Source organism: Barbus barbus, assembly GCF_936440315.1.
Source record: "Barbus barbus genome assembly, chromosome: 10".
NCBI classification, from domain to species: Eukaryota; Metazoa; Chordata; class Actinopteri; order Cypriniformes; family Cyprinidae; genus Barbus; species Barbus barbus.
In genome coordinates this window covers 25,844,324-25,972,518 of record NC_136738.1, presented here as the reverse complement: position 1 = coordinate 25,972,518, position 128,195 = coordinate 25,844,324, and the positions used below count along the sequence as shown (strand labels likewise).

General features: G+C 36.3%; 3 protein-coding genes across 3 annotated transcripts; 2 read left to right on the top strand and 1 right to left on the bottom strand.

The window, feature by feature from the left end:
• Positions 1-6,782: 6,782 nt before the first annotated feature.
• On the top strand, positions 6,783-44,511 carry LOC306876230 (glucosylceramide transporter ABCA12-like; the record flags this gene model as incomplete). The annotated part of the gene is made up of 45 exons (XM_079427239.1): positions 6,783-8,107; positions 8,409-8,512; positions 9,807-9,913; positions 10,114-10,322; positions 10,879-10,955; positions 11,102-11,232; positions 11,596-11,763; positions 12,275-12,439; positions 12,546-12,741; positions 12,887-13,026; positions 13,637-13,756; positions 13,860-13,950; positions 14,854-15,033; positions 15,333-15,621; positions 16,653-16,767; positions 16,852-17,181; positions 18,140-18,209; positions 18,301-18,435; positions 18,554-18,709; positions 19,572-19,755; positions 19,862-20,080; positions 20,763-20,959; positions 21,385-21,542; positions 22,619-22,855; positions 23,669-23,816; positions 24,009-24,255; positions 25,280-25,369; positions 26,061-26,160; positions 27,785-27,912; positions 28,635-28,722; positions 29,239-29,344; positions 30,581-30,635; positions 33,458-33,635; positions 34,474-34,589; positions 35,473-35,632; positions 36,260-36,513; positions 36,638-36,842; positions 37,546-37,655; positions 37,800-37,950; positions 41,182-41,316; positions 41,666-41,769; positions 42,429-42,521; positions 42,684-42,789; positions 43,113-43,250; positions 43,608-44,511. The coding sequence occupies 45 exons, from the start codon at positions 6,783-6,785 to the stop codon at positions 43,707-43,709; spliced, it is 7,917 nt and encodes a 2,638-aa protein (XP_079283365.1). The 3' UTR covers positions 43,710-44,511.
• A 5,951-nt stretch (positions 44,512-50,462) lies between these two features.
• LOC306875652 (BRCA1-associated RING domain protein 1-like) lies at positions 50,463-71,344 on the top strand (the record flags this gene model as incomplete). Its single annotated transcript, XM_079426336.1, has 10 exons — positions 50,463-50,806; positions 50,956-51,179; positions 51,221-51,468; positions 51,957-52,037; positions 53,821-53,993; positions 61,207-61,333; positions 61,499-61,637; positions 63,219-63,314; positions 69,138-69,235; positions 71,015-71,344. 10 exons carry the CDS (start codon positions 50,463-50,465, stop codon positions 71,342-71,344), a joined length of 1,860 nt encoding a protein of 619 aa, XP_079282462.1.
• Positions 71,345-78,289: 6,945 nt separating this feature from the next.
• LOC306875959 (von Willebrand factor C domain-containing protein 2-like) lies at positions 78,290-103,002 on the bottom strand. The gene is made up of 4 exons (XM_079426792.1): positions 102,607-103,002; positions 98,147-98,233; positions 90,129-90,258; positions 78,290-79,303 (listed from the first exon to the last, which is right to left on the bottom strand). The coding sequence occupies exons 1-4, from the start codon at positions 102,994-102,996 to the stop codon at positions 79,152-79,154; spliced, it is 759 nt and encodes a 252-aa protein (XP_079282918.1). The 5' UTR covers positions 102,997-103,002; the 3' UTR covers positions 78,290-79,151.
• Between the last annotated feature and the right edge of the window lie 25,193 nt (positions 103,003-128,195).

The following is a 128,195-nucleotide window of genomic DNA, read 5'->3' as shown; positions in this document are numbered from 1 at the left end:
TATATATTTAACAAAGTTGTCCTAAAACATATATATATATATTCATATATTACTGTTGTTAAAAGGCTACTTATAGCCTTTTATATCACTGTACAAATGAGCATTTCAGATGTACACATTCATTATTGTTATGAAAATATCCAAATCTCAAGAAAAGCACATACAAACTATATCCTATCGTAATCGTGCGTTTATTATCTTATATAATCTATAGTGGCTGTTGTCATGTTTATTTCTGCTGTGCAAAAGCCTTAAAGGTCCCATGAAATTAAAATTGAAGTCATTTTGGGTTTTAGTATCAATATGTTAGTCTTAAGGTTATCTGTATGCCAGTGTACTCCAAAACGGTGACAAAATTCACATTTTGAAGATTTGAAGAAGCATTCAAAGATTTCGTCACTTCCGGCAAAACGGCTCAACGTTTTTTTTGACGTCATGTATGCTCTGGCTGAAACTCATGTTGTTTGTGATGTTACAACCACCTCTCCGTTCTTAAGTTGCCAGGTATACATTCCAGGTATAATACACATTAGTAAAAGGATCTATTTTCACTTTTATTTGTCTATATACACTTTTTGTAGCCTACACTTTTTGTCTATATACACTCTATATATGCTGTACCCTTATCACGCAATGATAGATTACCTTTCGCGCTGCGATGATGGCAAGAAGTTGGGGTCAAACCTTATCAAACAATTAATTTGTGTTAAAAAAAAATATTAATGTGTTAATTTATAGATTAATCGCATGCGTTAATGCGTTAACTTTGACAGCCCTAATATATATATGTATGTATGTATATTTGAAGTGGATCAATTTGGTTTTAGGACAACTTTGAAGAATACATATATATATTATATATAGACAGGAGATCTACAAATATACAGCAGGTAGTGAAAAACAAAGAGAGCTGTCCTTTCATCAATTTATGCATCTTTCCATCCCTACACTATCATTAAAAATTTAAGGGTCGGTAAGATTGTTTTTAAAAAAAAATAAATTTAATACTTTTATTTAGCCAGGATGCATTAAATTAATAAAAATGACAGTAAAGTCATTTATAATGTTACAAACGTTTTCTATTCCAAATAAATGCTATTCTTTTAAACTTTCTATTCATGATAAATTCTGACAAAAATGTATGAAATGTATCACAGTTTACACACAAAAATATTAAGCAGCGCAACTGTTTTCAACATTAATAATAACAAGAAATGTTTTTGAGCACCAAATCTACATATGATTTCTGAAAGATCACGTGACACTGAAGAGGAACAACAGCTGCTGCATTCAGCTTTGCAATGACCAAAATATATTTCACAATTACAAATATACAAAATATATTAAAAAAGACCAGCTATTTTAAATTGTAATAAAATTTCACAGTATTACTGTTTTACCCTTTTAGATCAAATAAATGCAGCCTTGTTGAGACTTTCAAAAACTGACCTCAATCTTTTGAATTTTAGTTGATATGCAGTAAATATATTTGTGTATGCACAGGTAATGACAGCTGGTGTTTCTTTTTCATTTTCAGTATTGTGAATGTGATGAGAGGGCTTCAGAATTCACTGCCATCAAACAACACAGCTCAGCCCATCATATCTGTGATCCTCAAGGTCACAGAGTATATTCTAAACTCAAATGAAGGCAAGTTTACTGTATGGTGTTTGTTTGGAATCAGGATTCATTGTAACATTTGTTTTTTTAGTGTGGACAACCCTTATTTATTTTTTATTCAATCAAGATGTCATAGATGTATGTACTATATATTTTTCTCAGGATATACAAACATGTGGCACAACCTAGGCAACTTCAGTTTTGCCAGCCTAAATGAAATAACAGAACAGGTAAATGGCTTTTATTTCTCAAAGGCCTGTTATTAACAGCTCCTTCACAACCAACAAATCTTATGACAGGAAAATTTCACCTTATTATTATGTGTGTTGATTTATTGCGCAGATAAATACAATTCACACACACACAAAAATATAAATGTGCTATACTTGTATCAAATATTCAACTTTTTTTGTGATGCCACAGCTTGCCGTCTTTCTGGGCTCTATGTCACCATTCATGAATGAGTCCACCCAGACTGTCACAGAATCTGTAGGTGTTTTGGTCCAGATCCTTTCTGGGAGTGCTGAGCAGCTGACCTTTGACAAGTAAGCTTCATTTGGGGTTCTACACTTAAATGACTTAAAAAAAAAAAAAAAAAAAAAAAAGTGGAGGCAGAAATGTCAAAGGCAGTCGATTATTCTGTCACCTCACAATTTCAGCACAAACGATCAGTAGGTGTGATACTCCTTGCCAAAATTGAGTTGTTTAATCTTTAAATGCAATGCCAATTAAATCAGCTGATTAAATTCTGCTACATTGGTTGGGATGGAGAAGGTTCTTCAGAAACCCAGATTATTAATATTAAAAAGCACACATATACAGTATTTGCATTTATTCATTTGGCAGAATGGCTTTTTCCAAAGCGACTTACATTATATTTAAGCTATATGTACATTTTTAATGCATGCATTCCCTGGGAATCAAACCAGTGAGCATACATATTAAAAATAGATTTATTTCTTATTGTCTCTCAGTTTTGAATGTTACTCTGACTGTTTGTTGAACAACAGGTTGGAGAAGATGCTGGCTGCTCTGTTTTCAACCTTCAAAGGTACTCCTATGTGGGATTCGTTGCCATCTGTTGTGTCCACAATTCAACAAGCCATTGTCAACAGTGCTCACAACATGCAGGCACAAACAGGTGAGAAAAGCAAAGCCTTACTGTTGAATACAGCTGCAAAAGAATCACAGTAAGTGTTCATGTTTACGGACAGTCTTTCAGATCTGAACTGTATGCGTCTAATGCAAGTGCTTTCTTCTCCTCAGAGCTCCTCCAAGGCCTCCAGCAGCCATTGTCCAGCCTTTTGTCAGACATTTTTCATGTTATGAACACAAGCAGTTTCACTACTCAATCCTTTGTTGGTGGATTGCCACAGGCCCTTGTGTCAACTGTAGAAGCTGCTCTGCAGGTTAGAACAACATTCCAATCTACTGTTGTGGTGGACTGTTAAGATAATTATACAGACCTTTCTGAAACATTGTAAAGAATGCAGTTTTTTGCATACAATAGAGGGTTGATGAGCTGGAATATCTATGTAATCCCATTGAAGCTTGTTGAGAAATGATTGACCTTCTCATTTGACACATACCCAATCAATAGCAAAGTCCTGTGCATGATACTGACACCTACAATGTGTAATGATGTGGCTTCAGCTTAAAGTAGCTGAAGTCCTTAGTGACAGCAGAAGAAAGAGTGACATTATGTAAGCATGACAGTGTCAAATCAAAATGGAAAGTTGTATGATCAGTTGTTTTACAGTGGTTCCCTTTAAGATGGCATCCCACTAGCCAATTCAAATGACTTGATTTTGATCTTAAATCCAAAATTTCATTGGCTGAGAATTTTTTTCGGAGTACTCTAATTGCTACCTATTATGGTAGCAATTACTAGCTATATATATATGGTAGCTATAACTTAAGATAATCTCTTTTTATTAGTTAGGACAAGATGTGCTAGTAGCATACTATGTTTTTGATCAGGCATTGAGGAGATTGGATCTTGCATAACCTGGTGTTATTTGTTAATTAGCTTTTTGTGTGTTTCCAAAAAGCCACAGGCATCATTAAGTAAATGTATTTGGGAAATGTTCTGACTTTTTTTTTTTTTTTCTGAAATGAATACAACAACTTTGGCCCAAAAGGCCCATTCAGTGTGCCAAGAACTGTATTAATCACAGATAGTCTACATTAGCTTGCGTGCATAAGGTGCTGCTTTTCATCCCTAGAGAGAATTTGGTTTCCTTTCACAACAGATGCTCAAATCTTGGCAGGAGTCGAATATCCCTACATCCCTGTTACAAGTTCAGTGAATGCTTTGTCTATGATAGTATCAATGATCACATCACTTGAATTCACAAGGCATAAACTTTCATCATGGATAGGTTCCCCTCCCCTTCCCCTGGGCCCAGCGCATGAACTACTGTATGGCCCAAACGTTTTGCCTCCCTGACAAACTGAGAATATCAGTTTCATTTTTCTTGCATTTACAAGCTGTCTCTGTAAATGTGATGACATTTTGACTCCAGAATTAAAAAAAAAAAAAAACTATTCAGTGCCATCCTGTCTAATCTCTCCATGTGTGTTAGGCTTTTGTGATAATTATTTTATTTTATATCCTCACCCCTCAGGCTGGTTTGGAGGGTAAGAGCCTGAACTGCAGCTTCATGCAGCAAATATGGCAGGATGTCAGAGCTGGTTCTGGAATAAGTGAAGACACTGTTGCTTTGTGGTGTAACATCAGCCTACTGCCAGTCATAACAGCCTACAATAAACCAGTTCCAGCCTTTAATATGACGGTGAGACAATAAGTTCAAGTTTACAATAAATCAATGCAACTGTCATGTATCACCACTAGATGGTAGTGGGCACTAAAGACTGATTTAGACTTTGTCCCTCTGTTTTTCTAAACAGGGAATGGCCATGGACCCTCTATGGATAAACGCTACTGCAGGAATGATGGCCGAGTCACTGGAGACTTTCTATGGGGCGATCCTGAACAGTAATTTTGCTAGCAGTCACCTTACAGAAGTCCTGTTGCATTACACTTCAATGCTATCCAACCTCTCAGTGCTAGAAATAACAAACCATGCTGACTGGAATGTCCAGCTCCTCCAGATGCAGCTGTACCAAAGGTACTAATGCGCTGGAGTCATTTTTACACTAGCATATATTCTTACCGTGATACATGACCCATGTCATATTACATGACAGCAAACAAATGGCAGTCTTATAACAGTGAAAGATCGTTTATAAAGATAAACGCTATTGAGCTTTTTACCTTTTTTTTCAAACTGTATAGCTTGACGTAACTGCCGACAACAAAAGCGTGCAGCAATTTTGCCCACACTCATACGCCCATTATACCTCGACATTATAACGAGCCCGATTATATTACCGAAATACCTTTTCAAATTTGCCAAGAGATTTGCAGTTATTACCCATAAGGACCAGGGGTTAGAATCATGCAAACAAACGAAGTAAGAGTAATTAAATTTGCATTAAGGTTGATTTATTCAGTTTGACTCCTTTGCTTCCAAACAGGTTTGAGCAGATAAAGTAGTTTCTATTATTCGGTTATCTCTATCTCCCTGCACTTAAATTGATTCTGCTTTATGTGTTCATCCCTGTAATGAACTGACTACTGATAGGAATCAAATTATGCATTTGCGCATATCTGGGCGAATCAATCACGTAAGACTGCAGGAACATTTATGCACTCGCTGTAGATCATTGAACATGATGGAAATTGTCTCAAAGTCTATTATAACTATACAGTTCTATTAATATAATGTGAGTGCCCGCTGAAATGGAGAGCCAAATCAAGTTGAAATATGGACTAATGTTTTGCAGCTTTTAAATAGAAGTAATTCAGTTTAAAAATTTTAGATGTTTTATGTTCATAGGGCTGATTCATAAATTGTCCCTTAAGTATCTTGGACTGTAATGGTTTATAATCTATCAAATATATGCATAACAGTACATTATTTAATCCAGCTATTTAAGCCATTTTTATTTTGTAACTTTTTTGTGAACACGCAATACTAATTTCTCTCTCATTCATCAGCCTCTCCTCAGTACAAATGACTCTGGAGCAAATTAAGACAGATGCTCCCTGGATGACACCATACATCGAGGCAATTGGAAAAACTATAGAGGTCATTTTACAGAATGGCAATCTCCTCCAGAATTCAACTGTAAGCCCTCAGATCATCATGCAGGCTCTGGAGATCACGCTCACTGGAATGAATTTTACAAAGGAAACCATTAATTACATCCTGAGTGCAGACATATTTATGAACCCCAATGGAAGCACAGTTGACAGTTTAATAAAAGAGGTTATCCAGCAAATCATTGGTACGGGATTGCTGGGCGACTGGCCTACCCTTTATGGAGTAATGCAGCAAGTTCTGTATTTGGAAGATACAAGTGGCACCCTATGGAAAACTGTTGATTTTTTCAACTGGCTGTACACTACTCAAGATACTGGACTAAATTTTGTCTTGGAGATCCTGCGCAAGCTGTACGAGATAGTAAGAGATGCCCTAACCAAGATGCCACTGCCGTGTCTCTCAAAAGCCTTTATTGACCTTTCGGGGAATGTTTTGTACATGGTGAAACAGATCAAACTAACCAGTGACCTCTTCGACACTGTGGAGCAATATATAAGCCCACTTAAAATGCAAATTGCTCAGGGACAGAACCTACAAGGTCTTGTTTCCCACACAATAAATGCCAGAAGAATTGCTAGCGAAGTACAGCGAGAGCCAGTGGACGCCTTCCTTGACCTACTTGACATCGACTACCAAGCCTTGTTTGAAGTTCTATCCATTCCACCCACCTCAACTGAAATTCTGGAGACTATTCATGTTTTCTTTGTAAATCCAGACTTGGGTGTCATCCTGAAGGGTTATTTGAGTGAAATGACTGGAAACACAAGTCAGGAGGAAACCATTGACACAGCTTTGAACGTGCTGTCCTACTTGACACTCCCTAGCAATGGACAGCAGTTCCTAGAGATGTTCATGGACATTGGTAGTGAAGGGTGGAGTTTGCAAGACCTTGATAAAGTAGAGAAATTTGCAGAGAGCCTAGGAAGAACAATTGACATGGCCATGGTGCTATCTGACCAGCCACCTCTGAAAAATGGACAAAGAATCGAGCACATGGCCCAACAACTTCAAGCTTTGGTGTCAAATATCATCTTACAGGGTGGAAATGGCACTGACACTGCAATCCAATTCCTCACGGCGCTCAACAACATTCTTACCGAGAACTTTGAGGAGATCAAGGACATCAGCCCTCAGGTCACTGGCATTCTCCAAAACATAATTGGCTCGTTTTCCAGTCCAGGGTCGCAGATGAGCGTAGCATCCTATTTGGCAGCCGTGGATCAAACTGCAGAAGCCTTCGACTCACTTCCCTCTGGAGAGGTAGCTGTGTATTTCAACATATCTGGACAAATGCTGCAAGCCTTTGCATTGCTCGAGGCATATCCCGGAGACATAGAAAAAGTCATGATGTCCACCAGCATGATTTCAAACTCCCTAAACGATGTCCTTGCCCTCTCGAATATCACAGCTCTTCCGAATGGGAAATCTGTTCAAGAGGTCACCCATCCCCTCATCCTTAGCAGTGCCATGGCCACCCACATCCTATTCAACCTCTCAATGTCAAACTCTAGCCTGAGCAGCGGTGCTGAGAGGGAGATGCTTTTGACCCAGACGTTCAATCAGATGGTTGCCGTTCTCCCCAAGGAAACGCACATGTACCTCTTTGCTATCAAATCGGCTCTATTCACTGCCATCTCGAGAGTATCCAACACTGCGGAAATCACATCCCACTTCCCAGAAATCTCCCAGCTGGTTACACAGTCTCTTCTTAACTCTCTAAACATTACTTATGATCCGACATCCACGCATATGACTCCAGATGGCCTTGTTTACATCTTGGTGACCGTGTCTAATCAAGTGTCCATGAGTCTCTACGAGGGCCTTATGTTATCTGGTTCCCCTATCCAAATCTCACAAGCCGTGAACTCTTTAAGTGAGGTTGCATCTTCTATATACTCGATAATGCCTGTTGAGGGACGGCCATACATCAATATCACACTCAACCTAATGGAGACAATGTCTTTTGTTCTTAACAACACCAGCACCTTTGGGGATGTCAATGGGGCTGTAACTCTAGTAGCCAGTTCTGTCAACAACCTTCTGGCCTTGGTGCACAACATGAACACAAATTCCTACAGCACCATTATAGGTGACCTAGAGCAGACCCTGAAGACAATCTTAATGATCATCCAAGCAGAAGAAAGCCCTCTCACCCAAACAGCTGATATTACCCAGCAGCTGCTGCACACCATCCAAAATCTCATCTCGCTGGGCAATAGCAGCAATGTGGAGTCTGAAGTCGCCAAAATAGTCCTGGGGGCTTCTAGCATGAATATTGGCCATCTGCTGGGGATGAATGACACTAACTGGACTGACAAGTGAGTTACTTTGAGGTTGTGCTCTTAAGGCTGGTTTCTGGTTATAAGATCATAACTAGGCCCAGTTTTTAATTTCTTGTTCAGTGCATGGTTATTACTTCGCTTTCATAATTTCATCCACCATGGCATTTACCCTGCATAATTGCTTACTACAGAGAAACATAGTTTATGACTCTGAAAAGAACACGTTCTTGGGGTCATGAAAATAAATTATCATAATCCATAGTACATTATGATTAAGTTAACCCAGCGAAAATAACAACTTTTTGTTAGTTAATTAAACTTTTCTCTGTTTACATAGGTTGCCTGTGCTGTTGACAAACCTTGCTAATAGCCTTCCAGAAGACCTGCCGTATTCTTCTCTTATTAAGTCCACCATGAGAAGTCTGGCCAACGAATCCCAAGGTACATAAATCATCTTGCAAGATCTACTGACCTATAACACTGTTCATTCAGGGGTTTTATTTCCACGATCTTATGTTCCCACAGTTGCATATAGTGTGTATAAGTATTTTGCATTCAGCCATGTGAATGCATAATTATTTCTTTGCAAAATTTACATTTATTTATCTCAAGAACAAGATGCATGTGCACAGTAAATGTTGCAGACTCCTGGTTCTCGCTCGAAATAAATTACTCTTAGTAATCCCTACAGACATTAAACAAAGTATGTTGCTTTATGTTTGTGACATTGCAAAGATTTGGTGCTTTTCATAGCAGTGCAGTAAATGGCAGGTTTGAAGTCTGCTTTCTGCAATATTCAGCCAGGAGGCATATGGCCAGACTATGAGTATGAGAAAGCCTTTTACAGTGGCTGTGCTCTTTAAAATAGCAAATGTTTCTTACCCCCTACTCTCATTTTTTTTTATTATAAGCCCAGCCCAGTCTATTTAAATGAGAAGTTCACCCCCAAAATTTAAAGGTCATTATTTACTCTTTCTTGTGTCACTCCAAACCTGTATGCAAGTATCATTTTACTATAAAACCTTAAATTTATTCAAATGGTTTTTGTTTTAGGCATATATTTAACTAAATTTAGTGATGTTTGTGCTTTAAGCAAGACAAAAATTTAACATTGGGATAAAATAATAAACCAAATTAAGAAATACCGTATGGCCTGAAAACAAGTGTCAAATATTACTTTCTCTTCTGAAACAAGATAACAAGACAAAAGTACTGATTAAGTTCCGAGGGAATAATTTTCATTTCTAGATTAACTATACTTTTCAAGAGTTAACTTTAAAACATATCATCATTCTGTGCTCCAGAGTGCACCATTTTTTCCCTCTGGAGATCCACAGTTTTTATTCCCCAATTTCTTTGTCTGCAGCACTCCCTCATTTAAATTGATAAGCTGCTTTTCAAGCCTCTCAGTTTGCTTTATATTTTCTTTAATAAAGCTGATGTCTTGTTGAGCATTTAATTTCCCTCATAACTGTCTGATCTTTTATATTGCTTAAGGTGTTGCACACGTAAGAGCTGTCAGGTCTAAATCAGCACACGACACCATAAAGCTTTCAATGTCTCTTTTCTAAGGGGAGATTCTTTGCTAGATCATTTGCTGCTTGCTGCACTGTGAGGTTGGCCTGAAAGTGGAGTTAGGTGCAAGTAATGATGCCTGTAGGGAATTTAAGTTACTTTAGCTCTGCAAAAGTTTGATCTTTGTTTTCCGTCTTTCATTTCTCTCGCCTTTCTGCAGAAAATCTGCATCTTCTACTGCAAATGCTAAACACCGCCTTTGAATTAAGCTCAGCCAACTGGGCAAATGAGAGTTCGGGCATGATACTGGACCACCTGTTAACTAAGGTGAGATTTTTGATGGCTTAGATACAAAAAAGTGACTCTTTTAAAAGCATATGCTAGCAAAAAGTACCATCTTGTTATTATTGCTATGCTCATTCCATACCAAGTTGTAAAGAGAATACAGAATGACAAATGATTTGGCCATATGACTCATATCCTATATTTCATGTATTCTGAAGCCAACTTCTTTCATGATAACGTAGGTGTGTGCTCTGGAAAACATGGCTTCTGTGCAGCTGATCACCCAGGTTCTGCATCTGGGCCCCGGATTGCTGTGTGACACTGTTGTTCCTGCAGTTCAGGCCTTCCATGTGCTCACAACCAACCTGGTGAACCAAAGCACCGACATCTATGATCTGATTTTCCAGACTTTCATTGGAGACCCTAACACTTACAACACAGAAGTGGACTGGTACTGCTTTCTATAACAACCTTTAACCTTGTTATTGTAGCTTGTACTATGCATGTTCAGTAGCGTTGGGGAGTAATTTACTAAATGTTGCTGTGCTACTTATATTTTTAGTGAAAATAGATAAATACTACATTTACATTACATTTTACATTTATTCATTTAGCTGACGCTTTTATCCAAAGCGACTTACAATTGCTGTATATGTCAGAGGTCGCACGCCTCTGGAGCAACTAGGGGTTAAGTGTCTTGCTCAGGGACACATTGGTGTCTCACAGTGGATTCGAACCCGGGTCTCTCACACCAAAGGCATGTGTCTTATCCACTGCGCCATCACCACCCACACCCAAATGCAAAAAAAAAAATTAGCTAAAAAACAATGGTTCAATGTATTCAATCCATTGTTTGTTCACTGCTTCATCTTCAAGCATTGGAAAACCTGATTCATTCTTGTGAATTAGTTCAGACCCCAAATGATAATGTAAAAAAAACCTAGAAGGAATGCAACTCATGGTTTTACCCTCTGTCTCTTATCTCTCTCTCTTTCTTTCTTATAAAGGACATCAACTCTCTCTCAAATTGTGGGCTTCAACGTCTCAACTCTGAAAAATCTTAATATCAATATTTCATCTCCAGGTATGTACCGCTGTCGCTTCTATCAAAAGTACTGTGGAAACACAAGTGTTCCTTAGCTATCGGATGGTAGTCCAATCAGTCTTTTTCAACCTTGTCATACGTGCATGTCTTTTCTCTCACTTGTCTTTCGTCTTGCGTTTTGACAGCTGAAGTGAAAGTTTCAGAGCTGCTGAAAAACAGCACTCTGTTTGTTCAGGATGTCGAGCGGTATACCAGCTTTCCCCTTCATATTCTTCAGGCTCTATTAGATTACCCTCTACCCAGCCGCAACATGCAGGTACACCACAACTCATACTGAATACATCATACATCAGAGGGGCTCAAAAGATGTGTCCAAAAATCATGGCTTCACACAGTGCGAGACAGAAACAAAAATAAACTGAATCACACTTTATTCTGAGGAAGATAGGCTTTCCTTGCTGAGTCTTGGTTCCTCCCAAGGATTTTCTCCCCCATCTTTCCTCAACAACTTTGAGCATTTTCATTGTCATTGTTGTCTTTTGCTTGCTCACAGAGGGTTGTAGGTCCCAAGCGCAATACGCTTTAATAGCATATATATCTGTCTCTCGCCAGTGTGAAGTCTTGTAGAGTGCAAATGTATTGTAATGTGTTCTGTTTGTCATCTCTCTCCTCTTCACAGATCTTGGCATGGTTGGCAAACCTGCACCAGTGCTCAGACCCCTCGTCTTTGCAACTGGACCCTGCAGGGCAGGAGATCTTCAGCACCTTCTGTGAACTGTCACATGAATGGTACAGCATCACAATTCTCTTTCTTCGCCATGTGGACTTGAAGGCGGCTTTATTCAGGGTAAAGATCTGGGCACAGAATGTATTGTGTATATTGTACATCCAATGAAACAGAAATGTTGCATCTCTCTGTTATAGTTAATTAAATACAAGAAATGTTTTGCATTTAGTTATAATGAAACTAAATAATGCTTGCTTTTTATGCATTTATTATTATGGATTTTTTTCATATACAGTTAGATTGGGGCTGAGGCAGCCTGAGCTCACTCTTAGCCATTCAAGATTTTGCTGTGCCATTTGTTTGTAATGAAAAGCCATTTATTATTATCTTTTGATTTGCTTCCATTAAATTTAAAGTAAAGAGAGAAAATAATAAATTTTTGAATTATTTAATTCAAAAGTGTTTAATTGTGTAATTGACTGGATTATCGAGCCATAGACATTGCCACTTATTTTTATATTTTTAATGTATATAAACCATTTTCTGTTAAATTTCCTGAACAAATAACTATATAATGCAATATACATTACATGGGTGCTGTCTGTTGTAACCTTGAGACATTTTGTTGCAGCTGCTGTTGTCCAAAGAAATTCAGGATTTGGTGGCAATCATGCTAGAGTTGATCAAGTTTTTGACGGATATGATGGACAAACTGGTACCTGCCCTTAAGAAACTGCAGGAATACCTGACCAACATAGGAGAACTAAACCTGGTGGCCAACCAAGAGTTCCACAGTGTAAGTTTTATTATTTTATTTTATTTTATTTTATTTTATTTTATTTTTATTTTATTTTATTTTATTTTTTAAATAAAATGTGTCTTTGTATTCTCCTTCCCCGCAGCTGGTGAGGGGAAAGCGGTCCACCATGTCTAGCAGGGCCACCTTTAGTACCATTGCTCGTGCCTTATGCAAAAACGGCATTCTGACGCTGTTTGCCATCGCAAAGGTTCCTATCGTAACCGAGACTGATCCTTCTGTCCAGACGGACCACAAAAGAGAAGAGCTGATTAAGAAGTTCAAAATCCCACCCGATGCTAGTATGAACGCATATTCTCTATAGCACAGCTAAATGTGCAATAAAGCATTATGATAATGACCTGTCAAGAATCTGCTTACAGCATATTGAGTTCAGTTTGATGAAGTGCTGTGTTCAGGCTTAATTAATATACTGCTTATGTCCAGGTCCCTTCTGTATGAACCTCTACTTGGATATGGTGAACACTACAGGCGGCGCGGTGGCCTGGGCCTTCCTCAAACCCATGCTGTTAGGACAGGTCCTGTACTCACCAGACACACCAGTGACGAGAGAGATCATGAGAAAGGTGCTGGTTTAAAGCATCTTATTTGGCATCAAAGCTGGATTAACTCTTTCACTGATTTTACATGAGTTTTATGCATGCATATAAAAAGCAAAAATGTGTGATTGGATACAATTTGGGCCACTTTTAAATGTGTTACTTCTTTTTTCAAAAGTTTGAATTTCCAGTTTTCTGCCTTGAAAAAAAAACTGATGAACGTATGACATCAAACATGGCAGCACCAAAGAAAAAAAGTGTAGTTTATTTAAATCAAACAAGTTCCTAGAGTACACGATGAACCTATTTAACAATGTTTGCAGAGGCAGGTGTGTAAAACATGGTAAATGTCCTTCTCTGTTGGTAATTGTACGGTAAGCATTGTACAACGTCATTTATTCTCCACAGTTGCTAGGAGACGTATTTGCAGAGAATCAGATACCTGCAAAGATAAAGTATATAGGAATATCCCGCTTCTGACTTGGGATGGACTGCAGCATAAATCTGGACTTCTGACCCGCATCTGTACAGTCATATCGATTCTCCTTTTAAGATATAGACGGGTAGCCTGGTCACGAAGCAAGATATTCTGTTTTTGTTTTTTTTTTGTAACAAAACATGTCCTCCTTTCTTGCAGTCAAATTCCACACTGCACCAGTTTGGTGATTTGAAGCTTTATGCGTCCGAGTGGATAGAGTCATCGTCATATGTGATGCAGTCTGCCAACATCCTGACAAAAACCTTGCCGATACTTCAGGTATTCAGTCAAGAGAAAATCAAATAAACATTTATTATTTTATTTATTTATTTTTTCCCCCTCTCCTGCATTAACTGCTCTCTTATCAAACTATTCTTCACAGAATTCTCTGCGCAATCCTTTCGTCCAAAACTTCATTCAGACTCAGACCGGCATTGATGTTGCACAAATGAGCGCCACTCTCAACCAATTCTGTAAGTTCTCAACAGTACATGCAATGCTTGCATCATGGTGATGCAGCATTATTATTACAAGAAAGTTTTTACTCAATTGTGGTAGGAATCGTAATACAACTGTGGCTTCCATAATATTAATTATTAAAAGAATTTATAAATATATTAATATAATGAATGAAAGAATGAATGAATGAATAAATCAATATTAAGTAGTTTTATATAAAAAATTGTGGTAAAACTTTACTTAAAGTCTGTATGTATAATGCATCATAAAAGTAGTTTTAATGCATTAATTATGCCTTGTAATGCAACTTATAATGGATTGCACAATCTCATGAATAATTGTAACCACAGTTAATACATTATAAGACTTGTCAATTCATTGTTACACTATACATTTTAAATTCTGTTTGTAAGTATTTAAGACAAAATACAATGTATTACAATGTACATTATGAATAATTATAAAGCATTGCACCCTTTAATAACCCTTTATAATGCATAATACATAAATGCTTTAAGTAAAGAGTTACCAAAATAGTTTTTACTATCAATTCTCTCTTGTAAATTCAGATTTACTAATTAAATAACCACAGGACCCTGGAGTTTGTCTATAAACTGTTAGCAATGGGAAGAAAAAACATACATTAACGGTTCACATGGCAATTAAATCACAGACTACCATCTGTAAATACTGAAATCATGTCTCCCTGAGAAATAATTACTCTCAGAATAGGGCTTATGTCTGTGAGACACAAATTTACCTAACCTCCTCTGGGAAAACTATCCCTGTCCGAATGGAGTTTTATAGCCGAGCATTTGACAACTCATGACAAGAGGCAGAGATGCATTGCTCCTATACACAAGAGTCTTATCCTAAATCTGCAGTGGCTTGAACAGTTTTTCTAACTCTCTCTGCAGCAAACATGACAGTCCTTTTAGAGAAAAACAAGTTCATCATGGAGCAGATCACCACCCTCTCCATGCTGATGATGAACCTTTCCTCCTGTGTCAACTTCGACCGCTACCGAGCCTTCAACTCCACTGATGAACTCGACAAGCAGGCGGAGAGACTGGCTCAAAACCGTGAGCTCTATGCCAGTGAGTACACACACACACACACACACACACACACACACACACACACACTCTCTCACACTCTCATCAGGAGATACCTCTTCAACTGACTACTCCACTCATGCGTTTGGTGATACTCTCGGTTGAGGACACCACAGGCACTGAAGAGCCATCGGGCTGTAAAGCCTGTAATTCAATGCAATTCGATTCAATTCCATTGAGATATAGATTTCCACTGTTATCGAGGAGCAGCAGGCCTTTGAGGTTACTATGACAACAGATCACTTCCCTTTTATACACACGAGCTCTGCTCATCTTCACAGGCATTATTTTCAAACTTCCCGAGGAGGCCTCCAGCAGCCTGCCCCCGAACATCGACTACACCATCCGAATGAACATTGAGAATGTCATGCGCACCGACCGCGCACGGAATCCCTTCTGGGTGAAAGATGCCTTCATTTCAGCAACGAAGACCCAGCGGTACAACCGAGGCTTTGTGTACCTGCAGGAGAGCATCGAGAGAGCCATCATCGAAATGCAGACGGGTAAAGCCATAGATGAGCCCGCGGTCCAGATGCAGGCGTTCCCTTATCCCTGCTACTACAAGGATGAGTGAGTGTCTCATAAGCACAAACCCTACATGCACACGGAGCGTCTCATATGAAGACTGAGATAGTCACGCAAGAGGTGGCATCTGAGCAATTAATCAACAGTTTACACCAACACTGAACATCTGCTCCGTTTTATTCATTAAAAATAACTCTAGTAGGATGAATGTCTAGTATTTCATAAAAGTACTAGATTTGCATTTGTTTAATAAAACAGCATTGCTTGCAAAACCGCTAAGCAATTTTGTAAGCTTAGGTTTGGCTTTGGTTCTGTGTAGATGAAGTGCTGGATCAGAGCTGTTGTCATGGCACTGAATTTTCCGTTGGCTGTGTATGAGAATCAACATAAATAACATCATAATTACTTTGCATCATTTTTAATTTTTTTTGCTATGTAAAGGTGGCTTTAGATGTTTTAGATTGTGGCTTTTAGATAGAAGCCAGTGTTGTTATTTAAAAAAAAAAGAAAGAAAATTATTTAAAAAAAACTTGAGTTAAAATAAATAATATCTAAAAATTATAAATCTTGCCTTTGCAAGTTAAAGTATTAAAATTACTAATACTAAAACTATAATATAAATAATTTAAAGCTAAATAAAAATAATAAATAAACACAACTAACACAAACACAAAAATACAAAAATTAAAATGGCAAAATCAGATAAAAATAAATTAGCAATTCAAATGAAAAGAGAAAATATAAAAAAAACTAAATAATAAATCCTATAACAGTATATTCATAATACTACAATAATATTAATAGATGCTAGAATGAGAAGATGGATGCAATATAATGACAAGCTTTTTCCAAAGAAAATGGATTGCAAGCCAAATTAACGTCTGAATTACAGAAGTTGCAGAAGATCGATACTGTGGGTCATCAATTTAGACTTTTAATTACAACGTTAATCAATGAGGTACTTGACTTAAGTTAGTCAGTTCATCAGTTCCTCTTCAACATTTGAAGTTATATAGAGTGATATGCATAACAAATGTGCCCTTCACCTGCTAATCTCAAATCTTTCAACCCCCCAGGTATCTCAACAGCATTGCTTTTGCCTTCCCATTGGCTCTCATGATTTCCTGGGTGCTGTTTGTTGCCCACTTTGTGAAAAAACTCGTCCACGAGAGAGAACTGCGACTTCATGAGGTATGGAACCAAAGCATAATTTTTCTTTAGTCTTTTCCCACATACTTTAATTAGCGTTCTAAAGTCTTTTCACTCTTCCCACAGTACATGAAAATGATGGGGGTCAATCCTATCAGCCACTTCTTTGCCTGGTTTATTGAAAGTGCTGTGTTCCTGCTGGCGACCGTCATCATCCTCACTATCATTTTGAAAGCTGGCGGCATCCTTCCTCGCAGCAATGGCTTCGTGCTCTTCCTCTACCTTTGTGACTATGGCTTCAGCGTCCTTGCAATCAGCTTCCTGGTCAGCTCCTTCTTTGATAAGACCAACATCGCTGGGCTGAGCGGCAGCCTTATCTATGTCATCTGTTTCTTCCCCTTCATCGTGCTGATCCACTTGGAGGACAATCTTTCCTTCAGTGTGAAGAGCGCTCTGGTCTGTACTGCATTTAAATCAGTTTGCAATTTAACATGATTGCCAAAAAATGACATTCAGTCTGACGTGATAACTTTTATTCTATACTTTGTGATTTGTAAAACACTGTTTTGTCATATATTTTTTTTATTTAGACATTATTTAGTATGCTTATTAGGTCACTTCTCTCAATATAGGTTTCAGGTTTTACTATTACTCCAGGAACCAAATATTCTCTCACACGCACAAAAGTCCCAAGAACAGCATGTTTTCTCAGTAAATGCAGGAAGAAATTCTTTACGGATAATTTATTTATAAATCAAAGCCAGGCGGGACATTTAACAAAAGTCATTTGCATTCTTTGAATGGTGAAATTTAATTATCATAGCAGCTCCACAAGTGAAATATCACCCACAAATGTGAAACCGCATTATTTGTAGAAATGTTAATGCGAACACCAGCAGAGGACTAATGCTCAGGCCGTGGCAGCGGCAAAAACAACTTTACATGTAATATGTCCATGAAGAGTGGGGGTTATAAAGTTGTTTTGTTGAATTATTGCAGAATTGCATATCCATGTTGGCATTTTCTTTGCTTTGATTTGTTTTTGTGCAAATGAGGCGTTAAAAGTGCTGTTGCAGGAATTTACCTCAAGTCAATATTGTTATATCCATATGGACATATATTTTACTGTGGTTTTATCCACAAAACCCATGAATTCCATATTATTTTGTTAAAAATTAACCCTTAAATGCATTAGGGTTTTAACGTAAGAATTCACCCCAAAAAATATAAATGATTTATTTACCATGTCATTCCAAACCAGTTTGACTTGTAACAACCCTTTTTGTAAGAAAGCAATTTAAGTGACATGATGGTGAGTAAATGATGACAGAATTCGATTTTGGGTGAACTAGTCTTTTTATGATCGATTGACAGCTATTGTATAAATCTCACAGTGTTTGTTTTTGGTCCACAGAGTCTCTTTTCTCCGACATGCTTCAGTTACGCCAGCCAGTATATTTCCCACTATGAAAAACAGGAAGAAGGTATGCCGACACAAACCCCTCAGACTGTTTGTAATTAGCGTTTGTTTGGGATAATTACATTGACTGAATGCATTGTGTACTTACACCTCAGGCATCCAGTGGAGCAACATGTATATCTCTCCTCTGGCTGGTGACACTTCCTCCTTCGGTTGGCTCTGCTGGCTGCTCCTCATCGATTCAGTAGTATATTTTATCATTGGGATTTACATCCGCATGGTCTTCCCAGGTATGTGTGAGTTGCTCAGTTGAGAAACTCATCAGATTTTGTTTGTGTGGTTAGGTAAAAAGAAACTATTCATTTTTAGAAGTGGAGGTATAATATTATTGTTTAATCTATTTTTCAGGAAAGTATGGCATTGGTGTTCCGTGGTACTTCCCAGTGACTCGGTCCTTCTGGACAGATATGTTCAGCTGCTGTAGCAGAACGCCAAAGAAAATAGGCAGAGGGCTGCTCTTTACTAACATGATGCACGAACAAAACAACACTGGCAAGAGCAAAGGTACATTATTACACAGTGCTTTGGAATACTTGATTCTGATTGGTCTGTAGCATAATTGAGCGGTAAAATACTTTTGCATGAGTGCATATCTGTATATTTGATAATTGTCTGTGGCAACATATATTATTGGTGCTATCTTCATGTTTCTCATTTTACTTACTTGGTGAAATGATTATAGACTGAAGTAGAAACGGAGGAAGACATGTTATATTGTAGCTTAATATTACATTACAGTAGATTACCTGCACTGCCATTCAGAGCTTGGTGAGATATTTGAAGGTTTTTAAAAGAAGCCTCTTAGGCTCACCAAGGCTGCATTTATTTGATTAAAAACAGTAATATTGTGAAACATTACAATTTAAAATACTTGCTTTTTCATTTTAATATTTTTTTAAATGTAATATATTCATGTGATGACAGCTGAATTATTCAAATGTGTAATTTTCAAGTAATCAAGAAACATCTCTTCTTACTATCAATATCAAACTAGGTTATAATATAATATAATATAATATAATACCTTTTCATTTTAGGAATCTCTTTGAATAGAAAGTTCACAAGTTTTTGTTTTTTAACTTTTTAAATGTTTTTACTGTCACTTTTGATCAATGTAATGTCCCTTTATAAATAAAAGTATTATTTTCTTTCAATAAAAGATATTACTGATATTAAGATAACAATATTACTGATCAAACGTTTGAGCATCTGAGAGATTTGCTTCAGATCTATTTGCTCAAATATACTTGCACACTCTACCTTCTTTGAAGGTGACACAGATTGTAATTGTAGGATAAATTTGAATCCTTTCAAATTCTGTGTGATATTTTAACTTCTTTGTTTCTCTTTATCTATGTCCCTGTAGGTAAAAGTAGCATGGAAGGTAATGGAGAAGAAGACATCTCAGGATTGCCTGTTGGAGTCTCTCTGTATGGCCTGACAAAGAGCTACGGCAACCGGCATGCTGTAGACAATCTGAACCTTTCTTTCTATGAGGGACATGTCACCTCTCTGCTGGGTCACAATGGAGCTGGAAAAACCACCACTATGTAAGAGCATAACAGCATATTGCATCTTCAAAAAATAACGCTATTGGTTTTAATAAGCATAAAAACTTTTTGAAACACTTTGAAAAAATGTATTTTCTTGTTTCAGGTCACTTCTGACAGGGTTGTTTGCACCCACCAGCGGCACCATTGAGGTATATGGGATGGATATGCAGACGTCTATAGATGATGTGCGTAAGGAGATGGGCGTGTGCATGCAGTATGATGTCCTGTTTGACCACCTTACCACAAAGGAACACCTGCTGCTATACGCTCAGATTAAAGCTCCCCACTGGACCAAACAGGAAGTGAACGAACAAGTGCGAAGGTAAGTTTCAGTACTCATCTTACAGTATGTTTTTATGTTGTTCTCCCTTAGAGAAATTAACATTTTACAGAAGCTATATGTTATCTTAATTCATATTACATGTAGGTTTCCAGTGTGCACTTAATGGTGTTGGGGAAGCTACTTTAACCTACTTAGAACTACTTTACTTTAAAACTGAAGCTCCCCACACTACAACCTACTCATAATTTAAAGTAGTTTAGCTGCTTAGTCAAACTACACTGATGCCCTTTAAAGGGATAGTTCACCAAAAATGAAATTTTTTTCATTTAGCCTCATATCGATTCAGACCTGTATGAGTTTCTTTCTTATGTTGAACATAAAAGAAGATATTTTGAAGAATGCTGGTAACCAAACAGTTGATGGTCCCCATTGACTTCCATTGTATTTATTTCCCTTCTGTGTTAGTCAGTGGTGACTACCAACTGTTTGGCTCTTCAAAATATCTTCTTTTGTGTTTGGAATGACATGAGGGCAATGATCTGGCTTAGAGGTTATTGAATGGGTTGGTAGAAGTTAGTTGGTTCTCACCCCACAATGGATGGTCCATGAATACACCGTGCCCTTGAGCAAGGTGTACTGGCCCAGATCACTGTATATACTGGAAGAGCATCAGCTAAATGAGAAATCTGCATTAACGGGGTCCCTATTTTTCCTGTCTTAGAATCCTAATGGAAACAGACATGCACTCCCACCGCCACAAGCGTGTCGGCACCCTGTCAGGAGGTATGAAAAGGAAGCTATCCATCTCCATTGCCTTCATCGGAGGCTCACGGCTGGTGGTGCTAGATGAGCCGACCACCGGGGTGGATCCCTGTTCCCGACGCAGCATCTGGGACATTGTCCTTCAGCACAAACAAGGTGAAATCCCCTTGCAATTCAGACCAGGGTGAAAATAATCTCCTGGCTTGTACCTGTAGCAAACTCCCCAAAGGACTTTGTTCTTATCGGGTATCTGACACTTGGTTTAGAATTTAATTAGGCTTGAATGGATTTTCTCAAGGTGCGTGCAGTCAAATCCAGACAGGGAAAAATCCAGACGCAGATGTAGTAACGACTGATTGTTATCCGTCATGCTCCCTCTGATGCTTAATTATCTTCCGTGTAGACAGTTAGCGAATTTATCTCGAGCAAGGATTTAAGACCGTAAAAGAGGGTCATGTCAGATTCTTCTGTGTTATCGTTGTACATCAGCTCTTTGTTTAGAGTCTGTCTCTCTCTGTCTGCCTGTATCAGTGGATCTTTGATTTGACATGCCTCTGTGTTGGTTCTGTTTAACTGTCCAGAGCGTACCATCATTCTTTCCACCCATCACCTGGATGAGGCTGAAGTTCTCAGTGACCGCATCGCCTTTCTGGAGCTCGGAGGCCTCAAATGCTGTGGTTCGCCCTTCTACCTCAAAGACAAGCTGGCTAAGGGCTACAACCTCACCCTCACAAAGAAGGTACATGTGTGTCAGTTACTCCAACTGAGTTCTTACTTGAGTTCAACTCTCATAAAAAGAACCAAGGTAGTACTGGAGTACAATAAAATGGTTTCACGAGTTCACACTTAAATCTATTTAGCACGAGTATGGTAATGCGTATTTGGCGAGTATAGAAATGCGTAGTTGGCGTGCTGTCCTGGGGAAGTGCTCCGGGCTCAGGAATGGCCCAAACCCAGAGGATCCCCCATAGTGTGGTGAGAACTCTAGTGATACCTCTTGAGTGGAGAAGGGGTGGTGGAGGGATGCTGATTAACCGTCAATACAATGGTATAATATTAATACCAAGATACATTGATATACACAAGCATTCAACGCTTGGGGTTGGTAAGAGTTTTTCAATGTTTTTCAAAGAAGTATCTTATGCTCATCAAGGCAGCATTTATTTGATAAAAAATAGAGTAAAATGTAATGCTATGAAATATATATTTTTTCCATTCAAATACTTTTTTACATTTAAACACATTTTCAAATGTAATTTATTCCTGTGATGGCAAAGCTGAATTTTCAGCACCATTACTCCAGTCTCCAGTGTCACATGATCCTTCAGAAATCATTCTAAAGCTGATTTGCTGCTCAAGAAACATTTCTTATTATTGTCAATGTTGAAAACGGCTGTGGTGCTTTATTTATATTTCATTTTTATTAGCTATATTGTATCTACATTTTTTAATGGCAAATTTAATCCACTTTTTTCAGTATTCCTTGATGATTGTAACTTTGCATTTATTTGAAATAGAAATCTTTTATAGCATTAAAAATGTCTTGACTGCCACTTTTGAAAATTGTTAAACATTTAAACCATCTTTTGCTGATTAACAGTATTAATTTCTTAAAAAAACAAAACAAAAAAAAAACACCCTAAACTTTTTATAATTATTGTATATATTCAATGCAATATAATGAATATTATATTCATATACCGTGTATTCGTATATATGATATTACCGTGGTAATATGTGTCATTGTGGTGTTCCAGAATTTATATTTTATAATTTGTCATATAATCAACATGCATTTCTATGTTTTTGGTTCAGGTTCAGACTCCTGATTCAAACGATAAGTTTAACATTGAAGAACTCAGGGCTTTCATTCAATCCTACCTGCCTGACGCTCAGCAGAAGGAGGGAGAGGTGGGCGATTTGGTCTACGCCCTCCCACCGTACACCCCCCAGAACACAGCTGCGTACCACTCTCTGCTCACCGGTCTGGATCAGAATCTGGACAAGCTTCAGCTGGGCTGCTATGGCATTTCTGACACCACCCTGGAAGAGGTAATTATCAGATGAAGACCCAGGTGCAGGACTGGATTATGGACTTGGCCAGTTCCACTGGGCTTCAGACTGCCTGCCCAGCGACCTTTAAAGCCTCAGGCAGTGCAGCTCAAGACTGCCAGAGGAAGCTGAACTAGGTTTCCTGGGATTCTTGGCTCATATAGCCAAATCAGATTCTAATTAGGGAGATATTTAAATATTGAAATGCTATTTGTGTAGGCTACTTATTTTAGTCATCTAATGCAGGGTTTCCCAACCTGACAGTCATGGCTACCAGCTGGGGTTTCGGAGGCATTTAGTTCACTTTGAAATGGAGATAAGAATTCAGAATTTTTGTCCAACTTGTGTGTCTGCCTATACACACCAAGAACGATAACTATAAAGATTATCGCTATTGCTATAGTTTTCATCCTTGGTGTAAGAAGGCTTTAAATTATGACAAATTTGTAATATTTGTTTGATGAACTTTGCATTTAAAGATGAATTTTCATGCTTTTAAATATTCCCAAATCACAAATTGCTTCCAGTTTCTACACCTTTTAGACTGGGAAATAAACGCTGTAGGGTTTACCGTCTTCATTTGTAAATTGCTGGTAAATTTGACAAATAATTGGCAAGTAACACTTTGAAATTAACATGAGATTTTGAAGTTGAAAACTGAAAATTCTACCCCAAATGTACCTCAATAATCATTTTATTTACACAAATTTTTTTTTTAAGCCATGTACAAATAATTACATTTTAATCAAAGTCCAGGTTCAAAAAAGTACAACCCTGTCCAGGTGCATTCATAAAGACACTGTGTTTTCTCAGGTGTTCCTGCAGTTGACTCGAGATGACTTGGAGCCTAAAGAAAGTAAAACCTGGTCTGTATCAGAGTCTGTGAGAGAGAATGACATGTTTGCCTCAAGAGACAGCATTCCTGACGATCTCAACAGCACGTACCTTGGAGAGAAAGCCAGTAAGTAGGCCTTTAGGACTAGTTTAGTTTCTTGCAGCAGTTTGTGGAAAATTAGTTCTATGACCTGTACTTTCCCAATTACCCCTTGAAAGCTTTGAACTTTGAAAGCTCATCTTTAGAATTTGCCTGGATTGAAGAGATGAGATGTTTGCCTCTGTTTCATGTGGCACACTCTTTTCTTCTCTCTTCTAGGCCTCACTGGGACCTCAGCCGTGCGTGGGTTCGCTTTGACTGCGCAGCGGGTGATGGCCATGTTGCTGAAACGCGTGCATCACTCCAGGAGGGACTGGAAGGGGCTGATCTCCCAAGTGTTGTTGCCTGTACTCTTTGTAATTGCTGCCATGGGCCTGGGCTCCATCAGGAGTGATCTTCAGCACTTTCCTAAGATTGTGCTCTCTCCTGCTCTGTACCACGTTGATGAACAGTATAGCTTCTTCAGGTTAGACTCACTTTTTAAAAAAAATACAAAGATTTAGGAAATATGGGTACTGCCGAAATACAGACATTTTCATTTTATTTTAATAATCTATTAATTTACATCGTTGCATTTTGCAGACACTTTTATCCAAAGTGACTTACATTGCATTCACGGTATACATTTCATCAGTAAAGTAAAGTAAAGTAAAGTAAAGTAAAGTAGTGACGTATTGTCAAGTATGGTGACCCATACTCGAAATTGGTGGTCTGCGTTTAACCCATCCAAGTGCACACACACAGCAGTGAGTAGTGAACAAATGCACACACACACACACACACACACACCGTGAACACACACCCGGAGCAGTACATGCATTCTCTGGAAATCAAACCCATGACCTTGTTTGTTTCATATTTTGATGATCTACTTAAGGTTGATAATATTGTTACCAATTAATGTATTGTCATCTGGCCATTATTGAAAATATACCAAAAATTATTTTATTTTATTTTGCCTAAAAGGTTGCAAGAGGTAAAATGTAGCATCCGACAGATTATTAGGCAATTTTTCTTTAGAGTTTTTTATTACTAAATTAACACAAGGAAATAATTAAATGTAATCATTTTTTATTAATGCAAAATACACAATAAACTGCAGTATTTGCCTCCATATACTTTATATTTTACTACAACTTTTCAAAACATATAAAATTCCTCACCAAGTCTTGCGTAAACATTTTTGAGTGGTGATGCTAAGTAACTGTTCATTGAATGATGCAAAAAATAGATTCAAAATAACAGATTTTCTGCAATATTTTGAAATCCTTCATGTTGATGAGTTTTATGACTGAGATGTCTTTAAAATACCTCTCATTATTAGGGGTCACTGGCACAAAACTAGCTGATGCAACTAATGGCCAAACAAAACACATAGAACCATTGCAATATTTCTAATGTTGTTTATTTTTTGTCACCATCAAAGTAATATCAAATATAGTGTAATGTCACCCAGTCTTAAACATTGCCATTGCATGTTCTCTCCACAGTAATCAGAATCCCGCCACCAACAATCTTGTAGATTCCATGATGTCCCATCCAGGCATTAACCACGTCTGCACGAGAGACCCCACAGATTCGTAAGTAATCATCCATATGTCTTAGTGACCCAGCACTCTGAGCTCAGTAATCAGACTGCAGGCCGCTCTAAGCCATGAGTGATTACATATCACAGCATCAGCTCACCTAGGCACTGCAAATGGCTTTCATTTTTGCCGGCTATGATTTCAGTCCCTCTGATCTTCGCAGGTCTGTTCCTAAGCTCTGGTCGCCGTCTCTTTTGCCAAGCCCTGGGACTCTGATACTCTGTTTGCTTGTATCAGTGGGTCTTCTCGTGTTCCTGGTCAATTTCATCACACTAATGTGCCACTTTTAGTTTTCTATCACTGTTGTTTATCACGCTATTTTCCCATCTCTGCTTACTCTTTTTCTCACTCTGTAACTCGCTCACAAACACTCTCTTGCTTTCTTGTTCACTGTTTTTCTATTTCTCTCTTTCACCCACACATCTGAAAGCTCTGTCTTTTGTAATTCCACTGTAAGAGCTTATAATAATGCTCCTGTATATGGGTGTAAATCTCACAGAAGAACCTCTCTGCACATATTTTTGTGATTCACCCAGGGATCATTTGCATTTCTCATGCATTTCCTGTTTATAGGATAATTTTTTTTTTTTACACTGATACCTTCCAAATATTCATCACACTGTTCCTGCACGTAGAATATTGTTTTCTTCTTTTTGCTACAACAAAACTTTTTTTTTTTTTACAGGGTTTGCAAAGAGAGACCTACTGCAGCAAGTGAGACCTGGATCTCCAGAGGCAACAGCTCTGCTACATTTACCACCTGCAACTGTAGCAACCAAGTGCAGGTAGGTCAAACAGAGCATAACCATCATAACACAAACAACATTATCACATATCCTCAATGATGTGCATCTCTCAGCGTTTAAATATTGATAAAGATCATTAGTGTTTCGATAGCGTGAAGGAGATTGTTGATCACAGCAGGGTTGCGCACCCTTCAGAATTGATTTCAGAATGCCTTTTAAATTAAATTCCTGACTTTGAGGCAACAACGAGGCAACAAACACAATGCAGAATGAAAATTGTAATTTAAGCAAGTAGAAACGTGGAATGTTTAATAATTATAAATCATATGAAATATAAATCATATAATAAATAATGTCATGTAAAAATAATGATTTTTCTGTTTAATTTACAAATAAACATTATCATGAACAAAATGTATATATGTTATTTACTTAATATATTTTATTAATAATTCATGTTTGAAATGCCACCTTGTATTTAATTTGAGTTAATCATGTCTTTAAAAAAAGCTTTGGTGTGCATGTTGTGGTTCTCCTTGAAATTAAATAGGTTGTTGGCTGTTTTTTCAAGGTATTCAATTTAGTTTAACTTAATTAATGGAATTATGTCAACTGAGGAAAAATAATTATGTATTATGGAGTAAATAGGCATTATTAGTCAAGTTAAGGATGCAATAAATCATTTTATTGTCACCAAATTTGTGTTAATCTTGTGTTACTACTACTTGTCATTTAAAGGGGACCTATTATGCCCCTTTTTAATGTAAATAAGTATCTGATGTCCCCAGAGTGTATATGTGAAGTTTTAGCTCAGAATACCCCACAGATAAATGTTTATAGCTTGTTAAAATTGCTACTTTTAGGGTATGAGACAAAACGTGCTGATTTTGAGTATGTTGCTTTAAATGCAAATAAGCTGTTGCTCCCAGAGAAGAGGGCGGAGCTTCAAGAGCTCAAGCTCCAGCCTAATTTACAAATAGCCTTTACAAATAAACATTCCACTATTAGTACAAGCCTGTTATCTTTACAGAAAACATACTCTGTTTCAAAGTCTGACATCTGATTATACTGTGCATAATAAATTCACGTTTATGAACTACACAGACAGGGAGCAAGGCGGGATATATAAAAATAACAACATAGCTGGTCTCATGCTATCACAAACTTTATAAGTCCCACTTCTGATTATGAGCTCGACAACTTCAAGCGATCGACTCACATTGCTTTCATATGCAACTTTTAACTACTACATTCCTATTCACGATCTTTCTGGTAGCACTTGAAGGCAGCATCAGTGAAAACAGGCAGAGACAATGACAGCTTTAGCAATTAGCCTTACAGAGTGCCAAGACGCTCTTTTAGAAAGGCAATTTGGAAAACAAACACGTGATACTTACTTTGTCTGGAGCTGACGTTCGTGCACAAAACGTTGGTATTGATTCCTAAACATTTAGGGGACTTTACCGAGTTGATAGATTTTTAACATTATAGGCTGGTTGTTTTCACACACTGCAGCCACACAACTGTGTTCAAACACCTTATAAAAGTGTTTTTTGCATAATAGGTCCCCTTTAAATTCAGCTTCCTGTGGGGCATGGCCAATTCTACTGTTGAATTGACAGGGATCAAATAGTTAAATCACTCCCTTTTCTCTACCTTTCAGTCATGTCCTGCATCCAATTTCGAACCACCTCACAAAAGAAATCCATCATCCCAGATTGTCTACAACCTGACGGGCATCAACATAGAGGACTACCTGCTGGCCACTGCCAATGACTTCATCAGAAACAGGTGAATTTGATCACACATAGCACTGATTAAACTAATTTCATAAGATATTTCCTTTGTCACAAATTCAAAATATGGCGAGGTTGAATATTAAGGAATTTATGAACCGCTTGTGGGCTTATTAATAATTAAAGAGGAAGCACTTTGGTTTATCCCGTCTTTACTGTGGCATTTCCGACCAGCTGACATTTTCCATCCTAGTCAAATAGCACACAGCACTGGGGCGTGCTGCTGGCATGAAAATACTTTATTACACCTAAAATAGTAAGGCTAGCATTTATTATTCATACATTGCTCTGCCAAAAATTTGTAATATAATACACAGCCCTGCCTCTGTGTGGTGGTGAAAATAGTAATAAAAAAAGCAAATCACAGCTCTTGTAATAAATTGAGTGGAAATTCAACCAAGGCATGAAACTATTAATTAACAGTATATCAAGGAAAATGTCTTTAGTGTCTGAAAACACTACATTTATTGTTAAATAAATTGAGATTTAATGTGTAAAGAATGTAGGAAAGAACATAAATTTGCATGCGCAGTCCAATTATTCTAAAAGATTTTTTTTTTTATCCTATAAATCATGAAGTATAAAACATACAAAAATGTATAAATGGCATCAAAAAAAAAAAAATGGTTCCAGTAAATGTGTACAACAAGTGAACAAAATGTTACACCAGCCAGGAGTTATGAGCCCTAACGTAAGCTGTTTTGTGCTTTGTTTCAGATATGGAGGCTGGGACTTTGGAAAGCCTCTTCCCATTGATCTTAAGATGGACATGTTAGATGTGCCAGCGAACAGAACCCTTAGCAAGGTAATTTGGATGAGTGATATTACATTGCCCCAATGGCAAAGTGGCTCATTGTCCCAACGTAGCAGTTTATGTAGACACTAACAAGCTATGTTCCAAAACCAAGTAAGCTGCCACGTAGGCAGCATTTTAATGCATCATAATCACCCTCCTGATGTGAAAGCTGTTTCAAAAGGTAGGCAGTATAATTATGTTGCCCTCGAAGATACCTTTTTTGGCAAACTTTTAAGGCAATATTGCATGCATTCTCTGTGAAGAATGCAATGTGGCAAAAAAAAAAAAAAACTTTTAAAGATGGCAAAAGCAGGAGAAAGAGTTGACTCGGTACCAAAAAAATGGTCTAAGTACAGTATAAATACATTATTTTACCCTATATTATTACCCAGCTGTGTATTTTTATGCCTGTTGAAATACTGAGTTGTTAGTTTTCATGCAGCTTGGTACATTTTGGAACAGAGCCTTTACAAAGTGATTATAAAGGAATTGTTGTGCATTGTAGTGATATTTGTGTTCACACAGGTTTGGTATAATCCAGAAGGTCACCACACCATGCCTGCCTACCTCAACAGCCTTAACAACTTTATCATGAGATCTAATCTGCCACCAGAGAAACGACAACAATATGGTTAGTTAAATCTCTCTCTAATACTGTATGTAGATTCTATAAATCTAGATTTTGTAGATTCTAGAATCTATAAAATTTCATATACACTGCTATTCAAAAGTTTGGAGTCAGTAATGTAATTTTTGAAAGAAATAAAACATTCAAGAAAAATCCATTAAATTGATATTGTATTTATGTTAACAATTATTTCTATTTCAAATAAATGTTGTTCTTTTGAACTTTCTAGTCATCAAAGAATCCTGGAACTAAAAATATGACAAAATGTATTGTGGTTTCCACAAAATATTGTGCAGCACAACTGTTTTCAACTCTGATAGTAAGGACAAGTGTTTTGAGCACCAAATCAGCAACTTAGTAGAACCGAAGACTGATGTAATGGCTTCTAAAAATTCAGCTTTCCCATTTACATTACATTTTAAAAAATATGAAATAAAATTGTTATTTTAATTTGTAATAATATTTCTCAATATTACTGTTTTTACTTTATTGTTTTTAATTTATAGGTGAGCATAAAAGACTTCTTTTAAAAAACATAAAAAAAAATCTTACGTACCCAAAACTTTTAAATGGTAGGGTATATCTAATATTTTTCACGTTGTATAACAGATGAAATGTGTTAGGTTAGCTTGAGTTAATGTGCACTTAGACTTGCATATCTAAAGTTTTGACTTGCTGTGTAAGGTCTAATCCACTTAGCAGCTTATTCTGAGCAAGAGCCGCCCACTTAGACAGGAGGAGACCTTCTAACTGACTGCAAAGAACACGGCTAGGTTCTTCTTGTCTTCATGTATCAATAATTATTGTGTTTATCTAAAATATGTTTTTTGCAATAGTCTGAAATATAATCCTTGCCCCCTGAGACTGAAAATAATGTAATACCACTACCCTTAGACAGAGGGCAGTGTGTTTTTTCTGTCTCCCACCATGAAGCAGAGTGGTCTGAATGCTAATTAGAGGTGGTGAGAACTCAAATTAAGGAATAGAGCTGGTCTTATTTCAACACTGCCAGACTGGCCCAGTGGCTGAGATTCACTGTCCGCCTCCAGGCAAGATTAATGCAATCCCACCAGTCAATAATGGAAAGGGGGGATGCATTCATTCAAATGTAGCCGGTGAAGTCATTCAGGGCAAAACAGAGCATAAATTCAGAAAAGGTTCATGGGAGGAGCAGATTGCCAGTCACGTGTTAGCTGGGCAAGTGTATATTTTCTCATGTGCTAAAATCTCTCTTTACAGCCATCTCCATATCCAGCCACCCTTACCCTGGCCAAGTGCAAGACGAGGATGTCATGTAAGAGCACACACACACACATATCCATGCATGCTCGCACGTCCTTCTGTCTGGCAGCTAAAGCAGATAAAGTACTCTGTGGGACCAAATACAGGCTGAGCGTATTAGTACGGCCGGTACAAAATCACAGACCCAGTGGTGGGGAAAAGAAAGCAATCAGCCAAATGATGGGCTTTAGATAAGATATGCAAACATTGCTCTGACATTTTCATTCTAGTGGAGCACTTGAACTAATGTAATTTGACTCCTGTATTTACTCCTCTTTGATTTTTTTTTTCCTGAGCCTGGCTTATTGATTACTAACCCAATATAATGTGTGTTTACTCTGAAGGTGGTTCGGAGGTTAATTGATTCAACGTCGCCACCCAAACATGCTTGTATTTTGAACACTGTGGGCAATTTCAACCGTGCCTAAATTTGAAAGACACGCTCTGTAAAAGGAGCGCAATTGTTTCATTCTCGCAGCTGGGATGAGTCTGGCTTGACGCCTGCTACTTAGGTCTGAGAAAGGGATTTCTTGAGAAGGGAAACGACATGTAGAGAAGGCAGGAAAAGGAAGAATTGGTTGGCTACTCAAGAAAGCCCCTGAGAGTGGCTGAAAAGAGCAGAAAGTAATGCATTCATATACCAGACACTTGTATCGAAAGTCCTTTTATGGCAAGTCAAGCACTTGGTGGCCATATTGGTAGCAGCTTCAGGCAGCTGTTTCAAGTACAAATAGAGTGCAGCAGGAATGAGTCCTGAAACCCAGAATCGAGTTTGAATTTTGAAACTGGCTGAAATAAGGTCTGAGGTTAACCCAAGCTCAAAGTATTTTCACGTTTTATTCTATAACATGTAAACATCAGTAAAACCCCACTCATGATTTTTTAAGCTTATGCCTGCCTTGACAAAGGCGGTTGCTAGCAAGTGGCTAAATTAGACTACAGAGATTGTTGGGGACATTAATCGTCCTTATGCAGAACAGAAAGACTCATTTACTTGCTATAGTCCACTTTTACTGGCTTGTTGTATTTTTACTGCAAACTCTCAAACCTTCTCCCAGCTTGTAGATTTTGAATAAAAATTAGTTGGAAACTTAGTGCTGGTGACATTGAAGACATTTAACTGTTTACTTCTACCAATTGTTTTTAGGCTTCAAAATTTCTAGAAGTTGTGTTCATTTGTGAAAATGATACTAATGAACCAAACGTAAGAATCATAAACTTTTGTTGGTTACAGAGCTTATTTTCTGCACTAATCTAAAAGCCTTTGGAAGCCAATTGGCTTTTTTTTCCAAGGCGACCTTTCTACAAAATGACGTCATCCCTGCAGCACTCTATTGAATCTACTTTAAAATATTGTTTCAGTAACAGATTTTAATGAGTGATTGCTAACCTTGTCTCATAGCTGATTAAATCTGATTGTTTGATGGAAGCCATATTTTTGAATTATACATTTGTTATCTTAGTTAGGACCAAAATGATCTCAAGTGATTTAACCGTAGTTTAGCGCCATTTTATCATGAGGTTTGTCATTTTTATAGCACCACAAGTGAGACTGAATGTAATAAAATAACCTATTGTTTTCAGGAATTATAGCTAAAATAGGTCAAGTCCACCAGTTTTCATTGTCAGATGGTCGTGTTGATTCAAAGCAATGATGAGTGCTACAATATGAGCAAGTCAGTCTAACAAGGCTGCAAAACAAAGTTCCAAAATTGTCTAGAAAAGTCTGAAGCTGTAGAGAACCAGTACTATCTAGTTAGCTTCTTATCCTTTGACATCATTGATCAACCAACTTATCTGAATATAAAGTGATCTTCGCTTTTTCGTTCAGGCTCAACTCTCTGTGGTATGGGTCTTCTGTCTTTCCCTGAGATCAGTTCGTTCTTATTTGTCCTCCATTCTCAGTATTTTTTTTGGAGGCACAGTTATTGAGAGCAGAGATGGGATGCAGAGGGGCAGCATTAAAGGCAAAAGCTCAGCTGGTGTCTGGTAGAAGAAGTGTCCTGCTGAGACTGAACTCTTGATCGTCTCTGTCTCTGTCTTACACAATTCTCACAGATAGAGAGATCTTAATTCTTACAGCTTTCATCTTTTCTCCTCACTGTGTCTGGTGCCGCTGTAAATGCATCAAGCTTGACTGAAGAACAGTATTAAGCTCATGTGAGAGACTGTAGGCAATATGAAGTGCAGTTTGTATTGTAAGGGTAAGACTGCATGACATGCATTTAAAATGTCTCTCACTGCACTTGACCATTGCCGCAGAACATCTTCTGCTATGCTGGTGTGTGTATAAAGTATATGAATATGTACCTATTTACTTTACACTTTAGGTCTAAAATTGAACAATTTATTGGCGCATGACATGTAATAAATATACACTACCATTCAAAAGTTTAGGGTGAGTAAAATGTAGTTTTTAAAAAAATAAATTAATACTTTTATTCAGCATAAATTCATGAAAAGATATAAATAATCTAAAAATTTATATTAAATATTAAAATGTTATATTAAATTCATAAAAATATATAAATATATATTGTTATCAGTGAATCCCTGTATTATTAAAATGGATTATGAACAGAAAGAACAGTTAAAACAGAAAGAGTTATTAATATTTTACAATGTTGCTGTTTTCATTGCATTTTGATCAAATAAATGCAACTATAAAATATATATTTTATAAATTTGTATAATTATACCAGTGTAAACCAATGTTTAATTTATATTTTTTGTTTCTAGATCACATAAGTAGATACATAAGGTCAGATACTCTCAAATCACTTGTCTTCAAGCCCATGTCTTCAAGATTGGGATCTTTCTTTTTGTCTCCTCAAGGGTGGGCGGTTTGGTCAGCATCCTGGTTGCAATCTGTGTCCTCACCGGTTACTCCATCATGACTGCCAGCTTTGTCATCTATGAGGTTCAGGAACATCACAGAGGCTCCAAGAGACTCCAACAGATCTCTGGCATCAGCGAACCATTCTACTGGATCATCAACTTCTTCTTTGATATGGTACTTCAGTAGCAGTTGATTCAATTTCAGCCTTTGGGATATATTGTATTGTTTGAAAAAAACAAAAAAAAAACAATCCAAAAACCATGAACAAGAAATTACAACCCAGACTACATGATATGCAGGGTAACACTTTATTTTAAGGTGTCATAATACAGAGTAATTGCCTAATTAAGTACTTAGTAGTAGCTGTTGTAATAGGCAGCTACTGTTACACATATGTAACAAATCGAGTCTGTTACACCGCTACTAGTACACTGAAGTACAATCTTGATACACTTTATTTTAAGTAGCTTATGCCTGTGTACTTACATTTATAATTACGTTGTATAATGTCTGCAACACATGTAACAATCTTTTGGTCACATAAGTTGCTGTGTAACAGACTCAGTCTGTTACATATGTGTAAAAGTAGCTGCCTATTACATGTATATAATTACAAACTGTAAGTACAGGCTGTTCCATAACTTAGTTACATGGTAAGTACATTTTATTTCATGTAAGTACAACGGCTACTACTAAGTACTTAACTAGGTAATTACTCTGTATTATGGACACCTTAAAATAAAGTGTTACCGCAGATTTAATTGGAACAACAATTACCATTTGTGCACATTTTTTAATTAGATTAATAATTTTTTAATGATGTAATTAATTTAATATGAATAATATCCCAAATCCTTTATTTAATCCTCATTAATAATATATAAGCTTAAGATAAAAATTGCTTTGGATGAAAGGATCTGCCAAACGCACAAACATAAATTAACAAAAGTGTTTAATATGCAGATTACATAAGACTGTTTGTATTTAAAAGGTCTTTTCTATGCTGTTGCAGGCTCTTTACATGGTTCCCGTGGTCCTCTCGGTGGCGATGATAGCAGCGTTCCAACTCCCAGCATTCACAGACAGGCAGAACCTCGGCGCGGTCACACTTCTGCTGGTGTTATTTGGGTCAGCATACATTAGAGTCCCTTTACCACCAGAGATTTTCCTGTCACAAGACAGACGTCTCATTAGAACGTCTCAGAGCTGACAGGTCCTCAAGGCACTAGAGCTTCATGAATGTATTATTCAGCAAATGCTACACGTCGCAGCATTGGCAAAAGAAGAAGTTTTAGTTAATGCGTCGTCCTTCAGGTAAACACCGGGCTCTGTGCTATAAAAAGGAGAGCTGCTCGAAGCTTTCCTGCAAGGCCTGGGCTCTGAAGAAGCGATTTCACACACTTCGTCACCCAGTTAATTGCATTGTGGAGAGCAGTGAGGCCACTCACAGTCAGTCTTTAGGCTTCAGAGCTCCAGGCTGCTTGGGAGGCCCTTCATTGTGTGAAGTCAGCAGTCTGGCCCGCATTCATCCGCCTGTGAGCTCACCGGCTCTCGGCCCATAAATAACCACACATCACAGCAATCCAACCACTTTCTCTTCAACCTGCTTAATTGCTTTTGTTTAGCTGAGCGGTGAGGACTTTCCAGCACTAACAATACACGCACACAGGCCAGGGAACGTGCACATAAACACACACGCGGTACCCCCTCGGTTTAAACACATCCTCTTCCTTGACCCCACCACCCCAATCACCAAGAGTAATGAATAAAAAAGGAGATCATTCTGTGCAGCTGAAGAGGAGAGAGAATGCTTCACGAAGAGGAAATAGATGAACTCATTTATCTTCTGGTCTCTTAGCTCAACTGTGGAATATATTCTCTCTTTCTTTGCTAAACTCAAAGCAGAAGTCTTACTATGGCTGTCTTGTCTTCCTCCATGTTGAAATTCTTCTCTTTAGATGTGTCTTTGAAGCTTGCCACTTACCACATTGATTTCATGGTTTCTTTTCAGCTTCTCCACTTTCCCTTGGATGTATCTTCTGTCTGCAGTATTCAAGGATACAGAGATGGCCTTTATCGGTTATGTTTGCATCAATCTCTTCATCAGTGTCAACACCATCATCTCCACATCCATTATTTACTTCCTGGGTCAGCTCAACCAGGGTGACCAGGTGAGAGAAGAGTCAGAGAGACTTTAACGTAACCATGCCACATTTTGCCCCAAAAAATTTTTTTTTAAAGAAACTAGTTTGTTTTTTTTGAAAAAAAAAAAAAAAATATATATATATATGTATGTATATATATATATATATATATATATATATATATATATATATATATATATATATATATATATATATATATATATATATATATATATAATTGGCAAAACAAACTGGAACTAGTTTCTAAAAGTTCACAGTGTTTCTTTTTTACAGTGTCACACGATCCTTCAGAAATCTTGCTGATTTGCACTAGAAGAAACTTCTCTTACTATCTATGTTGAAAACAGTGTGCTGCTCAATATTTTTGTGGAAACCATGCTACATTTTGTTCATCATTCTTTGATGAATATTAAGTTGAAAAGAACAGCATTTATTTTTAAATAGAAATAATTAGCAACTGTTTTGACTGTCACTTGATCAATTTAATGCATCCTTGTTGAATAAAAGTTCAAATTTAATTTAAACAACTTACTGACCCCAAACTTTTGTATAATATAATATACATTTTAGTAGACCTGAGTAGCTTTGCACATCATTCTTCCTTCTCTAACTTGCTTTCCCTGTCCATTTCAGAGCATCCAGAATGTGTACCGTACCATGAGCAACATATTCCTAGTCTTCCCTCAGTTCAGCTTTGGTAATGGGTTGATGGAGTTGGCACGGGTTGACATGCAGGTGCAGATCTTGAGCGCTTTTGGAGTGGATGCCTATAAGAACCCCTTCAGCATGGATGTTCTGGGCTGGATGTTCATCTCCATGTTCCTGCAGGGTTTCATCTGCTTCACGCTTCGTCTGCTACTTAACAAGAAGCTCCTTCGCAAAGTCAGGTATAACTGAGGCTCTGGCACTATGGATTCAAACTGGCTGGCACAGAGCTACTTTTTTCAATTTTACTTTGTAGTGCAGTGTACAATTTTTACATTTGTTATGCATTTGTGTATTTCTTCATAGATGGTTAGTCTGCTGGAAGAAGAACGTTGTTCAGAGCTATAGCCCCAATGAAGATGAAGATGTGGTGGCTGAACGTCTGCGTGTGGACTGTGGCGATGCGAATGCCGATATTCTGCAGGTTAACCATCTGTCTAAGGTGTACCAAAACCTGAACAAGCGGGTTCAGGCGGTGAAGAGGCTGTCTGTGGGCATCCCAGCTGGCGAGGTCTGTGCTATTTTCATAGTAATATTTATTATGAGAGCATTTACATGCACATGAAAATTCCAGTATTAAAATAAACATAAATTGGCATTCACAACACATTTTACTTCCTTAATATGAAGTACACACTACCAGTCAAAAGTTTAGAGTAGCTACAATTTTTTTAATGCTTGGTGAGCTGAAGTCTCATAAGTCTACTTAATATTTTGGAGGAAACCGTGATATACTACCTTTCAAAAGTTTGGGATAAGCAACAAAATAAATTAATGCTTTCATTCAGCAGGGATGCATAAAATTGTTTAAAAGTGACAGAAATCTTTTATAACATTATAAATGCCCTTACTATTTAAAATAAATGCTGTTCTTTTGAACTTTTTATTCATCAACAAATCCTGAAAAAACTGTATCATGGTTTCCACAAAAATAAAAAGCAGCAAAAACTGTTTTTATAAGTACCATTATTAATAGTTGAGCTGAGCAATAATAATTTAACCACAATGTGTTATTTATCTGAAAATGTGCATGTAGATGTGGTCACAGATGGGAAATGCAGCTATATTCCCAGAAAGTCTTGTTCAAGGCACTTGGCCTATGCTTCATTATAACTCTGAATGGTTTTTCATAGAAGATTTATTTAGCTCTTAAGAATAATCGATGGCAGCAAAACATTCAATGTAAATGAATGGAAGGTCAATATCTTCCTTAGTGCTTTGGATTGCTGGGAGTCAATGGTGCAGGAAAGACCACTACCTTCAAGATGCTGACAGGAGACATTAGCCCTACTGATGGCTCGGCCAAGATCCGTGACATTGACGGGTACCTTTTTTCCACTTTAAAAACTTGATCTGTAAATTTTACCATTGCTCACCATCTTTTTCTAATGCACTCAAGACTCTTTTACTGGACATTTGTGATTGGTTTCATTGCATGTTCATAAATCTCCCTGGCCTGTGTCCTCAGGAGATTGGTTGACATCATAGACTGCAGGAGAGAGGGCATAAACATTGGTTACTGCCCCCAGGTGGACGCACTGGATGACCTCCTGACTGGAGAAGAACATCTCTATTTTTACGCCCGCATCAGGGGCATCTCCAAGAGGGAGATTGACCGGGTAAGGTCACAGCTATATCAATGTCTGTTTCGTTATGGCCAAGGCCAGTTTCTTATCAAAGTGACTTACAAAAGTGCATGTTTTCTGTTGTGATGATACCTCTGTGTATGGTTGTCAAAAAATGTACTTCAATTTCAGTATTTGATACTAGTCAAAGTGCCAGTTTCAAGAGCTCAGAAGTTTGGAGTTTTTGAAATAAATTAATACTTTTATTAAATAAATGCTTTTCTTTTAAACTTTCTATTTATCAACAAATCTTGAAAAATGTATCATGATTTCCGCAAAATATTAATCCGCACATCTCTTTTCAACATTGATAATAATAATAAATGTTTCCTGAGCCCTAAATCAGCATGTTAGAATGACTCCTGAAGCATCATGTGACACTAAAGACTGAACTAATTGGCTGATAAAAATTCACTTTTGCGATCAATTAATTATATTTTAAAACATATTAAAATAGAAAAAAGACATTTCAAATGGCAATAATATTTAAAAGTATCACTGTATTTACAATATCTTTGATAAAATAAATGCAGCCATGGTGTGCATAAGACACTTTGTCTTACCAACTCCAAACTTGAACAGTAGTATGCTGTGCATATATAAGCAAATTTAATTTAAAGTAAAAGTCATGTATGCACAAGTTTAAAGGCAGTCAACTGTCAGTTACTGAGTCAGTACATTGCCAATAATATAGAAAGACTGACATCATTACATTTTGACATCAACTTGATTTGGAAATTCTGGTACTTTTGACATTCCTTATTATGTGCAACTACATTAAATGTATGCTGCTAATAGAGTTTGATGATTTGAAATGAGAGGCAAGAGATGAGGTGAAACAGACAGCTGTTAAATCATGTCAGAACCCATTTTGCATCAGTCTTTCGTCAAGTGGTACTCTAGCCTGATAACGTCTTGCCACACACGTAAAAATGTCAGGAAATGGAGGTTTAACAGTCATTTTGAAAGTACCAGCATATATTTTGATTGAGATGCTGCTGTTACCACCAGGCTTTTTAACTCTTAACTAACTTCACCGGTTTTTTATCGACCAGCCCAGAAATCCCTGCTGGACTTCTCAGTAAGATACGAATAGATCTTAGTTTACTATAGTCCGAAAATTGCATTTGACAGAAAATGGTTGGCTCTCCTCCATATTGATTAATGAGGAAGCTAATTAATCTTGCATTCTCTCAGGATTATTGGTAAAAAGCACTTCTGTAAAACATGCCTTTGGCTGCAGATGTGAACTCTTTATCAGTTTTCCGAAAGATTAAAACATTGGTCTGAGGGAATATAGCTTGCATAAAGAGTTGCAATGTCATATTAGCAACTTATTATGAATACAAGTTGAAATAGAGTTTTTATGAAACAATTTTTTTTTTGAATGTGTTAAATTTTGATGTGTATAACAGTGAATCATAGCTTGATTGCTTCTATAAAGCAGCAGCAATGTCAATATGAGAAAAGACACCAAGGTTCAATAAAAAGGTAAATGTGTGGAATAAATGAGCTTCGAAATCAAATTTTAGATTCAAAGACGTTTTTGTAATGCAGAACCTGCTGTGCTGTTCTCAGCAGCTAAATCACTGAAGATACATAGGGCAACTGTTTAGAAGATAAATCACATTGGTTTGTTTGTTTTCTCTGTATTGCATCCGCACAATAGTTTGATCAAGAAGCTTTATGTTTGAACTGAATATATCAACTCCATTATGATCAGAAACTGTGACACACTTATGACGTTATGAGCACATGGCTCAAACACGCACGTACCTCTCTGTCAAGCTCTAACTTAATTCAGGATACTTGGTTTGCCTGCAGAAAAAGAATCTCAAATATTGCATGTGATCTTTCACAGTCTTCCACAGACATTGTGAAAAGGGCGTCCCTTTGTAGATAAAAGTCAAACTTAAGATGCTTTATGAAGCTTGCCACCTACAGTTTTTGATTACAGTAGTTACATTTGAATAAATTCATCGTTTACTCAACCTCAAGTTGTTTTAAACCTACAGCTTATGACTTTCATTCTGCCAAGGAAATGCTTTGAAGAATGTTCATGCTGCTTTTGTTTATAGAGTGAAAGTGGATGGTGACAAAAGGCAATATTTTCAGGGAATAATTTGTTCTGTTTCTCACATAAAGCTTCAGAAGCCTTTAAGAACATTAATAGCAATATGTAAGTCATATTTGACTAATGCTGCTTTTTTTTCCTTCTGGAGCTTGACAGTCTCTGGTCACCATCCACTTTCATTGGAAGAAAAAGAGCTGCTGGAACATACTACAATAATTATGTTAATAGAAAGAAAGTCATACAGGTTTGAAATGACACAACTAACCCGTTAAATCTTTAAGAAAAGTTAATACAAAGTGCAACTTTGTCATAAATGAAGTAAAACCGGCACCCTGTAATGATGATGTTACCCTTGCATAAAAAGGGCAGGGAAGGAATTGATTTCACTATCTATCAATACCATCAGTCATCTTTTGTCTACCAAGGCTTCGTGTAAAAGCTGTTGAAACTTTGAAATGGCTTTTGCGGTTTGGCCCATTAACTTGGATTTGAGGATTTAGGGGAAACGGCTGGTAAATTTTGATGTCCTGAGGGAAGCGTGCAGTACAGTGCCGACCCAAAAAGATGATCTGTAGGTGCATATAACCCCTGTTACACGGAGAGTTCTTAATGGTTTCTTGCAGGTTTATGAGAGGCTATTTAAATTCATAGAATGTCTACTTGGATCCTTTGATGTATGAATCCAATTAGTTAAATGAATGCAGAAACCATGACATGCTCTGTGTGGGGTCAAATGTCAACAGACATTTAATCAAAACATTATTCAAAGTGACTCATTATGGTGTCAAGACCACACAGTTAATGTGTTAGAACAACTTGTTAAGCCTTTTTGGGGACAATTATTGCTTTGTTAATCAAAAATAAATTGCAGGGAAATTATGACTGAACTATAAGTGTGGAACGTGCTTTAAAATAAGGTTGCTTGATTTGGGGGGTGAATATAATTGCGATTTTTCAGATTTAAAATCGCAATTTATAATGGCTTGGTTTGCTGTGCTTGTTTATAATAATAATAATAATTATTATTATTATTCGGAAAATAAGATATTACTACTGTAATATTTCGCTGTAAAAAATATAATATTTAGCATTAGAAAATGTAAAGATCAAATTATCTGCTTTCTTATTAACATGCTGTCTTCTCTCTCCAGGTTGTTAACTATCTTTTGAAAAAGTTGGAGCTGGATTACCATAGACACAACACAAGTGAGAGCTACAGTTGCGGAACACGCCGGAAGCTGTCGACAGCCTTGGCCCTGATTGGAAACCCTCAGATTCTTCTCCTGGTGAGCAAAAAATTCACATTATCCTGCCAAGCTGAGACTAGTTTTTGTTTAGTAAATTATACAGCTACACTATAAATCACTGTATTGCATGTTATCCTGAGTGTTTGCTCAGAGGGGTTTACATGGGTAAAATGTTGCACACTTGTTACAAACACCTCTGAAATGCGTTGGTGTGCTGTTTGGCCAAAGTCTCGTAGCATATGAGTTATTCTGACTTAAAATTTTGCGGTGCATTGCATGATTTACCTGGAGAGTGTGTGGGTTTTGCATTAGGTTTTTCTTTTGTTCTGTAAGCGCAGAGAAACATCCCACATGTTTCTTACTGTACATGTCTCCTCTAACCTCTCAGGATGAACCAAGCTCTGGAATGGACCCACGTTCCAAACGTCACCTTTGGAAGATCATCTCTGAGCAAGTGATGGGCAAATGTGCTGTGGTCCTGACATCACACAGGTAATGATATTTTCTGGCTAAATATTGTCATGTACTGTATACAGACCTATTTGCACTGAGAAAAATATTAAGCATAATTTTATTAAGAAAGTAATTGGCCTTTATATTGTCATTGTACTAAGGAACGCTCTTTTAGATGTTAGATATATGCATTGAAGAAATATCACATAACTGTATGAAAATTAAACATTACATATTATAACAAATGCTGATTTTTATTTAATTTTATTGAAATAAATATCTTTAAGTATATACAGTATATGTATGTATGTATATAGTAGTAAATAGTTGTGTATATATAAACTATATGTATGTATGTATGTATGTATGTATATGTGTGTGTGTATATATGTATGTATTTTTTTCCTTCATTTTTCCTTTATAGTGGGCTTCTGTATTCAGTTATCTTTGGAAACTAGATAAAATGAAAGTTTAAGACAAACTTTAACTACTGGCTTTGCTAAGCATTGCCTGAAACTGTAAATTGATTTTAAAGTTTGAAGTTTGAAGACAGTGATATATTATATACTAAGACGCTATGTATATCTTATTCTGTTTGTAATATGTATGGTGTGTTTCTAGAGAAAGTTTTTGTCAGTTTTTATGGGTTTTAGAAAGTTGAATGGAGAGTTTCAGCAATATGTATTTGTGTCCTACAGCATGGAGGAGTGTGAGGCCCTTTGCACCCGTCTGGCTATAATGGTAAAAGGACAGTTCAGATGTCTTGGTTCCCTACAGCACATCAAAAACAGGTCAGTGCTTTATCCTGTCTTTCCTCCTACCAATTATTTTCCATGGCTCTCTCACGTCTCCTTTTGTTTTCCACACTTATTGTTACTCTAGAGCCTGATATCTCCTGCAGACACTTCATAATTTTGTCCCTGGTGATAAAATAATCTCTGTTCGTCTGACAGGTTTGGTAAAGGATTCACGGTGAAGATGTACTTAGCTGGAGCCTCCTACGATGTAGATATGATCAGTAACTTCATGCAGCAGAATTTCCCCAGCACGTTCCTGAAGGTGAGAAACAGAGCACATCATAATGAAGTTGGAGTTATTGAACAGTACGGTATATTGACTTGACGGCAATATGCCGTATCTCATTTCAAATAGAAATAGGATGTTTACTTACTGTAGAAGTCTTGAAGGCACAGCAGCAAAATTAAAACAGCAAATTCATTGGGTCAGAGTGTGGAAATGGACATAAAAATTTAATTATGCCTGTTTTTTGGGATGCTTACATTATTAGTAGCCCCAAGAGGGAAGAAAATCTTACAAATTTATGATGTGAGCACTTAAAGTGGATTTTAAAAGTTAACATTGTATATGTTCTGTTCATAAAGGATCATCACTCAAATATGGTGGAGTACCACGTGCCTGTTGCTCCCGGTGGTGTGGCTTCAATCTTTGGTCTGTTAGAGTCCAACAAGGCTGTACTGCAAATCAAACACTTCTCAGTCAGCCAGACCACTCTGGATGAGGTAAGATACATGAGATGTTTTTGGTCTTTCTTTATTTACCCTCATGCTGTTGTTCTGTGGAACACAAAGGGAGATCTATTTGTTTGAAGAATTTTCACACAGCTCTTTTCCATACAACTACAGTTCATAGTGATTTGTCAAGCTTTAACAGACACATAAAAGTAGTCCTTACACTATATTGTATACCTTTTGAAGTCAATGTGTGGGGAACAGAGCAAAATACAAATTAAAGAGTAAACAAGCGAGAAGTTCTTGAATGTTTAGTGGCCAGGAAGCAAAGATGGAAGTGGAAAGAAATGAAAAGAGACACAGGTGGTGATGTAGTGACTAAACGATTGTCTTGACTTGTCTCCTTAGGTTTTCATTAACTTTGCCATGGGGAAGACGGACACAGACGAACAGGAAGTCACTGAAGGAACGGACAATGACAGTCTAGACTCGTACAATGCTTTGGACTGATGAAATACTTGCACATTATGGGATTTAATTAACCTCAAAAAGATCTTAATTTAATGCATAGGAAATATTTTATAGGCTATATCTTATTTAGATGTTGTGATTTTTATGAAAGATAAAAAAATCTATTTTGTATTGAATAATGAAGTCGCCAAATACCTCATTATTGAATAGTTTATATGAATTATCATGTTAATTAACTGTTTCTGCTCTTCCAAACTTGGGTTCAAATATTGCTCAACATTAAAGGAACATCTTATGGAAGTTTGTTGCTATTTGTATTACCTTAAAAGGGTTAATATGCAAAAAGTCTAAATTAGTTTACATAGTTTGATGCAATCCATTAGTCTTTCATTTGTCATCAAACAACTCTGCTGCTTATCAAAGAAAATGAAGTCATTTATTTACTAAGTTGTTTGAAATTTTATTAGCTCTACCGGATATATATATATATTAATCAAAACATAAGTCATTTACACAAACAACCAACAATGTGGTACTCAATACAGAATTAAATATGTATGCAGAGTGAAGAGTCCATCCTCTTAAACTGCTAGCTGCATCGATGCAGCTCTTGTCTGGAGTTGATATAAATCACAAAGACCTTTTTGGCTCCAAGATATAAATGATTCTTCAATGTCTGCACATCTTCACTCTCATTAATATTTTCTCTGAAGGCCCATCTCTTGTGCAAGAATGTACTAAATATTTCATCGGCCCTTTCCTCTGTCTGCTTCAAGGCACAGTTCCTCTTTTAAAAATGTACCAAGCTTATTTTTACATTAAAGCAATTTTTCATATGCAGTTGTTGAGCGTTTGTCTTATTGAATGTAGTGCAATTGGTTCTTTGTCATGAGTTATGTCAATTTCTTTGCATAGAAAATTGAGCGCTGTTGAAATGAACTATCCAGGCATATTTCAGGCATGTTCTGTCTTTTCCCTTTATATACATATACTCTACCTGTGTTCCCTATATTATATATACACACACACACATATATGTATATGTATATACACACACACACATATATATATATATATATATATATACATACATACATATACACACACACACATATATATATATATATATAATTATTATTTTTTTGAACCCCTCACATAATAGCATTAAAAAAGCTAAATATCTCCACTATATTATACAGACACATTTTAAAAGCAAATTTACATAAAACATCTTCAGGACTGAAATGGGTATAGGGTTAGAAACTGTACTTGAATTATAACCTACAGTAAGTAAATTACAATGGAAATGATTAAAATCACTATTGTACTATTGTAACATAAATTAGTCACACGCTACCTATGGTAGTTAACTCTAATAATTAAAAATGATCAAGACATCATGCTTTTATAAAATATAAAATAAAAGTTATTGGAAAAAATATTTGATGTAATGCATTTATTCATGTATGATTACAGTACATATAGGATAAAATATATTATTCATAGAAGTTTTTATTTTAAAACGTTTTGGATGCTATTTATTGAACTTTTATGTTTGTGTAAGTAAAGCACTGCACTGCACACGTCATAGTCCCAGTTGACCAATCAGAGCGAAAGTTTGCGAAGCTCCTTCGCTTCCAGCGTTCTTGGCGTGAACTTCAAAACAAGTCTGTAAGAAATACTGTGATCGCTCTCTTGCTTTGTTATTATAGATCAAGAAAGATAATTCTGTCATACAGTCAAATCCTGTGACATGAACCAGGACTAGAGAGGCGCTTTTATGCTGTGTTTAATGGCAGCTATGCTTTAGTTTCATAATGAAAGCAGTCCAGACATCCTGGTTCTGGAGTCTGAAGACGCCAAAAACTGCCCAGTCCAAGTCATTTTGATTTAATTTTGCAGCTCATCCCTTATGAGAGAGCCGATGTGCCTTGAACATATATTTTGCAGGTAAAGCAAATTAGAAATGTTTGTCGCTGCCATTGATTTTATTGATTCGCATAATGCTTATCTGAATCCGTGGCTTATTTATAAATTGCAGCGTTTTCTGGTCTATGACATAGAATGTCAAATGAACTGTATTTAATAAACATTGCAATCTCAATTAAATTAATACGAGTTAACCTCTGTATATTGCTTTATTTTAGTTACTTTTCATCAAAGTATCCTCAATGTGCCACAGTAAATCAGACAGTGTTGCCAAGTTGGCATTTTCTGGCGCAATTAGGCTAACTACTGTTGCCCCAGTTTTTTATGTCCACGGGATGAAGCGACCCCAATAAAGTGATATTTAGCCGAATATTTATGCAATATTTTACCAGGGGAGCCCCGCCAAAAAACGTGTATTTTATTTCCCGGAACGCGATTTTTAAAGCTAGGTTTGCGTAGCAATTGGGCGGGTTTTATTTAGAAAACTTGGCAACCTTGTAAGCAGGCGCACCCCAGCATTCAGTTTACTAGATATTCATATAATGATTCATCTCACGCTTTCTGCAGCACTTCAGCTGTTTTTGGCTTGTTAGGGCCTTTTTCATTGACTTTCAGCATCTCAAACTTGCATTCACCTTCCCATAATACTCTTTTCTAATCATTTACCATCCAGTTTTATTTTCCCCATTCTACCCTTTTCTTCACATTTGCTAGCTTCAGATGTGGTTTTATCTGTGAAACTCTTCTTAAAAGGCCAGCGCCTCAGAGTCTTCTCTTCAGTGTTGCAGATGAAACTGGTGTTTGGTGTGTGCTGTTCATTGAAGTTGCCAGCAGAGCATCACTGTTTGTCAAGCTAGAGACGCTGAAGTTCCTGAAGTTCTCGCTATTTTTGCCTTCTGCAGTGTTGTGCATCTGGGCTGTCCACTTCAGTCTCTGTCCTGGTAAAATACAGTTTGCTTTCTTCTTTCAAGGCGGTGGTACATGTGATAGCCTTTATCTCTCAAATGAACAATAGACTGATGAGCTTCTAGGGAAAGCTGTTTCTTCACAGCCCTTTTGAAGCCAAAATTCGACTTCACAAATGTGAGTGTGCTCAGTACTCAAAATAAAGATTTTGTGTTGCAGTAAGTAGCACAACCTTTTTAACTGCACTGAGATAATAAGAAAGGACGCTTTAGTAATAAATTAATAAAAAATGCAGTGTTATACTATTGGCTGCTTAAAATGGGGCTTTTCTTCACAAATACAGATTGAATTACAAAGCCATTGTTTCAAATGGATATATTTTGCACAGTTATTATCACTTTAATTTGGATAATTTAAAAGGTACCTTGGTTAGCAGTAATCACTTTCAAAGACCATATGGTGTCCATATAGTATATATAAATTTGGGGTGAGTTGGAAAATAAACTGAACAGATCTATTGTACATTCAAAGGAAAGCCTTTGGCTTGAGTTACAGAAGGCATGGGATAACATTAGTGTTGAAATTCTCAGGAAATATATTGACACTATGCCAGAGAGATGCTGCTGTAATTACTGCAAAATGTGGACATGCCAAATATTAAAAGTACTTCATCTGTTGTTTGTTGTGCTCAGAGCAACTATCTGCATGTTTCATAAACATTATGAAATGAAATCATGTGTTGGAGGCAAAAAAAGGTCAATATTTTCAGCTGTTCTAACAATTTTGGCCACCGCTATAATTGTTATTATTATTATTTATATATTATTTATTTTTAATTTATATTATATATATATTATATATTTAATCTTTCACGTTCAGAAACCATATATTTTCTTAATTGCATCATATATTATAATTTATTTATTTTTAATGTATCTATATATTTAAATGAGAATAAACATTTACATTAAAAATAATTTATTTAAAGTGTGTGTGTGTATATATATAAGTAATTATATTTATTTTAATATATTAAAATAAGCAATCAAATAAATATTCTTGTGTATTTTATGTATACATTTCTATAAATATGAATTTTTGTCATTTTTTTCTCCCTCACTATATCACCTATCCATATCAAGTATGTATGTGGTCTGTCCTGTAGATCTTGTTCAGGACTGCATGGTGGTGCAAACTGGAGTCCCGTCTGAACCCCTCAGAGTCCTCAAGTAAGACAAGTCTTTTGCATCATGACATCAAATACCAATTATAACCAGAGCTGGCACCAGAGCATATAAAATTGGCACGTTTATATTTCTAGGGCGGGCCTGCAGCTGTCGAAATCATGCTGAAAGCGGGTGCAATTGCTTTCGATGGTGCTCGGTTTTCACTTTCACTTTTGAATTTTGCTCATGTTCAGGGGAGGGGGAGGAGGCACAGTAACTCATTTGGGGGGGTATGGCCCGTGAATGCATCCTGCAGCGCCTACCCTGATTATAACTTTAATACATGTATATTATTACGTCCCTTAATGTAATGTACTGAACGCTATGGACTTCTTCAATTGTTCTCTTTTTTTTTTCAACGCAAATCCTCAACTGAACTTTGAGACAGATAATGACTATAATTATGCAATGTAATTTTCCATAGTAGCTTTAGCAGTTTTCTCTGAGCTTGGGGTGCTGTTGCCAATGGCAGAGAGATGTGCTGTCTGACAGACAGGTCTGTGCCCCAGGGGTCAGGGCATTTAACGCTGCACAGGAGATTGAGTTGGTGGAGAGGTCATGCTGGTTCACTCATGCTGGTGCTGCTGTAGCATCAAAGACAACAGCTAGGCAGGAGAAGTGGATAAAACCACTGAATAAATGTGCTCATTACACCTTTGCACACCAGACTCTGCTTTAACTCTGTCATCATTACAAGGTTAATGTCAGCAGGGACATTTAGCCACTACTTAAAATGACGTCAAAGCTCACTTTTCTTTAAAGGTGTGAATTTTTCTTTTTTTTTTCTTTTAAAGCAATGACAAATAAGGAGATGATGCAAGGGACAAATCTTTTTTTAGTGGTTCCATACATTTTGAAAAACATTTATAATTTATCAAAAAATTCAGAAAATATATTAAATATTATCTTTGTTGAATGCGTAGTGTACATAAAACCTAATAAAAAAATGATATATATATTGTATATGTGTATATGTGTATATATATATATATATATATATATATATATATATATATATATATATATATATATATATATATATATATATACATACACTCACCTAAAGGATTATTAGGAACACCTGTTCAATTTCTCATTAATGCAATTATCTAATCAACCAATCACATGGCAGTTGCTTCAATGCATTTAGGGGTGTGGTCCTGGTCAAGACAATCTCCTGAACTCCAAACTGAATGTCAGAATGGGAAAGAAAGGTGATTTAAGCAATTCTGAGCGTGGCATGGTTGTTGGTGCCAGACGGGCCGGTCTGAGTATTTCACAATCTGCTCAGTTACTGGGATTTTTTTGTGAAGCCACAACACACACAACCTTGAGGCGGATGGGCTACAACAGCAGAAGACCCCACCGGGTACCACTCATCTCCACTACAAATAGGAAAAAATTGGACAGTTGAAGACTGGAAAAATGTTGCCTGGTCTGATGAGTCTCGATTTCTGTTGAGACATTCAGATGGTAGAGTCAGAATTTGGCGTAAACAGAATGAGAACATGGATCCATCATGCCTTGTTACCACTGTGCAGGCTGGTGGTGGTGGTGTAATGGTGTGGGGGATGTTTTCTTGGCACACTTTAGGCCCCTTAGTGCCAATTGGGCATCGTTTAAATGCCACGGCCTACCTGAGCATTGTTTCTGACCATGTCCATCCCTTTATGACCACCATGTACCCATTCTCTGATGGTTACTTCCAGCAGGATCATGCACCATGTCACAAAGCTCGAATCATTTCAAATTGGTTTCTTGAACATGACAATGAGTTCACTGTACTAAAATGGCCCCCACAGTCACCAGATCTCAACCCAATAGAGCATCTTTGGGATGTGGTGGAACGGGAGCTTCGTGCCCTGGATGTGCATCCCACAAATCTCCATCAACTGCAAATTGCTATCCTATCAATATGGGCCAACATTTCTAAAGAATGCTTTCAGCACCTTGTTGAATCAATGCCACGTAGAATTAAGGCAGTTCTGAAGGCGAAAGGGGGTCAAACACAGTATTAGTATGGTGTTCCTAATAATCCTTTAGGTGAGTGTATATACAGTGGTGTGAAAAAGTGTTGGCCCCCTTCCTGATTTTTATTTTTTTTTTGCATGTTTGTCACACTTTAATGTTTCAGATCATCAAACAAATTTAAATATTAATCAAAGATAATACAAGTAAACACAACATGCAGTTCTTAAATGAAGGTTTTTTTTTTATGAAGGGAAAACAAAATCCAAACCCACATGGCCCTGTGTGAAAAAGTGTTTGCCCCCTAAACCTAATAACTGGTTGGGCCACTTTTTCACACCACTGTATATGTATATACACTGTATATATACTGTATATACTGTATACTGTATACTGTATATATATATATATGAGTGTGTGTGTGTGTGTGTGTGTATATATATATATATATATATATATATATATATATATATATATATATATATATATATATATATATATATATATATAGAGCACTGTAACACCTCCTAAAAGTTTGACATAAAATTTGTTTTATTTTTTTATGCATACTTTCTTTTTCTTGCTTAGTTTATTTTGAAGGGGTGTTTTTAAGTTACTGTGTCATTTATGTACTTGAACATAAATGTGTACTGTGAATGTGTCACTGACCCCTACGTACTTGAATGTGTACAATTTTTATGTCTTGCTTTCTAAGATGACTTCTTTTTAATTGATGGTCAAATGTGGTTCTCTTTGTTTAGCCATGGTCACCAATAACTTAAAGTCGGATGAGAGCTTTAGCCCTAAAAATAAGAAGAACATCAAAATATGGTTTAGCCCAAAGAGTCGTAAAGTACGCTGTTGCAATGAGAAACCGCTTGACTCAAACAAATCAAATGAAGTCCAGGGAAAGAAAGCCAATACGTCACCTTCTTCCAAGGACCTGTCCGTCTTCAACTTCACCTCTTCCTCCCAGGAGTCTGGGTCATCCTCCCCTCCACGGGGGAACGCAAATAAGAAAATAAAGAAAAAAAAGGATCAGCCAAACCTGCAAACAAACTGGTTCTGCTCAAAGGCCCAAAACATGGACTCAGACTATGCAAGAATGTAAGAGGCTGAAGCTGGAGGCTATCAATCAGCAGTGGACCTTTGGAAAAGAAGGTGCTATAGACAAGAATGATAAAGAGGATGAGAAAGTGAGCTCTGGAGATGACAACAGGAGGTCCAATAAGAGTTACTTTCCATTTCCCTCGCAGCCAGCCAGAGGAAACTCATAAGGTTGTCCATCAAGAACAGAATCAAATTCCCGGTCCCCAAAAAAGTATCCCAAGCAATTTGGAATTTGAAGGCACTGAGAAGCAAAGCTCTGCAGCTTTGAGTTTACCATATTACGATCAAGAGGTTGAGCCTGTCACTGATATCCCACAGGAATCCAATGAAAACACTCCAGGGCCTCCTCAGCCTTCCTTTGCCAGAGTGCGTAAGAGAACCAGAGAGGATCAGGACAGTGATGATCCACAGAGAATGCCAAAACAACTTCAAGATGCAAGAAGAGATCATCTAGAGGAGGAGCTGCTTCAACTGAAGACCGCTCTTGGAGTCTGAGAACATCCAGACAGTCCAATGAGAAGCAGAATGTGAACCCAATCACACCAGCTACCCCTGACCTTGGGAGGAAGTCTTCAAGTGGGAGACACAAACAGAAAGATCCTGCTTGCATGAAGAGGAACCACAACGGAGAAACGCCACTGCATTTAGCTGCCATAAAGGTTTGTGTTATCTGCATGTTGGCAAAATAACATAAATTTGTGCTAAAATAGAGTTTCAAGACAGCCTTTGATGTCAAGACATAGAAAATGTTTTGTTCTCCCTTTTGTTTACCTGGTAGTCTGTATTGACTGATATTTGAAAATTGCATATTTTGTTCATGCTTTGTTTATGCTGTTTTTTATTTGTTTTTCTGTCATCTAATGCGCGCTTAAAATTTACATTTTATAAATATAATATTAGAAAATTTCAAAACAAATATGCATTTTTCATACTGAAAATTGTAATAATGTGATGCCTAAATGAATTAGCATTTAAAATCTTTTTTTTTTTACTACAGTACTGGTTTGCTTGTATATGAGGCTGTTCTTCGTTAGTATTCCAGCAGCGAATCACTTTGACCACTTAATGATTGATGGTAGGTCAGTGTTTGAGTCTGGTTGATCAATATCTGCTACCACAGACCTTTTGACCCTGTTCTTCTGTACAGTGTGATGTGGAGGGGGTCCGTAAGCTCCTTGCTCAGGGAGCCGACCCCAACCTGAAGGACAATGCAGGCTGGACACAACTGGTGAGAGAAGAGAATTCACACACAATCCAACATAAATCTTTTACACATAACAGCCTTGTCTCTTGTTCAAGGTTGTCTGGGCTGAAAGTGGTTGGAAAGCTTTTCCTTGTATGTACAGTAACGTATGTTATCCTACCTAGCAGAATACTGTATGCTCACTGAATACTCAACTGTCCTAATTGTTATTATAGATTTTATTTTACCATTACCCTTCTGTGTTTGTGGTTAATTTTCAGATGTTTTGTCCTGTATAGTTTTATTTGTTGAAATCCTCTGTCTTGTGTTCCATTTACAGTAGCTGAGGAAGTGTAAGATCAGCGTAGCTTTTTGCACTCGGAAATGGTAAAATGAAAAATGAACTAGTAAATTTTTCATTTTTCGCCACATGAATAAGCATGTACATTTACTGTCAGTGCAATATTTTATAAGTGACAAAATTCCAAAGAAAGGTGTAAAATAAATCAGCATAAAATCAATTCAGTACAAGAAGCACTTCCGGAGCACAAGTTGTCACAACTTGTATCTCAGAACTATAAGGTTTTGAGTCAGAATTTCTACTCCGTTTATTTTATTTTATTTTGTTTGCTTTTTATAATATATTTTATTATGTTTTATTTTATTACATTAAGTATATTTTTGCAATTCTGTCCGCTAAACTATCATCACAATTAAAATGATAATTTTTTTGCAAGCTGTTGGGGTGAACACCACAATATTTGCAGAACGTTTGAACTGTGTGCTTAGGATAAGGTTGTTTTTTTTTTGTCAGGTTTGGGAAAGTTGTCACATGTTAAAGGATATGAATTTGATCATTTAAATAATTTTCAGTATTTGTTGGCCAAACAATGTATTGGTATTTTTATGTAGCATTTTTATTTGTTTTTCCAAATTATTTTGCTGTTTAAATTTGCTTTAATGTTTCAGTATTTTTTTTTTAATAGCAGGTTTCACTGTGACAACTTCCCTCATATAATGTTATAGGGAATATTTACACCATATAGACAAAAGGTCAGTGTGTTTTCAGTGAACTGTCTTTCCTTCTTGAACAGTACCAGTACTGTACTTATTTATTTTTTTAGCCAAGACTCTATGGTTTGTACCCATGCAAAAATGTAATTTAATAAGAAAACTTACACTGAGAAATATTCACTGACGCCTACAAGTGTGACCCTAGATCAGGTTCCTTACTCTTGAAATTGTATGTTATAAATGTACTTTGCAGTTTAAATGTATCATTGTTTCTTTTACATTACAGTAGGCTATTGAGAATTAGGAATGGGGATTCTTAACAGCTGAATCATAAATCTTCTATGAAAAACCTTTCACAACTGAATAATAATGAACCACAACATGTCAAATTTCTTAAAGAAAAATCTCTGTGAATATATAACTGCATTTCCCCTCAGTCATAAATTCTACAGGTCTAGCTTAAAGGCCTTTGTCGAGCTGTTGATGCTGGGGAATTATTCAAGTAGGGCTCGCTGCAGTCCACAACATCCGGGGGGCGTGGTTGGATCCACATATAGGGGGTGGAGATGGGGTGGGTTTAGGGATCAGGGGGTGGAGATGGGTAGGTTTAGGTATAGGTGGGTGGGAGGAGTTTGATCTGTATCCAACCACGCCCCCTGGATCTTGTAGGCTGCAGTGAGACGCTTCTCAAATTATTAGGTCCAAACTATTATAATAATGCTATTGCTCTTATAATCCTTCATGATATGACAGAACATTGTTATATCTGCTACTAAGGCAATTATGTATTGCATTTGTGTTTTTGTTTTTGCAGCATGAGGCTTGTAATCTGGGTCACCTGGGAGTGGTGGATGAACTGCTCCAGCAGGGGGCGCTGTTGAACACTCCAGGCTATCAGACCGACTCTCCACTGCACGACGCTGTGAGGAACGGTCAAATAGCAGTGGTCAAGCTTTTGGTTGAACGAGGCGCATCCCAAAGTGTCCTGTGAGTACTCGACCTTACATTCTCTCACCAATCACCTGAAAGTTTTAAGATTGATATATCTTTAAACAACACTGTGTTAAAATAAACCCAATCAGGCGGGATGGTAAAGTATAACTTCAACACTACCTGTCAGAAACTTTAGGTTTAGATATTTTTTTTTATGTTTTTGAAAAAAGTCTATTATGTTCACGAAGGCTGCATTTATTTGATCAAGAATTCAGTTAAAAACAGTAATACTGAGAATCATTATTGCAATTTAAAAAAATATATATATTTGTTTCTTATTATTATAAATTATTATTATTATTATCACATTTTGCTGCTTAATTTTTTGTGGAAACTGAATATATTTGAAATGTAAATCTTTTGTAAAATTCAGTCAAAAGTTTTGAGTTATATATATATTAGTGCTGTCAATTGATAAACATTGTTTTAACTAATTAAGCACACATTTTTTTCTAAAATTAATTGCGATTAATCCCACCTATCATTAAAGTTTTTAAATATACTTTTATATTGCAATAATTTCACATTCAATCTTCAAATGTACAATGTACAAACAACATAAAGACAGTATATTTTTTATATTTATTTAATGGCATCTTTTTTATGATTGAGCATCACTGATATCAATACTACTGATGCCTCTATAAAATAGTTTTTCCCCTGAATATTTAACCATTGACTGTAGCCATTCAGCATTACAGTATAATCGAGAGCTATCAATTTGAACATTTATTAGACTTCTAATTTAAGTGAACTTAAAACAATCTTCACATGAACCCATTATAATAAATTACATATTTACCTGCCTGTGCCCTTCAGCAGAAATATACAGAAAATGAATAGTTACCAAATACCAAATTCTAAATTAAATATAGATGAACCCCTGAAAGCTATAAAAGTTATTGATTTCATATTTTTTGTTTTGTTCTTGGATTAATAGACATCACAGCAGCTGGTTATTATCTTATTTGCCTGCTATTGCTTTAAAAGCTGCTGCTGCTGAACGTGACGCAGATCTGACATGCATCTTATTTTCTTACAAATCTCTTTTCCTTTTCTGACCCACTTCACTTCACTTAAAGTCTCTACTAATGAGCGGACGTGTTGAATCAGGTGTTTTAGATGAGGGAGACAGTGCTGGGGTGCCTCAGGAAAAAATTAATCGCCTGCGTTAACGCGCTAATTTTGACACCACTAATATATATATATATATATATATATATATATATATATATATAGATATATATATAGATATATAGATATATATAATGTATGTACTTTTTATATATATATGTATGTACTTTTTATATATGTATTTTTAAAAATATGACCAAAGAACATAAGTGCCCATAGTCTAAGAATCACCCATGTATGTTTGTGTATATGTATGTGTGTGTATATTAGTGATGTCACGATAAACGATTAGTGATAAATGATTAATTGCATCCAAAATAAGTTTTTTTTTTGTATATATTATGTGTGGATACTGTTTATTTATTATGTATATATAAATACAAACACATGCATGTATTTGTTTTTTTTTAAGAAAAATGTTTATATATTAAATATATTTATATATAATATAAAATATTAGAATCTATATATAGGACGTTTTTATTTCCAGCAAAATAATGACTTTACAAATTAAAAGTACTTCATTTAATTTGATATTTAATTATTCATTTTAATTAGAAATTTTATATAAACAAACCAAAAAATAGGATTTATCATGAATGAATACATCTAGCATGAAGCATCTAACAATAAAACAAAGTCACTATATCTGTTTGTGACTGTACCAAAGAAAAGAAAAAGAAAAGATCTTGCAAAATCTCTACAGGTTATCACATTTCTACTGTTGATTGGTATACCATCATATATATTTCTCAGCCCAGTTATGTGATAGTGTTTTATTCGTTCATTTTAAATGTGCATATTTTGTAACTTGTGACTCTGCCATGGCGTGTACCTGGTGTCGAGATGTTCGGGAACTTCTGCTTCGCTTCCTCCCACGTGCCCTTTATCTTAATGAACTCTATTTCCCCAAGATTGGCAGTGAACCCAGATGCGTGAATGCTCATCCCGAGAGTTCTCTGCATGCTTCTCTGCGTCTCTTTTTGTCTGTCTGCCCTTTGTACATTGATTGACTAGTGCTGTGCTGTACATTGGGAGCGCATAAAGCATCAGCAGATTTATGCTTCGTTAGTCAATGGTGAAGTGAAGCATCAGCTCTGTCATAGAAGCACTGCACAGAAGCAATCCACTCCTGTCAGACATAATCAATCACTTTCACTCCTTGCGGTCTGGAATCGGAGCAGTGGGGCTACGGGGGGAACTGCTGTGGGCAGAGCCTTCGCTGTAATATGTTGTATGAATTGACTGGCACATCCCTGCTGTACCAGCAGTAATCTTTAATGCTTTTCAGATCTGAAAAGCTGCTTCTTGAGGGACCGTGAGGGTAGCAACTATAAGTGAGACAGGGCCGGTAGCTCTAGTCCGTCTGCCCTCTTATCTCTCTCGTGGTACTTTGATGTCATCCGATCATTCTGCGCAGCGCCACTTCAAGTCGAACGCGCCCATTATTATTTTGTGTCTCACTTCAGGGGCTGCATCAGGTCGCACTGCGCAGACGCAGGCGACATCACTTCCTCAAGCCCCACTCGCGGCATTATTTAGAAGACGACAAGAGACATGTTAACATGTTTGGTTGGTAAAATAAATGTTGTAAATTCAAATCAGTGCGTCTTCCGTGTCTAGAATGGATCTATTCTTGAGTCTATAAGGTAACAATAATATAATAAGATAAACTTGTTTGAAATGGGTTTGGCTAAAATAAAATTTTGGTTTCGTCTGTACTAGGTCCTTATACTATATTGACTGGGTTAAATAGAATTGCATTACTAAAATACAATTTTCATTGACTAAAACTAGACTAAAATGTCATCAGTTTTCGTCGACTAAAACTAGACGAAAATAGTCAAGGTTAATTCTGACTAAAATAAGACTAAAGTGCTCAGGCTTTTAGTTGACTGAAACTTGACTAGACTAAAGAGTATGAGCGTGACTAAAACTAATAAAAACTAAAATGACAGCTTCACACAAAGACTAGACTAAAACTAAAATTAAAACAGGCCGTCAAAAACAACACTACCCCCCATGCATATGTATCTTAAACGCAGGGATACATGAAAGAGGAATCAAATCGGTATGCCGCGCTGTCTGAAACATGTCTCTATGCTTGTGCGCGCTGTACTGACACACACCCGAAGCGCGCACAAGCATAGAGACATGTTTCAGACAGCTCGGCATACCGATTTGATCAACTGCGATCCGCTTAAGCCCTAATATGACAGATCAGAGCAATCTTTTATTTACTAATTTAACATGAAATCGTCAAATTGCTACTCGATATCAATCGCATACAACGACAATACAGAATAATTTGAAAAATATGTTTTATATATAATTTTATAATGATTATAAAAATTCTAATTAAAAAATTTGAAAAACTAGAAAATACAAAATATAATGTTTTAGTAACGTTTTTTTTTTTTTTTAAGTTTATTCACAAGCGTGGAAAAGTTTGGGGTTGGTTAGATAATGTTTTTCAGACTCTTATGCTTATCAAAAACACAGTAAAAAGCAGTAATATTGTGAAATATTTTTTACAGGTTAATATAATTTATTCCTTTCTTGAAACTAAATTGTTCCATATGTAAACAATAAATATGCTTAATATTTTTGAAAGACATGGCTTATGCTTACCAAGGTTGCATTTATTTGATTAAAAATACAGTAAAAAATAATACTGTGACAATATTGCAATTTAATATATTCTATTCTATTAAATGGTTCTAAAGTTTAATAAATTAATAAATTTTTTGCTGTTTTTTTTAAAAGAAGTCTCTTATGCACTTCAATTAAATGTTTATTTACTGGCGCTCAAAAGTCGGCAATATGTTTTTTTTTTTTTTATTCGTAAGTCTCATATGCTACAATAATAATATTATAAAAACAAAAATAAAATACAATTTAAAAAACTGTTTTCTATTTTAATATATTCTGAAAAATAATTTATTCTTGCGTTGGCAATGATGAATTTTCTGCAGCCATTACTCCAGTTTTCTTTGTCACATGATCCTTTGGAAATAATCCTGATATGCTGATTTGGTGCTCATGAAACGCTTATTATTATTATTATTATTATTATTAATATTAAGCATTTGTACTGCTTAATATTTTTATGGACACTGATTCTATTTTCAAAAGAACATTTATTAGAAACAAGCCTTTACTGTAGCTTGTTGAATAAAAGTACCTTAAAAAAATCTTAATAACCCCAAACTTTTCGTTGCTAGTGTATTTGTTCATATTTATTTGTTTAGTGTATATTAATAATAATCAACTATCATTTCATCCCACTTTGATAGTTGCCTTATATATGGACTAGATCAGTATCTGCAACAGCCATTGAAAAACCCATATTGGCAACCTCTAATCTTGCATTATTTCAGCTTGTTGCTTTCCATTCTGACATTGTCTTCTCTCGGAAGAAAGTGTCCTAGGAGGCAGCATAATTAAGATGCAATGACACTAGTAAGGCAGCTCACTAGGCTTCGGGACAGAACAGCTGTACTATTAGGCAAATTTAGATGGATTCGTCCTGCATAAGCTCTATTTGTTTTGTTGATGTGATCCGAGCAAAGGAGCGCACTGCTTTCTTCCAATCGATGAGATCTGGTTAGCTCTAGTGCTTAGCGCCACCATTCTTGATTGGTTCGGTTATGTAGACAGGAACAGCTGGAGCACCTCCGAGGACTAATTTTCACATCTCCATCGATCTGTGATTCATTGGTCCCATTTACCGCTGGCATCTGTGTCTGATTTGTCAACTGCGAGATGGATGCAGTTGCTGAGAGGTTTTAGCTTACTAATATCGCTCTTTAACTGCATGGAGTGTCTTATTTTGCTGGAGGTGATGAATGCACACCTCCCTTTATCAGTATGGGTAACACACACGCGCATGTATGTGGTGTCTGCGTATGAGACACTTTGGCATTATTGGATTTTCACTTTTTGAGATTAGAAGCTGTGCGCCGCACCAAAACAAAATCATTTACATCCTATGGGAGTGCGAAGAGACTGGGCTTGTTTGGGGGTGGGGAGTGGCTCATGAATCCAAATGAAATTTTATGGACCAGTGGACCTCTTAATTGCCCCCCAGGTGTTATCTGTGCTGAAGCTTAATCTCAACATACATCCCTCTCCACTTTATTTCATTTCCACCTCTCTTCTCCCTACCAGCCAAAAGGGACAAATGATCCGACGAGGGACCGTCACATACTGCTTGCCAAACAGATCCTCTTCGGATTTGTCCTAGGCTTTAACCTCTCGCTTATCTGATAGTTTTGCATACTAAGTGAGTTACACTGTGTAAACAAGGTCATAATCTGCAAATGCTTGAGTATTATTAGGTCCCTTTCCCCCAAATGTATGGAAGCTTGTTTCGTGCCACTGAATAAAAAATAATAAAAGGTAATAATAACTTATCTCACAATTCTGACTTTTTTCAAGTTTACATCTTCTGATTCTGACTTTTGAATGAAATAAACTCACAATTGCAAGTCAGAATTAAGACAAACTCGCAATTCCGACTTTCCCCCCAGAATTGTGAGTTTGTCTCACAGTTTTAACTTTATAAAATGCAATTTTGAGTTATAAAGTCAGAGTTGTGAGAGATAAACTGATGAATTGTAAGGAAATATCAGAATTACGAGTTGACTTTTTCTTCAGAATTGGACTGCAAGAATTGTAACTCACAATTGTGAGTTTATATCAGTTTTGAGAAAAATAGTCAGAATTGCGGGATATAAACTTCACTTCACTTCAGAGTTCACTTCTTTCAAATCTGACTATTTCAGATTGCAAGTTTATATCACCCAATTTGGACTTACAATTGACCCTTAGCCAGGAGTTTGATTGACAGGCAATCTGACCAATCATAATGCTAAATTTTGTTCGACAAACAAACCAGACAGGAGAGTAGATTAACATTGGTGGACATAAACTTGAAAAATGGTTTGTATTTTTATAAAATAATCATTTTTATTTTTATTTTTAATACATCTGTTGTGATTATCTTATGATTATTTTAATTCTGTTTTATGTTACTTTCTAATATGCTGATTTGGGACTCAAGTGACATTTATTACTATTACTAATGTTGAAAACAGCTGTGCTGCTTAATTTTTGTGGAAATAGTTTTTTTCGGGATTCTTGTATGAATAGAACATTCAAAAGAACAGCACTTATTTGAAATATAAAACTTTTGTAACATTTTAAATGTCTTTAATGCCACTTTTGATCAGTGGATAGGCATCCTTGTTAAAAAAGTATGAATTTTCTTTCATTTTTTTTAACATTGCCATTTAAATTTTTTTTTTTTTTAAATACTGAGATACCTTTATGGTTGCAAAAAGTAGGACACAGATATACTATACTATAGAGAAAGGAGGTCAAAAATCCTGTGCTACTGCAGAAGCTTGCAAAATCTTATTGATTTCCACAGAAATATGAATGCATTGTTAAACAAATATAAGGAATTTTGACTGCTACAGCAGTGTGCAGGGAAATATTCTCATATTAAATACTTAGATGCATAACAAAATACTCATTAAGGCAAAAATAAAGATTATGTGTACTTCATAAATAAGTTTGCTATTATAAACATATATATATATATGTATGTGTGTGTGTATATATATACAATAAATAATATAAAGTTCCGCGAGAAGAACATTCCAGCAAAAGCAGTAGTAATATCTCTGGCTTTTTTAACCAATTACACAATATTACATTCAGATTTATATCTTTTTTTCCCTCTGCCACAGATCTCTCATCCTCTATGATTGTTTGAGAGAAGACTTGTGAGTATCCCTTTGAACCATAAAATGACAGAAGGGACATCTTTCATTCTTTTAAACTTCATAGCCATGCAAAAATAAAGGCTACAAGACAAATCCACAAAGTGTGCCATTCTGTGAGGTTTATTTATTCCAGTTGGTTGGAACCTTTCTTTGAGTGAGGCATTAGCAGGCTTAACAGAACACATCTAGAGGATACACACTTTACCAAATATGTCCTTGAAAATGTTTTTGTTTTCACTAAAGAGCACTTTGCATAAACTATATATACTGTGAGTTTTCAGGAATATGTTTAGCCTGCGACTGGTAGATTATGCACTGACTCCAGAAATGCAGGAGGTCCTAAGAATGGCCCCAGAGGCATCTCATCCTGTAACAACCACCCCAAGCCCCCCCGCCAGCCTCAGTAAGGTACACGACCCGTACCCGCCTCACAGACAAACAAACACACTCAAAACAAACAGATAAAAATTGCTGGTATTTTGTACATCATCTTGTAAGTTGCTTTGAGGCATCATCTGTCAAGAACATAAATGCAAATGAAGTGTGCGGTACAGTTTATTTGTATTCTTGCAGGCTGCAGGCTGTGTGCGAGAGACGGGTCCAGTGGTTGTGATTGGCAGTCAGCTGACTCAGACTCAGCAGAAGCAGAAGCAGCTCACCAAAGCAGCTCAACTCCTTGGAGGGAAACAAGTGCAGTCCTTTTCTAGAGCAGGTACATTTCCTTTGAGTTCTTGTGTAAAAGAGTGAGCGGTATATCATAGCATGAGGTATAAACTACTGTTCAAAACTTTGGGGTCAGTAAGATATATATATTTTATTGAGGAAACCTTTTTTCCCAGTTCTTCTTTTTAAAGAACACAATTTATTTAAAATAGAAATATTTTGCAACCATATTATTGTCTTTGCTGTCACTTTTGATGAATTAATTGCTGAATTCATCATGCATCCTTACTGAATAAGAGTATGAATTTCTTTTGAAAAAATCTTACTGACCCCAAACTTGACTTGGAAGCAAATCAAAAGGTATTATTATTATTCATAACAAATGAAGTCAGTGCAAAAACAGCTTCATATATTTTTCCTACAAAAGTTTCAAACAAAATACTTAAACTGGTAAAAATAATATTATAAAACGGATAGTTTTGACTCTGTTTGGAAGAACCACATTCAAAGGAGTTGTAAAATGGCTAATGCCATGCTTTTAATACGGTGTGATAAGTCGGAAATATAGTATATTCTAACTTTTGACATGATGCACAGTCTAATATTGTTTTTAAAACCATGAACCAATCAAATGAATCTGGTGGCAGGATAAGCTTATTTATGTGCCTTTATGTGAGCATATGAGTATCTATATTAGCAAAGGTATAGGACAGTTGATGGGATCTTTTTTTTCCAGATTTTTTTGACTTGCCAGTTTTCATACACATACTCATATAATTCATATTATTATGAAATATGTGACATATAATGACTATAAACTATGTCAAATGCACATCAGATCTAAAAGGTTTTTTTTTTTTTGTCTGCTGAGGACAAGATTATTTCAACACCACGTGGACGGCTCAAAGCAGCTCAAGAAAACAATGAGACATTTTCAGAGCAGTGAAATGAAGTGTCTCTTCTTTCTTTGTCTTTCTTCCATCACATAGAAGAGCATTACAAGGAATCCAGCTGAAGCATAAGCGGATATTATGAAATCATACATTATGAAACCAGCACTTTCAGTGACAAATGTAGCTCTCGCAGAGTCTTTCGACTCCTCCAGAAATCACACCAACAGACAAACAATGAGCAGTGTCTCATCTTCTAAGCAATCAAAGTTGAAACCGAGTAGAATTAAAGTAATTGAAGCAGTTTCTCACACGCTGCACATAGCTGAACAAGAGTAAAATACAATTTTCTTGAAGAATGTAGGCTGTGTTTGTCACAACAAAGTGAAGAGCTTTTGGATTTTTTTGTCGTCTAGATTTAAAATAATCTCAAGGGATTGGTGAAGTGTGGCATACTACTTCTGTATTAGAAGCCTCTATATATTGTTCTTTGTTTTTCTGACATTCATTGTTAGCAGTGTTGTTATAGTTAACCAAAACTAATAAAATTAGTTGTCAGTAAATGAAATAAAATATCAGCATAGTATAAAATATAAAAAAAATGATAAAAGCACATAAATGACTAAACTGAAAATATAACAATTTCTCAATAGAAATGAATCCATTACTATATGACTAGTCATTTATTTGTTTATTTATTGTAATTAACTGCTTCCCTCTTTGATTAAATGTCTGTCCAGTCACTCCTGTGGTTATACCAGATGTTCCCATCATGCCCTCTTCCCTGACCACACTGCAGGGCGTCCTCAACGGCTGCTGGATCCTCACTTTCAGCTGTAAGCAATGAGTCAAAGCTTTTAATTGTTGCATGCGTTTATGCTTAGATAAGTTTACATGAATATTAGCACAATTTGAATGTCTGTTTTTGTATGCTGAGGTTTCTAGGTGATAGAAATATAGTCCACAAAGAAAGCGTTAGTTGCATCCAGATTTTGCAGACATGTCTACAGGTGAGCTGTATTTCCTCTGCGTTGTTCTTGAGCAATAGCTATTTTTGTTGAGCAAACTGTAAACCTATGAAAAATATTAATAATATTATTTGACTGTGGGTTTTCATATATTTGAAAACAGTAATAATTTTTTCTCTTCCATTTGACGCAGATATGAAATTGGCATGTGCTCCTTGTTCTGAGTTATTTAGTGCTGCGTATTTCCATATGTACGATTTTTCACAGCTTCAGTTCCATAGTGAAAATCAGTAGGCTCTGACTGTGCTGCCCATTCATTTAGCTCCAATTCAAGAAATTGCTAGCTCTTTTGAGTCTGCCTTCTGTTTGTTCTCCAAGCTATCTATTTTGAAATTGGTTATTGTTAACACATTTGTTATCCATCTTTAATACCCAGCCCACAGCAGACAACACCTTTTGAGGGCAGTTTTACTACATCATTTATCAGTTCTCAAAATAAAGGTCTTGGAAAAAGTCTTGCAGTAGAAATGTTACATGCTGGTGGATATTGCATGAAACATTTGCTAATGTTAAATTGCATGTAATATAAGATGTTGGATGCATCTTGATTTAAATTAATAGTGTATTTCAGGTTCTCAGATTCACTACATTGTCACATTTGCGTAATTCAAAGCATTTTTAACCGCCTGTAGTTATTGCACACATCTAATAACACTAATATTATTATTATTAGTGGTAGTATTTATCGCATATTCAGTGTTTTTATTATTATTATTGAATATCCAGTGTTTTTATTTGTTAATAATAATAATTTAAGAGTATTTTTATTTAGATTTATTTTATAATGTAAAATTAATCTAGTGTTTTTAGGATACGATTATTAATATAATTATAAATATTAATTGCTATTATTTAATGTGATAGTGATAAGAATAAGATTTACAATAACAATAATAAAAATATTGTAATACATTTCCAAAATAAGTGTTTTTGTTCTGTTGTAGTGCAGTATTTTCATTTAATAAATACTAATAATAATAAAAAATATTTTTAACTTGACTGTATATCACGAGTGTATGGTGGCCGAGAGAGCTCAACGCGCTGCAACTTCAGAAAACACATGCAAAAAGAAAAAGCACCTGCAAATCAAGAAAACATCTTCATCAGTTTGACAGCAGGTGGTGCAAATGCTCACAACACAACCAAATAAATTTTATTTGCAATGCGTTTCTTTGTTTGGTTTTGTTGTGAGCATTTGCAGCGCGTGTTGTCAAATTGAGGAAGATGTTTTCTTTATTTGCAGGTGTTTTATCTATTTGCAGCGCGTTGAGCTCTCTTGGCCACTGTACGAGTGTAACAAAAAATTACCTCATTCACAAAAAACACTTTAAATCTGCCTTAAATTATTATAGCATGCCTTTCGTTCTTTTAGCTTTAGCAGCAGTGATATATTGTATAACTATGTATATAACTATGCATATTGCTGTTCAAATCGCATTTGTGTTATTTCAGATTAATCGCAATGTAACTTTTGGACCATATTGTGCAGCAATCAAATGTCTCAAATGGAAGAGTGAGTGAGTGAGTATGCATGGTTCAGTTTAGTACTCTGTCTGTGCCACACTTTATGAGCCGTTGATGCTGTGCTTTAGCTTTCTGTTTTTCTGTATGGGTCTCCATGGCTCGGTGTATCACGGTTCAGTGCCCATGAGTGTGTGAGCTGCCAGCGCAACTGATCCACAGCTACCCACCCCACACACACACACACGCTGAGCTTCGTTGTCGTCTCCCATCATCGTGAATCTAATTACCTAATATGCTAATGGATCTTTGCTGCTCAGCTAACAACCTGGCCCTATCGTCCAGAGAGAGAGTCGGATTAACCCCGGGATGTAGCATCCTCACCGCCACCACCATCACGGTCCCGGGAAATGAACACTGTAATTAAAGGGGCAGAGGAAGTGCAATTACAGCTCATGATTACTGTGGAGGATTGTGCGTGTGTCTGAACGCGCTCCTATAGGTGGTGTCGGTGTTCTGGTACCATGGGCTGGGCTAGATATAAAGATACCACTCTGAATGACACTTTGGTTACTCCTACAATTTGATTTTGCACTTGGTATTATAATTATTTTATACTATTAGTATTATTGTATAATAAAACTTATTTAAAAATATTTAATTAACATTATTTGTGTCACGGTGCACACACGAGGACACAGAAACACGCAGATGAGGATGTAACTCAAATAATAACAGTCTTTAATGAAGACATCAAGGCACGACAAGGCAGGGCTGACACAGACAGGAACACCGGGGAGTAACGAGTAGACCAGACCCAATCTAACTAAATGGACAGGACTATAAATACACAGGTAAATCATAGATAATTAGACAAACACAGCTGGACAAGAATTAACTAATGATTACATTTAACAAGGACAGAAAACAAACCAAATATGGACACAAGAGGCAGGAACACATGACACACACGACAGAGGACTGTCAATTTGGGTAGTCTGAAGTAAAATAATTCAAGATAATGGTTGAAAAGCAATGCTTATTGATACAGACTGATAGCAATGTTTTTTTTTTGGGCAAAAAGTTTTATCTTAAACTAATTATTGTGTAATAATAAACAAAATATTGCGTATGTGTGTGTGTGTGTGTATATATATATATATATATATATATATATATATATACACACACAATTTTAAAAAATATAAATTAATACATTTTTCGTCAGTTCCAAATATACATGAAATTAGTTTTGTCATTTATATATACAGTTTATAATATATATTAAATATAATATATAGTTTATCTTTCTTTACAAGTACATTTGGAGATCGTATTAAAATAAAAGCAAATGTCAAACTGCTCATTATAAAGGCACACAACACAGCCTGTCAATCTTTACGCTCCTCTTAAACGGCTTCATATGTATTTTTAGACACTCTACAAGGTGCCCATTTATTCCCCTTGTCCTGTTTCTGTCATCATTCTCACATTGGAACAACAGACAATAGCTGCCTGCTCTTCCAGAGCTCTTCAGTCAAGAAAGGGCCATTTCAGCCAGACGTACAACTAGGGCAAACCGAGCAGAACGCTATCAAATAGTTGTAAACAAGTTGAGCAGGCGAAGAAGGTTTGTGATGGAGGATTTTTTATTTTTTTTTATATGTGTGTGAAGCAGCAGCTGTTTTTTAGACAGCCTTGAGATCACTTGTAGTATATTTCGCTGAAGACCTTTTGTGAAGAATTGTACCTGACAGAAATGAACAAAAAGATTGTTTTCACCCTTGTTGAGAGAGATTCACGATCCCCTCCAGCTCTAGTGCCTCTCCGTGCCCTGAAAATCTTGTCCTGCTCTGTTACTTTTCCCTAGTGAAAGTTGTAAAATACAGCATAAGACTTGCTGAATTTAACTGTGCGTTGCATCACTGCTGTTGTACTGATTTGCCTTGAAACTGCAGATTTCTTTTACACTAAAATTACAATTTTCATGCCGTTTTTTTGTTCCAAACCTGTATTCTTTTTTTTTTGCTTGCACAAAAAGTAGCAGCTCTACTTAGTAATAATACTGTATAATACTAAAATTACATTAATAAATAATAATAATAATAAATAATAAATATATATTTTTTGCTCTTTATCACTGTAAAGCCCATTTTATGTTTGATACATGACTTTCTAAGACCTCTAATTCGTCAACATGATCAAAACAGTGCTATAATATAGTTCATAGTTTTAATGATCAAAAGGTCTTTAATATAATTCTTAACATGTCCACCTTCAGGTCGTAGTAGTTGTTGTGTTTTTTTGCTGTAAGTGTTAAAAAGCATTTAAATATGATCTTAAGGTCATTGCACACTAAGTCCAAAATTTTCGTCAGACATTTTCGCACGTTAAAAAATAAATACGACCTCATATTGTGTCAATCATGTTTGCACACTGCCTCCGAAACTTTCGTCCGTCCAAAAAAATTAGGATCTGCTTCGATTTTCTGCGTTTTCGCATCCGTAGCATGCATTTTGATAGGAAAGGATGAGGAATACAAAAAAACAAAATGGAAAAATGCACGCAAAAATTTCGGACTCAGTGTGCAGTGACCTTTACTAAGACATACAGGTGCATCTTAATAAATTAGAATGTCGTGGAAAAGTTCATTTATTTCAGTAATTCAACTCAAATTGTGAAACTCGTGTATTAAATGAATTCAGTGCACACAGACTGAAGAAGTTTAAGTCTTTGGTTCTTTTAATTGTGATGATTTAGGTTCACATTTAACAAAAACCCACCAATCTCAACAAATTGGAATACTTCATAAGACCAATAAAAAAAAACATTTTTAGTGAATTGTTGGCCTTTTGGAAAGTATGTTTATGTACTGTATATGTACTCAATACTTAGTAGGGGCTCCTTTTGGCTTTAATTACTGCCTCAATTCAGCGTGGCATGGAGGTGATCAGTTTGTGGCACTGCTGAGGTGGTATGGAAGCCCAGGTTGCTTTGATAGTGGCCTTCAGGTCATCTGCATTATTGGGTCTGGTGTCTCTCATCTTCCTATTCCTCAGGTCAGGCGAGTTTGCTGGCCAATCAAGCACAGTAACACCATGGTCATTGAACCAGCTTTTGGTACCTTTGGCAGTGTGGGCAGATGCCAAGTCCTGCTGGAAAATGAAATCAGCATCTCCATAAAGCTTGTCAGCAGAAGGAAGCATGAAGTGCTCTAAAATTTTCTGGTAGATGGCTGCGTTGACTGTGGACTTCAGAAAACACAATGGACCAACACCAGCAGATGACATGGCAGCCCAAATCATCACTGACTGTGGAAACTGCACACTGGACTTCAAGCAGCATGGATTCTGTGCCTCTCCACGCTTCCTCCAGACTCTGGGTCCTTGATTTCCAAATGAAATGCAAAATTTACTTTCATCTGAAAAGAGGACTTTGGACCACTGAGCCCAGGTAAGATGCTTCTGACGTTGTCTCTGGTTCAGAAGTGGCTTGGTAGCCCTTTTCCTGAAGACGTCTGAGCGTGGTGACTCTTGATGCACTGACTCCAGCTTCAGTCCACTCCTTGTGAAGCTCTCACAAGTGTTTGAATCAGCTTTGCTTGATAGTATTCTCAAGCTTGCAGTCATCCCTGTTGCTTGTGTACCTTTTCCTACCCACATTCTTCCTTTCAGTCAACTTTGCATTTAATATGCTTTGATACAGCACTTTGTAAACAGCCACACCTTTCAGTAATGACCCTCTGTGACTTACCTTTTTTGTGGAGGGCGTCAATGTTCGTCTTCTGGATCATTGCCAAGTCAGCAGTCTTCTCCATTATTGTGGTTTCAAAGAACAAGAGATACCCGGAATTTATACTGTAGGGATGGTCATTAACTGAAACTCAAATGTAAATATTCCAATATTTTGAGATACTGATTTTTGACTTTCATGAGCTGTAAGCTCTGATCATCAAAATTAAAAGAAAACTACTTTTGAAATACTTTACATGCAATGAATCTAAAATATATGAAAGTTTCACTTTTTGAAATAAATGAAGAACTTTAAAAAAACAAAAAAAAAAACACATGTAAACTTTTTTCATATGTCAGGTTTTACAAATCTAAAATGCTGATGTATAGCTAGTAAGTCTGCTATGCCTAGTTCTCTTATTCTCAATCTTTCTTCCAGGGGTGAGTTGTAGCCTTCAGGCAGGCAGCTGGGTCGGGGAGAGCGAGTACGAGGCAGGTGACGACCCCCTGCGTGCCCGTGTGAACAGAGGCAGCCTGGTGAGTGACAGGCCGACATGTGGAGGGTCTAACAGTTATCGACACATTTTCTTCTCCAGAGAGGAGGAATAATGGCTGAGTGAAACCCTCTCCTGGTCCTGCTCTTTAATGGTCTCTCATTGTCAATCTGCCATGTTGATCTGCTCTCCTCAGGCTGGCTTGGCTTTTATTACTGACTGTGCTATGGATTGTGGCTTGTTTCGAAAGTCACACGCTTCCCAGAGGACAGAGAATTTAAAGAGAGGGAACACACTTGTGACTTTATGAGAGGACTGTGCATTGTGAGACAATATAGGGCACCGGTGATCTCCTTAGGCCACGGTGTACAACTCAAATGCTTTGCAGGGAAGAAGCCAAGCTTGATGTTCTGCTCTGATTGCTAAGATGCCTCACGACACAGTCTAATAGCAGCCTCTCTGCAGTTCTTTAACGTGAAAACAGCAGGGTTTGGATGCGTGGTAGGATGAGGTGACGTTGAACAATATAAAATTAAGCAACATTGTGAACATCAAGATGATATGTTTGTTTGTTTAGTTCAGCTCAGCAGTCAGTGTCACATAATCCTTAAGAAATCATCCTGATATACTAATTTGGTGCTCAAGAAACATTTCTTATTATTATCATTGTTGAAAACATTTTTGATCAATTTAATACATCCTTGTTGATTAAGAGTACCCCAAGTCAATGGTGTATTTCAATGGTGGTACATATTATAATAACAATAAATTATGCATAATTACATGCAAGCAACACTAAACCAAACCTTAATCCTAACTCTAACCATATAGTAAGTGCATGTGGTTAATTAATATTACACAGTACTTAAATGTATAATTACACTGTAACAAGGACACCTTAAAATAATTGTAATTATTGATTTTTAATTAATTATTGAAGCCTTATAAATGCTGTACTGTATACTGGTTACCTCTGAAACAGCATTAGAATGCAAAGGACGCATTTCATAGTTGAATTCTGCATTTATTTGTGTGCTATTGCAGCTGTGTCCTGGTTATTGTGAGGCTTTAATGGACCAAGTCTAGCATGTTGACCTCTCGACAAGTGTGTGCCAGTGACCCATATAGGCAGATCTTTGCTTTGGGCATCTTACGGCTCCCCTGAGCTGGCATTGTTGCAGAACCATCCAGACCAGACCAGAGCAAAAGCCTGTTACTTTAACCCCAAATGTCATGCAGCTGCTTTCATTGATGAAACAGAAGTGGCTCAGACTTCCACTGAACCATATCTTACGTCGTTTTTTTTTGTTTTTGTTTTTTTACACTTATCTCTTTGTGGCAGGTTGTTAGTTACTTTTTTATTTGTGAGAGGCTCGGTTTAAAACCTAGAATAATCATTTCAATGGAATTCCCTGGAAATCTCGTAGAAATAGGTAAAATATTAAAGTCATGTATGTTTTTATTAGCTCAGCATTTCATCAGCTAGAAATTTCTCTATAAATGATTAAGTAATCATGAAGAACTGGAAAAGTGATGGAAATGTTTTGATCAAAAAGGGTTAACTGTCTAACTGTTACTTAGCACTTCAGGTACATTGAGCTTTGGTGCTCTTGTGGGAATTGTGGGTTCAAATCCGGCCTATATTTTGACCCAGTCAGCTTTCTCCCTCTTTCCCCAGTCATTTCTAGTTACTTCTGCTACCAACAAGGCAAAGACTCAACAAAATGGCAATAATCACAAAGCAGGCCATTATAGGATGCCATAACTGATACATTCAGGTACTTTGATGCTTTGTGTACTAAATCGCTCGTTTTATCTTTAGCTCCCTCCCCTCTTTGATGGCTGCTTCTTCTACATGCTGGGCTCGTTCTGCAAGCCACCAAGACACAAGCTCATTCAGTTAGTGAAAGAAGGAGGTGGACAGCTTCTGAATCGCCAGCCTAAACCTGACAGTGACGTCACGCAAACACTGAGCGCAGCGGCCTACCATGCCCAGCCTGGTTCAGACCAGGTTCTCTGCACCCTGTATATCTTATATGATCCTCAGAGTTCCTACAAACCTCAGAAGGTCCGGGTAGGTAAAGTCTGGTCGGCTCCAACCATGTGGTTTCTGGACTGCATAGCTGCCTTTCAACTCCTGCCAGTGCCGTAGCACTAGGCCATATACTTGGTGTATTATTATGTTTCACCTTCATAACAGCAAATAAAACTTTTTTTTCTGCATAGTTTATCGGAAGATAGAGACATCATAATTGCTGTTTTCATCAAGCTTTATATGAGGCAAAATGAAGGGTCTGACTGTCCCCTGAAGATTCAAGTCACGTGGCAAGTCTCAGGAGAAAGTATTTGTACGCTTTTTAGAGTCTATTTTGCTTGTTCTTTCTTTCCGGGCCAAATTATGCCATCTGAAAGCAAGAAAATTATGAAAACATTTCTCATTGTTAGGATACATGACCTATTTTGAGCAGCCTCGCTGTTTGTGTGCAAACCATTCAGAGATCTTGTGGGAATTTGTTTTATATTTCCCATCAGACAAAACTTACATCTTCCTCAGACTTTTAAATGCAATGCTAATTGCTTAGACCGCTTTTGTTTTAAAAAAACAAACAAATGGTATTCATATAGTCCAGGACAGGATAATGGGATTCTGGCTACAGATGATGAGGTGGCATTTAGATTAGATGGAAAAAATACCCAAAGAGATGAATGAAGAAAATAAGAGCAATTCATTCTCAAATGGTGGCCCTTTCAAACAAGCAGTTTTTTTTGTTTTCTTTGCTCGTTGTTTCTGCAAGGGTTAAAAAAAAGCGAAAGATTTCTGGTCGTCTTTGGCCATCTCCCAAGGCGTGGCTTTCAATGGGATTAGTCAGGGATGCTCCTAATTGCTATTGATTGCTGTGAGCTGCATTAAATTGCTTCGCCCTCGTCCTGCAGGGACGTAGAGGGAGGCAATTAGTGGTGTGGACAGGGTTTGGTGGGGTGATTAATTGGAGGGTATTGTGGATCCTGTGGGTGGAGGGAAACATGCACCAAACTCTTAACACCTGACTTTGCAAACTTTATCATCTCTCTACTAAGAGTTAAGAGCTTTCAAATGCACTTTTACAGAACAATGTGTGCAGACAGATACAATCCTGAGGGCAATGACTCATGTATTGTTTTTCACAGTTCTTATGTTGCTTTTGGTTAACAGTATATCTGAAAATGCCTTTAATATAAATTCCGGCTTTTTTATTCATCCAAGATAATCTTTTAGCCAGAATTTATATTAAAGGAAAAGGCTGGAGATATATATATTTCTAATTATACCTAGAATCTATCCACTACTCGAGAGAGGCTGATGAAAAATGGTACTGTGAATCTCAGAAGTACTGAAAAATTATCTTCTTTTTATGTTTGGAAAGTTCTGCTGCCAAACAAACTTTTTTCACTTTGTGAACTGAATGATTCTAAACTGGATTCCAGATTAAAAATTCAATGTCTCAAGCCCTATCCGGACAAGACGATTCAGACTTGCCTGTTTATCTTGCATATCTTGGTAAAAATTACCAACTGTTTACCATCTTAGAAATTCTCTGACAAATGATGCTAGGAATATATAAACGCCATATCGCATAGCCAATTTTTAAATCCATTTTTAAAAAAATATTTTATATTCATAAATAGAGTATATTTTAGTTTTGTAGATTAGATTACCGCTGCCCTCACCCTACCTTAAATTCAATATCCATTTCCTTGGATGTTGGAGTATGTCGGTCTGTAGGACTGGAAGCAGTTCAGTTCTGGCTACTGTTTCTGCTACTTATGATGAAAGTCGCACTTCTTCAATCGCTTTTAGGGAGCTCTAGGATTTCTTTGTGCCATATCCTCCTGTTGTATCAGCACTTTAATGCTCTCCTAGACAATGATGGATGAGTAAACCTGTGCTGGAGTTACAGTAATGGTCTGAGTTCCTCTCTTTCCTGCTCTCTGACCTCAGTGTGGTGACTGTTTTCTTAGCAGTCACTGAATAAAGTGAGCATGTGCTCGGCTCTCCATGTGACAGAGGGAATGTGATGTTTCCACACTGTAAATGAATGGCTGGTTATAAAATACCGCTCTGTCAGCATGTAGGAACTGCTCATGTCTGCAGTATCAGATGCCCTGTGCATCTGGCTGGAGATAAGCTGGTTGGATTTGCTTACAAAAGATAGGAATGTTTAAAAATAATACACACACCGGCTTTCTTTTTTACTGAATAACACTTTTTTTTGTCAGTCTATTTAACAAAATAGTTTTGTCTTCATAAATAATACACATTTTTAATCCTCTTTCTAACTCTGAATTCAGAATACACATTAAACGCTTTGAGATATTTACATGTTTATACATTAGGAAGGGCACCTGGGCTTTGTATTGTCCCATAAAAATTAAACGCGTATTATAAGGATAATAATAATAACTCTCATTTTAAATAATAGCACTGTTAAATGATACATATCAGTGAGTGAAATTTGTTTTAAATTAATAGTTCACAGAAAAATGGAAATTCTGTCATCATTTACTCACCCTAATATTGTTTCAGTTTATTCATTTATGATCTTTTCTTCATGTGAGATTTCCTGCTGCAACTGAATCGAGACAGTGAGTTGAACTAAATATCCGTCATTCAGAAATATTTTGTTAATGTGACCAATTAATTAAAAATGAATTAAAACATCCAACATAAAATAATAATTTGTTCATTAATCTACTCTCATAAAACCTATATTTTGTTCTGTTTCTTACTAGTTATGTTATGGCTTCAAAAGACTTGGAATGGAGTGCATGAATCATGGTTCAGCTTTACCGTATTTTGGGTTGACAGCTCCAGTTCCTCTTTCGTTGTAATTGCATGGAAATTCACGATTTGAGAATAAGAACAATTCTTCAACATATCTCCATTTATGTTCTATAGAAACAAGTGACAGTGCAACAACATGAGGCTGAGTAAATGATGCCAGAATTGTCTTTTTTTTTTTTTGTTTTTTTTTTGGGGTGAACCGTCTCTTTAAGTGTAAGGACCCTCAGTGCCCGTCAGTAAGAAAAGCTGATTGTTTAACAGTATTTTTTTTCCTCTTCCATTTTAGATGCAGTTTGTTTGTTTTCAGGCACAAGTTCATATAACAGTTTTGTTTAGAAAAAGAACAATCTTCACAGCTTCCAGCTACAGTTAGTCAGTGTCTCAAAAAAAAGAGCAATGGTTCACTTTTACAAAACTGACAGTAAATGGTGGAGACATTGACAGACATTGAAGGCCATGTGCACAAAGAATCAGGTCTTTTTAGAAGCATGATGCAAACCACAAGTTCTTCACGGGTGAAGCCGGTCCTTCCTTCAGTGGATGTACTGTAGCTTGTTATCAATCAGGACGCTGTGAAAAAGTACAATTGAGATGTATTCCACGTCATCAGGCCTGGCCATTGTGAATTCCATGTGATTGTCAAAAGAGAACAGTGTTGGGAAAAAATCATACATGATAACAGATGGGAGTTTTAAGTGCCACGGCTGACTTTCAGTCAATAAATAATCAATAAATGACAGTTTCACTAATATCTCTCATGACGTCCAATGATGTGCGATATGCTGCCAAAACAATAAACAGCTGTCCAGTTTAATGAACATTTAGGGTTAATATATTAAAAACAAACAAACACTGTTTTATCCCATACAACAATTCCAGGACACATTTTGTTTCAATACAGGCTGAGGCTTTGATTACTTTTGGGGCGAATCTCACAAAACAATTGTGAAAACATGTCCAGGTCATATTTCACCCCAAAATCGAGAGAAAGATTTTGCATAAAGAACATTAAACCTATTTTTTTAGCACCATATAGATGTTATATTGTGCCATTTAATGGCAATTTTGTGATTTTAAACAATTATCCCCCAGTTTCACAGACAAGGCTTAAGCCTAGTCCTAGACTAAAATGTAAGTCTTAGCTGTTTCATCTGAAATAAACTTGCACTCACTGATCTTCAAATATATCAGTGCCTTTGTTTTGTCTCAAGATGCACCCCAGTGATGTTTTGTCTAAGCATGCTTAGAAAAATTACTTAAATGTCCTAATTGAACTACGGCCTAATTCTGGCTTAGTCTAAGCCCTGTCTGTCGGGCCTTTATTTTGTCAATTAAGCAAATTTCTTTCCAAAATTCCAGAATAATGCAACATTGAGAATAATGGAATGTAAATTACTGTTGAGTGTTTATGTTTCTAAACCTTTTGGTTTTATTTACCAGTGTTTTACATTATTTCTGAATGTAGTGATAAAATGTGACTTATTTTCTGAAAAATATATTGCACACGGCAAAAAAAAAAAAAAGTTCCAATGGGTTTCGGAGAATTGCCACAATTCACAACAACTATCTGATCTAAAAATTGGCATCATTTCCTTTGTGCAATTTTTAGGTTGAAATGTGATTGGACATTTTTTTGAGATTTTCCCACTAATGTTGTTTTGTTTAGTTTTTTTTTACAGCCATAAATCATTAAACTTAGACTGTATAGTAATTAAATGAATGAGTTTCTCGCAGGGCTTTGAAGCTCATGTTCTGGTGCTACAGCAGATGTATTAGTCTAGAACAACAGCAAAGGACAGATTAGCTCAAAAATTCTCCTGTAGCCTGTGATTTTAGAAAGCTGCGTGCCCCACAACCATTGGGATGGGCAGGCTTAGGACAAAAAGAGAAACAGAAGCCATGGAAACAAAAAGATTGCCCGCTCACATAAGCCTGAGCTTCGCTTGTAGCTGTGGGTCATGTTTGCTGCTTAGTGCTTCACAGTCTCGCTCGTGACAGCTTGTGTACTCATCCACACGCTCTCTTCCTTCAGTATCGCCCTGTCTCTGTGTTAGACGATGCTACACAACATCTGTTTTTTTATATGATAAGAGCTGTAATAAATGTCCAGTGTGAATAAGACTCTAGGGAGCATTTAATGATCATCTGTCTTCGGCTATATGTAATTTATGGACTTTCACAGTTCATTATTTCAATTGGGACCTAATGATTTGTTGACTTCCTGGACAAGCCTTAGCTTCTACATTGACCTATAGAGAGACAAGACCCTGAAGATGAAGTAAAGGCAGTGAGAGAATGCGTATATATAGATATATTCTAGCACCTTCTTTGCGGGTCATGCTGTTGCATTCATTGTTGTCTCATTACCAAATCTGCAGATCTGTTATTAAGTAGCTCATCCATCAGTGCTTAGAAACCAAGTCCAAAAGGTTAAAGGGAATGAATGCTGTTGGATGGGAAAAAATACCTATGATAAATTGCAGGTGCTTGGTGAAGCTCCCATTTGAATTAATGACTGGTATTCATCATTGAGGAAAGAAAAAAAAGGAAATCAGGCAAGTGGGTTCCTGTTTTAAAGAGGATCTATAAGCTCTGAATTAGTTAAACCTGAACGATGGTCATTGCTAACGTTGTGCTGTAATAGGTCTCTGCACAGATGTGAAAATCTTCAGCAAATGTGGGCTAAAAGCGGCTCAGAGTCTGTTTAGAGGTTCTTATTGGTTTAAGTGCTTCACAAAGTGCAGTTGATCAACATCTTCCTTCTAAGCTGCAAGCGAAATTGCCGTGAGCTGAGGTTACGGATGCTCTGAAGATCAAAGGAAGTGGTTTTGAACGTTGCTTTGAAGCGCCAGACTGTATGCAGATTCCTCCCTTTGTTTTAGCCCTCTGCATGCTGGGCTTGCGTGTCTGCCGGGCAGTACCACAGAGGGCAGAGGCGGATAATTTATCACTGCATATTGCCTGATTAAGGAAAATTAAAGTAGACTGCTGTGGGCTAGCTAATTGCTTAGATGATAAGTTCAAGCGAAAAAGAAAAGCGTGTTTGTTTGGGCTTGGGAGCGAAAAGTAAGGGAATACAAACAGAAAACTCCGCAGAACGGTAGTGATTTATAAGATGCACTGGTTTAATGTTCGGTCGAATATTTTTTCCACGAATATGGTACAGTATATAGCCTAAACTGAACATTACTGTAAAAGGAGGTCAAATGAAATATTGATCGGCGGTTTGTTTATTTATTAATTTATGAAATTGAGCATTTTTGCCATTTGGTATTGGTCTAAATACATTCTAAAAAATATTTTTTGAAGTTATAAATATTGAAATAAGTATCTCATGTTGAACAAGGCTGCATTTAATTGATCAACAACTGCAATATAGTTTTTGACCAAATATTTTTTATTTTTTTTACGTATTTTAAAATATAATTTATTCTTGTAATGACAAAGCAGAATTTTCAGCAACCATTACTTCAGTCTTCAGTGTCACATGTCCTTCAGAAATCTTTATAATATGCTGATTTGGTGCTCAAGAAATATTTATTATTATCAATATTAATAACAGTTACGCTGCTTAATGTTTTGTGGAAATCGTGGTAGTTTTTGTGAGTAGAAAATTGAAAAGAACAGTGTTCATTTCTCAGCTATTTCTCTTGGGCCATTTTCCAATTATGTGGTGTAGATCTACCTTATTCCCTCATGTTCCACTAATTAATCAATTAAATTTGAACTTGTCATCAATCATGTCTCTTAATGAACAAGTTCATACCTCCTAGTAATACTACCACTAAATATAACTCATACTCAACAAATGTGGGAACACAGAGGCTTGTACAGGACTAGTGGAGGTGTGGTTTTGTTTATGTAATGTTTTAATATGTGCTATGCTAAAATATCTCACTGTAAGCGCAGACTAAAATGATCAACTTTATCTTCAGAGGATTGAAGTGGTATTTTAGGTTTAAATGTTCTCATTGAGCACTCATGATCATGTGAAATATATAAACACTGTTTAAGCAGCAAAAGCAACTAATAAAAGAAGAAATTGTATTTTGCCCAATGAAACTGAAGATATTTTGACACTTAAGCATATTCACCCTTAAATTATCATTACAAAAATGCAAAATACTTCATTATCATTAATGTAAAGTTTAAAAAGTATTTGTCTATTCTGATTGTATTTGTTGTATGTTATAATTATTTTTTAAATATCTTTTACAAATATGTAATTAGTTTATTTTAATAATTTAATATTTTATTTTGATATTTTTATCATTTGGTAATTTAATAGTCTTATTTTAATTTACTACAGTAAAAATATATTATTTGATTAGTAAGAATATAATGACAATCCCTGTGGGAAATTTTTTTTTAAGGGAAATGTTAAATGTGAATTTAGGTTAACTTTTATTTAAAAAGTCAAAATGCAAACAAATTATAATGATTCTGAAAACAGACTTTATTTTATTCAAAGAATCAGCTCTAATTGTATTGTCTTTAGTTTGCAGTAAAATCAAAAAATTTTTGTAAAATATTTTTGTTGTAAAATTTATATATTATGGTAGTATTTGTTGTACTTTTATGATAATTAAATTTGTTAAAATAATTTTTAATATACAATTTGTTTGTTTTAATCATTTTGATAATTTAATATTCCTATATTAATTTAATACTGTAAATTTAATTTCATTAGTGAGAATCTAATAAGATACCATGTGAATAATGTGGTATCTTTAAAAAAAAAACTCAAAAAAAAAAATTGAGGCAAATTTGGATTCATTTTTAAGGAAAACAAAGCTCAAAGTGCAAAAAATTATAATGAATTTATGCATTTCGAATTTTATTCTCTTGATTTTGGAGTGAAATGTTTTCACGAGGTTCACCCTAGTATGAACTCATCACAGGAGAAACATGTGTCCTCAGTAAAAGACACTTGTTATGATTCTGCCAAGGACTTTTATGTGTGTGTGTATGTCTGAGTGTACAGTATGTCCCATGTATCTCAGCATGTCCAGCTATCTGTTTGCCAGAGGAATTGTGCTCCTGCCAATCAGTCCCTCGCTTTCATAAGGTGGGCCGTCCCCTGCTCCGACAGCCATGCACATCGCACCGTGTCCCTCCCTTCAGCTCCAGAGGGGTTCTAAGATGCCGCCTGACCGTTGAGACACTCCCGGCGCAAACACTGCGCAGGCTTCCACCAATCCCCGCTGTGGCACCGACAGATGGTGCAGTCGTCCACCTTCACTTCAATGCCAGCTGGGATGATTGTCGTTCCAGCGAAGCAATTTGGACCTGTCACATGGGAAAAAGGGGAGATTTTAAGGAAGCAGGAATGACTCACGGGAGTTCTGAAGGCGAAACAGACGTGTGGATGTTTTTCACAGCCATGCACCGATGGGCTTGTTTTTGTAACACTAAAGCTCTTTTGCTCCTCTCTTTTCCTTTCTCTTTAATTCTCCCCCTCACACACCCATCCTCTCACTGGGATGCTTTGCATTCTAATGCGCCACAGGCTGCAGGGGCTGCTGAACAATCATGCTGGCACTATGCGTGATCTGAGCACGCTCCACTCATTCTCTTCTAATGTGGCCTTCAAGCATTGTAGTCCATGAGCTATGCATAAAAATAATTGTTTAAAAAATACATTGAAGTTATTACATGGTACACTGATTAATCAACCAATTAATCACTTCTATCCATCACTCATATGTGCGGTTATAATTAAGGTCCTCTCTTTCATTCAAAGCATGTTAAGGCCAAGTTGTAGTCAGAAACCATTAAAAAATGTTGGGCCTAGTAAGATTTAATTTTTTTAAGAAATAGATACATATATTCAGCAAAATTGCTTTTCCTTTCAACTTTTAATTCATCAAAGAATCCAGAAATACATGTATCACAGTTTCCACAAAAAAATAAGCAGCACAACAGTTTTCAACATTGATAATTTGTGTTTCTAAAGCACCGAATCAGGACATTAGAATGATTTGTGACCCTGGACCACAAAACCAGTCATAAGGGTCAGTTTTTTAAAATAGAGATTTATGCATCATCTGAAAGCAATTGTATTGCAAGCAAAAAAAAATCTAAATATTGAGAAAATGTGTCTTTGGCTATTGCTGCAAATATACCCCAGCGACCTAAGGCTGGTTTTGTGGTCCAGGGTCACATTTGTGCGATAATGGCTGCTAAAATTTCAGTTTTGCCATCACAGGAATACATTACATATTAAAATATATAAAAATAGAATAAAATATATTTTACAGTTTAGTAATATTTAACAATTTCTGTTTGTACTGTATGTTTCAATCAAATAAATGCAGCCTCTGTAAGCATTAGAGACTTAAAAAAAATAAAACAAAATCTTACAGACCCCAAATTTCTGTTAGTCTGAATTTGCAGAAACACGACTGTATTACATGATGTTAAAAACAGAAATGATTGCTTAAGTCCAACTAAAATCAAACTTTATTTTGCATGTAAACACTTACTGTTCACTGAGAAATACCTGCAAAAGTAAATGAAAGCTTTTAATTGGCATAATTATTACAATGGACTTGTACTAATTGGCTTGGCTGTTGCATCTTATGGTTTCTTTAGTCTTTCAAGTCATCATGTAAATGCAATTCAGTTTTAAAAAATATGCATTTGAACCATCCATCATGGTTTCTGTTCCATGGACTTGTTTATCAAGCTAAAACTGCACCTTTTGCTGATTTAGTTTGGTCTGGTCTGGTGAGATGGTCAAATTTACAGTTTAGCAGTCATTAAACAATATTCAATCACATAATGCTGTGACTAAATCGAGTATTCCAAATAACTTTGCAATGAGATTTTATATAGATATGCAGATTTTCATTCAGTCAACAGCACTGTTAAAAAAAGTCAATGTGATCAAACACAGTGCTGTTCAATTCCAAGGGTCTACTATGATCATTTACAAGAACATTTTAATTTTTATGCAATTCCTCACTTCCTTCCCCCAATGAGCAGATATTAGTGGCCTGCTGTGGATTAAACCCGAAGCGGTTGGTATAATTGCTTTGCAAATATCTGTGTTCATGTCCATATTTACCTATGTAAATTAGCAATGATCATTTCTAAATGATAGCAAATCAAAGTGAAATAGGTTGACTCTATGTGTAGAATTAATTCCTGTGATGAGTTTACGCAGGAATACCTTTTTTAACCATAAAATTAAAAGTTGAGCACAGCCACCATTGTCTGAACATTTCTGAAGATTATTTTATTTGTGCCTTGCAAGGAATTGACATGAAGGCATCATTATTTATTTATTTTACAGATTAGAATTATATATTTATAAAAGAACAAGGTTACATTTTATTTTACATGCCCTTGTTACAGTATAAATAGGCCTATACATTTAATAATATTATGAAGTAATATTAATAAAATTATGTAGGGTGAATTTAGGTAAATTGGGAAACTTGCCATTAAGATGACTAGGAAAAAATTGTCCCGATTAACCCTACTTACTATTGGATTCGAGCTTGGTTTAGGTTGCATATTATCATGCATAATTTGTTATTACTACAGTAAGTACACATAACATAGACGCTAAAATAAAGTGTTAACAAAACACTTAAGTTACATATTTGTAAAATACATCCTTGCATTTCTTAAAGGCTGGACTTAAAGACTGTTTCTACTAAATTGCACAATGCAATTTCTAATATTTATTTATCTGTGAGTGGTGCATTTCTTTGGCTTTATAGCCTACAGTCTGTGTTACAGCACTTGACCTCTGGTGACTTCATGGGGGACTGAAACTGCAATCAGTGGTTACTATAAAACAAAATCTATAACAAGAGTCAAGGTATGTGTAGAGCATCATCAATCAATGTAGTTTAGTCTAGTCCAGTTTAAATATTATTATTAACTTGTGACTGTATGTTCAGGCTACAACGGTTGTCTCATTTTAGTGATAAGATGTTTTCATAGATGCATATCTTATGAACAAATTAGATATCAGCATAAATCTTGAACCTAGAACCTTGTGGGCATACAGAGTTCTTTAGAGATAATTGTACTAGTGTGATAAGATTATTGTGGATTTACTCTGTTAAAAGGGGTTTAACAGAATACCTTCAGTGTAAAACGTAGGCGTATGATTATCACAGTACAGACATTTATTTATTTATTTTTACATCAAGACTTTTTGTAGGTGGGATCAGACTGGAGATTCAGGCTAGGAGTGTGTTTAACAAGACACAAGATACTCGGTGTTTATCCACTTGCTTCGCTGATCTCTCAGTCGCAAATTATCATGAATTATTAACAGTGTCTTAAGGGTTGACTCTGAGCTGTGTTGTGGTTCTGATGATATGTTAAGTATTATATAATGTTTTTAATAGTATTATATAATGTTTTATAATTGCCCACATCAGTAATCTTATTTGACTTTTATCAAACTTAATAAGAGCTGATTGTACAAGATTACATATTTCATTAGCATTGCAAGTTTTTTTTATTCACATATACAGTGCTTTGCAGAAAACTAGTAACCCTGCTAACAGGGAACATTCTCGGAATGCTCTAGCAAGGTTTTCCAAAGTTATGAACAAATGTTCTTCCAGTAATCTTCATAGCGCCTTTGTTTAAAGTTATTTGAATAATAATATCCTCAAAATGTCCTCATGGAATGATTCCCAAACCCAAAACATTTTGTTTTTGTTTCAGAACGTTCAGAGTACTTGATATAATTAGATGTTCCCTGCTTGTTCACATAACCAGAAAATAAATAAATAAAAATACACGTTTTTAAACATATAAAAAAACGGATGTTTTGAACATTCAAAAAACATTAAGAAATAATGTTTTCATAACTTTGGGAACATTAGCAAAACGGTTGTGGCAAGGCAAGGACCTATTTGTCAGAATAGATCTTCTATAGTGACCTTATTCATATACATTTGCTATTATAGTTTGTGTGATGGCTTCGTAAAATAATATAAAATATGGCACCAGCCACTGATCAATCAGGTCTTATTAGAAAAGATTAGTATAATGACTGGGATCTTGGTCATCAATAATGATCTGCAAGAGCCCATATTTCCATCTTTTGGAAATTTGTTGTTTAAGCCCCTCACACTGTATAGACATTTTAAGCTCAATTTGAATGAAGCACTACTCCAAAACATCTTTTCTGTGGAGCTTGGAGGATCTTAAAGTGCCACTGTTAAGCATTTCTTTGTAAACAGCAATTTCGTCTACATATATTATGCCAGACAGATTGTTTTTTCTTTTTGCAAACGTAGTAGCACTATGATTATTTGATGATGAGATCTGAATAAGTTAACCATCAGCTCTGAAGAAGTGTATTCACCATACCTGGCCCATTAAAAATCAGCATTTACAGAAGTAACATTTCAGCATGTGTAAGGCCATTCTTGATGACAAGCAGTCCTTGAAAAGTACTTCTGGTTTGATGTGGCAGTATTTCCTGAAATAAAGTCCTCACTCTATGTCAGTAAAAGTCAGTGGTGCCGTACATTTCAAAAAGAGTTCAAGCTTCATGACCTCTCTTTTACTGTGGGGGAAAACAACTAGATTGCCTTTTAACCACATCACAGACATGTTAATAGACTTGCAATAGGGCGGCAGGGTTAGCAGTGCACAAATTGCTTTACTGCCTACAATATTCTACATGCTCCTAAGAGACATGAAGGAGTCTTACAAGCACTCAAATATTTGATTTCCATCGGTAAAAATTATGAGCCGTTGGCAAAAGTGCAAAAGCAACCGTTTCAAGGGGGGTGAAACAGAGATGCGTGACCACTAGCCTAGCCAAGAGCGGTTATTCATCATCCTATAGAAAAGAGCGTCGCTAGTGCAAGGACACCTTGGCCAGGTGGACAGGTACCAAACAGATAACGGATAAGATCGTGCTCAATGTCATTTCTTAATGACCCAGACATCTGTTTTAAGGCTACTGGTTTATTAAGAAGATCAAGTCCTTGATTACAACATCATTGCACATTGTAAGCGATAAGGTTTTAGATGTGTTTTTTATTAGTTCATGATTGCCAGTTAAAGGATTAGAATGAGAAAGCAATATTATGGAAAGAGGACTCGTTTCTTTTTAGCCAGAAGCAACAGTTTGAAGTTTAACATGCCTTCATGAATTAGATTATTTAGAACATGCATATTTTCTCTTCACAAGAGTTTAATTGATGGACTGGAGTTGTGTGGCTTACTTGTGGATTATGTAATGTTTTTATCAGCTGTTTGGGCTTTAATTCTGATGGCACCCATTCACTGTAGAGGAACCAATGTAATGCTAAATTTCTGTTCTCATGAAGAAACAAACTCATCTACATCTTGGATGGCCTGCAGGTAAATCTTAACCAAATTTTGATTTGTGGGTTAACTATTCATTATACATCCTTTTTTAGACTCTTATTCTGAAATCATGAATTTTTTAAATTTTCAGTTTTCATTTGGCCTTTATTTAAAATGTTTAGTAATTATGTTTGTGCTTTTGCCATAATTTTTTCATTTATCTTTATTTTTTATATCAGTTTTAGATTTAGTACATTTAAAAAAAAAAATCATATTGTATTATTCAGACACATTGTGATTGAGATTTGAGTAATATGATAAACGTTTGAAATCTTGTGTTTCTTCAATCTTAGATGTCAAGGATAAAAGAACAGAAAGCATAAAATTACATTGAAACTGCAGCTCTAATGTGCGGCAAAAACGGCAAAAACCACCAAGTGATTACTTCTGTCTCTAAACAACGTTTCTTAAAGTGCATATTGCAGGTTAAATTTTTTTTTCAAATGAATATATAGCCTTGTATGAAAATACCATATGAACCGTTTTACGGATTTTAAAATGTTTTACAAGACGTGAGGGCACAAATTTAGATGAGATGTGTATAAGTTGTTGTAAAGCACCGCAGCTAGCTTGTAAGCATTTGCAATATCGTTATATATTTAAAACCATGTAAAAACGTTACTGTATGTGAAGGCATAACTGGTAAGTTAACCTCATTTTGCTAATATTACCATCAAGTCTAGTGACAGCTTAGTGACATTGTTTGCACAGCTAATTGGTATTTTTTTGTCATGTTGTGTGTTTTTAAGGCTTTGGGAGATGGGAGTGTGAAGATCTGAAGCAGAGGAGGCCAGCTGTTATGAACCACCTCTACTGGACCACAGCTTCCACTCCTAATGGAGAAGCAGATGTGATGGAGGCCAAGTGGAAAAGCATGGTCAGCAGTGAATATGATCTAAACTTGTGTTTGCTTCTCCCAGCATATGCCGTCTGAGGAATACTGCAGGTCACCACAGGCTCCACGAGAACACAGCACTGTCATGTCATGTCCACTACACCTGCTCCTCTTTCCAGATCCCTCCAGTCAGAGGATCAACATGATGAGGCTGTTGGTGAATATCTAGCACAGCCTTCACGATTTAACACACTTTATCAACACATTAGTGTGATACCCAGACTGAAAGATTGTTAAATGTTTTTAAATGGGTCAGATGGTATTTCTTTTGGTAGTATATGTTTGGTACATCTACATATATATATATATATATATATATATATATATATATATTAACAGTTGAAATGTTGTGTTTTGAGTTGGGTATTAACAGTGCTATGAAAAATTTATTTATGATTTAGTACTGTATAAATAAAACTGAATTGAATTAACCATAAATGCAGATCTGCTTGATTGTGATTTATTTTTTATTGATTGTCAACAAAATGGGGCCATTCAAAACCTTTATAAAGTCCTCCTTCCTCCTTCCTCTGATCTTCTAATGGCTGACACAACACATGCAGGTAAGGGCTGCCCAGAACACCATAGGCCCAGGCATCAAAAAGTGTTACTTGTAGGTAGTCATGGCCTAAATAGAGTTAACTTGTATAATAATAATTTCATATAAGCTATCTGTAGCACATATGGGTTCAGACAGCAAGCCTCAAAGCCTGGGTGTAGAGTCAGACACTGCACATCAAGTGTGGGGGTCACATTCTCCACTAAGACCCAGTATGTAACGTATCTAACTCCCTGCAGCACTGACTTTCCTCAGCTGTGACCATGGCCTCGCATTTACCACACAAGCACCTATGAATCAAAAACTTGTTTCTCTCTCTCTCTCTCTGAAGTGATAAGAAACCACTATCACGTAACGTTAGTGTCGGATATTAACGAGCCTGATCAACGCTTATTAGTTTCTATTACTGGTAAGTATCAATACTCAGATGACCAATACTAGCATAGCTATCGTTTCAGATGCAGAAGTAAAATTCTCTCACAAAAACGACTCCAGAAGCCTTAATAGTGTATTTTAAAGTACATTTTATAGAAAATCTAGTTCCTACTGTATTTTTCTATACATCGACTCACTGGAGTCTTTAACCTGCAATTTGCAGTTGGCCTTGGTTGTACCTGGCCTTGATTCACTTAAGCTGCAATTGTCAAATATTTTCTCTTTCACATAGCAAAGCAGTCCAGTTAAACCCTTGAGTCATTTTATAGTAACTAATGGTGGCAAAGGTGTGAACACAAAGTGAACCTGGAGCACTTTTGCTTTTACAATGCACATCAGAAGAGAACCAAACAATGGGCTTAAAGTGAACAAATCTCAGAGCACTTCCTGAGATGTATTCAAAATGGAGATTTATTAATTGCAAACAATGCATGGAAAAATGCGGTGCATACAAACTATATATTTACAGCATGTTTAAGATCATAGTCGTCATCATAGGTGAAGTTACTCTGTTGCAGTGGAGGCCCACATCATTGCCCTCAGATTAGCCTGCAACCTACAAGCATGCAATTACTATGGTAACCACTGAAGCTACTGAGAGATGGTTGCCCACGATTGGCTCACCCACATAGAAACATGGCCAGTTGTCTTTCCAGCAGTGCACAAACTGAGCTTAGTACTGCTGGTCAAAGTTCTTGTTAACATGGGTTTTAAAAGGCTGCATCATGTGCCAATGTTTAGAGGCATTAGCATCAGTAGGAAGCCAGCACATCACTTTTTCTTGAGGCTATTTTTGAGGTTCAAATTCACTTCAGCAAAAAAGTACTGCATTCCTGCGAGGTTCATTAAGAGAGGCTTCAATACAAAGTGATACTTCCCAGGCTTCTTTCGTTTTGACTTGACATACGAGAGTGAGATGTGAGCTATATGTTTATGGAAGTCGAGAATTGTGCTATAAAAAACGATGCAGTCATGTCCAACTTTTGATTGACTGAGACTTGGCATTCCCAGTGTCATTGTTGATCCTCTGCCAGCTCTGTCAATGCTGGGATAAGTGTCTCTTGACATTTACCGTCTAAGTCCATGTGGAACAATCTGAGAGAGATTACATGACAGACTGTTTACAACAGCTCTTGACCAACGCTATTAGAATTGATTGAACTGAGATAAAGTCTCTCAAACTAATTATTTTGCCTTTCTTCTTCCTACAATTGCAACCGAATAGAGCCAAGCAAGTTCTTAGAGAATATATTCTGTTTATGATATCATTTCAAACCAAAGCTTGATTAAAATTAACAGGAATAGAAAATTATCTCATGAATTTTAAGGATAGTCGTTAACATTATGGTGCAACTACTCTGAAAAGCTTTACTTTCAAGTGCTCATATCGATTTTGTTATTGCTGTTATGATTAAATGTGTCTAAGGCTCACTTATAACAATTAGTAAAGTTTTTGTGAGCCTTAAAATTAAACAGGCTGTTCCGTCATCCAGAATTGAATTGAAAATGCTTTTTAATTTTTTTATTGTATTATATTGAGATAGCAAACAGGTAAATCTGAAAAAAAGAAGTCTCTTATGCTTACTAAGGATGCATTTATTTGATCAAGAAAAATAGCAATGTTATTAAATATTTTTACAATTTAATAAACCTGTTTTCCTTGTTTATAATTTTTAAAAATGTAATTTATACATGTGATGAGCTGAGTTTTCAACAACCATTATTAGTGTCACATGATCCTTCAGAAATCATTGTAATATGCTGATTTGGTGCTTATTTTTGTCCAATTTTATGCGTCCCTGCTGAATAATAGTATAAATTTCTTTATTTTCTTTTTCTTTTTTTAACTTTTAATTAATATTTTGGACCATAGTGCAAAAATGCTTTTTTTCAACAATTTACTAAATTCCTCTTCCTGTTATTCCATAACAACTATCTGTTGGATGTGGCCAATTAAATTATAATTCCAGCTCATGAGTTGAAAAAAGAGCCAAATCTTCATTTCTGAATTTTGCCTGATGTAAACTCCATCTTTGCATGAGAAACACATTACGTAAATGCAGTACTGGAAGAGAAGGTTTGAGGTCTGAAAAAATATTTTATTACATATGTAATACATTGAACACTTAAAGTATCTAGTAAAATGTGATTCTTCCTGATATGACCCCTTTAAAGATCTTGGAAGCAGCCTTGGTTATTTCCTCCAGGGGACGGGCTCCACCGCAGCCTCCCTAAAATGCCAGCACCACAAGCTCGTCACCGTGCCCTGTCTGCCTGGATTAGTTCTCTTCCAGGCTGTAGGCGAGGTTTGTGTATCCGTGTGTGCGTATCGCTGGCTGTCTTTCTGCGCTAGTAAAGCAGAAAGTCACAGCCGGTCTCTATTTAGCAACTATACCTTACACCACACTTCTGATTGTAATGTGTATCCTGGAGAATGTAGGTCAGTTTGTGCCAGAAGGGAAAAAGGAGGGAATTTCATAGATTTTAAAGTTGCACTTAGAAGATTAGATATGATTTTTCTTTACAAATCTATTTTCAAACATGTCTCCTGAGGCGCTCCGAATAGCGGCAAGATTTCTTTAAAACTGAAGACAGAAACTCGGCTGCAATTTGCGAACTTGATTCAGTTTTATCTTGTTAAAATCTATTATGTCAAAAAAAAGGTTAGCTGTCTGATACTCTCATATAATTTATACCTTTAAAGCTTTCTTATGTAAAAGCGGCTGTTCTTTCAAAACCAACACTTAATTAAATCTAATATTTTCTATTATTCAGTATCAGCGTAGAAAAATAATATTAACATTTTCATCTTCACAAGTTCACAAATTTTGGTATTTCGGTACTTCCAGGTATTATTATTATTATAGTTTATTGATTTAGCTGTCATGTAATGGATTTTTCTTTTCCAGAAATTGCTAGTTAATATTATTGCATTGAATTTTTTTTTTGGTATTCTGCACCCTATTACATTTGTAGCATTCCCACAGCCTGCAATGCTCAGATTTGGAGTGAATACTGCCAAAATGATCCACAAATAATGCTTTTTTTCACTTGAAAACTGAGATGCACAAGCTCAGATCAATGAGGCCAATGAGTTCCAAAAATAATACAAAACCTGTTCTAATTGAAAGAAAAGTTGACAAAATGATTGAATCCAAGATTTGGTGATAATATAGCATAATGAGAGATTTAGAAGTAATTTTTAAAAGGCTGGTCGTTTTTGACGGGGCACACCAAATTAAGTACAGGATTTTCAGCACAAGACAAGGGTTAAATCTATGTCCTCTGCAGGCTGCTTGGCCTATAAGCATTGTGCTGATCAACATATTATTTATCCCACTGATTCACTGAGCTTTAAAGTCACTTTGTGTTTGTTGCTCTGTATCGGACTGACTCAGGGATATCTTTTGCCCTTGGCCATCCAGTGAGCCATTGGAATCCAATAATTGTAATTTTGGAATCGGGCCTTGCTGACTAGTGCTTCAAGACACAGGAGATAGAGGAGTCCCCATTGGCCAATTAATCCTTCTTAGCATGGTCTTAATCAATGGGACACTGTTTATCTGAACCAAATTTCCCCTGTAATTGAGCAGAGGATTGGTAATCAGAGCTCGCTAGCTGGTGATACCGAAATCTAATAGAAAGTTTGAGTGGGTTTTAAACAACCTGTGCATGGAGCTGTCTGTTTATACCACACTATCACATCCACCTCGCTGCTATTTTTTGAACACTGATACATGCCAGTCAGCGGAACAGTACGCTTTCCTTTGGGATTGCGGAGAGAGACCTCTAAGGAATTCTCTAAAGTACACCTTGCAGGTATTTTCGTCTTCTCCATAAACCTATAATAGGACATAGACCGTTCTTACCGTTTTTACAGATGGGGCAGCACTGTTCTGGCTCGTACACTGGGTTGACACACTCTGGTACTGCACAGTCAGCGACCACACAATGCACCTCGTTATTTGGCTCGCAGCGACACCATTCACAGGGCGAAGGCTGGGGAGACAGAGAAGTATGATATGGTGAGAGACTGTTACAGGTAAGACATCACAGTTAAAGTCAACATGAAATCAAACTGACTCTATTTTTATATATAAATGCATTCTATTCCAAATAGTATGAAAGTGCTTGCTCCTTGTCACAAATCTTTCTCCCTTTTTAATCCACTCCTCCAACCTGCTGGCTACTTTGTATACTACATTTCAAAAGTTTGGGATTGTAAGAATTTTTAATGCTTTTGAAAGTCTCTTATGCCAAATTTACACTGCAAAGGTGGCACAGAAGTGCTTCTGAAGTGGCATTAGGTGCTTTTCAAAGACTATTTAATGTTGCTCAGAGGTAGCATTAATTTGAATTGAATTAATTAGAATTAATTTACACAACAATTGCACCTTTGTAAAGTATTTTGATATTAGGGACTGAGGTGGGTGAGAGCAGGCATAATTTAGTCTGGCTTTTATGCAACATTATGTCTTTACACAGAATTTTGAGCAGGCACAGCGTAGCCTAAACTTGGCCGTGTAATGACACCTTAATTGCCCTCTTATGGTTATTTATTTTATCAAAATACTGAAAAACTAATATTGTGAAATATTATTGCAATTTAAATTAAAAAAAAAAATGTATTGCTGCAAAGGTGAATTTTAAGCGGCCATTACTCCAGTCTTCGGTGTCTAATAATTCTTCAGATTCAGCCTTCAAGAGATCTTTCAGTGTTGAAAACAGTAGTTTGTATTTATTTACTGTCACTCTTGATCAATTTAATGCATGCTTGCTTAATAAAAGTATTAATTTCTTTAAAAAAACCGGTGAACAACAACAGATGTAAATTGAGACCATCCCATTCAGTGCATACTTGTCGGTGGAGATTGCCCAGATTAATATGTGATTAGTCCTACATTGGATGTCTGTCATAAAATACACTACTCTACCTGCTGAATATTACATGGACCACAAAAGGCCATAAAATATTAAGTTTTAAACCCACATAGCCCACTGTGCCTTGTAAAAATATTTAGAACCTTAACCAGTTCTCTCTTTAATTGCAAATCCTACACTGAAATGTGGTTTTCTGTGATAATTTCCAAAACTCTACATGTATTACATTAGCATTCCACAGATTTTAATATTCTGCATGCATGTTTTGCAGCAGTGCCAGCTTTAAGAATATTGGAGTAAGTATGTACCAGCTTCCCACACAGTTCAGGTATGTTTTTAGTCTATTCATTTTGGCTGTTGAGGCAAGTCAAACAATGCTACTTCACAGTTGGTATGATAATGTTTGATGGTGGGCAGTGTTACATTTGCCTTTTCCAAATAGTATTGAATTTTGGCTGAAGTCTTACCACAAAATCATGTGTGCTAGCATTTATATGAGTAAAAGGAATAGTTAATGGATTTGTTTCTTACAAACTTCATAAGACATCAATTGATGGACTGGAGTCTTGTGGATTATTGTGTTTTTTATCAGCTGTTTGGACTTTCACTCTGATGGCACCCATTCACTGTAGAGGATTCACCGTTGAGCACGTAACGCAAGGGTAAATTTGATGAAGAAATGATGAAGAAACAATTTTTTTATACATCCATAAGCTCCACTTTTTTTGTTGTTGTTGCTAAATGGACATTTGTTCCGTATTTGTGCCACAATGTACACCAGTGTTGTGCAGATTTGGTTGACTAATGCACCTTTACTCTGTCCTCAGCTCCTGAACTCTGCAGCCTCTTCAAAGTGATCGATATGCTCTCTCGCTTCTCTCACAGGTCTCCTTTATGTTCGCAAAGACAGTTTTGAGGTACGGCCTTTTCAAGGAAGTGTCTGGGTGGTTTGATGTATCTTCCAAATCCTGAAAATTGAACCAGCAATGTCCACTGGGACATTCAAAGTCTGCACACTTTTATTCTAAATTATGCACTTATTTGAACTTCCACAGTAGTATTTTTGAAATATTCTCTAGTCTTTATTTTCACAGAGTCCTTTAGAATAATGGTTCCTTAACTGTGGGGTTCCTCTCCAGAGAGTGTGGAAGTTATTTTAATGATTCACAGGTAGAGGACAATTGTGAGGCAACTTTGTCATCATTATGGCAATTGTTTCCTATCTATGTAAATTCAGAAATTATGCAGCATGGGGATTGAAAACTTATGCAAACAGCATATATATATTTTTGCATAACATAAAACACAATAACAAATTTGAAAATTCTGTAGTTAAAAATAAACATTACTGATATATAGGACTCTATGCTTAGGCCACTGTCCGATTATCTGATACATATTGCACACAGAACTAAAAAGCACTTTTTCGATCTGACTTTAAGCTCTTATATGATTGGCTGACTTTATACAACCTCTGGGAGTTGGGAGGAACATGTTTTTTCATCAGTCTGCCTGGAAACCAAAGACTTTGTTTACAAAGTACCAGGATGATTCAGCAAGCACTTGTGAGCAGGAACTAATCACCGTATCTGCAAGTATTTGTCAGGTTAGTGCCATAACATTTGTTTTTCTTTTAAAATAAATTGTTTAATTTCTGGCAACAATCAAATGATTATCTTAACTAAATATGAGCAGACCTGTATATTTTGCTTTGTTTATTATGTCTGTGAAATAATTTGCATTTATTTTCTTCGGAATGGCAAATTCTGATGAAAAATATTTTGCACATTTTCTGCTATTTTTATTTATTTTTTATTTTTTTGGTGCAGCTGTTCACTGAGACTGTTGCACCACTATGATTTAGTAAATTAATGTTTAATTGTCATATAACACTTCCTCTACATGACACATAAAACAAACTAAATAGAATAACTATATTCCAGTATATCCCAGAATGAACTCAACAAAGACTACCATTCAAAAGTTTGGGGTCAGTGAGATTTATTTAGAATTTAAAATTTTTATTCATAAAGGTTGAATTAAACTGGTAAAAAGTGACGTTTACTAGATTTTTACTGACTATAGTTTTGCTTCTACTGTTTACTTTTAATGTAAAACAAATTCTATTTCAAAGAAATACTGTTGTTTTGAACTTTCTATTAATCAAAGAATCATGGAAAAAATTACTGTTTCCACAAAAAAAAAAAAAAAATTAAGCAGCACAATGGTTTTCAAAACAATAAGAAATGTTTCTTGAACACCAAATCAACTTATTAGTATGATTTCTGAAGGATCATATGACTCTGAAGACTGGAGTTATGGCTGTGGAAATTTCACCTTTCTCATCACAGAAATAAATAACATTTTACAACATATTACTGTAGAAAAGTGTTATTTAACATATTAATAATTCACAGTATATTAGTGTATTTTTGATTGAATCAATTCAGCATTGGTGGGAATAAGAGACCTCTTTCAAGAACATTTTACAAATTATAATATAATTATTATTATATTTATAATATAATATTTAATACTAAATTATCATTTTCAAATCTTCAACCTTGTATTTGAATAAATTGTGATGCATTATTGTAGTACTCTAATGTTTCATTCATGAATTTGATGTATTCACAGAGGTGACACTGACTCATGTCTATGGCAGCATGGATCACAGCTGAAGGTCTCAAGGACAGACAGAGATCGAGATCGGGACCCCTGTCCTGGCAGCGGTCATGCCCTTTAGTCTCTACACACTGTGTAAGTGACATGGACACTAATAATCCTCTGTTCTCCATTGATAACAGCATCCAGTCCAGTGGGACAGGAGCTTGTGAACTTGCCCATACAAATCATTTGTAATTGTGCCAGACTCTTCGTAGAGCCAACACAAGGCAAAAAAGAAAAAAAAAAGGATACAATGGGCAGTGGGTATAAGCGTCTGGTTTTCATAGCGTATACTGTAGAGAATGCTAAGATTAACATTCTCTCTAAAAAACGAACTATGAACTTGAACTTTTACTTTGATAAGGGCACTTGAGTAATGTCTTAAATGGGTTTTATGATTCAAAGTGTACATGCAGTACTTCTGAAAAACCATCCTTACAAAGTATTCATTACATTCATTCAGTACAGGATAAGAGGGTCATGAAATGTTCTGCTGAAAAGACTCTTTGTGTAGCTAGGACTGGATCACTCTTATTGTAGAGGCTTTACTCTTCCCAGAATTATCTGCTTACAGTATTATATATTATTCAGCAACATGGCTCCAACAAAACATAAGCAAATCAACTGAAAGGAAAAGCCAGAGTCATTTCATGAAAGGAGTACTATTTCCCTGCTGCAAAATACAACTTAACAAGAATAAGGATGATTGCTGGTCTTAGCCAGGCCAAGCTGGTCTTCAGCTGGTTTACCTGCTACACATAGGTTTCTTAAGCTTATAAACTGACATGCCTAAAATCTCTCAAAAACCAGCAAACCAGACCAGGATCAGACTGGTTTAAGCTGTTTTTTTTAAATGCACTAAAAATGTCAAGCTTAAATATATTAATTCTAAATTAATTATTACATTCATGTATATGCATTTTTTTGCATGACACAGTAGCTATTGTATATAATACATGCAATCTCATTGAACTAAAATTGACTGATTTGTCTAACACAGGGTATAACTGCTTCCCAAAAGAGTTTCGATAATTTTAGTACTTTTTTCATACCTTGCTACACTTGTGGTATTCCCATGTTAATTTCCAGTATTCTTCAAAAAAATAGCTTATACATTTTTTGTTATGCTATATTATTGCTAAATATTGGATTCTATCTTATTATCAACTTGTTTTTTTTCAGTTAGTTTTTTCACAAGTTTTGTATTTATTTTTGGAACTGATTGACGTTAGGCCTCGTTGAGATTTTAAAGTGTGTGTATACTATTGTTATTGTTATTGTTATTATTATTATTTTTTTTTTCTGTTCATAGAATGGCTCCATTTGTTCTAAAATGGATTACTGACTCATAGTTCTTAGCACTAATTATTCTAAATGTTTTAGCATGCTTGTACTGCTTCCAAGGCAACTGGTGATTCGTTTTGATGTGTGACCAATAGTGGTTTCATTTACTTTGTCTTGTCTCTTATTAACATGCAAACCAAAGCAAGCATATCCTGCATGTGGTGATAATAATGATAACAGTGCTACATGCATCTATCTAATTTATACTCTCTCTCTCTGTGTGTGTGTGTGTGTGTTTATAAATATATAAATGTTCTATAGACAGTATAAGCAGTAGGAGAAAGTTAACTTATAGGAAAAAGACATACGAAAAGTCGTACTTCTCATGTAATCTTAAAGCAGTCACTATGGGTGTAGAGAGAGAGTTGAATAATGTATTTGGCATTCTGCAGGTAGTGATCTCAGTCTGAACATTTATTGAAAGGCAGATGACTGTATGAGCACAATATTCTGTAACTGCACAGGATGCAGTTAAATGTAAAAGGATGTCTGTGACATTTTCAGTCTGTTGTCCGATTACATTGATTACTTCATGGCTTATGTGATTAAAAAGATTTCATTTCTGAGGAAACGCCTCTAGTATTAGGACGAGTTAGCTAATTTTACACCTGACCAGTTACATTTAGATTCGTCGACGCTGTATGAGTCAGTTTAACACTGATTTTATCTCGTCACGCTGCAGAGAATGAGGAAGCATACTCTTTTCTACTTCAGTGGACAATGACTTCTTCAGCCTGGGCCTGCATTGTTTCGAAATGAACAAAGATTCAAGAGCTTTTCAGCAGCTATTACTCCAATCTTCAGCATCACATGATCCTTCAGAAATCATTCTAAAATTCTGATTTGGTCCTCCAGAAACAGTTGAAAACATCATGCTGCTTAATATTTTGTGGTGCATTTTGTGATTCCCAAACTTTTGAATGATAGTTTAAGAATGATGGTTAAATGAAGTGTAAGAATGATGGTTAAATGTCTAAAGGTGTCTAAAAGGTGTCTAAAATGTCTATGTTCATATATATTTCATGGAACAAAATATTATAAATTTTAATAGTTGTTTATGCAGCTTATTTCCATGTAACAAGACATTTACAGTGACCATGAGAGTCAAGTTTAAGACTGGACAAAAAATGATTGATAAAGGCACCATATGATGCATACCTAGTGGCTAATATTTATTAATTGATAACACAAATCACAGTAATCTATCATATGACTTATAACTCATAAGTCATAAGAACAAGTCACTTTAATCATTTTGTTATGGTGTTTTGGAGTTGGAGTTTGACAGACATGGTCACTTCTATTTTGTTCAACAGAAATTCCCACAGACAAAATAACACCTGGGAAACATTCCAAACTATGGGTTTGGAACGCCATGAGGGTGAGTAAATAATGACAGAATTTCCTCCATGGGGCCTCGCTACAGAATTGTGTGGGCATGCTGGCTCTAAAGTGGTAAAAAGATGTTAAAAGCGATTATATTCACTAATGGTGCTACTGATGGCTCATATGCACTGAGCTTGAGTCATCAGATCCTCATGAGTTTAAGCACATATGCTGAGCTGCATCGTTCTGACAGCATTCTGGGAAATGTAGTTCCAGACATGGGGGTGACTAAAAGGTTCTTGCGAAATGCCTTCAGAAAATGTTAAAGATCACGGTGAATACAAGAGCGAGAGGATGGTGGGAAACTGAAGATACTGAAGTGACCACTAATTTCATCTTGAAGCAATTGGAATATGAGATTAAACTTGCTGAAACCATTTCATAGTTCCAGTTTCTGCCGGCCTACTTGTTAGCTTTTAATCAGTGTTTTATATTAAAACCATGCTGTTCCTCAGGCAGTTGGATCGGAAAATTAATTTAAGCAATTCATCTCAGGTGCTTTTTATAGCTATTTCCTCTCACAGGTGTCAGAGTTTGCGAGTACAGTCACTAATTACTGCTCACTGTAGCATATGCAGATGAGAGGGCAACTTCTTTTGTCTGTATGTGCATGTGAGAGAGAAAAAGACAGATACCTTATAGTTGAAACATTTCTAAGCATACACTATAGAAGCCACAGAACAAATAAATAAAAAGGGTAATTACGACTTTGTATCTCACAATGACTTTTTCTTGAAATTCTGAATTCATATCTCACAATTCATACCTTGTTTCTTGCAATTCTGAGAACAAAAAGTGACAATTGTGAGACATAATGAATTGCAAGATGTAAACTCAGAATTCTGAGAAAAAAAGGTCAGAATTGCGAGATATAAACTCAGAATTCTTACTTTTTCTTGCAATTGCAGGTTTACATCTCACAATTGTAGTGATACTCACAAAAGTAGAGTGTATTTCTCGCCAATTCTGACCTTTTCTCGCTTTTGCATGTTTATATTTCACTGTTCAGACTTTTCTTCTCAGAATTGCGAAGAAAAAGTCTAAATTGTGAGATGAAAGTTGCAATTACCTTTTTCATTTTTCTATCTTTTGGTGAAAACAAGCATTCATACTATACCGATTACTCTACATATCTGTTTTAATAAAGTTGCAGTCTCTAGACAGTGATAGACATCGCATTGTTTTTGATGGAATTTAAATGAACATTTCCTCGTTTAATATTTAGCATGAAAAATGCACCGCCGCCTGTTCTGAGATGCCAGCAGACTGTTCTTTTGTTTAAGCACTGAGCAATATTTGTGACAAGACTATTCAAAACCTTGAGGAACCGAGAGTGTTATCTGATTCATTTTACAAAACAATGCTTTTTCGGAATACTTGAGGATTCAGCAAGAAAAATCCAATGAAGGTGCCCAGATATGAGACCTTATGAAACTATATGACTAATTTTATTTAGCGTATTCCATTATCTATAAGCCATTCCCTCAAATCTTCATTTTCTCACCCTCTCTCACAGGTATTCCCCTCTCTGGTGATCCCAGGCGCACAGATGGGATCGTTCAAAGCTCACATCCTGGCCCTAGTCTTTCTGCCTGGGATCTGAACTCACCCTATAGCTCCGGCCTCTTGCTTGCAGCTGAGCAGTGGCTGGGGGTGCGGCGGTGGAGTGGCTCCCTTCCACGGCTGCTGGGGAACCCTGTAGGTGAAACACCTACTGAGGGTAAGTTTCAGAGCTCTTAGGGAATATAACACAACAGCAGAAAAGGAACCACTACCCCCCCAGAACCCCATTCCCACTGCCCCCTAAAATCACCAAAATTGACCACTTAATCATGCGTTTCATATGTTGTTACACTCCTAGAGTCATATATGTTGTTCTTGGCACCAAAATGTATTTGGACACTTATAATTTCTTTACATTAGTAACAAACTATCAAACCAAGTAGTATCTGTTAAAAAGAATTATGTATATACATGTGTATACGTAAAATGTGTGTGTGTGTATATATATATATATATATATATAGTGATTATTTTCTAACTAATAAAATGGTCCCAGGTCTTCTTGGGGTCAGTAAGATCTTGTTGTTGTTGTGTATTTTTTTATCTTGTAAGATTCTCTTATGTTCACAAGACTGCATTCATTTGATCAAAAATACAGTAAAAATGGTAATATTGTGAAATATTATTACAATTTAAAGTAACAGTTTTTATTTTAATATATTTTAAATGGTCATTTAATCATGTGATTGAAAAGCTAACAGCAATTACTCCATTCTTAATGATCCTTCAGTAATCTTTCTAATTTGGTGCTCAAGAAACATTTATTATTATCATCAATGTTGAAAACGGTTGAAAACTGCTTAATACTTTTGTGTAAACCGTGATTTTCAGGATTCTTTGATGAATAGAAAGGTCTAAAGAACATGCATTTATTTGAAATAGAAGTCTTTTGTAATATCAAATGTCTTTACTGTCACTTTTGATTAATATAATGCATCCTTAGTAGCTTACTGACCCCACATTTTTGAACCGTAGTGTATGTAAACACTTGTGCTTGCTTAATTGTGCCTGCATTTTTATTTTTTTAATGATCTAATCCAGTGACACACATTTAAGTGATGCATAAATGTCCAAATACTTTTTGTAACCACTGTGCTTATAGTTTTATATTATAGAAAATATTATATTTATTAAATTATTAAAATATTTCACAAATTCCTTTATGATCTAAAAGAGCTGGTTTGGCAGAGAAAAGGTGCAGGTCCAGAGCAGTGAAGTAATTGGCCGTTATAGTTTATTCTCTCAAGGTTTCGATTGACAGGATTATAAGAACATGCTCTTCCTGAACTTTCACTGGAACATTGTAAAAATCAAGTATTGGAAGAGCTATTGCCATGCTTTAGAAGTGATGATTAACTCTGTTGTGTTGGTATAAATCCTATAGCTCTTTCAATCACCCTCAGCCTGGAAATCATGACATTTAAGAAGCCACATAACTGTCTGGGTCAAGCTGGGTTACACACGGATCAGCGCGCATCACTTTGATAATGCACTTCAAGTCTTTCACTTGGAAATCCGTCACTCAGCTGTCATTTGCAGCAATTAGTAACAACAAAAAGCTCCGCTGACTGATTGGTCTGCCTCATTCTACTGTGAAAAGCCTTCTCCGTATGTAAGATTCATATCTCAGTGGGGCTCCTCCCACTCCTGCCGAGCCAAGTAAATACAGTCCTCGCCAAAGACCGGCTGAGGAAATGCCAATGTAGCCCACACCAAAGGTTACCCTGTCGGCTTCTCTTAATTGGATCAGCTATCAAGCGCTGTGATGCCCTTTGATTCCCATTCACAGCTGGACCTCAGAAGTTGCTTTTTTAATTCAAAGAGATCTCACTGGACACTATTGAGCGATGATGCCTCGTTTGCTTAATGCGCATGTTAATTTCAGAGCGGAAAACTGATCAAAAAGTGATTTCTGCTAGTTATGAATTGCTTGGCTTTGTTTATGGGTTTTCAATCAGGGACTCTTTTGACGGGAGGTAATCAATAGAGCCAGATAAACCGGTTTAGAGGTAATAAAAGATCGCAAGTTGTCCTTCCACTCAAGGTTGGATAGAACATGTGGTATTGATGGACCTGATCTTTTTATCAACAGACTTACATGGGCAAATATGTCTAGCTGAAACATGCACTTGCATCAAAACAGGGCTAATCGGGATGGATCCTAACAAAGATGGATCTGATTTAAAAGTCTATGAGACTGTAATTAAAAAGAAACTGCTTGACTTTGGCATTCTTTCCCCATGCAAATTATGTAATTTAACCTTATTGCTAGCCACAAAAAGCTTCCTTAGATGTTGGTGCCTAAATGAAGTTCTCTAACCTTGCCAGCTTTTGTAGATTCTAATTTGATTGGCACTAGTTGGACTACTAACAAGTATTAAATACTCAGTCTTTGTTTATTTAGAGATGTGACCAACGTATGTTAAACTGAATACAGCTTGACACCTCAAAGAAAGCACTGTGTATTGCAATAAAATGCTGATTTTGTCAAAAAGCAGCTATGAAGCTGGCCAGCCCCATGTTGATCCAACAGAACTGGTGAGTGATAATATATCAGATGGTGCCGGATGGGAAATTCATCACCCAGTGTGAGACTGAATTACATAGACTTTCCACTGTAATTCTGATATTGAACATTGTTCGGGTTTTGATCTACTGGTAATATAGTCTAAGATAATAATCTTTGCAATACATTTAATATCAGGAGACAGGTTGCCTAAAAAGGCCTGGATTTACATTATCTCAAGATTACACTCAATGAATCAGATTTAAGCATGATATGAATGCTAACAATAACTTGTTCTCTAGAGAGAGAAGATTCAAAATACATGCACTGAAAAGCCATGAAAAAGATCCAAAGCATCACTGCTAAGATTAAATACATAATTACCAATGTGGCCAGTGAAGTATAAAATATCAGAAACATCAAAGAACATTTCTTATGGTCTGTTCTTCCTCCTTAATATATTGTTTGTCTTAAAATATACTTTTGAAAATAGGATTTTGCCCAGTGTCATTAATCTCTACAACTAAATATTGCATTTTTAATACAAACTTGTATTCAGTTAATAAATAAACATTAAATTCACAATGTATTCATATGATTTTAAACAATAATATTTATATTAATAATTAAATTACTGTGACAAAATCAGAAAATGCTGAAGGGTACACAATTCGAGTTCTTAAGAGAGATGAAATCGATAAATGGTGCTAAGAAGTGCAGGAAACAATCTAAAAGGTGGACTTGGGAGGTGGAGTTCAAAGACTAATTTTGTGTGTGATGATTTATTGCTTTGCCCTTTGTTGATACCTAAAACTTATATTAGAGTTTGCACTTGCTGAAACAGCCCACGTTAACCCTGGAAATGAGCTTTTTGGGTGAAAATGTTGTTTTACTGTTTTATCTTATCAGTTGCTTTCCTGGTGTTGCAGGTTTCAATTCTCTGACATGGATACGTCTGAGAGTCTTTCTGTTATGTGAGTATTAAATATGTACAACCTGTTATTTGCAACCCTGCCAGTGGAAATAGACCAAAGTAAACAAGGGTCTTGCTGATGTTAGTTATGTTTTATACATTATACACTACATATTATTAGATAAATATCTAGTACTTACAACTGCTTAATAGACTACTTCTGTTAAATATGTACCCTGCTGATATGAGGCATAACACCAAAGAGCTTACAACATGTTAGGCCTGATAAAACGGTCATGAAATACCAAATGCATGATTTATTTTTCAGTTCTACATCTTATGAATCTCAAGTTGGCTGAATGGTTCATCATGCAGCACAACATTCATGTATCTATCTATGGCTGGTGGGTCTTTTTAAGAATGCTTCAATGCTTTGTTGTATGATTGATGGGTTTGCTTTCTTCTTCCGATCAATATAAATAACATGAATTTAAAATCAAGAGAAAATGCACACTAGTTTTAAATGGATTGCTTTGTCAAGTGGATTGTTTCTGTGGCACAGCTCTAATCAAATTACCGTTGATAGTGATGGATAGGGCTTATCATGATGAGCCTCTAAGAGTAAGCATAAAACTATCCTCAATATCCTATACTGCACTCATGCATGGACCCACCCACGCAAACGCATATATTTAAGGACATAGTGTTGCAATAGTGTATATGTGGTCTTGAAAGTCTGTCTCACTTGATTTTGCATATGATGCCAGAATTTAAAATATATTTTCATGCATGCTGTCTTCAGGCAGATTTGTGAAACTTGTAGGCTTGATTATTAAATTCAAACAGTGTAAAGTACAATCCACCCACAATTTGAGAATAATGGAAGGCATACTTTCTTTAGACATTGTATATCCATGTGACTCTCCACTGTAGCCTACATGGCTGAGGTTTCAGCTGGAGTGCAAGACACACCTAATAATTAACCACAGGTGTGTGGGATACACAATGCAATACTAAATTCGTAAAATAGCCCTATATTCTTGCATAGAATAATTAGTTTGTTAATTGGGAGGCAGCGTGATCCTACCTTGAACTCCTCCAGGATTTTATAAGTCTTCCCTCTGTATTCACAGAAGTTTTTGACCTCCTTGCATTCGGGGCAACAGCCGTTGTGTTCCACCTTGGTGCACTTGGGGTGTATTTTAGGGCACTCGGGTTGGTCACAGACAGGTCCGTCCTCCGTGCACACGCACGGGCAGTTCGAGTGGCCCGGGAAGAAGCGTTCCCCGAGCTTGTACACGAAGCCACTGTCATCCACGCAGCCTTTCCCTCGGTAGTCATCGAAAATGATGTCATTGTTGGCAGTTCTCTCGGTCTCATCCGCGGCGGGATAGTCCTCAGGGCCGACAGAGGCCGGCGAGACAGCGGCGTTCAGGGCGAGCAGCACGACGCAAATCGCCGAGAGAAAAGGGCCCATCCTTCGCCGCGGCAGTCTGACGCATTCAAGGAGAGTGTCTCGGGTCCCTTAAGTTGTAAGTCTCCATGCTGCAAATATGACACTGAAAGAAATGTAAATAACCCGTAGCTTGATAACTGGACATGCATTTTCGTTATGTTAACCGCTAAAAAGATCTTAACACTATAAGTTAATGATCAAAGTACAGTTTGCTGAAAAACGTGACCATGTATAGGGATGAATGGGGAGTGTTGTAACAATGTGTTTCTTTTCCTTTATTTGTTTGCTACAAAGTAGAGCAGTTTAGAAATATATGATAAACCGTATAAATAAGTGTCAAGTACATAGAGTGCCATTACCTACCTTTGTACTTATGTGAGTTATATGTTGTGTATGAATATGTCGTGGTAGTCAATTTAATTTTTATTGCAAATGTTAAACATGGGAATTATTTTTAATTAAATACTAACATTTCTCAAAGATCACTGTATATCCTTCTCCCATCCCTCCCCATCTGGGCAGTCGCGATATAAACATGTAGATAGCAAAATAGACGTTATATATCTGTGAGATGGTTCAAGGTTACATCAATTTGTAAACCTGACATTTTCCTTTCTTAATTTTTTGCCTTGCATAAAACCTCTACTGCCTTCTCGTGAGGATGGTGATCATGTATGTTAGTGATTTCATTCTTGCAGCTCATTTCTAATTGGTTAAACTGATGGTGTTGCAACTCACCCAATGTTACAGCACTCCCCAGTCTCACATTCTGGTTAATCTCTGGTAAAGATCTGCCATTTGTTCCCACACAGAATGCACTGAAGATACCCATAGATTGATGAAGAGTCAGCTCGTAAAAACGAGGTGTGTTTTCCTCCTACAGTATGTATTAGCTCTGGTATTAGTAAGCTCTGGATCAGGAGGGGGTGAAGATATTACTTCAAAAGAAAAGCGTGTGTACGAGAAAACAATCCCCGAAGAACAAAGTAGGTAAGTCAACACAAACAAAAACCCAGATAACCACAGGCATCATAGACAGTGCTCAACAAAGTTAGCCAGGATATCTATTTCCCAGGGACAACAGGTAGCTCCCCAGCTTCTAATCCCTCATAGCACTGCAGATAGGTGTGCATTGACCATGTCCGTGCATTTCTACGCTCTGAATTTCATCTAATCCAAGAGCCCTGAAGAAACGACACGCTTTCTGTGTCATTAACGAGTGCGTAATGGGCTTCAGTCCAAATGCCTCTTCACTCGTGAAAGCACGACAAATTAACCATAAAACGGCACGGTAGTGTGAGATTCTGCACTTAGAAAAGCAGAGGCAGCTGCTAGAGGAAAGCACTTCAAAGAAAGAGTTTCTTTTTTACACTGAAAGATAGCCTAGTATTGACAATACGTCTAGTCTATAATAAAATGACTGCCTCTGGCATGCTGAATGCATCTGCCTGCCTGCCTACAAATGCATTTTAGTAATTATTATTATGGTAAAATAATTGCTATTGCACTGAAGTATTGCAATGAGCACGAATACATTTTAACCAAGTGGCTGGACTCGACTTACCGCGTTGAAATGTCTGGTTCCACTTTGTTGGAATCGTAATCAAGCGAGCAAGTGCACCTTCGTGATGATAAGACCACAAAAATCATTCCAATTCGAGTTGGTGCAAAAATTGCTTACTCCAACAGAACAGATAATCCGAATGTCTATAATATTTACAAATGAAAGCTGATCATGCCCACTTCAGAAATGACATATCCAGAGACGCAATTATCCTTCCCCGATCATTAAGTGACCTCTCAGAAAATGAAAAAGGAAGGGAAAAAGATCCAAAACATCTGTACAAAATGCACTTCCTCCTCGTAATCATCTAGTCATCCGCGGCATTTAAATCAACTCCCAAATACTGCAGGTGGAACAGTATAACGCCATTTGGTCTTCGGCACCTCCGCCGAGAAAACAATATAATGTCAAGTTAATAAACGAGAATAGATTCGATATCATTACGTTTCCCCAGTGCGAAAGTAAGTTTATCTACATTGGAGATGCTCGCGCCGCCAGAGCAGACAGAAAAGCATCGTCAGAGACAGCGCTACTAAGTTGAGTGCGGAGAGGAATGAGAACAGAGGAGCGTTTCATCTTCAATAGGTCGCCTCAGTGAGTTCAGCACCACGGACAGCGCTCAATTCTGCACTGAATCGAGCTCAAGTCGTCTCGTTGCTTCTCTAATCATGAACAAATTTATGAAACGTGCAACAGGACAGTCCCTCTGGACCTTAGGAAATCTTTACTACTCTTCTCAGCGTTTTCGTTTGCAAACAGAAAGAAGTCATTGAATCGAGACTAGTTACTAACAGCGGATCTTTGCAACACTTAAATGGAAATTGTAAACTGAGACCAGAGAAATATTCAAAATTGTTGTGCAGAAGGTAACCCATAGGGGCCACTGCATTACTGTATTTGATAGTGAGCTGAGGGTGGGCAAAGCAGGCATTAATGCCTTCTATGTCCTTTCTGAACATGTGTAAATATCGAAAAGCTGACACTAATTTTTACTGTTTGTTATCATAAACCCATTTTCTTTACACATAAATGCAGGAGCTTTTATCTATCTATCTATATATCTATCTATCTATCTATCTATCTATCTATCTATCTATCTATCTATCCATCCATCCATCCATCCATCCATCCATCCATCCATCCATCCATCCATCCATCCATCCATCCATCCATCCATCCATCCATCCATCAATCATATAGTTCTATTTATCATTCTCTCTCTCTCTCTCTCTCTCTCTCTCTCTCTCTCTCTCTCTCTCTCTCTCTCTCTCTCTCTCTCTCTCTCTCTCTCTCTCTCTCTCTATATATATATATATATAAATGAAATTGTGTTCCCAGGTCAGGTTATGTGTCATATCGCCCACAAATTACATTGATGTAAAATTGTACATTTTTTCAGCATATAAACTCTTCAAGAACAATTTAGTTACTTGTCTGTTTATCTTTTTATTTTATATTTTCATTTTGTTAGTAGGTTGCGATCTTAAAATATTCACTATTCTAGCATGACAGCAAATGACTGATAATTGAAAACTGGATATTGATAGAAATATCAAAATTAAATTATCTTTCTAATAAACACTTTGTAGTTTCGTTATCTTTAGCACCTAACTAGCAATAACTAAATGAACTGTGTTTAAAAAAAGGCATGGCTATATCCCAACTTTAATTTAGCAGAAAATGGCACAATGCAATTTATTAACATTTAAAGACATTCTTTGTCTGATAGAACATTCAGAACTCTAAAAAACTAAAAAAACAAACACCATTTCACAATAGAAGAGGCACCGATTCTGTGGAATGACCAGTTAAGTGTATCTGCTCTGAACTAAAGTACAAATTATACAAATGGATTTCGAACACAGAACTGCATAATGCAAGCTCTCTACTTTAGTTTGCTTGTTTTTTTTACTATTCTCACTGTGTCTCATTACATTAATGGTCTCCAGGACCGAAATAATTACAGCTTCTGCATTATTATTGTTCTCATGGTAACACAGCAATGAAGGTTCTTCAGAAATTACAAAATTAGAAGTTGATCCTCAAATGGTGACACTGGCAGCTGTTATTGAATAATCACTCTCAGTTTATGTTTTCCTCTGACACTGAAAGTGCTAAGCACCCAAATTCTGCAGTTAAATTCAGTCGGTTGCAAAAGTGCTCCCGTGGGCCTGCTCAATCACCTAATTTTCTTAATGAATGGAACATTCAATATAATTTCCAATGCCCATAAAATGGGTCCAAACAAAACAAACAATAACATGGCAGAATTAGCTATTGACATATCCATAGCAATTGACAAAACAATACCAGTTGGTTATGTAACATCACATTGCATAGATCAACAGGTAAGGTTGGGTTCTGTGGGTTTCACATCTTCTAAACTTGCAGATGGCAGCCTATCGTAGATACATGCTGTTCACAGAGCAGAGCAAATCAATAGAAAGGTATCTAAAAGCAAGGACACACGCTTTGCTTATAAATGTGAAATTTCAGATAGATTATCTGCCCTTGAAGACATTAGGCCTGTTTCAGGAGAGTATATATGGGCAAAGCCAAACATGAGAAACTATCTCTTAAAGTCTTCATTCCAGTGTGACTCTAATCGAATAAGCATACCTCAGGGGGAGACGGAGTCTAGTGTGCCTTTGGCTTAACCTTCACTCTCTCTTCCTTTTCTAAATCCCTCTATGGAGAAAATACAAGTCGGCTACACTGATGTGCTAATGAATAAAGGGAAATACTTTATCCATATCTAAATATGAAATGTGCAATGTGGAAATCATCGGTCAGAGCCAGTGAATGAGTGTTGTGTCATGAAGCTTATGCCTCCTCCCTGTCTTGAACTTGCTCTGCATGTTTCTCACAGAAGCACCGGGGCTCTCAGCGCATCCGTCACATCATGTAGAAATCAAGTGTGTCTGACCGCGAGTGATGACATCACCGGCCGGTAATTGGGGCATGTTTTTTCACTCTCTCGTTCAGAGGGTGTCATCCCCTGTAAACGATCCCACCCTAATTGGCCTCAGTCTTTCCTGCCTTTGGAAGGGTTCAAAGACAGGGTCATATTAGGGTCGTCACTCTCATTACATAAATCATAACACTAGTGCATGAGCTCTTATTAAACAATCTCCCAGGAGCCGTTGAGATATTATGTGATTTTAATACAACTGATGTTTGTGAAACCAAGTGTGAGAATCTAATGTCTTCAAGCTTCAATGGTGAGATAAAGGAAACCAGGTTTTCACAATTACATTGTCAGTGCAGAGGCTGTATGTGTTCACAGTTTATTAAAGAGCAGATCCTTGCAGACATAGCAATTTAGCAAGGACATATCTCCTGGAGAGCCTTTGAAGATATTTGTGTGTCTCCCTTGAACCTGATCTTGGCAAAAAATGGGCAGTTCTTAAAGTCAAGTTTATTTATATAGTGCTTTATTTATATAGTGCTTTATTTATATAGTGCAATAGAGATTGTTTAAAAACAGCGTCACAGTATTAAACAGGACAGTAACCAAATAAATGACTCAAACATCATCAAATATGAAGCAAATACAAATTGTGCAGCTTTATCAAGATGGTGTTGTTCAAGTAAAGTTCAATGTTGATTCAGTTCAGTTCAATAATTGTGTAAAGTTCATCAATTATGTTCAATTATATATTGTATTATTTATACTTAAGTTCAATTCAGTGATAAACAACTAAACTGTTTTGTGTCAGTGTAGTCAAAACTAATATTTCTTAATATTAAGTGTCTTTTAAAAGGATAGTTCATCTAAAAACTAATATTTCTTAGCCTCGTGTTGTTCCAAACCTGTATGCATTCTTTCTTCTATAGAACACAAAATAAGACATTTTGAAGAATATTTCTAATGCATTTGTCCATAAAATTAAAGTCAGTAGGGTCCAGTGTGGCTTTTGGCTCCATTTACTTTCATTTTATGGATAGTGAATCTTATTTCGCTGAATATTTCAACTGTCTTTGTCCATACAAAATCAGTGGGGCTCAAAGCTAGACCCCACTGACTTTCACTATACAGAATAATCAAAACACTGAGATAAGAAAGTCATACGGGTTTGAAGCAATGTGGGGGCATGCAAATGATGACAGAATTTTTACTTTTGGGTAAACTATTCATTTAAATGGATAGTTCACCCAAAAATTAAAATTACCCCATGATCTACTCACCCTCAAGCCATCCTAGGTGTATATGACTTTCTTCTTTCAGACAAATACAATCGAAGTTATATTAAAAAGAAATTCCTGGCTCTTCTAAGCTATATAATGGCAGTGAAGCATTGAGATTTTGAAGCAAAATAAAGTGCATCCATCCATCATAAAAAGTACTCCACACGGCTTCAGGAGGTTAGTAAAGGCCTTCTGAAGTGAATCGATGCATTTGTGTAAGAAATCCTAAAACAGGACAAATGATATATCAATGGCCATACTGTACTTTCTCCATGTCCACTGCATCCCACTAGCCAACTCAAAACGTCATACATACTGTTTATCTTAAGATCTTGCTAAGCCTCTAAGGTCGTCACACTCACCAATTAAGGATGGGAGAGGGGTGACAGACTAAAGGACTGGGACTGCGACTGACATTTCACTCCAATTCCCTGTCATGTACTGCAGTGCCCCATTTTGGCACCAAATCAGTGTGAAGATTGCAAAATGAAAAATACGGCATAAAGAGAGAACGCAAACAGTTGTAAAATTCTGAATAGAATAAAATTAGTGGAGCCACTTTACCCTAAGAATGTGTCTTTCCTGGCCTTAGAGTAACAAAAGGTCCAAAAACGAGATCAGGAACAAAAGGATAATCATGTACTGTAATTTTGCCAGTTTTTCTGTTGCTCTCCCACCACAACAGTAACATTGCCGGCATTTCAAACCACTATGACACAGACTGATCCATTAGCTCTGCAACTCTTCCTGACTGATCCATTAGCTTTCCTTCCAAACCGTAGAAAATTAGAAATTACTGTATTTACAGAACAACAAACACTAAAAAAACACAAAGGTATATCATTCCATTAGGGTCTTTTCAAATTCAACTTTCATGTGTATATCTGAGGCTCAGGAGAGTTTAGACTTTTCTCTTGTTTTCTTGTCCTCATAGCGCTAAACAGAGACTATTTGGGTCTGATCAAATCGCTGGTAAAAGCATCAGGGAGCATCCACAGAAACCATTCAGATTCAATTAGCTAATGGAAGAGCAGCATATTTCCTACAGCCCTTTTTGCCTTGGCAATGCTTTTCACAGTGAGGATTTCAACATCGTTATAATGGTTTAGCCATTAGGGCTCCATTAATAGACTACTCACAACTTCTCAGCAATATATTTGGTTAAGACAGTTCATAGTTCCACAATAAATAAACGTGCACAGCAAGACATGCCCGGGGACAAGGCCACCTCAAAAATGGCTATACATTGTCTCATTTATATATATATATATATATATATATACAGTACGCGGCTGTTGTCTTGCATGTCTAATGTGGAGTTGTAGCTCTACTTTTTTTAATCAAAGGAGAATAGAAGGATACTCACTGTCGAGAGAAAAATATGGCCTCTCCAAAAATGCCACAGTCCCATGTCTCCCTTTTATAGCAAATCCAATCCTGCATCAGAGGTGTGGACTCCCCTGGAGAGGAATAAAATTAATTCATCACACTCTCCATTATTCACTCGATTTCTGGGAGTAATTTTGTTTTTTGCTTCAGTCCAAGTTCTCCTTCTGTTGACTGCTTGCTCTAGCTTAGAATAGATTAATAGAAATAAGTAATCACTGTAATTTACACTGTAATGTATAAAACATTAGCTGTCAAACATTAAAGAATCGTACTGTGTATACTTTACTATATGAACGCTTACTCACATGATTGCAATTATGACATGATGCTGAATCTTTCCTAAAATAAGCTTAATAATAGCAAAGCAATTGTAGATATATATAACATAAATATATATGTGCAAATAAAATCTTAAGTTTCTACAGAAGTTTATTAAATGAGAAGTTATTATTGAGAAACTCATTTTAGGCACAATATTTACTGTTTAAATTTGCACCACCAACACAAATATCTCCAAAAGCCACAGCAGAGAGAATCAGTCTTTTAATGACTCAGTGATTCAATTAATCACTCAAAGTGAGTCACTTTTTAAAGTTTCAGTGTTTTTGAAAGAATTGGTTCAATGCCACTTTTTATTCCAGTGTTTTTGATAAGGACCAATAGCTTCATGAATACCTTCATGCACATTATTCTTATATATATATATATATATATATATATATATATATATATATATATATATATATATATATATATATATATATAAGGAAATGCACTCATGATACATATCTTTATTCTTAAAACTGTACTTTGGACAAAGCATTTTAGTTAAAAACTATTAGTCAGGGTGGTGTTTTTATTTTATTTTATTGTGAATAGCATTTATATATAAAATAAACACTTAATGCCCTCTTAAATATATGCTATTTTTATTTAGACTTGTATATGTGCTATTATTACATAGAAAATATGAATACAAATACCATTTCAAATAAATTGTATATTGTATAACATATTAATAAGCTCCGATATGACTCATGACGTGTATGAAAGCCTTTATATCCTGTCCGTTTTGATACAGACAGCATGTTATGTAGCTTTGTCTGATAAAGGTAAATAAAGACCCTGTTTTTCTTCCATTTCTCAGGACACACACATGCTCCTGCAGCTCTCAGAGATGCCGCTGTTGTACTGATGTGTATGGAGGCCAAATCCAATGTCTGGGCTCTGCAGGGTATCAGAGGCTTGCTCCAGTCTTTGTGGAATCATCCCCTTGCAAGAGCAGGCATTTTCTATTGGGTTAAGCTAGAATCCCACTTCAAAGTGTTTTCTTGAAAGTCCTGGACACATGGTTCCAGTGCTGAGAAGGACACAGATTCACTGTAAGGTAAGACACTCTGTATATAGCATTCAGATAAATAACTTAAAAATTAAATGCCATTATTTATTCACCCTTATTTCGTTCCAAATGACAAAACAGAAATACTGTAGAGAATTTTAAAGAACTTGTTCTTTTTGCATATAACATTTATAGTGACTTTAGTGATTGAGCTAAAACAAACAAGGTCACACTTTATTTTAAGGTTCAATTATCTTAACAAACCATTAACTACAACTTTTGCTTCAATATACTCCTAATTTGCTGCTTATTAATAGTTAGTAAGGTAGTTGTTTAGTTTAGGTATTGGGTAGGATTAAGGATGTAGAATATGGTCATACAGAATAAATGCTTTATAAGTACTAATAAACAGCCAATATGTTAATAATAGACATGCTAATAAGCAACTAGCTAACAGTGAGAATTGATCCCTATACTAAAGTGTTAAAAAAAATCATTAAAATCCATTTGACTCTTGTGCTATATTATATTTTTGAAGCATATCATGTTTTTTTTTTTTTTAGGAATTTTGGTTATTAAAGTCTTCCATCTGCTGCAGGCTAAAACTCTAAAATCTCATTCACCATTCTGCATTGCATTTGGTTAGTATAGAATGGCATTTTTGACTTTTAATGTGAATGTGAGGTTTTTAAACTTTAGTGGAGGGAAAGTTTTCAGATAACTTTTTTTTGTTCCTCACATCCTGTAAAGCTATTGTATGCTTCAGCAAACTTCAGATATAGCCTACTTTAATGATTCTTTTATGGGATTTTGCGGAGTCTTAAAAATTTATGTTTGTGTTCCACAGAAAGGATTGCACCTTTTGGGTTTGTAATGGCATGAAGGTGAGTAAATAATGACCAAATATTTATTTTTAGGAAAACTATTCTTGGGAATTGTGCTCTAAAGTGCACTGTACAAAGTATAGTGAGCAGGCCAGAGAGAGATTGCACTCAATCAGTTAGATTCATAAAGCCAGTACCGAAGGTCATTTGTTATGGGTATAATGTATTCAATGTAATCAGTTCCAATTACAGGCCTCCCGGTGGATATGCACAGAAAGCCGTCTAGATCCTCCCCTGACAACAGGCCTCCTGCTGTCAGCACATTGCCTAACCTGCAAAAAGGAGTGTTTTACTGACAGAAACCACGGGGTGCTTTACTAAATGATGGCAGGTATGTTCCTGTGTCAAAGGTCTTATAATTCAGCATCTTGACTTTAATTATCCCCTTGTTGAATGTCAGTATTTTACAAACGATTGTGAAGGCGAGCGAGTGGTGATTAGAATTACACTGGAAGTTCCTGCCCATCTAATCCTGTACTCTATGGATATTGTGTCAGATTAACAGGGCAAATAATCATGTGCTTCCAGAACATCTGAGACCTTTGAAGTGAAAGTTGCACCTGGAAAATATGGATTTTTAATTTATTTTTTTTTTCCTTTCCATATTTTTCCTGAATTTAGAGTGAGAACCACAATGGTGTAAATTATTAGTTAGTTAGTTAGTTAATTTTATTGCATAAAAGTATCAATTTATTTACCTTTTGAACGGTAATTTATATATGTTTTTCTATTTTTGGGAACAGAGACTCTTCCTTAAGGGGGACCTTCAGCTCAGTTGTACCCTTCCAATGATGCCAATCTACAGAATTTGCGTATATTCCTTTATTTCCCTAGATCATCCACAGTGCTCATGTTTTTCTAGGCTGGGTTTAAAAAAGTGCATTATATCCAATGTTATTCGATCATAGCCCAGACCTGAAAAAGGTCTAATGGGGACAAACGTATCAACTAATTTCTGTTTTCGTCAAATCCAGCTTGAGGGGGTCAATCAGACAGTGAGACCATCCTTCCTCTCCAATAATGGACTATCAGACTGCCTGACCGCCACAGCTGTAATGGGGCGAGCATACAGAGCGATAATTTATGGAGTCGTAGTTGCGACTGGAGATGTGATTTTCTTAGTGCAACGGCAGAGTGCATTCAAAGTGATGTTTTGCATGCTGAGGCAGACCCGATGACCTCATTAAAACCTGTCAGAGACAGATCTGATGGAGGAAGGTTACCGTGGATACGGTGACGCAGTCTGCCTCAAAAGGCCCCGTGATTACCGAGTGAAATATAGCCGAGCACCCTTCCCATTCTTCTCCTACAAAGGCACAAAATGAAAATCTGTGGAGAAGAGGGGGTGAATCTGTGATTAAGGAGAATTTCTCTCTCAAAGATGGTGAATTTTTTTGGGGGTATTGAATACATGTTCTTAAAGGAACAGTTCAGCCCAAATGTAAAATTTACTCATCCTCAGGCCAGGCCATCCAAGATATAGATCATTTTGTTTCTTCATCAGAACAGATTTGGAGAAATGTATCATTACATCACGCCAGTGGATCCTCTACAGTGAATGGGTGCCGTCAGACTGAGAGTCCAAACAGATAAAAAAAAAATCACAAGCACAAGTAATCGTCATGACTCCAGTCCATCAATTAATACACTATATTGCCAAACGTATTGGGTCACCCCCTTCTAATGAACATGTTTGACTACTTTAGTAACTTCTATGAGTACAAATCTTAATGTTTAAGCATATAAGGATATTCTAGGGAATTGTGTGCTTCTAATTTTATAGCAACAGTTTGGACAGGACCCTTTTCTATTCTAACATGACAGTGCCTCTGTGTATAAGGCACGATTCAAAAAGAAATGATTGATTCAGTCAGTGTGGAAAAACTTCTGCAGAAAGCCAAGTCCTGATCCCAGCTTAACACCTCTGGTGTGACTTTATATGCAGACCTTGAGCCAAAAACTCATCACCAAACACCAATGACTTGTACATAAGGGTACTGTTATTTTAGACACTTTCAAAACGGTTGCAACAGAGATGGAAATACAATTTTTAAGTACATTAATTATGTTTCCATTTTTGTTGCCACAGTTTTGTTAGTGCCTTTTTCTGTTCTAAAGAAGGGGTGTCCCAACACTTTTGTCCTTATAGTGTCTATACAAGTCATTGGTGTTTGGTGATGAGTTTTTGACTCAAGGTCTGCATTATGCATTCTGCAATCATGTCTTTTTGAACCGTGCCCTATACACAGAGGCACTGTCATGTTAGAATAGAAAAGGGTCCTGTCCAAACTGTTGCTATAAAATTAGAAGCACACAATTCCCTAGAATATCATTATAAGCTTTAACATTAAGCTTTGTACTCAAAGAAATGACTAAAGTAGTCAAACATGTTCATTAGAAGGGGGTGACCCAATACTTTTGGCAATACCTTTGGCACGGCACCCATTCACTGCAGAAGATGCATTGGTGCGCAAATGATGTAATGCCTAATTTTCTCCAAATCTGTTCCAATGAAGAAACAAGCTCATCTACATCTTGGATTGCCTGAGTGTGAGTAAATTCAGCTGTTTTTCATTTTTGGGTGAACTATTCTAACAAAAGAACTGGGTTGAAATGTACTGCACTAAATGACGATTGGTGCAGTCCACTGAAATTATCTATAATTTCAAATGCATCATGTAGAATGAAATTTATACCCATTTACATTCTTAAATCTTTGTCTTTTTTTTATGTGTCCATTCAGCAAAATGTAATCGCTTACTCTGCCTCTGAAATTACTTTCTTTTTCAGATGACATCACTAATCCCATTTATTTTTCAACCAGTTTTTGAATCCATTATATGTAACACCCACATTTCACAATTTTTTTAATAATTTTTTTAAAGTGTATAACGTTAAGGAAGTAAATGGGGTTGAAAATATCTTTTCATGTTGACTTGACACAAGCCATATTCAATCCAGGCTCCCTGTGAGGGCACAGCTCTTATGTGCTGTGAACATGTGCACTACACGCTGTGCTGTGGCCCTGAATGCAGAAGTATATTTTATTGTTGACCAAAAGAAAATAATATAACAGGGATGCAAATACTGCAGGGGACTCTCAACACAACATTTGTTGTCAATGTTTTCTCTGTTTTTCTGTCTAGTGCTGCCCCATGTGATCTCTCCCCATAGCAACACACTCTCTCTGTTTATCTATACCTTTCAAAATAGCATTCTCCAAACACTTAGCTGGTCTGTAGCCGGGGTTCTCGACTTTTCTCAAGTGGTAGCAAAAGTGTGGGTAGCTCACCCAAACAAATTCTGTTTCATTTACTCAGCCTCAAGTTGTTCCAAATCTGTATGCATTCCTTTCTTCTGTTGAACACAAAAGAAGATATTTAAAAGATTGTCAGTAACAAAACAGTTGATGGTCCCCATTAGGGGCTTTCGCACCAGAGGAAGCTTTTCATACTTCCTAGAACTATTGGTGGAAGTTCCCGCTTTTTGGCATGTCTGCACTGTAGGAACGCATATAGTTCTAAGAACTCTGTTTGGGGGAACTAAATTAGCTCCTACTTCAGAGTAGGGTCTAAAAGAGTTCTATAGGAACTACCAGTGAAGTAAGTGTACGCTGATTGGCCAAACGCATAGGAAACTCTGGCTACCCTGCATTTTTAAAAAGCTGTGTACTAAATGGACATGGAACAGCAATAACAACAACATTTAGCTCCCTGTTGTGTGCAGCGTTGTGTTCTTTTCTCAGCCTTAATGATTTGTAACACTGCAAGTTTTCATAGGTGATTTAATCAGATTTTTGTGCTATTTTAATCGTTTAAATTGTGCGTTTACATTCTACCTCCATTATCACAAAACCCACGACACACAACAAAAGCAGCTCCAATCACGGCATCCTCCATTCACCGGTTGTTTGTAAATGCCTTCGAATAAAGACGTCGTTGTCGGCCGCTTCACAGTTCCTTCCGCCGATGCGAATGCAACCAGGAAAACGGCCCGAGGGAGAAATTCGTTCTCTTGGAACCACTATTCTGTGTGGTACTATGCGGTACGAAAGCGCCTGTTGACTTCCATAGTATTTTTTTCCATACTACGGAAGTCAATCAATTTTGAAAGGCATTTTGCTATCCATTTTTTTCTTCTTCTGTGAAAACCTTGTGACATGACCCTCTCCTTCTCCATCCATCTCTTATTCCAGCGGGGATCATTCACTGGACCTTAACCTTTCATTTGCTCTTCACTTACAGTGTTCTCTTCTATGCAGCTATCTGTTTCTTCACGGTTGACTGTGAGTCATACTAACCTCAGGGACGGGCTGGCTTGGTATGAATCGACCTGACAGCAGGAGGCCTTCAGAACCTGTGGGCTGTCTAACCATTAGCATCACTGCACCTGTGCCAGTTGCTAGTGTGAAGCATGTAATAGTGGTCGGTATATTCGGAGGTAGACATGGTTTCAAACATGAGGCCGTTTAGGAAACTTTAATGTCAACAGGAAATCAAATGTATCCCTTGTTGCTTTCATAATACATGTTCCTGGTGCATTCCATGATTCATTGGTGCATGTTTATGCTTTTTAGACACTTATGGTTTTCCTAGATAATGGTATATTTATGGCATCTACCAGCAGACGCTAACCGCTTAAGCTACCCATGATGCTTTGGATGTCTTGAAGTCCTCTTTTTCACATTTTTCACAATCCAGTCTGTTCTCAAAGTATAACATAAAGTATTGCCCACATTCTCTTCTGAATTGGCATTAATAGTTTGATAAAGAATCTTTAACATCCATGGAACCTCTCCATTCCATGAAAGGTTCTTTATAGTGGAAAATTGGTTCTTTAGATTTTTTTAAATGTTGTTCACACTGAAAAAAGGCTTTCATTTCAGAAGGGTCCTTGAAAGGTTCTTAGGGGAAACCAAAATGGGTTTATTGGCGTCGCTGCAAAAAAAAAACAACGTTTGGAAAGTTTATTTTTAGGAATACATTTTATTCATTTATTTTTTCATTGAATATTTCAATCAGTACATCATGTTATGCAAATAATGCAGGTTGCAAAAATTGTTTCATCTTGACTTTACAAGTAAAATAAATAACCAAAAACAATATTCCAATTCAATTATTCCATTATTCCAGGTCAATTGATTTGATTTGGGGAATATTTTGTTGACCCCATGACCAAGAAGCTGTTCACAGAAATTCATTCTACTGCTCTAAAATACTCAGACATTTCTTTTTCTATTTAAAAATAAAGGGCATTGATGGTTCCATGAAGAACCTAAAACATTAATATAACCATGCCATTACACAAAGGTTCTTTGGGAAAACCAAAAATGTTTCTTCTGTGGTATTGCTGCAAAACCCCTCTTTTGTAACGTTTTTTTTAAGAGTAACTTTTTTCTCATTGTAGATTCAGTTTCAAGAGTAATGCATCAGGTTATGCGAAGAATATGGGTTGTGAAAGTTGGTTCATGTTGACTTTACAGAGCTAGCATAAATAACCAAAAACATTACAATTTGAAATAAATCAACTCTTTGTCTGATAAAGGAATAATTTGTTGGCAAAGAAAATTGCAGAGAAGATGTTTACAGTATGCGATTTCTCATCCCATTCCACGTGAATACACTAAATGTGACTTAAGCCTTGGCCATGTCACCCCTGAGATCATTTTGTTACATTCTTCTCCACTAGAGCCTGGCAGATGATCCTGCAATCCTCTGTGCTAAACTGAGACCTGCAGGCATTAAGCAGTTCTTCATAAGCCCACTCTGCTCTTTCTCAGGGGGCCTGTCCTTTACTCCTCATGGTCCACTGCCTCCTCTCATTAAGGCCTGCAAAGTGCTCAGCATCTGTCTTGTTTTGCCCTTGTAAAGGCTTCCGCCTGCTGCTTGCCAGACCAAAAGCATACTTGTACGTCAGATGGAGTGCATGCATGTTAGTTTGAGTGGCTATGGGTTATTCATAAATAGCTTGTCATTTTCACTGACCTCTAAAGCGTGCTTAACTCTTAGACTCTGAAGTATTTCATGCTTACTGGATGTTTGAGTAGACGGACATGCACAAGGCTTGTAAGTCAAACCAGACATTGTATTGCAAAACCATGTAAGCACAGTGTGTGTCTACAAACTTGACGTTCATGCGGTGTAAACTCGAGATCCGTAAGACATCCGGAAACATTAATAATTCCGGCGCTAAGATGCATTTAATTTAACAAATGAAGCATATGAAATATTTTCCACCTAAAACAATCTTGCTCATTTTAATCAACGCTACTCTCATTTAGACTTGGAAAACAGCCATGCTGTCATACAAATGTTTCATACTTGGCTAATGAGACAGATTGAATACTTAACATTCTGAAAATCAATTACAAGCTGGAACGGTTGCATTCGGTAGGAGCTGTTTATATGGTGGCAAAATGCAAGAAAAACTTTCACTGCCGTTCCTTATTAGTTTCCATCAGTGCAGAGAATCTGTGGATGTTGTTTATTTGGGTTAAAAATAGAGATGGTCTCCTGTTTTTTTTGTGATGCTAATACCACAGTCTTGTACAAAACATATTAAGGCAGATTGAATACAACATCTTGAGTCTCTCTCTCAATTGAAGAGGCTCTTTTTACACATTAATAATACATGGGATTTAGACTCTGCTAATGAAAACTTACCCGTGGCTCATGGCATGAATTTTTCAATCGAACACTGTCCAAAGAAATATTACATTTGCAGAAATGAGATTTAACATATTCAGGTTGTGAAAGAAAGTAATTTTTTAAAAAGTGAAATTCAGAGAAACAAAGTCTGCATCTGCATATTCTGATGGTTGATGCTTTCAATCAGTTGTACAATTACATTAGGCTTTCACGCTAAAAGCACTCCTTTGTTTTGTTTACTTATGTGCTGATTACTGAATACTGAATGGAATCACTAATGGGAGCAGATTTTTATTTGTTTATATATTTATTTATTTTTAAGGAAACTATATACTTAAAGGCATAGTTCACTCAAAAATGAAAAATTGTCATTCTGAAAAGAAGAAAATATTGTTTCTTGCATTCATTTGTGTGTGTGTTTAAAAATGCATCTTGAACAGTATATATTTATGTCAATATATCATATAAGACTTTTGAGTTGATGGATCTGTTCATAATACAGCTGTGTCATCATTTTTAACCCCCTATTCAACACTGCTGTTTTCAGATCACGTATTATGTGCCTTCATATTTTCATTCTTCAAAAATATTTTTGTTTGTATGTGTGTGTTCCATCGAACAAATAAAGTCATAGAGGTTTGGTAAAAAAAAGCACAGTGGTGTTTTTTTTGGCATTTCAAAAATGCCAAATATCTTACATGCAGTGAATTTCTCAAGGGAGACTTTATCCTCATAGGAAGGATTCTGCTAAGCACATGGGTTGTCTCATAGGATGGATTAATTCTACACGGATTCAATTCGAAGCACACTAGGTTAATTCATACATTTTCTCTACTCTCTCAGTTTGCAGAATTGAAACAGGTGCATTTTGACCATGACTCTCAATCATTCAAACCTGCTGTATTGCACACAATCTCTCTCCATGCTCATGGGAATACCTGCTGCTGGTTTCATGCAGCACATGCTCTGAACCACAGCAGACCGTTCCTTTCTCCAGTTCATTCCAACTTATTTTTGACAAAAAAATGAAAGCAGATGGCAGAAAGAGTTCAGCTACAATTAATTCATGACTACTGCAGACCGATCACTCATGTATTAAGGGCTCCTGGGGTTTGGCCTTCAAAGACGCAGAATTACTCAGTGGGAAAGCTTTTGATAATGCAAGCTGAAAAATGTTCTGTAAAGATGGATAATTGAAAATGCCCTAATAATAACTTGAGTTTCTCATGCTTTGTTTAATTATGCCCTGTTTTAGTTTAGTGCTCCACCCACATGCTACTTCCAGTAAAGTGTTAAGAGGTGTGACATCAACATTGGAATTCTTGGATATTTTAAATGCAAAGGTGAGTTACATTTTTCTTTACAGATCTTTTATCATGGTGAAACATGTGTACGTTAGTTTAAGGCTAGAGGCAATAAATGTACAATATTGGTTCAGTTAGAATGTACATGTTTGTTCTCGGTTGCATTATGCACAATTCAGTAGTGCATGCCCTTTTGCATAAAAATCCTATTTCCCTACATATTAACAATCAATATACTAAATTATTTAATGTGTATACTGAAAATACACAGAATATATTATTGTGTTAATATATTAAAATATGTAGCGTAATACATAAGGATTCACCGCTTTGAAAAATATTGGAAATATTTTACATCTATTTTTCATATTTGTTTTCGGTAAACACTTTTTTCTTATATACTCACACATCTGTTCATATATGAAATGTTTAAATATGCAAATAATAAAGTGAGATAAAAGTTTATGAGTATGTGTTCAGCTTAATGAAACCCATGCATTAAAAATTAAGTGTTTAATTAAAGGTATTAGATGGAAAAACATAGTGCAGTTTTTGTCTTCATGTTGTATATTGAAAAATACCAGTTTCCCATAGATGGGAATTTATTATTTAATATATTACATTTTATTTTCCAGTATATTCCCATTTTTGTTTCATAAGCATGATTCATTATTTTCATTCCACTATGAAACTTTTTCCCTTTTTCACATTCCTCTATTATTATTATTTTAATATTTTGCAATATCAGAATTTCACTTAGAAAATAAGACTATTAAGATCTGTAGTGAATGCGTGTAACTTGAAAATCCTGTAGAACATTTGATAACATTTGCTATTTTTTGATTATAGACTAATATATACTGTAAGTCCTCATAAAGAATAGGTCACAATTATAAATCATAAAAGCAAAAAAAAAAAAAGAGCATTTTCATAAATTACCTTACATTCAGCTCTGTGATGCACGTTATGGTGTTTTTCCATAGTTTATGGCTTTATAGCTTTGTGCATAGAACTTGGTAGTACATGGAAATTGATTTTTGTGGCCATAGTTATATTCACTGGTTTATCCAAATACAATGACGTTTCATAACATGCCCATAAAATGTTGGCATCTGTTCATAATACATTTGTATAGCACTGGTAGGTATAGCAGTATTAAAACGGTTTTATTCTGTAGGCTGCTGCTTAAATTTTATGACTTGATTATTAAATTCTGAACTGATAAATTACTTGTCGTTATGAATTTTATAAAAAGTGTTAAGAAAGACACTGCCATACCATTTGAGAAACCAAGTCATGTATCAAAAATGTACCACATTCTGATGTGAATCAATGCAAATCCCAATGCTGGTATCAAATATCAATGTCATTATGAAAGTAGACATTGTGGGCTGTGAGCTAATGAGGCCTCTAAAACATTAAATTGGATTTATAATGGCAATTAACCAAATATCCACAATATGATCAGTCTGTCTAATGTCCCTTCTGTTACCATATATTCTTTAGGAAGAACAGAATAAGCTCTTCTGTGCTCTGGGTTATTCCTCAGACTTGCTTAATCAGATAAAGTCATTCCTCCTGATAACATCACATCTGAAGGAGTCCTGACTGCACTGCCAGCCGACACTGAATTGTGCGGCCAGCCAGCAGAAATGAGCCTTTAGATTTGATCTTATACACACCCAGCCTTTGAAGAGATTATGGTAAGTAGAATGTAGTAATACGTTCAACACAATGCAAATCACAATGCCTGGTGCTGAGTATTACATGCGCACAGGGTAATATTCATTAATCTGAAATCGGATGTTCTTTGCACGAACAAAAAATTCCCATGGGGAAATATATGAAATAAAATTTCCTGTAACAAATGGCAGGCATTTATTCTTCACCATCAGTTTTGCCGTTAATGTGTTACATAATATATATTACATAATCAGAAAAGAACATTATTATATTTTGCCAGTTATTATTTCAAAAAAGAAATGTGCATTGGTAACAATACGTTTGTAACATAATTAGTGATTAGTTCATTATATATTTTTTAAAATAAGTAACATAATATGGGTTCACATATTCAGGCCTCTGGGATTAGAAGGTACAATGGGAGTAGGTGTAAATGTGTTCACTTGCTATTTTTTTCCCTGATAATTATATATTTTCTGTCATATGGTGCTATTTTAATTTAATTTAATTTAATTTAATTTAATTTAATTTAATTTAATTTAATTTAATTTAATTTAATTTAATTTAATTTAATTTAATTTAATTTAAATAATTGCATTTTTCTCACTGTAACAAATACAAAAAAATGACTTTGTAACATAATTAGTGAGTTTTTTTTTAATGAGGAACATAATGAGGGTTCATGCACTTACTCAGGCCTCTAGGATTAGAAATATGAATAGGTGTGAATGTGTTCACTTGCTATCTTTTCTGATAGCCATATGGTGCTATTGTTGGGGCACAGAGTGTATATCTGCTGGCGTGACATATCTCTAATGTATGGGAAGCAATTTAATTAAGAGGTTTCGTCAGCTGACCTGCCATTGAGCTGTGTGTTTTGTTTGCAGATGTCTAGAGCAATTACACGTCAGCTGTTAGGATCACATACAGCAAGGAAAAAAGAATGCTAAATGTAAATAGCCTTCCTGTAGCTCAAACAGTAGAGCATGGAGCTAGCAATGCCACGGTTGTGGGTTTGATTCCAAAGGAATGCTTCAATTGAAAAACAATGTATACCACTGAATGCATTTGTTGATGATATGTCAAATGAATTAGAATGAGCTTTATTGCCAGTTATGTTTTTCTAAAGCAACAACAAAGCAACTGTACTCATTTTTTATCAGTTTAGCCTTCCCTGGAAATCGAACCCATGACCTTGGCATTGTTAGCAGTTTGAGCTATTCTTCAAAACCATGAACAAAACTTTGCCAGATTACCAGACTACCTTATATAAGAGATCACTTGCTATGTTAATGTAGATAAATATAGTTTGTGTCGCCCATAATGTGTTTTGTGCAATGAATTATTGGCTTTAAGCTGCTGGAAGCGATTTATTTGTAATAGCACACAGAAAATGTCCCTATTGACAGATATCTCTGAAATGGGTGTCCTGAGAAATCACACTTGTCTCAGTAACAGCCTGAGGCTCTGTGAACAGCAAAAAAAAGTCAGTGGTGGTGGGGGGTGGGTGGGGGCGGCCTACGGTTTTTTAGCCAATCAGAAACAGTCTCTGCCTGTCAGTTATTTCAACATTCAGCTGATGTTGGGTTTTCTATGCAAGTGTGGATGAAGCTTGCAAAACAGCTGAAATCGCATACAGCTTTTTTAAAACAAAAATGCCTTTAAAATAAAACAAAGTATCGAAATATATTGTTATTAAAGTTGCTCATTACACTACCATTCAAAAGTTTGGAGAATAAAATAACTCTCTTATGCTAACCAAGGCTGCATTTATTTGATAAAAACAGCAGGAAGACAGTAATATTCTGAAATATTTTTACAGTTTAAAATAACTGTTTTCTGTTTGAATATATTTTAAAAAGTAATATATTCAAGGCAAAGATATTTCAGCATGCATTACTCCAGTCTCATGATCATTCAGAAATCATTTTAATATGATTATTTGCTGCTCAAGAATAAATTCTTATATTATCAGTGTTGAAAACAGTTGTGCAACAGATTTTTGAAGAAACTGTTATAATTTTTTCAGGATTCTTTGAATCAAAAGTTCAAAAGCACAACATTTATTTTGCAATAGATAAAACTTTACTGTCACTTTTGTTCAATTTAATGCATCCATGCTGAATAGAAGTATGCATTTCTTTAAAAAACAGTAATGTAAATAATAAATATAAAGTATTTTTTCTAAATATTAAATGTTTTGCTTGGTTTTTTACTGAATACTGATTTCTAGTTGGTTGTTTTTGTTTAAAGGAAATAATTTTATGTTGTATATTACATGAACTCAAGACATATACTGAAGGCCTATGACTTTATTCACACAGCACATGAACACCAATATTCCTGCCAAGATGTTTCTCAACTGTGTTTCTGTAGAGAAGACAAGCAGTCTGAAAACCAGATGTCATCGAGATAACGGTACCCAAAGTGTTCTGTGCTGCAGCCAGAGGCACGTCAGGAGGAGGAATTTAGATGAGAGGTGATTACGCCGTGTCTCCTGTGAACTTTTGAACTACCCAGAATTTAGAACATCTAGACACACTAAGAAATTTTTTAATTTGTTCACAACCAGTTTCTGCATCAAATGTATTACCCTCCAGCCCACCATTACCACAACAACAAAAAGAAAATAAGAGAAAAGAATAAAATAGAACAAATAACTGAAAATAGCTCAGCAGGAAAACTATTCTTCATGTCGCTAAAATGGGTCCATGATAAATGCATTTCAGCACATAAAAAGCATTGATCCATGAGAAATTACCCATATAAAGGAATTAGACTTCCTTGAAAAAAACGTTCCAACTTCATCTCAGCTGTGTGAGTGCTTTTTCAATTGTCCAGAGATAACTTGCCAAGAGAAGTAGCATAGAAATGTCATGGAACCATGACAATACCTGCTTAGTAAAGAAAAGAAGTTGAACAGCTTACTTCACAGCGACTTCAACTCCTTCCCGCTGGATGCATTTTGGCTCTACATCCCAAAATTTCCCGCACACCGAACGTTGTGTGTGAGTGCCAGATTACTGTTTTGTCAGTTGCTGGGAAAGGCTCCAAAACAGCAGATTTGCTGTTTGTACTTTCTGAACTCATCAGCATTCCCAGCTCTTCCATATGGAGTATGAGATCACTGAAACCTCCCATACAGGGAGCACAGGGGCATCTCCTCCTTCACACCTCCTACTGTCACTGCCTTCACTGTCACGGAGCACAAGAATAGTGTAGTTAAGGGATGCCATCAATGTTTGATTACAAACTATACATCTTTACAGTTTATTAGCAGTGTGAGAGCTCCATTAGTTCTGTTCCCATAAGAAAGTAAATTATCGTTGTCATAAGCAACTGGGCTTTGTTTTACAGGGATTTCCTTGAAATCCCATCACCATCTGTCTAGTGTAACATGCAACCATTTGGATATGCTCTAGATACATTTTCGCTAACATCATTTTTTTTTCTGATAGAAAATCACCACTGAGTATATTAATTGATTATATTATTGTTCAAAAGTAGGACTTTTTAAATGTTTTTAAAAGCCCGTGTTTTTGAAAGGCTGTTTTTAACAGTAAATCATGAAATATTATTATAATTTGAATAACTGTTCTCTATTTTACTATATTTTAAAATGTAATTTATTCCTGTGTTTGCAAAGCTGAATTTTTAGCAGCCATTTCTCCAGTCTTTTCTATAGTCTGTATCAATATATGCAAACTTTTTTTTCACAGTATTTTGGCAGATGAGTGTATAATTGAATAGAATACAATTGTTTAACTGATTACAAAAAGTCACTATATTGTTTATTTCTTTATCATTGAACAAGCCATGTGCATACATCAAACAGTGATTGAAAACTTTTCTCTCAACTGCTGCATTTTTGCTAGAAAGAAAACCACCATTACCATTGCTTCCAGCTAAAATACCAGTCTTTACCCATAATATTGCTTTTTCCAGTTAAAAAAGTCACCTTGTCTGAATCAGGAGAGCAATATGCACAGATCAAACACTGTTTACAAGTACAAACAGTCCAAAAATGTTCTAAACAAATATATTGGTGGATTTTGATGTGAGGGGACAACAGGGAGGACTTTTTCAGTACAGAAAAAGTTATTATGGATTATGGACTTGTATTTCATCTAGAAGTTATAAATGCCTCAATGATGGACTTGTTGCTTACAAACAAACACACCGATTTTCACTTTACAAGACATTTAATTGATGGACTGGAGTCATGTCGATTACTGCTGCTTGGACTCTCATTCTGACGGCACCCATTCACTGCAGTGGCTCCATTGGTGAGCAAGTGATGTGATGCTAAATTTCTCCAATTCTGTTGTGATGATGAAAGAAACTCATCTACATCTTGGATGGCCTGAGGGTGAGTAAAGTTTCATCAAATTTTCATTTTTGCTTGAACTATTCCTTTAAAGCCACATGGGACTTTTATAGCCTCACTGTCTTTTTTCCTTTGTAAACACAGGATGCTCACAGTGATAATCAGTGCACTGTTGGATAATGCATATCCTTGCTTGACTGTCAGACAAGTCTGTAAGTGATTGCTCCAGAATTTAGCGTAATTTTCCATAAGAATTTTTATAAGTTTGCAAATGTAATCTCACTGTATGACCTTTTTGTCACGCTAGTATGTGGTGACTGGCGATCCCAGTGAATGCAAGGATAAAAACAAAGTTTTATATTGTCTTTTAGGCTTTTGGTTGTTGGAGTGAAATTTTCCAGACGCTGGCTGACGGAGAAGGTCAAGAAAGTTGCTAAATACTGCAGCTGATCAAAGGCTAATGTCTCTCCTCGTCTCTCTCCTTATTGTCACGGCTGTTCAGAGCTTGGCCTTTCTCTTTGCCGGTCCACATGCATCTAGACTTTGCTCTGTCTCCAGGAATACAGCTTTTGTAGAGAACAAGGCTCATTTGTCAAACACTGTTAGCGCCTCCCTGGCAAATGTTTTACCCTTTTATCTTTGTTCAAAAGGAGATTTGCTGTCGCACTTCCATATTTAAGCTGTCATGGCGTTCCTTTTTTTGTAGCCTGCACTTTGCGAGCCAAGTTTAAACAAGAGTGGTGGCTTAGAAAAATAAGAAAGCAATTTACTGTTCCAACAAATGGCTGAATTACGAAGATCCACACTGCAGGCGTGTACAACGCTTTGAAGTGTCAGGGAATTGACAATGCTCTCTAGAGTGTTGCCCTTTTTTCTGCTGGCCTTTTTTCCTCTGTTGAGAGAGTTTGTAGCATCTCAAGTGATAATCCAGCTTCATGCCATTGTATGAATCTCTAATGACCCAAGGATGTTTTTTGTTAGCAGTCTATGCTAGCTGTATTGATGCTGCAGTATTTATTTAAAGCCTGTTAACCACTGGAGACATTTTTATTGATGTTTACAATTACTGGCATTCAATTATAAGTTATTTGTTGTGAGGATTGTGCTGTTTAACATTGCCGTCAGGGTAAATTCAAATATTGTTAAAGCCTCAAAGTAAATGGCAACATTTCCTTCAGTGTTCCAAATAATACAATTAAAATATTAAATAAAAAACCTATCGGCAGAATGTTATGACATTTCTGTCATTTAATTTAGCAAAGCAGTGCTTAATGTAATGCTTGATTTGCATAATTTAAATTCATTTTTGTACCGAATTGTCTAATATGTTAATTGAAAAAGCTTAATATGTTAGAACTAAGAACCATTTTAGTCATACTTGACGTCAAGTCATATTCAGTCTTAAGTGAATGCCTATAAGGCACTTGTGGTAAGGAGATTCTTTGTACAGTTAAAATACATGTGTATATATATTGTATTGATGCTGTATTGAGATATATCAATCTCTCTCTCTCTCTCTCTCTCTATAGTCCGCATATGAAACACAGTTGGTTGTCAAAAATATAGTATGTTCAATATCAGGATAATGCCTTGTAGCAGAATTTAATTAAAATAATTACACTGGCAGAGATGGTTATATCTCAGAATCTACCTTTTTATCCCTCTTATCTGTTTTGTCTTATATATGTTAGCAGCACAGGAAGAACTGCAGCCAGCTTTTTTGTAAGAAGATACCAGCCATGACAGCTTCTGATACTGTGAGCGTGTTTCAAATGAGTTCCCTTCCAGGAACTTCGAGCTGCGTCGAAACGCATATGGGAACGCCTTCAGCGTGACCAGGCTCTGAATATGATAAGGGCGAGGCGTCACGGGCGGGGTGACGTCACGACCAGGAA

Excerpts from the sequence above, each read along its gene's own strand:
- LOC306875959 (XM_079426792.1), bottom strand. The coding sequence starts at position 102,996 with ATGGGCCCTTTTCTCTCGGCGATTTGCGTCGTGCTGCTCGCCCTGAAC. Across the intron at positions 98,234-102,606 it reads AAATCCTGGAGGAGTTCAAG|GGTTCCCCAGCAGCCGTGGA; the intron begins GTAGGATCACGC and ends TTTCACCTACAG. Across the intron at positions 90,259-98,146 it reads CAAGAGGCCGGAGCTATAGG|CCTTCGCCCTGTGAATGGTG; the intron begins GTGAGTTCAGAT and ends CTGTCTCCCCAG.